Source organism: Scyliorhinus canicula, chromosome 28, assembly GCF_902713615.1.
Source record: "Scyliorhinus canicula chromosome 28, sScyCan1.1, whole genome shotgun sequence".
Classification (NCBI taxonomy): Eukaryota; Metazoa; Chordata; class Chondrichthyes; order Carcharhiniformes; family Scyliorhinidae; genus Scyliorhinus; species Scyliorhinus canicula.
The window spans coordinates 17,204,982-17,318,285 of NC_052173.1; the positions used below are offsets into that span (position 1 = coordinate 17,204,982).

General features: G+C 47.6%; 2 protein-coding genes across 4 annotated transcripts; one reads left to right on the top strand and one right to left on the bottom strand.

The window, feature by feature from the left end:
• Positions 1-18,026: 18,026 nt before the first annotated feature.
• racgap1 (Rac GTPase activating protein 1) lies at positions 18,027-83,386 on the top strand. Of its 3 annotated transcripts, none has more exons than XM_038786529.1 (17): positions 18,027-18,046; positions 48,500-48,588; positions 50,827-51,029; positions 58,791-58,930; positions 60,799-60,874; positions 63,765-63,818; positions 65,425-65,490; positions 68,168-68,285; positions 69,584-69,720; positions 70,037-70,201; positions 71,840-71,935; positions 72,276-72,474; positions 74,076-74,181; positions 77,362-77,494; positions 78,558-78,684; positions 80,063-80,174; positions 81,428-83,386. In XM_038786529.1, exons 2-17 carry the CDS (start codon positions 48,504-48,506, stop codon positions 81,501-81,503), a joined length of 1,893 nt encoding a protein of 630 aa, XP_038642457.1. In that variant the 5' UTR covers positions 18,027-18,046; positions 48,500-48,503; the 3' UTR covers positions 81,504-83,386. The 3 variants fall into 3 exon arrangements, with proteins under 3 accessions (XP_038642457.1, XP_038642458.1, XP_038642459.1); XM_038786530.1 differs by lacking the exon at positions 18,027-18,046 and adding an exon at positions 45,420-45,524; XM_038786531.1 differs by lacking the exon at positions 18,027-18,046 and adding an exon at positions 45,424-45,514.
• An 8,654-nt stretch (positions 83,387-92,040) lies between these two features.
• Positions 92,041-103,836, bottom strand: si:ch211-210c8.6. Its single transcript, XM_038786658.1, has 5 exons — positions 103,630-103,836; positions 100,934-101,039; positions 95,877-95,983; positions 93,317-93,489; positions 92,041-92,374 (listed from the first exon to the last, which is right to left on the bottom strand). Exons 1-5 carry the CDS (start codon positions 103,733-103,735, stop codon positions 92,099-92,101), a joined length of 768 nt encoding a protein of 255 aa, XP_038642586.1. The 5' UTR covers positions 103,736-103,836; the 3' UTR covers positions 92,041-92,098.
• Between the last annotated feature and the right edge of the window lie 9,468 nt (positions 103,837-113,304).

Genomic DNA, 113,304 nt, shown 5'->3' on the forward strand with positions numbered 1-113,304 from the left:
TTATTCCAACGTACCCCTGGCTGGTCTCTCACAATCTATTCTCCGTAAGCTTCAGGTTATCCAGAACTGCTGCCTGTTTCTTAACTCGACCCAAGTCCTGTTCCCCTCTCACCCCCTGTAATCGCTGACCTACGCTGGTCGGTTCCCAGTCAAGCAACACCATGATTTAAAAATTCTCAACCTTGTTTTCAAATGCCTCCAGTCCCTCCCTAGCTCTGGAATGTCCTCCAGCCCTACAACCCGACAAGATCTATGCACTCCTCTAAGTCCAGCCTCTCGAGCATCTCCAATTTGAATCGCTCCACCATTGGCGGCCGTGCCTTCAGCTGCCTGGGCCACAAGCTCTGAAATTCCCTCCCTGAACCTCTCAACCTTACTTTCCTTCTTTAGGTGCTCCTTAAAAGAGCATCCCTTGGGCTCAAGCTTTTGGTCTGCCCTCATATCTTCATCTGCGGCTTGGGGTCATATTTTGCTTTATAATGTTCCTGTGGAGCGCCTTAGGGTGTTTTATTATATCAAGCACCGTACATAATGTTGTTTTTTAAGTTCTTTCGGATGTTTTCACATGATAGGGCTCTTTATAGGGCCTTTCACAGTGGTGTTGGAGGGGGCCACTGCCAGTTTCTGGGGCAAGGATTCCCCATCAGTCACCGTGGTCTCCAACTTGTTGAATTCATTAAAGTCATCAGCTGAACCCCAGAAGGACTCCATTTGCACTGAGATAAAAGCAGTTGAACGCCTGCATTGTTATTTCCCAATAAGTGCTCCATCCTTCCACAAAACGTGTGCTGCATCAGAGATACTGGTGCAGCGGAGTATATGTTAAGAGTGCTTTACATAGCTTTACTGTTAGGTTACCACATAAAACATGGGTTCGATGAGTGAGAGGGAACATTCTAACTTGTCTGTGAGAATCCGACAATTTATTCCAAATTTTCCAGTTTACAGATATTACATCTTGGCTTTCACATTTTTCAATAGAAGGAAATTGAAGTTAATTCATGGCAAATTATCAGCTCTCTTGACTTCTATTTTACAAGAGTTCTCCAGCCGTCTTGCTACGTCACTTGTTATTATCTAACGAATACAGTATTTCACCTCCCAGCTCAAATTAGCATAGAAAACAGAGCCTATTTATTACCATAATTAATCTGTATTACTCTAAAATTCCAAATACCAAAGCCTTTCCTATTCATAGTTATTTCCCAAGTCATTTAAACAGAATAAAAGCTCTTTTGTCTCGCAATATCTCTACATTGCAGCACCTCAGTCAATTCTAATTGTAACCTTGAAAGCCCATTTTTGAACTCTCCAACCAATGAGTCAATCTTTTAATCCATTCCAGCCTGTGCTCATCGAAACTACATTCGTGGCTCATTCTGCCCCCTCTAACGTCTCTTGGTGTTTTCAGTCCCTCTTCAACAGCTGCGCCACCTCTTTTGATTATACAGATCTTTTCCTTCCCACTTCACTGGAGAGGACGAGTTCAATGAGGCTACACATGCAGACGATGGAGAAATGACTTGGGTAAATTCTGAAATGGAATAATCTCTGCCGCAATATAATGCTTGCCACCTGCCCTCAGATGGGCTTTTTGATCCTTGACGTATCGCGCATCAAGCGGTTGACTTTCCTCCCGAGCTAAGCCCCAGGTGGAGGGCCTGTTCGTCCTGGCGGGATGCCCCGTCTGTTTTGAGGATGTTGGACTGGGGCGATGACAAATGGGAAATGAGTTCTCCCCCAGTGCAGCCCGCCAGCTCTGGTCGACCGCAATATCATGCCCCATGTTGGGTGAGTGTTTCCATTTTGGGACGGCATGGTAGCACAGCGGTTAGCACTGTTGCTTCACAGCGCCAGGGTCCCAGGTTCGATTCCCAGCTTGGGTCACTGTCTGTGCGGAGTCTGCACGTTCTCCCCGTGTCTGTGTGGGTTTCCTCCGGGTGCTCCGGTTTCCTCCCACAAGTCCCGAAAGACGTGCTGTTAGGTGAATTGGACATTCTGAATTCTCCCTCTGTGACCCGAACAGGCGCCGGAATGTGGCGACTAGGGGCTTTTCACAGTAACTTCATTGCAGTGTTAATGTCAGCCTACTTGTGACAATGATAAAGATTATTATTATTATATTAGGCAATCCAACCAGTTCTCCAGGCTGGAAGTAGATTGTTCTCCGGGGGTTTATGATGGGAAGGGGAAATACAAAACATCATTGGCCCAGACTGCTTTTGATGCAGCCCAGAGATGCACTCCTACTCATCCCAGCTTTACAGAAACTTACTGGTTGGTGCCTCAGAGGCTAGAGACTGTACGTCAATCCCAACAAATGCCTAAAATGGCAATCAAGGTCCTATTGGATGCAATGGTACACTGGTTTGCATGTTAAATAGCCTGCCACCTGTCCACCCAGTGGTAGTCCACAGGAGAGAGTTGCCATGACAATAGCGATGACGCAAATACAGAAGGTGGGCAAAATGAAAATATGTAAGGTCCCACAAACAACAGTGGAGACGATAACTAACTGAGCCAAGGAGTTTGATCTGGGAGTGGTGGCAATTGGGTTAGGGTCTTTTAATGTGGGATCAGGAGGAGCACTCCAGCTCCACATGCAGAGATAAGTAACAGACCTTCTTTGCAGGTAATCTGGCAGACTGGCTACCTCAGAGAAAGCCAAACTTGGAGAGGGGGTGTTAGGCCCCATACCTGCAAATAAAAACAACCTAATATTTGCTTCAGGTCCGGGTAAAGAACTCCTATTTGTTTGTCCTTAACAGCTTGCTCTGTGCACGTGCTTCTGGTTCACCATTTTGGGGCCTTAGGTGTCCATGCAGCGCCTGGAAAACAGGCACAGTGCCCATTTTTCAGGCGCTTATGGGCACCTAAGACCTCAAAATGGCGTCTCGATAAATTTTACACCAGTCAGAGATTTATTTTATGACTCCAAACTGCAAAGGGACTTTTCCATTCAGCACGACAACTCTGTGACAAACAAACAACAAAAAAATGAATATTGCCAGATGGGACTATTGAACGCCCACCTGACCACTGATTCTTATACAATATCCGAGTTGATTGCAGCCACTTCACTGACTGGATCATGATAATTATATAAAAGACCGAAAGGGGAAAAAAAACCTTATTAAATAATCACTGACATTCAGAGCAAGGAACATTGCAATACTGACTTGTAACCTCTCAAAATTACAGACACAGCACCTTTCAAAATAGGTTTCGCATTTTCAAGCGACTGTAGCGCCATTGACTGAACAGCATTTCCCACAATTCATGATTCTTTTCGAGTAGGGAAGCTGTGCTAAGACCTTCTGACCTTTAATTGTTCCATTATTTCCCTGATGGGGCCTGAATGGACACAATGGTGATGGTGCAGTTCTCCTGTCACAGTGTGTCAGTGACTCCTTCATACTGCAGAATCATTTTGCGTGTAAGTGGTGCTGTCATACACTGGGGCTGATGGTTGCCGTGGTACCCACCCCATTTAGAGTCCACAGAACTGGGGCGAGCTGAATAGTCGGCAATAGCTAGACACATGCATCACAGCGGTTCAAGAATAAAGCTCAACGCCACCTTCTCAAGGGGCAACTAGGGGTGGGCAATAAAGCCCAGCCTTGCCAGTGATGCCCACATCTCCAGAATGAGTTAAGGGTGAAATACTGGGGCTGGAATTTTCCAGCCATTCACTGGCAGTGGGATTCTCCCGTCTCGCCTAGGGGATTTTCACAGTAACTTCATTGCAGTGTTAATATAAGCCTACTTGTGACACTAATAAAGATTATTATTATTATATTCCATTGCTTTGGTCTCAAACTAAGAATACGGGTCTGATAAAGGCAAGGCTCCACTTTGTATTGTAAGAAATCGAGAGAGTAATATTGAGCCGGATGTACACTTGGTGTTCCACTCAATCCTGTGAGCATCCAGTTAAGTGAGTTAGGTTACAATTACCTGCATGGTATGTCCAAGGAGTAAAAGGTATATTGTAAACCCTCATATGCTCATAACAGGCTTTCAATTGTAAATTGTTGGGAAAGTGGGTGAAGGAAATTCTAATCTGCTGGTGAACACAAATAGAACATGCCTATCTAAGTAGGCCCAAGATGAAACAATGAGGAATATTTCAATAGTTTAGTATCATTGTCTGTCCGCTATAAATTCTGAATCAATGAACACCTTGTGCAAGCACAGAGAGTGCTTGTCTCAAACCTTCTCTTACTCATCATTAGATAGAATTCATGTAACCATGCCTAGTCCTGACTCAGGCATAAATCATTTAAAGTTAATGGGTTTCAGTGCACAGCACCACCAAGTACTGTCAATCCGCTGCCTAATTTCATTCAGAGGCAGCAATACACTGCAAGTTTAATTTTTTTACACATTCATACAGTTTAGCAAAGGGCCATACTTGCAATAATGGCCTTTTATACAAAGCCTTTACGTTGCGGGATTGTTTTGACTGGCTGAATAGACTGAGACAACAGTAAGGATGAGGTTAACAGGATCCACAATCTTGCTGGGAGATCTCAAGTTTATTGGGCCAGCACCAAAGGCCATCATTCAAATTCATAAGCGAAAGAAGTGTTACTTTCTTTGTCATTTCACACAAAGAGCTGAAACCTGGTTTGAGGCAGAATTTGTGTTCCTGAAATTCGAGCAAATGCAGCCGGGTTTAAAAATGGATCTTGATGGATCTCTCCTACCCTCCTGCAGCCACTTTTCAAGAGGCACCAGTCCCTCAGATAATCACTCATTCTTCCTGCTCAAGATTACAATTGGAGTATTAACAGCTATTAAACAATGGTGGGGGGTGGAATCAAATAGCATGTGAACCGACTGACCCCAGCATCCACATACATATATACCTTCCAGCACAGGTCCATAAAAGTGGCAATGCAGGTGGATAAGGTGGTCAAGAAGGCACACAACATGCTTGCCATCGGCCAGGGCATTGAGTACAAGAGTTGGCGCGTTATGCTTCAGTTGTATAAAACTTTAGTTAGGCCACGTTTGGAGTATTGCGTGCAGTTCTGGTCACCATTCTACCAGAAGGGCGTGGATACTTTAGAGAGAGTGCAAAGAAGGTTCACCAGGTTGTTGCCTTGTCTGGGGGGTGTTAGCTATCAGGATAAACAATAAACTCGGATTGTTTTCGTGTGAAAGATTGAGGCTGAGGGGAGACCTGATTGAGGTGTACAGAATTACGAGAGGTATAGAAAGAGTGGATAGTAAGAAGCTTTTTCCCAGGGTGGAAGAGTCAATTACAAGGGGGTATAGGTTCAAGGTGAGAGGGGGAACGTTTAGGGGAGATGTACGGGGAAGGGTTTTCACACAGAGAGTGGTGGGTGCCTGGAACGCGTTGTCAGTGGAGGTAATAGAGGCGGGCACAATAGCAATGTTTAAGATGTATTTCGATATATACATGAACGGGTGGGGAATGGAGAGGTACAGATCGTTGGGGCAATAATTAGTAAGTCTAAGTAAGGAATCTGGATCATAGAATCATAGAATTTACAGTGCAGAAGGAGACCATTCAACCCATCGAGTCTGCACCGGCTCTTGGAAAGAGCACTCGATTTTAAGCCCACAAGTGTCTACTAAGTGGGCAGCAGGGTAGCATTGTGGATAGCACAATTGCTTCACAGCTCCAATGTCCCAGGTTCGATTCCCGGCTTGGGTCGCTGTCTGTGCGGAGTCTGCACATTCTCCCCGTGTCTGGGTGAGTTTCCTCCGGGTGCTCCGGTTTCCTCTCACAGTCCAAAGACATGCAGGTTAGGTGGATTGGCCATGCTAAATTGCCCTTAGTGTCCAAAATTGCCCTTAGTGTTGGGTGGGGTTACTGGGTTATTGAGATAGGGTGGAAGTGTGGGCCTGGATGGGGTGCTCTTTCCAAGAGCCGGTGCAGACTCGATGGGCCGAATGGCTCCTTCTGTACTGTAAATTCTATGTTTATCTCCACCCCACCCCCGTAACCCCACCGAACCGAAGGGCAATTTATCATGGGCAATCCACCTAACCTGCACATCTTTGGACTGTGGGAGGAAACCGGAGCACCCGGAGGAAACCCACGCAGACACGGGGAGAACGTGCAGACTCCGCACAGACAGTGACCCAGCGGGGAATCGAACCTGGGTCCCTGGAGGTGTGAAGCAACCGTGCTAACCACTGTGCTACCGTGGCACCCAGGCACAGACGTGGTGGGCCGAAGGGCCTGTTCCTGTGCTGCAATGTTCTTTGTTCTTTATTTAAGTCATTGCAAAGCTGCACAAAAGTCAAATGTGGTCCTTATTCCACTCTATCTCCATGGTGATGCTCCACTCCACATCCACACCTGGTTATGACCAGGTGAGAAAGGGTGAACAATACATAATGCGGCCCTCAATGTGGGATATATGTCCGTATGCAATCACACTGAACAATGCCACTTCTGTGTCCCTGTGTTTCCTACCTTTTATCCTCCATAGTTATCTGGGAAAGGATTTCCTTTGCCACGAGGGTTTGAGGATCATCTCATAAGAGTTCTGTCTGCCTGGCCTGTTCCTCGCTGTTTTTTGAAAAATTATTTTACGGGATGTGGGCCTCGCTGGTTAGGCCCAGCATTTATTGCCCATCCCTAATTGCCACTTCAGAAGGTGGTGGTGAGCTGCCTTCTTGAACCGCTGCAGTCCATGTGGTGTAGGTACACCCACAGTGCTGTTAGGGAGGGAGTTCCAGGATTTTGACCCAGCGACAGTGAAGGAACGGCCGATATATTTCCAAGCCAGGATGGTGAGTGACTTGGAGGGGAACCTCCAGGTGGTGGGGTTCCCAGGTATCTGCTGCTCTAGTCCTTCTAGATGGTAGCGGTGGTGGGTCCCGTGAAAGAATAAAGAAAAAAGACTTGAGAAACACCTTTGCTGTTTTCAAATTGCTTTTGAAGGAACAATTTACTATCCCCACCCCCAATTCTTTGGTCGGACTTTGGGAACAATTCCAGACCATAATGGGCAGCATGGTAGCATAGTGATTAGCACAATTGCTTCGCAGCGCCAGGATCCCAGGTTCGATTTCCAGCTTGGGTCACTGTCTGTGCAGAGTCTGCACGTTCTCCCCGTGTCTGCGTGGGTTTCCTCCGGGTGCTCCGGTTTCCTCCCACAGTCCCGAAAGATGTGCTGTTAGGTGAATTGGCCATGATAAATTGCCCTTAGTGTCCAAAATTGCCCTCAGTGTTGGGTGGGGTTACTGGGTTATGGGGATAGGGTGGAGGTGTGGGCTTGGGTAGGGTGCTCTTTCCAAGAGCCGGTGCAGACTCGATGGGCCGAATGGCCTCCTTCTGCACTGTAAATTCTATGAAATCTGTGAACCACAAGCCCACAATTTTGTTACGACCAGTTGAGAAAGGATAAAATGGCTCGACTCTGTTCACCTCCTCGGTTGGTCACAACAAATGTTTTACGCTTCCCACATCCCACAAAATCATTTTTCAAAAAACAGAGAGGAAAAGGAACCAATCAAACAAGGGCCTGTTCCTGCACTGTTATGTTCTTTGTTCTTTATTTAATAATATGTCATTTGGCTCTCATACATACAGACGCAAACACAGATGGACGCATCAGAAATAAGGGGAGTTAGAGTCCAATAAAAGGTAAAATAATTTACTGTCCGATGTCCTTTGAGTGTCCTTGAGGTGTAGATTTTAACGTGGCGCATTTCATTTGGCTAGTTTCTTGGATGCAGTCAGGTGTAGAAGATGTCGCAAATAATATGAGATGTCGATTTTCTGGTAGGTTTAGCTTCTCGAACCAGGCAACACACACTTTCCAAAAGGGAGAGTGAGAGAGAGAGCAGCCCTCGGCCTGTTTCCTCTGCTGAAGAATTTCTTGATACCACCTGTGTCATTTGCAATCTCTCCCTAGTTGCTGGGCAGCCTTGCCTTGAAATACTTCACCCATTGTGTATTCCCGAGAGGTTTTGGGCGTAATTGTCTGTGGCAGCCATTGGCTCAGTATCCGGTACTTTGCATTTTTAATGTTCGGAGTTTCGATGGATCTCTGAATTTCGGAAATGTCTCTCTTCACACTCCGCTGGGGATGATTTGTTTGTTTCGCCCCTTCACCAATGTGGCTCTGTCCCAGTTCAAATTGCAAACTTCAGTTGGAAACTGCAAAATCATATTTTCGAAAATAAAGGGGCACAGACGCATAACAGGCCTTCCATCACTCTACCTCCACGACCATTCCAGATCTACTGGGAAAATTCTCCCATTTTCAGACTAAGTGCGGGAGCGGGTGGCTCCAGTGGTGCCTGTCCTGGAACCAGAATGGCAGGATCTCGAACCAGATTCTACCCTTGGAACCTCATTAATTATGCACAGGCGAGTTGCCCTCTGACTCTCCTGGCAAGCCGTCTGCCCTTAGCTGATGGGTTCAAAGGTCGTGGTGCCATATTTACACACCAGTCCAGCACACTCAGATCAGCCTCTCCAGCCCACCTGGCTTCACCAGACCGTGCAGGATGTCAGCAACCCAGAGGGATGGGGTGAGCAGCCTCAAGGAGAAGTCTGCTCCTCGATTCAATTATCTTCCCCCCCCCCCCCCCCCGAGCCCATCACCAGCGAGGCGCCCATGGCCTACTTCGGCATCCATCGCCCGCCTCTGAAGTCTTTGTGCATCCCCTTCCAGTGAACAATGTGTCATCCTTTTGACCCCCTTCTTTGTCTACATTGCACTGCAGTCTTTTCAGAGAGCGGGATTCTGCCGTAATCGGCGGGGCAGGAAACTCCGGCGTGTCGGAGTGGCATGAACCATTCCGGCGTCGGGCCGCCCCAAAGGTGCGGAATCCTCCGCACCTTCTTTTTTTTTTTTAAATAATTTTTATTAAAATTTCCACAAAATAACAACAAGAAAAAGAAAAAAAATTACAAAGAACAGAAAGAACAACACCCCCCACCCCCCCTCCCCACCCCGTGTATACACAAAGGAAGAGATAGATGAACACCCGTCATTCGCACAAAACAAATGCACGTCCCTTCAGCAGAAGGGACAGAACCCCTCCCCCCCCCCCGTGTGTACACAAAAGAAGAAACAAAGAGCACCCATCATTAGCAAAGGGCCTCCACCGGTCGGCGCGAGTTAGCGCATGCGCAGGACTGCCATTCTCCGAGGCGGGCGGCGCGACTCACGCCGGGGCAATTTTTGGGGGGGGGCGGAGAATTCAGAGGATGGCAGGGGGGGGATTCATGCCGACCCCCGGCGATTCTCCAACCCGGCGGAGGGTCGGAGAATCCCGCCACAGATTCCCTCTCCCCGGTCTTCCATCTGCCTTCCATTGTTTGTCTTCTTCATCCACCTCCTTGCCCCTTTGCCTGCCATCGTGATCCCTCGACCTACCCCCACCTCCTTGCACAGCCCTCCTTCCCCATTGCCCACCGTGGTCTTCAGCAGGCCACCTGCAGTCCTGCCCAGATAGACACTGCTGTGTGGCAGCACGGGGAAGGAGATCTCACAGGGACAGTACTGAACTGAGATAGTGACACAGGAGGGTCCATGGGTCCCACAGCACAGTCCTGCCCAGATAGACACTGCTGTGTGGCAGCATGGGGAAGGAGACCCCGCAGGGACAGTACTGAACTGAGATAGTGACACAGGAGGGTCCATGGGTCCCACAGCACAGTGCTGCCCAGATAGACACTGCTGTGTGGCAGCACGGGGAAGGAGATCCCTGACCACAGACACAGTACTGAACTGAGATAGTGACACAGGAGGGTCCATGGGTCCCACAGCACAGTCCTGTCCAGATAGACACTGCTGTGTGGCAGCACGGGGAAGGAGATCCCACAGACACAGTACTGAACTGAGATAGTGACACAGGAGGGTCCATGGGTCCCACAGCACAGTGCTGCCCAGATAGACACTGCTGTGTGGCAGCATGGGGAAGGAGATCCTGCAGGGACAGTACTGAACTGAGATAGTGACACAGGAGGGTCCCTGGGTCCCACAGCACAGTCCTGTCCAGATAGACACTGCTGTGTGGCAGCACGGGGAAGGAGATCCCACAGACACAGTACTGAACTGAGATAGTGACACAGGAGGGTCCATGGGTCCTACAGCACAGTCCTGTCCAGATAGACACTGCTGTGTGACAGCACGGGGAAGGAGATCCCTGACCACAGGGACAGTACTGAACTGAGATAGTGACACAGGAGGGTCCATGGTTCCCACAGCACAGTCCTGCCCAGATAGACACTGCTGTGTGGCAGCACGGGGAAGGAGATCCCGCAGGGACAGTACTGAACTGAGATAGTGACACAGGAGGGTCCATGGGCCCCACAGCACAGTCCTGTCCAGATAGACACTGCTGTGTGGCAGCACGGGGAAGGAGATCCCTGACCACAGGCACAGTACTGAACTGAGATAGTGACACAGGAGGGTCCATGGGTCCCACAGCACAGTCCTGCCCAGATAGACACCGCTGTGTGACAGCACGGGGAAGGAGATCCTGCAGGGACAGTACTGAACTGAGATAGTGACACAGGAGGGTCCATGGGTCCCACAGCACAGTCCTGTCCAGATAGACACTGCTGTGTGGCAGCACGGGGAAGGAGATCCCACAGACACAGTACTGAACTGAGATAGTGACACAGGAGGGTCCATGGGTCCCACAGCACAGTGCTGCCCAGATAGACACTGCTGTGTGGCAGCACGGGGAAGGAGATCCCACAGACACAGTACTGAACTGAGATAGTGACACAGGAGGGTCCATGGGTCCCACAGCACAGTCCTGTCCAGATAGACACTGCTGTGTGGCAGCACGGGGAAGGAGATCCCTGACCACAGACACAGTACTGAACTGAGATAGTGACACAGGAGGGTCCATGGGTCCCACAGCACAGTCCTGCCCAGATAGACACTGCTGTGTGACAGCACGGGGAAGGAGCTCCCACAGACACAGTACTGAACTGAGATAGTGACACAGGAGGGTCCATGGGTCCCACAGCACAGTGCTGCCCAGATAGACACTGCTGTGTGGCAGCACGGGGAAGGAGATCCCGCAGGGACAGTACTGAACTGAGATAGTGACACAGGAGGGTCCATGGGTCCCACAGCAGAGTGCTGCCCAGATAGACACTGCTGTGTGACAGCACGGGGAAGGAGATCCCTGACCACAGACACAGTACTGAACTGAGATAGTGACACAGGAGGGTCCATGGGTCCCACAGCACAGTGCTGCCCAGATAGACACTGCTGTGTGACAGCATGGGGAAGGAGATCCCGCAGGCACAGTACTGAACTGAGATAGTGACACAGGAGGGTCCATGGGTCCCACAGCACAGTCCTGCCCAGATAGACAGTGCTGTGTGGCAGCACGGGGAAGGAGATCCCGCAGACACAGTACTGAACTGAGATAGTGACACAGGAGGGTCCATGGGTCCCACAGCACAGTCCTGCCCAGATAGACACTGCTGTGTGGCAGCACGGGGAAGGAGATCCCGCAGACACAATACTGAACTGAGATAGTGACATAGGAGGGTCCATGGGTCCCACAGCACAGTGCTGTCCAGATAGACACTGCTGTGTGGCAGCACGGGGAAGGAGATCCCACAGACACAGTACTGAACTGAGATAGTGACACAGGAGGGTCCATGGGCCCCACAGCACAGTGCTGTCCAGATAGACACTGCTGTGTGGCAGCACGGGGAAGGAGATCCCGCAGACACAGTACTGAACTGAGATAGTGACACAGGAGGGTCCATGGGTCCCACAGCACTGTCCTGCCCAGATAGACACTGCTGTGTGGCAGCACGGGGAAGGAGATCCCACAGGGTCAGCACTGAACTGAGATAGTGACACAGGAGGGTCCATGGGTCCCACAGCACAGTCCTGCCCAGATAGACACTGCTGTGTGACAGCACGGGGAAGGAGATCCCTGACCACAGGCACAGTACTGAACTGAGATAGTGACACAGGAGGGTCCATGGGTCCCACAGCACAGTGCTGCCCAGATAGACACTGCTGTGTGGCAGCACGGGGAAGGAGATCCCACAGACACAGAACTGAACTGAGATAGTGACACAGGAGGGTCCATGGGTCCCACAGCACAGTCCTGCCCAGATAGACACTGCTGTGTGGCAGCACGGGGAAGGAGATCCCACAGACACAGTACTGAACTGAGATAGTGTCACAGGAGGGTCCATGGGCCCCACAGCACAGTCCTGTCCAGATAGACACTGCTGTGTGGCAGCACGGGGAAGGAGATCCCTGACCACAGACACAGTACTGAACTGAGATAGTGACACAGGAGGGTCCATGGGTCCCACAGCACAGTGCTGCCCAGATAGACACTGCTGTGTGACAGCACGGGGAAGGAGATCCCACAGGGACAGTACTGAACTGAGATAGTGACACAGGAGGGTCCATGGGTCCCAAAGCACAGTCCTGCCCAGATAGACACTGCTGTGTGGCAGCACGGGGAAGGAGATCCCGCAGACACAGTACTGAACTGAGATAGTGACACAGGAGGGTCCATGGGTCCCACAGCACAGTCCTGCCCAGATAGACACTGCTGTGTGGCAGCATGGGGAAGGAGATCCCACAGGGACAGTACTGAACTGAGATAGTGACACAGGAGGGTCCATGGGTCCCACAGCACAGTGCTGCCCAGATAGACACTGCTGTGTGGCAGCACGGGGAAGGAGATCCCACAAGGGACAGTACTGAACTGAGATAGTGACACAGGAGGGTCCATGGGTCCCACAGCACAGTCCTGCCCAGATAGACACTGCTGTGTGGCAGCACGGGGAAGGAGATCCCGCAGACACAGGGACAGTACTGAACTGAGATAGTGACACAGGAGGGTCCATGGGTCCCACAGCACAGTCCTGCCCAGATAGACACTGCTGTGTGGCAGCACGGGGAAGGAGATCCCACAGGGACAGTACTGAACTGAGATAGTGACACAGGAGGGTCCATGGGTCCCACAGCACAGTGCTGCCCAGATAGACACTGCTGTGTGGCAGCACGGGGAAGGAGATCCCTGACCACAGACACAGTACTGAACTGAGATAGTGACACAGGAGGGTCCATGGGTCCCACAGCACAGTCCTGCCCAGATAGACACTGCTGTGTGGCAGCACGGGGAAGGAGATCCCGCAGGGACAGTACTGAACTGAGATAGTGACACAGGAGGGTCCATGTGTCCCACAGCACAGTCCTGCCCAGATAGACACTGCTGTGTGGCAGCACGGGGAAGGAGATCCCACAGGGACAGTACTGAACTGAGATAGTGACACAGGAGGGTCCATGGGTCCCACAGCACAGTGCTGTCCAGATAGACACTGCTGTGTGGCAGCACGGGGAAGGAGATCCCTGACCACAGACACAGTACTGAACTGAGATAGTGACACAGGAGGGTCCATGTGTCCCACAGCACAGTCCTGTCCAGATAGACACTGCTGTGTGGCAGCACGGGGAAGGAGATCCCGAGACACAGTACTGAACTGAGATAGTGACACAGGAGGGTCCATGGGTCCCACAGCACAGTGCTGCCCAGATAGACACTGCTGTGTGGCAGCACGGGGAAGGAGATCCCGCAGACACAGTACTGAACTGAGATAGTGACACAGGAGGGTCCATGGGTCCCACAGCACAGTCCTGTCCAGATAGACACTGCTGTGTGGCAGCACGGGGAAGGAGATCCCGCAGGGACAGTACTGAACTGAGATAGTGACACAGGAGGGTCCATGGGTCCCACAGCACAGTCCTGCCCAGATAGACACTGCTGTGTGGCAGCCCGGGGAAGGAGATCCCTGACCACAGACACAGTACTGAACTGAGATAGTGACACAGGAGGGTCCATGGGTCCCACAGCACAGTGCTGCCCAGATAGACACTGCTGTGTGGCAGCACGGGGAAGGAGATCCCACAGGCACAGTACTGAACTAAGATAGTGACACAGGAGGGTCCATGGGTCCCACAGCACAGTCCTGCCCAGATAGACACTGCTGTGTGGCAGCACGGGGAAGGAGATCCCACAGGGACAGTACTGAACTGAGATAGTGACACAGGAGGGTCCATGGGTCCCACAGCACAGTGCTGCCCAGATAGACACTGCTGTGTGGCAGCACAGGGAAGGAGATCCCTGACCACAGACACAGTACTGAACTGAGATAGTGACACAGGAGGGTCCATGGGTCCCACAGCACAGTCCTGTCCAGATAGACACTGCTGTGTGACAGCACGGGGAAGGAGATCCCACAGGCACAGTACTGAACTGAGATAGTGACACAGGAGGGTCCATGGGTCCCACAGCACAGTCCTGTCCAGATAGACACTGCTGTGTGGCTTTATGTCAGCAGATTTCCGACATTTTGGCTTCGCTCCTGCCACCAAACGGCCAAGCTTTTAGGATTCTAGATTCTACACCATCAAACCCCCGTCACGTTGTGCATTCGCCTTGGAACATATCAGCATGGGTACGGTGCTACACAAAGGTAGCTTGTTGTTTAATATAACATCACTTGTGCAGTTATTAGCTCCACAAGACAAAGGAAGCTGCTAAATAGGGATTAAACAGATGAAAGGGACGTTGCGTATTTCATTTTCTGTGCACTTTGTAAGCTGTCACAATGCCAGGCCGATCAAGTGCACTGGGCAGCAAATCCAAATCAAAGCACATCTGCCACAAAACATCCTCTTTATCAAACTATTTTTAGGACCAGATGTGATCTGTTAACCTGCACAGCAGGACTGCACATTTGGAGGGGAATATGGATCAGCAGTGTGAGGAGGGGCACCCCCCCCCAGGGGCACCACCAACCCCCCCCCCCCCCCCCCCCCCCCCGAGCCCGAAGGCCCCTCACAAGGACTCCACACGGATTGTCTGGGAAATTTTAAACTATCCTGTAACCATCTGATAATCCCATTTAAATCAGCGTCTCGGGATGCTTCCGGTTGTCGTCGCAGAATTGTTACCCAGGAAACATTAGAAGAATTAAAAGCACTTCTAATTCCTGGGTAACTATAGTAGTGACTCCCTCCAGCCCCCTCCTCCCTTAACCCCCAATGGAACCCCCACTGGCCCCGGCCCTCCCCTGACTACACCCTCACCACCTCCTGACCCCCCTGACTACCCTCCCAAACCTCTAACTACCCTCCCAAACCTCTAACTACCCTCCCAAACCTCTAACTACCCTCCCCAACTTCTAACTACCCTCCCAAACCTCTAACTACCCTCCCAAACCTCTAACTACCCTCCCAAACCTCTAACTACCCTCCCAAACCTCCAACTACCCTCCCCAACCTCCAACTACCCTCCCAAACCTCTAACTACCCTCCCAAACCTCCAACTACCCTCCCCAACCTCCAACTACCCTCCCCAACCTCTAACTACCCTCCCCAACCTCTAACTACCCTCCCCAACCTCTAACTACCCTCCCCAACCTCCAACTACCCTCCCCAACCTCTAACTACCCTCCCCAACCTCTAACTACCCTCCCAAACCTCTAACTACCCTCCCCAACCTCTAACTACCCTCCCAAACCTCCAACTACCCTCCCAAACCTCCAACTACCCTCCCCAACCTCTAACTACCCTCCCAAACCTCCAACTACCCTCCCCAACCTCCAACTACCCTCCCAAACCTCCAACTACCCTCCCCAACCTCTAACTACCCTCCCAAACCTCCAACTACCCTCCCCAACCTCCAACTACCCTCCCAAACCTCCAACTACCCTCCCCAACCTCTAACTACCCTCCCCAACCTCTAACTACCCTCCCCAACCTCTGACTACCCTCCCAAACCTCCAACTACCCTCCCAAACCTCCAACTACCCTCCCAAACCTCTAACTACCCTCCCCAACCTCTAACTACCCTCCCAAACCTCCAACTACCCTCCCCAACCTCTAACTACCCTCCCAAACCTCCAACTACCCTCCCAAACCTCTAACTACCCTCCCAAACCTCCAACTACCCTCCCAAACCTCCAACTACCCTCCCAAACCTCCAACTACCCTCCCCAACCTCTAACTACCCTCCCCAACCTCTAACTACCCTCCCAAACCTCTAACTACCCTCCCAAACCTCCAACTACCCTCCCAAACCTCTAACTACCCTCCCAAACCTCCAACTACCCTCCCAAACCTCCAACTACCCTCCCCAACCTCTAACTACCCTCCCCAACCTCTAACTACCCTCCCAAACCTCTAACTACCCTCCCAAACCTCTGACTACCCTCCCAAACCTCTAACTACCTTCCCAACCCTCTAACTACCCTCCCCAACCTCTAACTACCCTCCCAAACCTCTAACTACCCTCCCCAACCTCTAACTACCCTCCCAAACCTCTAACTACCCTCCCCAACCTCTAACTACCCTCCCAAACCTCTAACTACCCTCCCAAACCTCTAACTACCCTCCCAAACCTCTAACTACCCTCCCCAACCTCTAACTACCCTCCCCAACCTCTAACTACCCTCCCCAACCTCTAACTACCCTCCCCAACCTCTAACTACCCTCCCAAACCTCTAACTACCCTCCCCAACCTCTAACTACCCTCCCAAACCTCTAACTACCCTCCCAAACCTCCAACTACCCTCCCCAACCTCTAACTACCCTCCCCAACCTCTAACTACCCTCCCCAACCTCTAACTACCCTCCCCAACCTCTAACTACCCTCCCAAACCTCTAACTACCCTCCCAAACCTCTAACTACCTTCCCAAACCTCTAACTACCCTCCCCAACCTCTAACTACCCTCCCCAACCTCTAACTACCCTCCCAAACCTCTAACTACCCTCCCCAACCTCTAACTACCCTCCCAAACCTCCAACTACCCTCCCCAACCTCTAACTACCCTCCCAAACCTCTAACTACCCTCCCAAACCTCTAACTACCCTCCCCAACCTCTAACTACCCTCCCAAACCTCTAACTACCCTCCCCAACCTCTAACTACCCTCCCCAACCTCTAACTACCCTCCCCAACCTCTGACTACCCTCCCAAACCTCTAACTACCCTCCCCAACCTCTGACTACCCTCCTGACCCCCCTGACTACCCTCCCAAACCTCCAACTACCCTCCCCAACCTCTGACTACCCTCCCAAACCTCTAACTACCCTCCCCAACCTCTGACTACCCTCCTGACCCCCCTGACTACCCTCCCAAACCTCCAGCTACCCTCCCCAACCTCTGACTACCCTCCTGACCCCCTGACTATCCCCCCACCTCTCTGACTACCATCCTGACTCCTCCAGCCCCCCCAATACTCTTCCCAACCCTCTGACTAACCCCCATCCCATAACTGCACTGCAGCCTCCCCGCACCCAACCATCCTCCCCACCCCTAACTACACCGTCAACCACCCAAACTACCCCCCTCCCCCCACAACACCTCAACTACCCTGCCCAAACCGACTGCCCTCTCATCCACCCCACCTGTCTACCCCCAACCCCCAGCTACCCACTCCACACCCTCCCCAGCCAACCAACCACCCGACCTCTGCCACCGCGCCCCCCCCCCCCCCAACCCCCCCTCCTCCCCCACCAGACCCAGGACAGAATTCCGGAGGGGAAATGTGCAGCTCCAGACCAGGGCAATCCGACGGGGATTGTCACTCCGTGGAAGTTCTGGCCCAATTCATCTCAGGTTCGAAATTTTCAATTGACCCTCAGCCTCAGCAGGGGGAGAGAGTTCCAGAATTCTACTGCCCTTTGCGTGAAGACGTGCTTCCTGACAGCACCTGCTAAAACCAGATCCAATTTAACGGTTCAAAGATTCAGGACAATGCCACTTCAAGAGTCTTGTGCCCCACGATGGCCTCCTCAGTATTTGCCGTTCAACCCTTGGAAATGTAGCTGCAGTCAGTGGATTATTAAAACCTAGAGCACAAAGGGAGGCCATTTTGTGCTGGCTCTCTCTGGCTATGTCTCACCTCTTTTTTTTCTTTGTATGTCTCCCAGGGTCTCACGTACTTTCATTTGTCAATGTCCTCGATTTCTATACCTTCCCAGGACCAGGCAAATGGGATGGAGCTGCTGGAACATGCTGGGAGGGGTGAAGACTGGAGCAAGTGAGTGATGGTGGCTTGTGGTAAGAATGTGGGAGGCAGAGATGGAGGATGTTGATAAGCGGGAGGCAGGGTGTGGGAGCACAGTGATTATGCTACTTGGCTATAGAAATTCAGAGATTATGAGTTCAAATCCCACTATCGCAGCTGGAATTTAAATTCAATTAAAATAAAGATATGCGAGGGCAGCACGGTGGAGCAGTGGGTTAGCCCTGTTGCCTCACGGTGCCGAGGTCCCAGGTTCGATCCCGGCTCTGGGTCACTGTCCGTGTGGAGTTTGCACATTCTCCCCGTGTCTGCGTGGGTTTCGCCCCCACAACCCAAAGATGTGCAAGGTAGGTGGATTGGCCACGATAAATGGCCCCTTAATTGGAAAAATGAATTGGGTAATCTAAATTTATATATAAAAAAAATAAAGATTTGCGTTTACACCACTGTCGAATGTTACAAAGTACTTTACAGCCAATAAACGCTCTTGAAGTGGTCACTGTTACAATGTAGGAAATGTGGCCGCCAATTTGCACACAGCAAGATCCCAAACATACACACAATGTGACGATGACCCAGATAATCTGTTTTTGTAGTGTTGATTGAGGGATAAATGTTGGCCAGGACAGCGGGAAGAATTCTCCAGCTCTTCAAGATACTGCCGTGGGATCTTTCGAATATATAGGAGCAGGAAGATGGACCCTCAGTTTAACATCTCATCTGAAAGTCGGGTCTCCAAGCCTGCAGGATTGGCCTGGAGTCTCCAGCTATTGAAGATCAATCTCCATGGACACTGCTGTGTGCAGCCCTGGAGAAAAATCATCGGGACATTAAAAACGATTTTAAAAACGTGTAGGAAGGCCGTACGTCACAAGGATGGATGTGTTGGCCGGTATCGATGGTGCATGGGGAGAAGTCACGTGATGTAAACTCCAGGAACACGTTTAATCACAGTTGCCAACCCTGTATCCAAGATGGCTCCTCCAACATTGCAGCACTCCCTCAGTACTGCTTCGCTTGTTGTGCTCAAGCCCTGGAGTGGGATTTGAACCTTGAATCTTGTGACTCGAGAGACAGGAGTGCTACCTGCCATGTTCGATGCCATCGAAAAATTAATTTAATTAAATCTGGAAAAATAAATTATTATCAATGATGAACATCATAACACTACTGGATTGCCACTTTGTTCATGGTGTCCTTTAAGGTTGGGGCCTAGCAGTTACTGGAATAATCATCTTTAATAATAATCTTTATTATTGTCACAAGTAGGCTTACCTTAACTCTACAATGAAGTTACTGTGAAAATCCCCTAGTCGCCACATTCCGGCGCCTGTTCGGGTCACAGAGGGAGAATTCAGAATGTCCAATTTAGCTAACAGCACGTCTTTCGGGACTTGTGGGAGGAAACCGGGCAACCTGGAGGATATGGGGCCTGTAAGGTGATGTACCATCAATGACCACAAAACAAAATGGTGAAACTATTGAAGCTTTATTGCACTAGATGTTAAGCCTTCTGCAGCTGGAACCAGAACTGGAAGCAGCGCAGGGGAGCATACACTTTTATACAGAGCCTGCTGGGAGGGGCCAGCAGGCTGGGATTTACTGTATTAATTGTAGTACAGTGGCAGTACCGTAATACACGTAGTCTGTGACCAGTGTATTTACCACAAAAGGAATGGGCTCCGTAGTCCGCAAAATACTTGAGGATTGCTGGGCCATGGAGGTTGTAAATGTGGAGGTCGAATGGGACCTGAGGACAGGCAGGGAGAGAAGTAACACACCAGTATTTCCCACAGCTTTTGTTTCCATTTTGTGGGCGCGATTCTCCGACCCCCACGCCGGGTGGGAGAATCGCGGGAGTGCCGGGCAATTCCCGCCACGCCGCCCTGGCACCCGCACGCAATTCACCCCCCCCCCCCCCCCCACCCCCCCCCCCCCCCCCCCCCCCAAAACGACATGCCGCGTTTCACGACAGGCCGCTCGGAGAATCGCCTCTCGCCGTTTGTAACGGTCGAGCGGAGATTCTCCGGCCCGCATGGGCCGGGCGGCCTGTCCAATCCGACCGGTTCACGCCGGCGCCAACCACACCTGGTCGCTGCCGGCGTGAACAGCGCACGAATGCTGTGTGTGCGGCCTGTGGGGGGCGGAGGGAGGATCGAGCACCAGGGGAGCGCTCAGTAGGGGTCTGGCCCTATCGGCGCACGTGGGCACCGATCGGCGGGCCGGCGTCTCTAAAGGACGCGCTCTTTTCCTCCGTCGCCCCGCAAGATCAATCCTCCGGGTGACGTCATTTACGTGACGCCGGCCGCTTAATTTACGTGGCGCCGCTTTGACGCGGCACCGCTCCTAGCCCCCTGGGGGTGGGAGAATAGGGGGCGAGGAGCGGCCTCCGCCGCCGGAGTGAAACACTCCGGTTTTCACTCCAGCGTCCGCACTTAAGGCGCGATTCTCCGCAAATGCGGAGAGTCGTAAAGGCTGCCGTGAAACTGGCCGTGTTTCACGGCAGCCTCCGCTTCCCCTCCCGGGACCTGATTCACCCCCCCGGTCGGCCCCGGGAAGAACGGCATCGCGGGCTTAGCGAACGTCCGCTAAGCCCGGCAGCCAAGACTCACGCCGGCTGACGCACACGATGACATCAGCCGCGCATGCGCGGGTTGGACGGCTCCAACCCGCGCATGCGCGGATGACATAATCGCGCGTATGCGTCAAACCCGCGCATGCGTGGTCCGTCATGCCCCTCAGCCGCCCCGCGGACTGATCCTGCGGGGCGGCGGAGGGACAAAGAGTGCGCGGGAATCGGACCCGCTGCCCGCGATCGGTGGGCACCGATCGCGGGCCCATGCCACCCTTGGCACGCCCGTGGTGCGGCCGTGCCAATCGGTGGCATGGTTGTGCAGAACGGCACTTTGCGGCCGTTTTCACGAACTGTGATAGCAGGTGTGTTTAAATTCGTGAAAACGGCCGTAAAGGCCTGGGAAATCGGCCCATCGGATAGGGAAGAATCGCTGCTCGCCGTAAAAAAACGGCGAGCAGCGATTCGTGTCGTGGGGCGGCCGTGGGGGGGGGGAGAATAGCGGGAGGCCGGGAAAAATGTCGGGAAGGCCCTCCCGCTATTCTCCGACCCGTCGTGGGGGGCGGGGAATCGCGCCCTTAGTCTCCCGTTGGGAGAATTTCGCCCCAGATTTCTACCTTTCATTGTTGGCAGTGAGAAGCAGTTCCGTATGTTGCCACCAGGTGGCGAGGTGCTTCGCTTCAAGTTGCAGTACCGTCTCCGTTCACCAACAGGGACTGGGAGCCTGCAGTTTAGGCGCCGCCAAGTGGTCCAAATACGCCATTACGAGCTGCAACTTCCATTGAAAAATCTAAGATCAAAAGTTCTACAAATCCACATCAAATCCATCCGCAGCTGGAAAGAGAAGCTGTAGAATCATAGATTGGTTGCAGCACAGGAGGATGCCACTTGTCCCCTCGTGTCTGTGCTAGCTCTCTGCAAGAACAACTCTCTTGACTTTTCCCTGAAGCCCTGCAATATTTTTTATTTTCAGATAATGGTGCGATTCACTTTTGAAAGCCATGATTCAATCTGCCTTCACCACACTCTCAGTGCATTCTAGATCCTAACCACTCGCTGTGTGAAAATGTTTTTCCTCATGTTTTTTTATTCGCTCATTGAATGTGGCCGTCGCAGGCTGTGCCAGCATTTATTGCCCATCCCCTGAGGGCATTTAAGGGTCAACCACATTGCTGTGGGTCTGGAGTCACATGGAGGCCAGAATGGGTAAGGACGGCAGATTTCCTTCCCTAAAGGACATCAGTGAATCAAATGGGTTGTTACGACAATGGTTTCATGGTTGCCATTAGACGTTTAATTCCAGAATTTTTAATTTCACCATTGGCCAAGGTAGGATTCGAACCCAGGTCCCCAAAGCATTACCCTGAGTCTCTGGATTGCTAGACCAGTGCCATTACCACTATGCCACCGCTTCCTGTAGACATCTGGGATGGCCACTTACAACAAGAAACATGGACGTTCGCAAAGCCTAAAGGGAAATATGGCCAATGTAAGATTCAGGCAAGCACAGAGCCTGAATGTATATTTGTGAGCAGAGAATCCAGACAGCATCGAAACCCCCAACCGATTAGCATTTTAATGGTCCATCTCCGTGAGACAAAGGACTGATACTCAGGCAACCGATACAATTCCAGACATCACGGCTCCACTCCCTTTACTCAGGAAGCATAAACAACAGGGTCAATGACCGCTGAGGACACGCCCAGCCATCAAGGCACCCGCCCCTTTATTGGCTCAGATCGAAGGCAGTGATTGAGAACTGCCCAATTAATTGGGTCCGAACCTAAGGACCGCCGAAAAGAGCGTGAAACCCCTCAACGATAAATAGAGACACCAACATGTGTTCGATCTCATTTGGACCTGGCGCTCCGGTAACGTCCATCTCCAATCGCAGCACCACCAGAAGCAAGTCCAAGTTCAACGCTCGCTACTAGATGGATGAGCCCAGCTGAACAGCAGTTACTGCTCCAGACCCAGCAGATCCAGATTCGAACAAAGGCCTCTGTTCCTCTGACCTAAGCCGGGTGCCTGAAGTTAAGTACAGGTTGTTATAGCTGTTAGGTGTAGTTTAACTGATAGTGTTTATGTTGCATGTGTAAGTTAATCTTGTGTGTAAATAAAGTACCATTGATCTTGAACTAACTAACTGGTTGTTTGGCTCTTTGATCCATACCCGGTTGAACCTTGTGGCGGTATCATTTGATACCTGGCGACTCTGAGCAATATAATATCAATATCTAACAAAAGAAGGGCAACCTTACTGACTGCCATATTTATAGCAGGTAAAAAAGGCAACATTCCCCTCTCCTTTTCTTTTGCCAATCAACTTAAATCTATCCCCACTAGTGGGATTGTTGCTCTCCATCTACTCTTGTGCAGACCCTTTGTGATTTTGAATATCTCTCTCAAATCTTTCAACTTTCACCAAGAGGAATGACCCTGGCTTCGACCACTCGATCATGTAACCATTTCCTGAATTTGTTGGATTTGTACCTTTGACAATAACTGTCTTTTCCGTGGGTGTCCAAATGACTGCCTGTGGGCTATCTGTGACACCTCTGCCCACCCAGCCTGTGCTTATGAAGGCAGATGTTTATGAGGCTTTGTGAGAAAACAGTGTAGGACACGGAATAAGGAATGCAATATTGTAGCTCAAACCCCAACCCACCACATACTATGTCCTGGCAAGGCTGCACACATCTCACTCGATACTTTCCAACATTTGAGGAAATGGTGGGCGGGTCGCTTAAACAGAGGACGCAGTTTGAAGATAATTGACAACAGGACCGTGTGGGAAATTGGGCACAGCCAGAAGTCATTCAGTACATTGACAGATTTATTCAATTAATCCCAACCCTCCGCCTTCCCTGCTCTTTCCCCATAACCATGCAATATTGTCCTTTTCAATGATAGATCCTTTGAATAACAATCTTTATTATTGTCACAAGTAGGCTTACATTAACACTGCAATGAAGTTACTGTGAAAAGCCCCTAGTCGCCACATTCCGGCGCCTGTTCGGGTCACAGAGGGAGAATTCAGAACGTCCAAATTACCTAACAGCACGTCTTTCAGGACTGGTGGGTGGAACCCGGAGCACCCGGAGGAAACCCACACAGACACGGGGAGAACGTGCAGACTCCGCACAGACAGTGACCCAAGTTGGGAATCAAACCTGGGACCCTGGCACTGTGAATCAACAGTGCTAACCACTGTGCTACCGTGCCGCCCAAAAGGATGGGTAGTAACTCAGTTTTAAGGTAACTGGCAGAGGTGGGATGATGAGCATTTTTTTTTGACACAATGAATTGTGATCTGGAACAAGCTGTCTGAAAGGACAGTGGGAGCTGGTTTGATAATGAATTTCAAGATGAAATTGGGTAAATACTTTTTTGGGGGTTTTTTATCATTTAGAATACCTAATTCATTTTTTCCAATTAAGGGGCAATTTAGCGTGGCCAATCCACCTACCCTGCATATGTTTGGGTTGTGGGGGTGAGACCCGCACAGACACGGGGAGAATGTGCAAACTCCACACGGACAGTGACCCAGAATCGAACCTGGGACCTCGGCGCCGTGAGGCCGCAGTGCTAACCCACTGCGCCACCGTGCTGCCCTGGGTAAATGCTTGAAGGTGGAGGGTGGGGAGTGTTTGGGGGGGGGGGGAGACGGAGAGTGCAATCTGCGGGACGAGTGAAGAAGAGAAGGGAAGTGGAACTAATTCTGGAATAGCTTTCGAGCCCGACAGCCACAAAGCGGTGTGTTATTTGATTTTTGTTAGCTAGACAAAAGAGCTAGCACAGGCTGCATGGGGCGAATGGCCTCCTGAACACCATCATTTTATGATTTTAGAATGTTCCATGGTTCCTTCTTGTCTGTCGGATGTACAAAAGAACTGGGCACTCTTCAGAATGGCTGCATTATAAATTGGAAATCTGCCCCACTTCACCTGCAGGCAGCCACTCTCTGTCAACACAACACTCGAGCAGTATAACCCACCCTGCACGTCTCTGTAACCTTTGGTGGATTTGGAATAAATTAGCAGCGCAGGTGTACAAGCCTAATTATAGCCCATTATTCCGGAACCGTTAACTGCTGCGGAGACCTTCACAAAATTAATTTTGGATTTGCTCTCAAACCCTACAGCCACACAAAGCTGCACATTATTTGATTTTAGTTGGTGAGAGGGAAAAAAAAACCAGCGAGCGTTCCATCATTTCAGCCAAGACAATTATTGTGAAGTTAGTCAGGTCTGCAAGCAGAGAAATGGTGGTGCCCCCCACCCCATCCACCCCCCCCCCACCCCCACCCCCGCCACTCCCCTCCTCACCTCCTCCTCTCCCGCCCCCCCCCCCCCCTCACACATACTTCTTCCTTAAGCTTCACAAATTCAGCTATTCCAGTTCCTCAGCGAAGGCTTCCCCCGCCCCCCTCCCTCCCGCCTCCCTCTGCCATTCCCCTCCACAGGAACAGGTGATGGCCATTCAGCCCCCCTCAAAAGACCATAAGATATAGGAGCAGAATTTGGCCATTCGGCCCATCGAGTCTGCTCCACCATTCGATCATGGCTGATATGTTTCTCCTCCCCATTCTCCTGCCTTCTCCCCATAACCCCTGATCCCCTTATTCGGGCGGAACGGTAGCACATTGGCTAGCACTGTTGCTTTTCAGCGCCAGGGTCCCAGGTTCGATTCCCAGCTTGGGTCACTGTCTGTGCGGAGTCTGCACGTTCTCCTCGTGTCTGCGTGGGTTTCCTCCGGGTGCTCCGGTTTCCTCCCACAAGTCCCGAAAGATGTGCTATTAGGTGAATTGGACATTCTGAATTCTCCGGAGTGTGGCGACGAGGGGATTTTCACAGTAACTTCATTGCAGTGTTAATATAAGCCTACTTGTCACAATAATAAAGATTATAACGATTCTTATTAATCAAAACCTATCGGTCTCTTAAAGACACTTAGTCCGAAACCAAGATCAAGCTATCTTGTTCCTCTTGACAAGACATTCAACCTCTTTTGTGAACCATGGTTCCCTCACACAGCCATCTCCTCCCTGCCTGACAGGGACATACCTATCAAGGGCAGGAGAGACTCCTGGTCAGCTACAATTGATATGGAGTGGCACACCCCAAGCTTTAAACCCCTGGTGACATACTAGCGACTTGTTCTGGGAGAAACACGCTATGAGAACACACAAATATCTACCTTCGTGCCGCCATTTGCAAACCCAGGGTCGTGACCCGCAGCACGTACCGCGGCGTTCCTGATAGTGGGAGAAAGTGCCCAAGGGAGCGACCGGCTTTTAAAAATGCCGGCCAGAATGGGCTCTCAGTATTCCGGCCATCCCGCGTATGCGTACCCCCTCAGCAGTGCGCTGGCCCGGCGCCCAGCTGGGCAAAACGCCTCCTCCTGACGTCAGCACACTGACCCAGGAGCAGATTTATTTCTAAATCACTGGAGTCTTCCTGCCTGGAGCGGCAGACAGCTGGTCACATGCCCCATACGCTGACACCACGTGTTCTGGGCGCGAGAGAGATTCCTCCATTTTGTAACTGCTGGAGCGGCAGCAGACAGCAGGTCACATGCCCCATACGCTGACACCACGTGTTCTGGGCGCGAGAGAGAGATTCCTCCATTTTGTAGCAGCTGGAGCGGCAGACAGCAGGTCACATGCCCCATACGCTGACACCATGTGTTCTGGGCGCGAGAGAGAGATTCCTCCATTTTGTAGCTGCTGGAGCGGCAGACAGCAGGTCACATGCCCCATACGCTGACACCACGTGTTCTGGGCACGAGAGAGATTCCTCCATTTTGTAGCTGCTGGAGCGGCAGACAGCAGGTCACATGCCCCATACGCTGACACCACGTGTTCTGGGCGAGAGAGAGATTCCTCCATTTTGTAGCTGCTGGAGCGGCAGACAGCAGGTCACATGCCCCATACGCTGACACCACGTGTTCCGGACACGAGAGAGAGATTCCTCCATTTTGTAGCTGCTGGAGCGGCAGCAGACAGCAGGTCACATGCCCCATACGCTGACACCACGTGTTCTGGGCGCGAGAGAGATTCCTCCATTTTGTAGCTGCTGGAGCGGCAGCAGACAGCAGGTCACATGCCCCATACGCTGACACCACGTGTTCTGGGCACGCGAGAGAGATTCCTCCATTTTGTAGCTGCTGGAGCGGCAGACAGCAGGTCACATGCCCCATACGCTGACACCACGTGTTCTGGGCACGCGAGAGAGATTCCTCCATTTTGTAGCTGCTGGAGCTGTAGCAGACAGCAGGTCACATGCCCCATACGCTGACACCACGTGTTCTGGGCACGCGAGAGAGATTCCTCCATTTTGTAGCTGCTGGAGCGGCAGACAGCAGGTCACATGCCCCATACGCTGACACCACGTGTTCTGGGCGCGAGAGAGATTCCTCCATTTTGTAGCTGCTGGAGCGGCAGCAGACAGCAGGTCACATGCCCCATACGCTGACACCACGTGTTCTGGGCGCGAGAGAGATTCCTCCATTTTGTAGCTGCTGGAGCGGCAGAGAGCTGGTCACATGCCCCATACGCTGACACCACGTGTTCTGGGCGAGAGAGAGATTCCTCCATTTTGTAGCTGCTGGAGCGGCAGCAGAGAGCTGGTCACATGCCCCATACGCTGACACCACGTGTTCTGGGCGCGAGAGAGAGAGATTCCTCCATTTTGTAGCTGCTGGAGCGGCAGACAGCAGGTCACATGCCCCATACGCTGACACCACGTGTTCTGGGCGCGAGAGAGATTCCTCCATTTTGTAGCTGCTGGAGCGGCAGCAGACAGCAGGTCACATGCCCCATACGCTGACACCACGTGTTCTGGGCGCGAGAGAGATTCCTCCATTTTGTAGCTGCTGGAGCGGCAGAGAGCTGGTCACATGCCCCATACGCTGACACCACGTGTTCTGGGCGAGAGAGAGATTCCTCCATTTTGTAGCTGCTGGAGCGGCAGCAGAGAGCTGGTCACATGCCCCATACGCTGACACCACGTGTTCTGGGCGCGAGAGAGAGAGATTCCTCCATTTTGTAGCTGCCAGCAATGCTGGTGTGAGCTCCTCTGGGTGAACAACCCATGGAGAAGAAGCTGAAAACAGGAACAAAGCAGCATAAAGATGATTATGTGAGGTGTGGGTTATTAATTGTGCCAATGCAAATCAGGATTCAAAGTTCATTTGTGATATATACAGGGAAGTACTGGCAAGTGAAAGTTTAAAACCCTTAAATCTTCAAAGACATTTGAAGACTAAACATGGCGAGATCGAGGACAAACCTCTATTTCAATGGATGCAGTGAGATCTTAAATCAGCTGAAATCATTATCAGAAATGTAACATTGAATAACAAAGTAAGTGAGATCGTGGGGACCAAGCAGGCTCACCTGTCACATTAAAGGTAAGTGAAAATGGTGGGTCGCGAAGGTTGGCCGGCGTGGGTCACAAAGGATGACAGCCATGCGCTGCAAACATTATTCAGCATGAGTCCCGAAGAATGGCCAGTTGGTATGGGTCCCCGGCATAAAAGTTTGAAAAACTTTGCCTTAGTGCGACCACGAGGTGCGGGAGGAGAAACAGGAACAATGGGGAAAAGGAAGGGGAATGGGACTTGAGTTGCTCTTGCAGGGAGCTGGCACAGACCTGATGGGCTGAATGGCTCCAGTGCGCAAGGAGCTCCATGGCGGCTACACTTTTTGTCTCTTCCTGGGCGATGGTTCGCAGGCTTGCTCATTAGCTGCCGAGAGTCTTTTATTTGCAATAACAAACTCATCATTTCTGACCATGGGTGGGATTCTGCGGTCCTCCAGCCACGTGTTTCTCGGCCACGTGCTGTTCGCTGGAGGCGGGATTCTCTGCTCCCGTCGCTTGTCAATGGGATTTCCCATTGAAGCTGCCCCACACCATCAGCAAACCCATGGGCGCGGGAGTGTGATCAGCGGGAACAGACAATCCCAATGGCTGAAGAATTTGGCCCATGTCAACCACTGTAGCCCCCACCTATATTACGTGGTGCAGTATTCTTAAACATGATGGGCGGCATGGTAGCACAGTGGATAGCACTGTGGCTTCACAGTGCGAAGGTCCCCGGTTCAATTCCCCGCTGGGTCACTGTCTGTGCGGAGTCTGCACGTTCTCCCCGTGTGTGTGTGGGTTTCCTCCGGGTGCTCCGGTTTCCTCCCACAGTCCAAAGATGTGCAGGTTAGGTGGATTGGCCATGAAAAATTGCCCTTAGTGACCAGAAAGGATAGGAGGGGTTATTGGGTTACGGGGATAGGGTAGAAGTGAGGGCTTAAGTGGGTTGGTGCAGACTCGATGGGCCGAATGGCCTCCTTCTGCACTGTATGTTCTATGGTTTACTGGGTTATGGGGATAGGGTGGAAGTCTGGGCTTAATTGGACTGGTCTTTCCAAGGATCAGTGCAGACTCGATGGGCCAAATGGCCTCCTTCTGCACTGTAAATTCAATGTTCTATGTGACCTTTGAGCAAGAGAAATCCTTTAGGTTGGAACAAGTTGAGTAACTTTCTGACTGCTTGAAAGACTTTTGTCCTCCTGTTCGACCACTTCCCTTTCATCATCCTCATCCGTTTAAATTTCACCCACACATAATATACCGGGTAATGGGACAACGTGTCATTTGGGACCAGGATGAATGACCGTCTATCTCCAGAACCAGTCAGACTTCAGGATTGAGAAACCAACAGCGAAACAGTGGAGAAAGAGGTTAATTAAAGTGCGATCCAGTACAGAAAGTGAAATAAGGGAAAGGAGTAAGAGGGCAGCACGGTAGCATTGTGGATAGCACAATTGCTTCACAGCTCCAGGGTCGCAGGTTCGATTCCGGCTTGGGTCACTGTCTGTGCGGAGTCTGCACATCCTCCCCGTGTGTGTGTGGGTTTCCTCCGGGTGCTCCGGTTTCCTCCCACAGTCCAAAGATGTGCAGGTTAGGTGGATTGGCCATGCCAAATTGCCCTTAGTGTCCAAAATTGCCCTTAGTGTTGGGTGGGGTTACTGGGTTCTGGGGATAGGGTGGAGGTGTTGACCTTGGTTAGGGTTCTCTTTCCAAGAGCCGGTGCAGACTCGATGGGCCAAATGGCCTCCTTCTGCACTGTAAATTCTATAAAATTCTATGAAGTATTGGATTAAGAGAGAGAAAGAGACAGAAAAAGTAAGGGAAAAAAATTAATCTTACAATTTGACATGTTTAAAATCCTCTCAAAAAATTGAAAACCTGAAAAAGTGACCTATAATAGATCTTTGCCGCCATAGACCAATTGGTAGTCATTAACTCCAACCACCTTGTTCCTTGTATTTCTAATTGCCAGGCTTAACTTTCTTCGGCGAGTTTAATCAACAATTAATGTGCAAATCCAGCAAGTTCTTTGAGGCAACAGGGAGTCTGAGGGCAAGATGCTGTTTGTGTGAGGCAAACAGTGGAGAGGCAAGTTCTAGAAATTTGCAGGGCACACCGTATATTTTGAACCGTTTGATTTTCTGGCCAATTTGCACATTAATAATGGCGAGCTTTGTGAACATACTATCATTTTGGCTTTGAGAACAAACCTGACACTGAGCCATATGAGGAGATGCTAGGTCAGGTGACCTAAAGCCTGGTCAAGGTGGTTGGTTTTAAGAAGTGTCTGAAGAGGGGATAGGGGGGAAGGTGAGGTGAGAGGTTTAGGGAGGGAATTACAGAGCTTGGAGGCCCTGGAATTAGAGACGCACTCAACTCCTGAGCACAGGGGTGATAGGGGAACAAGGCTTGCTGAGAGTTAAGACATGGGTAGTGTAAAGTCTCAGGCAAGCGACCACTCGGATGCAATGACTGTAGAAAAATTTGGTTTTATTCTCCTTACTACACTCCTTCTACGCCCCAAAGGGTCTCCCGCCCCCCGGGCTGGGGTATTTATACCCCAGCAGTCCTAGGAAAAGGGGGTTAGCCCCGCCCCCTCATCTGGGTAAATTCTTTTTTTTTAAATTTAGAGTACCCAATTTTTCTTTTTCAATTAAGGGGCAATTTAGCATGGCCAATTCACCTGACCTGCACATCTTTGGGTTGTGAGGGTGAGACCCACACAGACACGGGGAGAATGTGCAAACTCCACACGGACAGTGACCCAGAGCCGGGATTGAACCTGGGACCTCGGCACCGTAGTCCCAGTGCTAACCACTGAGCCACATGCCGCCCCCCCAGACCACAGGGATTCTGATGTTGCAGATCCCTGGGCCTCCTGTCAGGTTCTAACAGGTAGCAGAGTTTCCAGTGATCCCAGATCGTTCAACATCAGTCCCAATCCTGACGAACGCCTCCAGAAGCCAGATTAAGCCGTGCGCATCAGGAATGCTGTCACCTCTCGCCTCTCCTCCCCCTCTCACTGCACATTCTGTACTCAAGGGTGAGCAGAAAAGGTACTTCTGTGGTCGGGGAAAAACCGACAGGTAAGGGCTGAGCAAATCTCAGGACATCACCTTATTAATTTCTAATGTAGCTCGTGCTCCAATAATGAAAGAGAAATCCATTATAATAAATGAAGTATCAGCAGCTCTATTTAAAAATTCATAAATCCTCGCCATTAAATGAAAATGTAATTACGGTTCTTTATTAAGATTTAAGCATCACCCTGGATTTTAAAAGTGATTTTTTTTTTTCTCTCTCACCGACTTCAACTTTTCCCGATTCAAAGTTTCTCATGACCTATAGCGGCTGGATAGATGATTGTAGTAAAAATGCATTCTCAGTGGTTCAGGGATTATTGATTGCCATATTACAGAATTGTAGAATGGTTACAACACAGAAGCAGACCATTTGGCCTACCGGTCCATGCTGGCTGTCTGTAAGAGTTACTCACCTTGTCCCACTCTCCCGCCTTTTCCCCCATAGCCCTGGAAATCTTTTTTCTTTTTGTGGAATGATTCGATTCCCTTTTGAAAGCCTTGATTGAAACTCCTCCACCGTGCTTTCAGGCAGCGCATTGCAGATCCTCTTGTGCCTCTTGGCACCCTGGTAATGCCAACCTGCCACCCTGGCAGTGCCAGGCTTCCATAGCCAGGGTGCCATGTCTCGGACCCCCCATGGGACTCCAATGGCTTCTGTGCCCCCCACCCCACCTCCTGCTTGGCATGGTCATCACGTCTGGTTTTCATTAATGGAGACCAGTAGTGGTTTATGCCAACCTCATGCTGTTCACGCCTGGGCAGAGAATCCTGGGAAGCCATGTGACTCCAGCTAAAACTCGGAAATGCATATTTAAATGAGTGTCAAGACCCATTTAAGTGTACAAATATGATTCACGCCCAGCGAGGGTGTGGATCCGATGCCATCGGCCAGGAGTTTTGCACTCCGTTCGGCACGCCGTTTAGGGGCTCTGCCACTATTCTCCGGGGATAGTGGAGTGTGCGCCATGTGCAACACGGGAGGAGAATCACCCCCAAAGTTTCTTTGCCATTTCCTTCTTACCTATTATAAATTCTCTATTCTCTTTCTGTAATGGGCCCACTTTTGCCTTCACAAATCTTTTCCTCTTTACGCACCTTAAGAAGCTTTTACAGTCCAATTTTCTATTCCTTGCTCGTTTACTTTCATATTCTATTTTCTTTCTGTATCAATTTCTTGGCACTCTTTTGCTGAATGTTTAAATTCTCCCAAATCTCAGGCTTACTACCTTGACAACTTCCCCGTGTCTGCGTGGGTTTCACCCCCACAACCCAAAGATGTGCAGGGTAGGTGGATTGGCCACGCTAAATTGCCCCTTAATTGGAAAAAGTAATTGGGTACTCTAATTTTTTTTAAAAACGTTGTAAACCTCTTCCTTTCGTCTGATCGAATCCTTAACTTCCCTTCTTAACCATGGTTGGACACCTTTCTCTGCTGTGTTTTTGTGCTTCAAAGGCATGTAAATTTGTTGCAAACCGTATATTAGTTCTTTAAATGTTAGCCATTGCCGATGGATGTTCTTCCCCACCCATCTTAGAAAACTCATACCTCATACAATCATAGAATTTACAGTGCAGAAGGAGGTAATTCGGCCCATTGAGTCTCCACTGGCCCTTAGATACAGCACCCTACTCAAGCACACGTAACCCAGTATCCCCATACCCCAGTAGCTCCCACTTAACCCTTTTTTGGACACTAAGGGCAATTTATCATGGTCAATTCACCGAACCCGCACATAGAACATAGAACATAGAACAGTACAGCACAGAACAGGCCCTTCGGCCCTCGATGTTGTGCCGAGCCATGATCACCCTACTCAAACCCACGTATCCACCCTATACCCGTAACCCAACAACCCCCCCCCCCTTAACCTTACTTTTTAGGACACTACGGGCAATTTAGCATGGCCAATCCACCTAACCCGCACATCTTTGGACTGTGGGAGAAAACTGGAGCACCCGGAGGAAACCCACGCAGACACATAGAACATACAGTGCAGAAGGAGGTAATTCGGCTCATCGAGTCTGCACCGACCCACTTAAGCCCTCACTTCCACCCTATCCCCCGAACCCAATAATCCCTCCTAACCTTTTTGGACACTAAGGGCAATTTATCATGGCCAATCCACCTAACCTGCAAGACTTTGGACTGTGGGAGGAAACCGGAGCACCCGGAGGAAACCCACGCAGACATGAGGAGAACGTGCAGTCTCCGCACAGACAGTGACCCAGCCGGGAATCGAACCTGGGACCCTGGAACTGTGAAGCAACTGTGCTAACCACTATGCTACCGTGCTGTCCTCAGTGGTTTCCCTTGTTTTGATTGAAGACCCTAGTGTCAGATTGAACTATACCACTTTCAAACCTCATGTCAAATTGTACCATGTTGGCGGCATGGTGGTGCAGTGGGTTAGCACTGTTGCCTCACGGCACCGAGGCCCCAGGTTCGATCCCGGCTCTGGGTCACTGTCCGTGTGGAGTTTGCACATTCTCCCTGTGTTTGCGTGGGTTTCACCTCCACAACCCAAAGATGTGCAGGGTAGGTGGATTGGCCACGCTAAATTGCCCCTTAATTGGAAAAAAAATAATTGGGTACTCTAAATTTATTTTTTTTAAAGTAAATTCTACCATGCTATGGTCATGCTTCCGTAAAGGATCCTTTACAGCAAGATTAATTTGCCCTTTCTCATTGCACAATACTAAATCTAAAATAGTCCGTTCTCTAGTTCCGCAACATACTGTTCTAGAAAACCATTGTTCCAGAAAACCATTGTTCCAGAAAACCATTGTTCTAGAAAAACATTCCAGGAATTCATCCTCTTCAGCACCAGAGCTAATTAGGTTTATCCAGTCTATATGTAGACTGAAGTCTAAGAAGATTGATTGTTGTGTTACCTTTGTAATACGCAACTCCTGATTTTTAAAAATTCCAAAGCCTTTTATTCGTATATAAGGAGCAAGAGGGTAACTAGAGAAAGGATTGGCCCACTCAAAGACAAAAGAGGGAATTTATGCGTGGAGTCAGAGGAAATGGGTGAGATTCTTAATGAGTACTTTGCATCGGTATTCACCAAGGAGAGGGACATGACGGATGTTGAAGCTCGGGATGAATGTTTAAATACTCTGGGTCAAGTCGGCATAAAGAAGGGGGAAGTTTTGGGTATCCTAAAATGCATGAAGGTGGACAAGTCCCCAGGACCGGATGGGATCTATCCCAGGTTACTGAGGGTAGCGAGGGACGAAATAGCTGGGGCCTTAACAGATATCTTTGCAGCATCCTTGAGCACGGGTGAGGTCCCGAAGGACTGGAGAATTGCTAATGTTGTCCCTTTGTTTAAGAAGGGTAGCAGGGATAATCCAGGGAATTATAGACCTGTGAGCTTGACGTCAGTGGTAGGTAAACTGTTGGAGAAGATACTGAGGGATAGGATCTATTCACATTTGGAAGGAAATAGACTTATCAGTGATAGGCAGCATGGTTTTGTGCAGGGAAGGTCATGTCTTACAAACCTAATAGAATTCTTTGAGGAAGTGACAAAGTTAATTGATGAGGGAAGGGCTGTAGATGTCATATACATGGACTTCAGTAACGCGTTTGATAAAGTTTCCCATGGCAGGTTGATGGAAAAAGTGAAGTCGCATGGGGTTCAGGGTGTACTAGCTAGATGGTTAAAGAACTGGCTGGGCAACAGGAGACAGAGAGTAGTGGTGGAAGGGAGTGTCTCAAAATGGAGAAAGGTGACTAGTGGTGTTCCACAGGGATCCTTGCTCGGACCACTGTTGTTTGTGATATACATAAAAGATATGGACGAAGGTATAAGTGGTCTGATGAGCAAGTTTTCAGATGATACTAAGATTGGTGGAGTTGCAGATAGCGAGGGGGACTGTCAGAGAATACAGAAAAATATAGATAGATTGGAGAGTTGGGTAGAGAAATGGCAGATGGAGTTCAATCCAGGCAAATGCATTTTGGAAGATCCAATTCAAGAGCGGACTATATGGTCAATGGAAGGGTCCTGGGGAAAATTGATGTACAGAGAGATCTGGGAGTTCAGGTCCATTGTACCCTGAAGGTGGCAACGCCCTTAGTGTCCAAAATTGCCCTTAGTGTGGTTGGGTGGGGTTACTGGGTTATGGAGATAGGGTGGTGTGGGCTTGGGTCGGGTGCTCTTTCCAAGAGCCGGTGCAGACTTTATGGGCCGAATGGCCTCCTTCTGCACTGTAAATTCTATGATCTATGATGTGGTGGATAGCGTTAGACTTCAGAAAGGGGCTATGAAAGTGGTGCCATTACCAGAAACAATCACCTCTGGCATGCCATACGTTGCAAAAGGACTTCCCAAACGTGCCTTACAGCTATGAAGTACTTTTTGAAGTGTAGTCACTACTGTATATATAGGAAACCGGGTGGTCAATCTGTGCACAGCAAGCTCCCACAAACAGCAATGTGACAATGAGTGGGAAATCTGTTTTTGTGATGTTGACTGAGGGGTACATTTGATCCAGGGCATCAGAGGGATTTCTCTGCTCTTCATCAAAATAGTGCACTTACTTTGAGGGAAGACACGGCCGTTTAAAAGTCTCACCCCCAGGAGGCTCCACCAGTGCAGCACACCCTCTCTCACCCACAGCTCTCGTCTCTGGAGCAGGACATGAACCCACAACCTTTTGTTTCAGAGGGGGAAGTGCTACCAACTGAGCAACAGCTGGCACCAAGATACAAAAAGCACTCGTGTTTCACAGACTTTGTTGCATTGTAATCAGTGGTAACGATCAAACGAATACAGCCTTCGGTATTCTCTTACCGTGTGGGAGATCAGTTTACATTAACATTAGTGTGACAGGGGAGCGAATATTACGCTTGTAAGTAGTGTCTGCTATGGAGAAGACTGCGAATATCTTCACTATATTATGAATGTGGCGTCAAGTGCAAATACAAGCTTCATTTTTATATTCAATGGTTTTTGAACATACTCTTCTTTTGTTGAACCACATTGCGGGGGTGGTGCTGTAGTGGTATTGCCATTGCACTAGGAAGCCAGATGCCCAGGTGAAGTTTTAGAGACACAGGTTCAAATCCCACCACAGCAGTTGATGGAACTTAAAATTCAATTAATAAATTGAATTAATTTAATTAATAAATTAATAAAACTTAATAAAGCTGGGCCTTGATTCTCCATTGCCACTCAGCTGTAAGTGGTGTTCCAACAAAAACTCCTTTCAACAGAGAATCCCAGCTACAAGTGAGGTCCGTTAGTCCAGCCCTAGTCTCAGTAATGGTGACTGCAGATTAGGGAAGGAAATCTGCCACCTGTACATGGTCTAGACTCCCACAGCAATGTGGTTAACTCTTAAATGGCTGAGCAAGCCACTCAGTTGTGTTAAAATGCTACACAACCTAAAAAGGAATAAAACCCGGCAGATTATCTTCACTGTTGCCGGGTCAACATCCTGGAACTCCCTCCCTAACAGCACTGTGGGTGTACCTACACCACATGGACTGCAGCGGTTCAAGAAGGCAGCTCACCACCACCTTCTCAAGGGGCAATTTGGGATGGGCAATAAATGAGCCTAGCCAGCGAGGCTCACTTCCTTTGGAAGATTAAAAGAAAATGTGTGAGAGGTGCCTGCCAAGTTTCAGTCAGATGGATTGTGACTCATTTTAAACTTAATAAGCACTGCTTGTTGAGTTCAAATGGATTTGTGGTCAGTCATACTCATTAATTATGGGTCTCACTCCTAGCTGTCCTGTGATTTAGTCAATTGTGGAGAAACTTAAAGACAGTAATTCCAGTAAGCAGTTGAGGTGGTTTACGTCAACACCTTCCAGGCAGTGTTTACAATCTGGGACTTTGGCGACTTTACGTAAGGTTATGTATTTTTCTCTCATCCAGATTGTGACGGATCTGAGTGAAAACCTCACCTCACAAGTGTTTTTTTAACCCTCAATTTCTTTGAGCCTTATGTGGAGACACTGGGACCAATCTCTGGATCGTCAGACAGGACAAGATGCGCATCAGAGCCCTATGGACCGATATGAGAATTACAATTTCAATTTACGATTCAAACCTACCCTCTCACCCACCTACCCACTCACCCACCCACCCATCCACCCACCTACCCCCTCACCCACCTACACCATCACCCATCTACCCACTCACCCACCCACCCATCCACCCACCTACCCCCTCACCCACCTACACCATCACCCACCTACCCATTCACCCACCCACCCATCCACCCATCTACCCCCTCACCCACCTACACCCTCACCCACCTACCCCGTCACCCACCGACACCATCATCCACCTACCCACTCACCCACCCACCCATCCACCCATCTACCCCCTCACCCACCTACCCACTCACCCACCCACCCATCCACCCATCTACCCCCTCACCCACCTACCCCCTCACCCACCTACCCCCTCACCCACCGACACCATCACCCACCTACCCACTCACCCACCCACCCATCCACCCACCTACCCCCTCACCCACCTACCCCCTCACCCACCGACACCATCACCCACCTACCCACTCACCCACCCACCCATCTACCCCCTCACCCACCTACACCCTCACCCACCTACCCCCTCACCCACCGACACCATCACCCACCTACCCACTCACCCACCCACCCATCCACCTATCTACCCCCTCACCCACTTACAACCTCACCCACCTACCCCCTCACCCACCGACACCATCACCCACCTACCCACTCACCCACCCACCCATCCACCCACCTACCCCCTCACCCACCTACACCATCACCCACCTACCCATTCACCCAACCACCCATCCACCCATCTACCCCCTCACCCACCTACCCCCTCACCCACCTACCCCGTCACCCACCGACACCATCACCCACCTACCCACTCACCCACCCACCCATCCACCCATCTACCCCCTCACCCACCTACACCCTCACCCACCTACCCCCTCACCCACCGACACCATCACCCACCTACCCACTCACCCACCCACCCATCCACCTATCTACCCCCTCACCCACTTACAACCTCACCCACCTACCCCCTCACCCACCGACACCATCACCCACCTACCCACTCACCCACCCACCCATCCACCGATCTACCCCCTCACCCACTTACAACCTCACCCACCTACCTCCTCACCCACCTACAACCTCACTCACCTACCCACTCACCCACCCACCCATCCACCCACCTACCCCCTCACCCACCTACCCCGTCACCCACCGACACCATCACCCACCTACCCACTCACCCACCCACCCATCCACCCATCTACCCCCTCACCCACCTACACCCTCACCCACCTACCCCCTCACCCACCGACACCATCACCCACCTACCCACTCACCCACCCACCCATCCACCTATCTACCCCCTCACCCACTTACAACCTCACCCACCTACCCCCTCACCCACCGACACCATCACCCACCTACCCACTCACCCACCCACCCATCCACCGATCTACGCCCTCACCCACTTACAACCTCACCCACCTACCTCCTCACCCACCTACAACCTCACTCACCTACCCACTTACCACCTCACTCACCCATCCATTCGCCCACCTACAATGGACAAAAGAGCTGAACTCCAGAGGTGAGGTGAGAGTGGCTGCCGTTGACATCAAGGCAGCATTTGATTGAGTTTGGCATCAAGGAGCCCGAGCTAAACTGGAGTCAATGGGAATCAGGGGGAAAACTCTCCGCTGGTTGGGGTCATACCCGGCACAAAGGAAGATGGTTGTGGTGGTCGGAGGTCAGTCATCTCAGCTCCAGGAGTTCCTCAGGATAGTGTCTTAGACCCAACCATCTCCAGCTGCTTCATCGATCACCTCCCTTCCATCATAAGGTCAGGATTGGGGATGTTTGCGGATGACTGCACAATGTTCAGCACCATTCATGACTCCTCAGATAATGAAGCAGCCCGTGTCCAAATGCAGCAAAACCTGGGCAATATCCAGGCTTGGGGCTGGCAAGTGGCAAGCTACATTTGTGCCACACAAGTGACAGGCAATGACCACCTCCTACAAGAGAGAAGAGGATCTAACGTTGCCCCTTGACATTCAATGGCATTACCATCGCTAAATCCCCACCATCAACATCCTGGGGGTTACCATTGATCAGAAACTGAACTGGACCCAGCCATATAAATACTGTGGCTACCAGAGCAGGCCAAAGACTAGGAATCCTACAGCGAGTAACTCACGTCCTGACCCCCCCAAAAGCCTGTCCACCATCTACAAGGCACAAGTCAGGAGTGGGATGGAATACTCTCCACTTGCCTGGATGAGTGCAGCTCCAACAACACTCAAGAAGCTCAACACCATCCAGGACAAAGCAGCCCCGCTTGATTGGCACCCCATCCACAAACATTTACTCCCTCCACTACCGACGCACAGTGGCAGCCGTGTGTCCCATCTACAAGATGCACTGCAGCAACTCACCAAGGTTCCTTAGACAGCACCTTCCAAACCCACGACCCCTACCATCTAGAAGGACAAAGGGAGCAGATACCTGGGAACCCCACCACCTGGAGGTTTCCCTCCAAGTCACTCCCCATCCTGACTTGGAAATATATCGGCCGTTCCTTCACTGTCGCTGGGTCAAAATCCTGGAACTCCCTCCCTAACAGCACTGTGGGTGTACCTACACCACATGGACTGCTGCGGTTCAAGAAGGCAGCTCACCACCACCTTCTCAAGGGGCAATTAGGGATGGGCAACAAATGCTGATCTAGCCAGCGACTCCCACATTTTGTAAATTAATTAAAAAGACCTCTTCCACCGACCCCCTCACCCGCCTACCCCCTCACCCGCCTACCCCCTCACCCACCTACCCCCTCACCCGCCTACCCCCTCACCCGCCTACCCCCTCACCCACCTACCCCCTCACCCACCTACCCACTCACCCGCCTACCCCCTCACCCACCTACCCCCTCACCCACCTACCCCCTCACCCACCTACCCCCTCTTCCACCTACCCCCTCACCCGCCTACCCCCTCACCCGCCTACCCCCTCACCCACCTACCCCCTCACCCACCTACCCACTCACCTGCCTACCCCCTCACCCACCTACCCACTCACCCACCTACCCCCTCACCCACCTACCCCCTCACCCACCTACCCCCTCACCCGCCTACCTCCTCAGACGGTCCTGGAAGAAATGCGCAGCAGCGTCGGGTTGGGGGAATTTTTAAGTGCACCGGCAATCCGGTCATCATTACAGCTTTTCCTTCATTTTTAACCTTTTTCCCAACCCTCTCCTCCTATTCATGTCCCTCAAAGACGCTTTGTTTGTTTTCAAATTTTAACTTTTCAGGAAATCGAATGATAATGTGGAAAGACACTTGGGGCTGGATTCTCCGATCCTGCGGCCGGTGGGGGGGCTAGCAGACCTCGGCTTTACCTGCAGATACGGCCGGAGAATGGCAACATGGCGCCAGCTGTGTACGGACCTGGCCTACCAAAAACTGCCCCCCCTGTAGCCAGCCTCACCACCCTCAGACCACCCCCCCACTAGTCCCCCTAGCCCCTGCCGAAGTGCCCCCCCTGCCAGCGGAACGGCTCCTCCCCCCTCGACTGTGGCGGCGCTAGACTCAGTCCTCTCCGAGCGGTGTGAGCGACATCGTCGGGGACTCGGCCCATCGGGCGTGGAGCATCGAGGGAGGGCCTCAGGTGACGTCCTGAGACTGTCTCAATGGCGCGCGGCGTGTATCCCCGAGTATGCCATTTTTCAGGGGGTGGAGCATCGCAAAAACAGCGCCGCCCCCAATTCCGGCGTAAACAACGATTCTCCAATCGCCGAACGCGATTTCAGCGTCGGCGATGGGAGAATCCAGGCCAGTCGATCTCTCTCTCTATTTCTGCCTCCCCCATCTCTCTTTCACTCTTTCTGTCACTCCTGCTGAACATCACTCCCTTGCAATAACAATAAGAGTCTCTCACAAGTATAGCATTTTCAATTTATAATTTAAACAAAATGACCTCTGCAATAATTGCAGAAAACATTTTGATGGATTTGTTGCAGGGTGGGGTGCATAGGGAATAATATATTCCTACCAAATGACCAGATTGTGACATTACACGGTACTTTCCATTTTGAACAATAACGTTGCAAAAAAAATTGATAAGACAACAGAAGTTAGGCTTTTACAGATAGATGTGCATGCAGATGTAAGATTTTTAACAAGTCAAAGATTGAAATTGTTTTATTCATGTGCAGCTGCCATAAAGCAAATTTCAGAACTCAAGCTACGAGCCGCTCCTGACCCCCACTTGCCTCATGTTTCCAACCTGACAAAAGGCGATACGTCTATGTTCGGGGGCAAAGTCCAAGTAATTTCTAATTGCGCCTGGAACCAGACTTGGACAAGAACCTTGACATCACTGACTGGTTTTTGATATTAAAGAAAGGGCTGATGCAATATGTCAAGTGTAAAATCAGGTCAAGTGTCCCTGCCATTTGCATTCCTTTGTGTAAATGATGAGTTTGCACTCATGGTTTTCACAGGGACCTCAGAGAAACCTCATTGCTTCAGGGGCAGTGCTTGCAAAACTGTGGTACTTTGGGAGCAAATCACAGGAAGTGCTAAAGTTCCCAGGGTTTATTTTGTCATTCGTTATTGGGATGTGGGTGTCGCTGGCTCGGCCAGCATTTATTGCCCATTCCTAATTGCCCCGTGAGAAGGTGGTGGTGAGCTGTCGTCTTGAACCGCTGCAGTCCATGTGGTGTAGGCACACCCACAGTGCTGTTAGGGAGGAAGTTCAAGGATGTTGCCCCAGTGACAGTGAAGGAACGGCCGATATATTTTCCAGTCAGGATGGTGAGTGACTTGGAGGGGAACCTCCAGGTGGTGGGGTTCCCAGGTATCTGCTGCCCTTGTCCTTCTAGATGGTAGTGATCATGGGTTTGGAAGATGCTGCTGAAGGGGCTTTGGTGAGTTACTGCAGTGCATTTTGTAGATGGTACACAAGGCTGCCACTCTGCGTTAGTGGTGAATGTTTGTGGATGGGATGCCAATCAAGCGGGGCTGCGTTGTCCTGGATGGTGTTGAGCTTCTTGAGTGTTGTTGGAGCTGCACTCATCCAGGCAAATGGAGAGTATTCCATCACACTCCTGACTTGTGCCTTGTAGATGTGATTGAGAGCAAAAGTCCTGCTTGATTTCGACCCCATTACCTTGGCCATACAAATCTCTGCGTGCTGGAGAACATCAGATTCCATCCAAATCCTAGTATCAGGCCGCCTGTTTATAAACACTCTTGCCATGATTTACAGCTCCTGGCAACTCAAAACAGCTAAGTGTTTTCAGCTGTTAGAAAAGAGGAAGTGAAACCACTTAGCTGCTTTGGTATGGTCAGGAGCCCTCAATCATTGCAAGAATGTTACAAACATTGTGGCTACCATTAAAGCAGGATACTTGAGATGCATTCAAGTGTGAAGGGAAAGATAAATTAACCAACTTCCTAAGCAGCTGTGTCTGAACCATTGATCTGTCAATCACAGGCAGGTGAAAGGTATTGCTCTGTGAAATTGAATGAATGCTTCTCATTTCAAAGGGTGTCAAGGGATTTGAAGCCTTTTCAATTGTTGTGGCTTTGGAGAAAGCCTCTGACACTTGTAACAACGGCTGCTTTAAACACTTTTGTCTGAGGCAGCAGATGTTAGGAAAGGGTTCCTACTTTGATTCTCCACTGGACTGCTCTTCAGCTGTCAGCAGTTGAGACTGAGAAGGCCACATCAGAATTTTAAAAACTCAGAGCAGGAGGATGCCGTTCAGCAGAGGACTGCCTGTGATCACTATGCCAAGGGTGATCTTCAGGTTCTGAAGGGCTGGAAGAGGCAGACCAGACAAAGGACCCCCATCGCAGGGGTATGGGTCCAGGGTCAATCCCTCTCTCACAACCCAAGTCCACCCAACTCCCAGGATCCTTGGGGGACCCCCTCCCTCTGCAACCTGGCAGCGGCAGAGGGGCATATGGGATGACCTCCTTGACTCCTTCAGAGTCCACCATGCCAGAGCTCAGCTTGGCCATATTACACCAAAGCCCGCCCAATAGATTTCCCGCTGTGAAGTTGGAGCAACACACGGGAGGTGCAGAATTCAATTGCATGCAAATCACTATTTTGCATTTTCCCGCCAGCGCGGGGCAGGTAGCACGCTGTGGCCTAATATCTTACATGCAGCGAGGGAGCGGAGAATGGGAATGGGTCTGACGCCCAGCACCGATCCCGTTTTTCTGCCGACATTCCATTGTCTGCCTAATCGGGATTCCCAATCGCAGCGGCGGTGAATGGAGAATCCCAATCAAGGTGTTCAATGAATTCGCTGTGACATAACTGCCACCTACTGACCACCAGAGATATTGCAGGCGGCATGTTGTACTTCTGTTAATGAGTGGTACCTTTTCAGCATCCTTACCATGAGACAATACAAACATTTCATTTGAGAGTACGAGATGTCATTTTGAAGAAACAAACAAATATTAATGCCTGATGCTAATGTTTTAGGCCAAGCTAAACCTCAGAATTGTGTCTGAGTACCAAATACGAAATGAGCTGACAAGAAAATGAAATCCTTCCAGTCCCTCACTGCTTATTGGGTTTTAGTTTTGGGTACAAAGAGATTTAAAGAGTCATCATCGAGAGCTAATCATCAACTATAGCTTGTCACCATCTACAAGCCAGTGGCCACCAGGCACCAGAAGCTATGTGCCTCCAAGGCATGAGAAGACAGCGTTCTGCTAGTAGGTAGCCACCAAATGCAGCTTGCCCGAAACAGTGAGTAAGTTCCCCAGGTTACAGGAGGCACACAGCAATGTAGTCATTATCAAAAGCATTTGCAAAGCAGCAGAAATGACAGCAGAGGGGTAGAGGTGAGAGAGCTCGCCAGTCTTTACTTGGTACAATGGACTCACGGCCACATTCTTGACTACCCAACATCAGAAAAGCCGACAACAGGGTCACTCCTGAATATATGCCTCTGACATGTAACCACACTGGATGTGGTACATCATTTCCACAGCTTATACTTTATAGAGCACCTTTAATGCAACACAATCTCCCAAAGTGACAAAAGGTTGGTCAAAGAGTTTGATTTTAAGCAGGACAGCCAGGTAGAGAGGTGAAGGGGTTAGGGAAGGAATTCCAGAGCTTGGGGCCTAGATACAGTGGAGAAATTAAAATTGGGGATGGTCAAAAGGCCTGAATTAGATGGTTTATGGAGCATAGAATGTGGGAGACCAGCCAGGAGTGTGTTGGGATAGTCTTGTCTCGAGGTAATGAAGGTATGGGCGAGGGCTTCAGCAGCCAATGAGCTGAGGCCGGGATGAAGTCAGGTGATATTACAGAGTTAAAGCTAAGGGGCTGGATTGTCCGCACCCCGATTCCAAAATCGCGGCTGGCGATGGGGCGGAGAATCCAGTTTGACGCCGAAAACGGGCCGGGTGCCGGTTCAGTGATTTTCCGGGCACCAGAAGTGGTGTCACCGGGGAGTAGGCCACACCGCCGGGGGCCATTGCCAGAGGCTCACTCCGACATCCTCTGTCCCTGACCAGCTGAGTTCCCGATGGCGTGGATCTAACCTGGTCCTGCTGGTCGGGATACTTGCGTGGTGGCTGCATACTCAGTCCGCGGTTGCCCTGGTCAGAGGCCGGCCGATCAGAGGCCAGGGGGGAGTCTAAAAGGTGGCTGGGGAATGTTCGTGCAGAGGTTGAGGATCAGGCGTGTGGCCGATTGGGGGTCTCTTTTTTGGGTGCAGCTCTGCGGTCTGAGTCCGCCATGGAGCTCGCGGCTGCTGGAGGCCGCCACCCTGCGCATGTGCAACCTTTGTCCCGGAAGTGAGGGGGTCCGTATCTGCAGCAAAAGCTGAGAGATTTACTCCGGGTCCCTGCTAGCCCCCTGCAGGGATTGGGAATTCCAGTCCCTTTAATCCAGGATTTTCAGGAATAAAATTCCACCGTTTTAACGCCGGCGTGGGGACATAGTCCTAATAATGGAGAATCCAGCCCAAGGTATGTCCAAATGTGCATTATTTAGACTGCAGAGATGTGCCCATATTTGTGAAGAAAGGAATGGGTTGGTAAACTAGATGTGATATTATATAACAAAATAAAACAGGAATAAAACTACCATCCCATTTTTTTGGGAACTTTCCTGTGGTGTAAGGGTGGCAGGGCTGGGGTACTTGTGCCCTTTTGGTTCGGTTGCTGACGAGAGGAGGCGTTGCCTGAGTGGGAGATTTACGGTCGGCCAAATGAAGATCCCGCCTCTTTGGCGGTGACGAAGGCGGGGGGGGCGTTCCCTTTAAGACGTGGTTACGTCACGACCGTGGGGGGGAGGAACGGGGAAACGCCGCGGTCTGATTGGCCGCTGGGGAGAGTTTGAAATCAGACCGCGAACAAACGACCTGCAGCAACGGAGCAGGCGCGGGGCGGAGAGCGGGAGGCCGGACCGGAGGTACTGAGCGGTAAGATCCCCCCTCCCGGTAACAGCGGCCTGCTGTTCACACCTTCTCTCCCCCCCCCCCCCCCCCCGGGGACGGCTGCTGCGGCTCCTTCCCGGTCGGAGCCGGGCTCCGGGAACTAAGCGACAAAGAGCGGGAAGAGCCGTTTGCCTCCCTCCTGATCAATGGGGAGCCCAAGCGGCGTTGCCCAGTGAGCTGCCCTCCCTGATCAGCCAGATATCTCCAACATGGTCCAGCAAAGACTAAATCACTGGGTGCACACAATCTGCAGGAAGAGGCCATTCAGCCCATCGAATGTGAACTGGCCCTCGGACAGAGCACCCTACCTCGGCCCCACTCACTTCCCCCATCTATCCCCTAACCTGTCCATCCCTGGACACGGGTAATTTAGCACAGCGAATAGGAGCTGTTGGAGGCCCTTCGAGCCTGCTCTCATTCATTATGATCATGGCTGATCATAATCTTTATTGTCACAATTATTATACCCTTTTCTTCCCATGTACTTAATGATCTGTTGAGCTGCTCGCAGAAAAATACTTTTCACTGTACCTCGGTACAAGTCGCAATAAACAAATCCAATCCAAATGATACAATATTGTCACATGGGGTAGCACAGTGGATAGCACTGTGCCTTAACAGCGCCAGGGTCCCAGGTTTAATTCCGGCTTGGGTCACTGTCTGTGTGGAGTCTGCACGTTCTCCCCGTGTCTGCGTGGGTTTCCTCCGGGTGCTCCGGTTTCCTCCCACAATCCCGAAAGACGTGCTGTTGGGTGAATTGGACATTCTGAATTTTCCCTTTGTGACCCGAACAGGCGCCGGAATGTGGCAACTAGGGGCTTTTCACAGTAACTTCATTACAATGTAAGTTTACTTGTGACAATAAAGATTATTATTAAAGATTAGTGTCACAAGTCGGCTTACATTAACACTGCAATGAAGTTACTGTGAAAGCCCCTAACAGCACGTCTTTCGGGACTTGTGGGAGGAACCTGGATACGGGGAGAACATGCAGACTCCCCACTGACAGTGATCCAAGTCAGAAATTGAACCTGGGACCCTGGAGCTGTGAAACAACAGTGCTAGTCACTGCTGCCATCATCAATTTCAATACCCTGACCCTACCTATTTCCTCTCTTCTCTTCCCCCCCCCCCCCCCCATATCCCTTTAGCCCCAAAATGAAATTGATCCACTGGATCTGCACATCCCTGGGCTTTCAAAAATCAGTTTTGTATTTCTATAGCACTTTTCCCATCCTCTTGGCATCTCCCCCCCCCCCCCCCCCCCATTGCATCAAGTCCAGTGTTCTGTTTGAACTGTGGTGACTGTTGTAATGTAGGAAACATGACTGTCAATTTGTGCACTACAAGATCGTGCAAACAGCCATGTGATAATGACCGGATCATCTGTTTTTTCTGATTTTGAATGAGAGATTAAATATTGGCCAGGATACCAGGGATAGTTCCTTCTTTTCCCCCTTGCTCTTCTTCAAAATAATGCCATGGGATCTTCTGTATACACCTCTCATTCAAAAGTCAGCACAATGACAGTGCAGTAGTCACTCAGTGCTGCACCAGGAACGTCCACCCCAGTTCCCAGTCTTAGTTCTCTGGAGTGGGACTTAAATCCACGATCTTTGGATTTGGAAGTGAAAGTGATAGCGACTGTTTTGTGCATTACAATAATACAATTGCCAACCTTGTGTATACTCAGCACACAAGAGCATTGGGTGAGGTGGGAAATAGACTTTCCTTCCCTCCCAATGAAAGCATTATCGGCTAACTTTAATGGTGTGTTAGTTGCACTTGTGTAGTTTCAGTTAAGTAATTTCAGGCCATAGCATTGTCTGCCCAACGCTACTGCAATCCTGAGACATTACATTTCTGGTCTTGTATTGTGTTCTTGTGGGCATGAGTGGGTTGTGGTTATGTATCAGCGTTTAATGATGCTTTTGTGCCTTTGCTGTGCTCAGCACCTCAATGCTTGTACTTATTGCAGACCGAAGCAATAGTTTCAAAACTTTTTTTGTTCTATTTGAATGTGAGTGGCAACAGGTCCCATGTTATTTGCACTAAATTGAACCGTTTTCCTCATTCCGTTAACAGTACAGCTTGGAGCACAGCCCATTTGCCATTCAGTGCTGTTAGCACTTGGATTCTTAAACACTTAACGGAGCTGTTTCATCCGATCTGAGAGATGATTTCAGCTATTTTTCGCAAATGAAGTTTTCTGTGGAAGAAATATTGTTAAAAATCTCAATGTCCAAAAATTGTGGAATCACTGCATTGCCTTTTATGTTGCTGGAGGCTTCTTGGCTGAAGCATGTCCTCTGGGATTCTTCAGCTTGTGTTGTTGGTTTCAATTAAATTCTGCAGAAATTATTCTTTAAATTGTTATCATTTGTGATTGGACATGCACAGTTTAATGAAGTATTATTTTTGTCACCACCACATCAAACTCAGTCCTTCATTCTGGCTGGTGAAATCATAACACTCCAAATTTCTACTGAGTAAATATTACATTTCTACTGTTGAGTGGCAGTGCATACTCTGTGGCACTGTGTTTATGCAAACCCCCATTACTCCAGGTCTCATAATTTATAAATTATAATAAGACTGTTGAGGGGATCGGAAGGGTAAACCAAACCAATCGCCATCTTTGGGCTGACAGCCATTTTATGATTTTTCAAGGGAACATCTGACTGCACCCGTACATGTGGCATGTCTTGTAACTTCCAGCCAAACGTGGTTCCCTGCAGGTGGAGTCGTGGAGAGAAGATTAGCTTCACCTTAAACTACCTGTCAGGCTAAAATTCAGTTGGCGGAAGATAAGACTCTTGTCTTGGTTTTTGTCGCCTTGCAAGTCCAGTGTGTACATGAGAGCATTTCATTTTAAAACTCTAGTTTAAAACTGAGGAGTATGTGAAAGCTGTGTTACTATTCTAGTTGCAATTATGTTTTAACCTTTGTTTCATATATAGGAAAATGGAATCTGCGATGGTCACTCTACGGAACATGTTCGAGCAGTTGCTCAGACAGATGGAAGTACTAAATGAAGGCATTGAGCCACGTAAGCATATATAATTTTGCCAATGTTGGTCATGATCAGTGAGATTATGCATCTAATTTACTTTTGAGATGCTTAAAATCCTGGGTATTTGGTACAAAGCCAACAGGATAGGGATTCCAACCCGGTTTGGTGGGCTGGAGAACTGTGTCACAGCCTCGTGGACCAGCCAAAATGGTTATAATGCAAAAGCAGTTAACTTCCTTCAAACATAAAGATTTCAACTGTTTGAACCAATTTGCTAATTCCTTACTTTTACTTGTCGTAACAGGGGAATGACAATGCCTTGTATTAAATTCTACAGATTTAGTAACAATTGTTTCTCTTGACGGAATGACTCGGTAGTTAATATACATGCAATTTCCACTTGTTACTTAGCATATTCATTTATTGAAGCTGAGCGTTTCTCCACTCCACCCTCAATATCTGTACCAGCCTCCCCGGACAGGCGCCGGAATGTGGCGACTAGGGGCTTTTCACAGTAACTTCATTGAAGCCTACTCGTGACAATAAAGCGATTTTCATTTTTTCATTTTCAATATCTATGCAGTCTGCCCCTGGCTGATCTGCTCTGTGTGCTGGTTCCTCTGACTCCCATTCTGCTTTCCCTGGTATCAGCTATAGCAGTGTTCTGCAAACTTTCTTTCTGGGGACCCATTTTTACCAGCCGGCTGACCTGCGCGACCCACCATTTTCTCTTGCCTTGTTTGCTGCAGACAAAAATGGAGGAAATGGTTTTGGGTCCCTTTGGCCCTCGTACACGCTCCTCCAATGGAACCTGTTGGATGAAGGTGAAGCCTTCCGGTGTCGGAAAGTATGGAGTCTCCATCTGTCCAAAGTTCTGATTTTTTTTTTCCTGTGAACCTTTATCAAATAAACTCCCTCCCCCCTGAACTTGTAAAAAAAAAAACTAAGAGTAAAATGAGTAAAATAAATGAAAAAAATGAATAAAACTCACCCGAACTTGTAAAAAAAAATGAATAAATTAAATGAAAAAAATAAAAATTAAATGAATAATAACCACTACAGAACTTTTAAAACAAAAAGCTGCAACGGTTTTTAAGAAAATAGCGGGTGTACTGCGCATGCGTGCCCGATGCGCATGCGCGCCGATCATCGTGCGAGCATATGCAATGCGGGCAAATTTTTTTTTAACATGTTTGCAGCCAGCGTTATGAAAAGCCAGCTGCTGCGCGGGGATTTGCGCGATCGGGAGCGCCGCGGACAACGCAGGTGGGTCGCGCCCCGACTTTGAAGAACTGATGAACCCTATGCAGAAGGGGGCCATTTGGCCCATCGAGTCTGCATCAACACTTGGAAAGAGCATCCTACCTAACCTTTTGGACACTTAAGGGGCAATTTATCATAGCCACATCTTACCTAACCACATCTTTCGACTGGGAGGAATCCAGAGCACTCCAAAAAAACCCACGCAGACACTGGGAGAGCGAACAAACTTCGCGCAGACAGTGACCCAAGGCCAGAATTGAACTCTGGTCCCTGGCGATGTGAGGCAGCAGTGCTAACCACTGTGCTGCCCCGTGTTGCTTACATTTCTCGCTGCTCAAATTGTTCCCACTCAATGTCTTTCCCCCTTATGACTTCAATGGCTCTCTTCTCTGTTTTATTTCTCCCTGCCCCAGAATAATGGTGGGATTATTTTGAACCAGCCTGTCCTTGAGTGTCCCTTTTCATCTGAGGAGGAGAGCGCAGCAAAATTTGCATTATAAACCCAAATTGAAAATGAGTCACGGGGCATCACATGGGCTAAATCGCCATGGCAACTAGCCACAGGACCGAGGCAATGTTTTGGAAACTTTAGTTTGGAACATCTTTAACGTCTGACAGTGTTATATATAATTTTAAACCCAGTAGTGCCTATTGGTTGATATTGTCATATGTACTGAAGTACAGTGAAAAGTATTTTCCTGCAGCTGAGGGAACGTACACAGTCATACATAGTAAACAAAAGAATAATCAACAGAGTACATTGACAAATGGTACATCGACAAACAGTGATTGGTTACAGTGCGGAACAGGGCCAAACAAGAGCAGCATAGGGCGTCGTGAATAGTGTTCTTACAGGGAACAGATCGGTCCGAGGGAGAGTTGTTGAGTCTAGAAGCTGTGGGAAGAAGCTTTTGGCAAAGGAAATGGCAAGACTTGATGGATAGTGTGGAGACCGAATAAGCATGTTACATTGGCGAGCACTTAATTATAACCATACCTTTTTTCCAACAGAGTTTATTCAGTTAGCCAGAAACTTCGAAGAGTGCAGAAGAAAATGGCAAAAGACTGAGCTGGAGCTGACCCGTGCCGCAGAGTGCCTAACAAAGGCTGAGACAGAACGGAGCGCACTTGATGTCAAATTGAAGCACGCTCGTAACCAAGTTGACGTAGAAATGAAACGTCGGCAGAAAGCAGAAACAGAGTGCGAAAGACTGGTATGTCTGGCTGATTTTAAAACTTCATTCCAAACCCAGTGCTTAAAAACTGTGTTTCATAATTTCTGGATACAGGGATTGAGTAACCACCTTGTAATATTGAAGGAACATAGTGCACTTAGCCAAACAAACTGCAACATCTGTTTAAAGCTTTCTCCTTCAACCTTCTTGCTATTGTTATGGTGTGGCAACTGTTTTCAAAAGCAAATTTATCCTTGGGGACCAGAAGCTGCACCTTTTATTCACTGGATGAGGACTAGTGTGCCCAGTTATAAGCATTTAAGGCCCAATTGTGACTAAACCACTAGTGGGGAAGTACAGTCTTGCATTCTCCCATCAACTCTTGGCAGGTTGCAAATGATACATTGCCAGGTCAATATATGCAGGCTAAAACTACTTGACTTCGATTTATTTAAAGGTGAAGTGATACACAAGCAAAAACTCAGCAATATACTAATAGAGCAATGTATCCGTTTGCAGCAAACTGCATTTTGTCACTTGTTGGCGCCTGGTGGGATCTTTGGGTGCACAGTTGGGTCTTCCCTTCTGTAAACCTTTAACAATGACATGCTTGCACATCATGCAAGGTTCCCCATGGTAGGCCTTTGCTGAAAGTAAGGAGGCATGGGATAGTGGGAACTTTGGCCAGTTGGATAACGAACTGGCTAACCGATAGAAGTCAGAGAGTGGTGGTGGATGGCAAATATTCAGCCTGGAGCCCAGTTACCAGTGGCGTACCGCAGGGATCAGTTCTGGGTCCTCTGCTGTTTTGTGATTTTCATTAATGACTTGGATGACGGAGTTGAAGGGTGGGTCAGTAAATTGGCAGACGATACGAAGATTGGTGGAGTTGTGGATAGTGAGGAGGGCTGTTGTCGGCTTCAAAGAGACCTAGATAGTATGCAGAGCTGGGCTGAGAAGTGGCAGATGGAGTTTAACCCTGAAAAATGTGAGGTCCATTTTGGAAGGACAAATATGAATGTGGATACAGGGTTAACGGTAGGGTTCTTGGCAATGTGGAGGAGCAGAGAGATCTTGGGATCTATGTTCATAGATCTTTGAAAGTTGCCACTCAAGTGGATAGAGCTGTGAAGAAGGCCTATGGTGTGCTAGCGTTCATTAGCAGAGGGATTGAATTTAAGAGCCGTGAGGTGATGATGCAGCTGCACAAAACCTTGGTACGCCACATTTGGAATAGTGTGTGCAGTTCTGGTCGCCTCATTTTAGGAAGGATGTGGAATTCTCTATTCTTATGAGGAAAGGTTGAGGGTGCTAGGCCTTTTCTCATTAGAACGGAGAAGGATGAGGGGCGACTTGATAGAGGTTTATAAGATGATCAGGGGAATAGATAGAGTAGACAGTCAAAGACTTTTTCTCCGGGTGGAACAAACCATTACAAGGAGACAAAAATTTAAGGTGAATGGTGGAAGATATAGGGGGGGATGTCAGAGGTAAGTTCTTTACCCAGAGAGTAGTGGGGGCATGGAATGCACTGCCTGTGGAAGTAGTTGAGTCGGAAACAATCGGGACCTTCAAGCGGCTATTGGATAGGTACATGGATTACGGTAGAATGATGGAGTGTAGATTCATTTGTTCTTAATCTGGGACAAAAGTTCAGCACAACATCGTGGGCCGAAGGGCCTGTTCTGTGCTGTATTTTTCTATGTTCTAAGGTCAAACTCCTATAGACTGTGGGTTTTATATTTCGTATTAAAGCTGTTTCTTTTGAAGTAAATATCAAACTGAGATCTTAAATACTTATACCTGGCTGATCTGTTAATAACTGGGATTTGTGGCGATTGTCCCTTTTTAAGGGCAACATGGTAGACTATGGGTCATCTGACCTGGGGACCAATTGGGAGTCGTACCATGGGGTGGAGACCTCCTGGTCAAGAGAGATTTTGGGAGCTGGCTACATTAATAAGTAACAATTCTTATTAATAAATCCTTTTTGTCTTCATTAATGGAAGTCTATGAAAGTGCACCTTACAGTTTTCTTTGCATAGTCTCTCTTGCTATTTATCCACTCGATAGCGCATCCATGCGATTCGAAAGATTGTGGGTTGAAGTTACAGTGTAAGGCTACGGTCCGGTACCGAGTGCTGTTCTGTCAGATGTAAAGTGCTTCCTTTTGGATAAAATATTGAGATTTCCACCTGCCTGTTTATCTTTTGTGGTCATGATGTGGAGATGCCGGCGTTGGACTGGGGTGAGCACAGTAAGATGTCTTACAACACCAGGTTAAAGTCCAACATTCACCTGAGGAAGGAGCAGTGCTCCGAGAGCTCGTGTTTGAAACAAACATGTTGGACTTTAACCTGGTGTTGTCAGACTTCTTACTATCTTCTGTGGTGTTATTCTGGTGTTTGCACTCAATTCCACCTTCAGTCAACATTTTACAAAGAAAACGGGTTTAACTGCATTCACTGGGTGCAATTTATCGAAGTAATACATGCTTATACTTCAAGAGTAATATATTGGATATAATCCATTTTGCGATGCCCAGAAGATGTGATGAGGTACTTAACAAAATGCAGCTCCAGCTCATTCTAATTTTATCAATGGCTTGGCAATCGAGAAAAGGGCTGTACACCATGTCATCACAACTGGTCTCCGTTTGCTCTGTTACAAATAAAACCACGATAAATGCAGTCAGTCTGAGGGTAAATAACATTGCGTGCCTGTTAGTGGCGTACAGTGAAGACTCCATTACACAATCTTCCAACTATGTGAAACAAGGAAAAATTCTGGAAATGGAAGCACGCGGCAGGTCAGGCAGCATTTGTACAGAGCTGTCAGAAATGTAATTTATACGCAATGTTTTGTGTGTGGGCAAGTTTGAAAATCAGGATGGGAATTCTAACGATCGAGCTGTGGCTTAACTGGGAGCCAAAGGAGGTCAATGTGGTACGGTAACTTGGTGTGAATAAGGATATGGCCGGCAGGAGATCTGGATGACTGAGGTTACAGAGGATAGAATGTGGAAGGCTGGCCATTCACAAAAGGCCATTAACCCGGAAGAGTTAACATTACCTTTCATTATAGAAATGCTTCCTGCTAATTATTTCCGTGTTTAACTTATAGTGTAATGCATCTTCTTGCAAGTGCTGTGACGTCGTTACCTGTGTATATTTGTATTGACTGTCGTTAGTTCCAATTCTATTCTGTTTCTATGTGAACTCCTGTTTTTGAGTCTATACTGTATGTTAAACTTTGTTATTTTTTATATATTAAAGAAGGTTAACTTTATTAACAAAGTGTTTCGACTGCCTTTTTGTGGTCAAGTTACGACAATTTTCTCTAACCATGTCCAGCATTCAAAAGAATCGAGACTATTTTATATTTGCAGTAAAGGTTTAGCCTATATTTGGATGTACTTGGAAGCAGCTCCTCCCTGTAATATATTCCTACATTTTGTTATTAAGAGCAAGAAGGTCATACTCCTTTTTTTGGGGCGGGGGGGGGGGGGGGGGGGGGGGGAGGGAAATGAAATGAAATGAAGTGTCTAAATGAGGTAGCAAAGCCAAGGAATTTGGATGTGCAGGTTAATAAGGTTAAAGTGGCAAACCAAACATCAGGGCTCATTCCTAGAGCGGGAGAATGTTAAACTTATATAAAATCATTTTTAGACTTCACTTGGAGTGCTGGTCTCCATTGAATGGAAATGATAGAAATTCTTTCTTCCTCTTGCACTGCACTAAGGTGATAGAACAGGCTGGGGCTCCATTTTCCCAAAGAGAAGATTGAAGGGTGATATAATAGAGCCCTTTAAAATTCTGAAAGAATTTGATGGGGATGCCCGAATGTTTCCACTTGCAGTTGACAGCAGAACGTTAATATATGACATTGTGGCAGAACTTTATTTTAAAAGCAAGGGAATGGTAATAATGGTGAATGGTAATAATAGGGAACACTTATCACAGAAAAATAGGAGTTAGCCCTTCGAGCCTGCTCCGCCATTCATGCTGATCGTCCAACTCAATAACCTGTCCCTGCTTTCCTCCCCATATCTTGTGATCCCTTTATCCCTAAGAGCTATATCTAACTCCTTCTTGAAAACATACAGGGCGCAATTCTCCGCAAATGCGGAGAGTCGTAAAGGCTGCCGTGAAACTGGCCGTGTTTCACGGCAGCCTCCGCGCCCCCTCCCGGGATCCGATTCTCTCTTCCCCCCCCCCCCCCCCCCCCCCCCCCCCCCGGGCGGGGCGAGCAGTGCGGCCCCGTGAAGCACGGCATCGCGGGCTTAGCGACCGTCGCTAAGCCCAAGCGTCACGGCGGCTGACATGCACGATGACGTCAGGCGCGGGTTGGACGGCTCCAACCCGCGCCTGCGCGGATGACGTCATCACGCATATGCCTCAAACCTGCGCATGCAGGAACAAAGAGTGAGCGGGTATCGGACCCGCTGCCCACGATCGGTGCCCACCGATCGCAGGCCCATGCCACCCTTGGCACAGCTGTGCCAATCGGTGCCATGGTTGTCCGGGACGGCACTTTGCGGCCGTTTTCACGAACGGTGAGAACAGGTGTGTTTGCGTTCGTGAAAATGGCCATAAAGGCCTGGGAACTCGGCCCATCGGCCTGGGGAGAATCGCTGTTCGCCGTAAAAAACGGCGAGCAGCTATTCGTGTCGTTGGGTGGGGGGGGGGGGGGGGGGGGGGAGAATAGCGGGAGATCGGGAAAAATGTCGGGAAGGCCCTCCCGCTATTCTCCGACCCATCGTGGGCAGCGGAGAATCGCGCCCACAATGTTTTGGCCTCAACTGCTTTCTGTGGTAGTGAATTCCACAGGTTTACCACTCTATCTGGGTCAAGAAATTTCTCTTCATCTCAGTCCGAAATGGTCTTCCTGTATCTTTAGACTCTTGACCCCTGGTTCTAGACTCCCCTGCCATGGGAAACATCCTTCCTGCATCTACCCTGTCTAGTCCTCTTAGATTTGGGGGCAGCATGTGGTTAGCACTGGGACTACGGCGCTGAGGGCCCGGGTTCGAATCCCGGCCCTGGGTCACTGTCCGTGTGGAGTTTAAACATTCTCCCCGTGTCTGCTTGGGTTTCGCCCCCACAACCTAAAAATGTGCAGAGTAGGTGGATTGGCCACGCTAAATTGCCCCTTAATAGGAAAAAAAAGTAATTGTGTACTCTAAATTTATTTTTTTTAAAGAATTTGATAGATTTCTTTTTCTTTTTTAAAATAAGTTGCACTGAAGTATCTAACATCCAGCGTGCTGCATTATTGCAAAGTTTATTTTAACTGGGTTACAGCTGATGGCAGTCAACCTCATGACAGCCAGTTGGTGAGTAGGAGACCAGAAGCCAATTTTTGTTTCGATTTATTCAGTGCAAAGCATAATCAGTGTATAACCTCCTAACTTTACTCCCACACCGGTGTCAATGAGTGTCTCTTTATTATGTGCTCATATAATCATTCAGTCAATGCTTTCCCAAATATGCTTAACCCCAATTTATACGATTTACAAGGGTTGGTAGTGCGGAGGCAGTACTAACATGGATTCATCAGCCTATGGTGTTTTCTCCAAGAACATGAAGTATTACACAATCTGAGGCCTTTAGAAAGTATTGCATTTGTGTAATCAACACTTCAGCCCGAATTTGAAGAATCCAGGGCCAGTGTTGCAATGCAAGACACTTTCATTTTCATTTCACTTTCCCCAATCTGATGAAGCTCCAGCCAAAAATAAAGGTTTGCTGACAGAGGTTGACCTGCACCCTTGATTTACAGTTTGCACAAACTAATAAGGCTCCAAAGGATTGTTTTTTTTTAAAAGCTGCCGGAGGTTGCCAACAAATTGCTTGCTTGCTCGGAGGTGTGTCAAAGGAGAGTGGCCTGAGAGCGGTCACTTGGTTTCCTCAAATCTGGCTGCAAATGAGGCAGAGGTATGTTGGCGTTTGAAGGAAGGAGGTCAATTTGCTCCGCACTTCAAAAATGGCACAAACTCAAGTTGGGACTTCCTGTACCCTTTGAGAGGTACCAATCGAAGCAGTGTGCAACACTATGCACTTCGGCAGCTGCCCAGAACTAACGAAGCCTCAAAGGTGCACACTTATTTTCTTGATGCTCCAAAGGTCAGCAAAAGACCTGGATGAGGTGATTCTTTTGTGGGCTCAACAATCATGGTTGTTATAAATCAGTCCATCCATCTAGTGCTGCTTCAGATGAAGCCGATCCTGTTGGATGTTGCATTATGATAGCTTCGTGAATACTGCTCACTGCTATTCATGTTAATGCTTTGGAGCCGTCTGGACATTATTTGAGAGAAAACCTTTCCTCTAAAATCAATGGATTAAAATGAAGAACTCTGCCTACATGCACTAGGGGACGCTGCCACCTCGTGAAAGTTATCCACGAATGCCATAATAAAGATGTTACCCCTTGCAGGAACAGCACTTGTCGCTTCCCTTGTGCAGACGTATATGGAAGGCTGTCTGGTGGAGAAAGTATTTGTAGGAAATAGCTGGAGGGGAGGTGGTGGCATAGTGATATTGTCAGTGGACCAGTAATCCAGAGACCCAGGGTATTGCTCTGGGGTCCCAGGTTCAAATCCCACCATGGCAGATAGTGAAATTTGAATTCAATAAAAATCTGGAGTTAAATGTCTAGTGATGACCATGAAACCATTGTCGATTGTTGTAAAAACCCATCTGGGTCATTATCCTTAAGGGAAGGAAATCTGCCGTCCTTACCCGGTCTGGCCTATTATTGACCCACACAGTGATGTGGTCGACTCTTAACTGCCCCCGTCTGAAATATCCTAGCAAGCCACTCAGTTCAAGGATAATTCGGGATCGGCAACAAATACTGACCCAGCCAGTGACACCCACATCCCAAGAGTAAATGTTTTTAAATCCTCAAACTCTTTTGTTTTTGTGCGATAGCCCACCGTAACTAAACGTTGAAGAAAAGCGTGGGTGTAAATGCCAGGAAATTTCAAATTAAATGACTACTAGTTAAAACCAAGTAACCTGCCATGTAGCAGAGGGAGCGGTGAAGCACAAGCGACCCCGGTAAAACTTGCCTTGAGTTCTGCTGGAGCAAGAGGGCTCTGTGTTTGCACTATGGGTGGAGTGTTCAGAATATGCAAAATTTACGTCTGGAAACCTTCATATATGATCAGCTTGGCCTGCTTTATCACAACCTATAAAATTGGATGGATGGGAGTTTGGTACTTGATTTTCTGATCTTTTGCCTGCAGTACCTTGTTTGCAACATTTGAGCTGTGAAAAATTGGGGTTACAAATATCTACATGCCCCACTTATTTAACAAAGTAACTTCGAAATCTTCGAACCTTTTCTAGCCATTTGCACACACCTTGTTCCCCATTTAGTCTTCAACAATCGCTCTCACCACTCCACTGCCAAGATGGTGTTGAATAATTATTTGCCAGTACAATGTATGCGATGTTACACAAGGTCTGATGACCGCCTTAACGTGTAGTGGAGCTTCTTGTAGTCCCGTTTTCTCCCTCTTGTTGGCAATGGCTAGTGCTTGGAGTGCAGTTGTAGGAGAAAACTGGTAATCTGCTCTTGTTTTCATTCTTTATCCACAAGCTTAAGACCGTGAGCATTGTCGGGCAGTTTGACCATTGCAGCCAAACCCAAATGCTGTCCTCAGCTGCTATCTGTGTGCATAAGGATCACCTGGAGAATGATCAGAAGCAGGCAGTGTGACCACATTAAGATTTGATTTAACTTGCGCCAATGGTACTCTTCCGTTGTAGTAATTACTTTCTTTCATTTAAGGAACGTCAGATTCAGCTTATCCGAGAGCTCCTCATAACAGAAGGCTCGACCAGCATTCAATTAAATGAAGAACAGAAGTCTGCTCTTGCTTTCCTCAACCCCAAATGCTCAAATTCTAATGGATATACATCCAACAAACGGTAGTACATTTCAGTCACCAACAAATTGTTTGTGCTGTTGGTTTTAGGATAAAGCTTCATAATTGGGGGGGGGGGGGGGGGGGGGGGGGGGAAGTCAGGCGAGGTCTTTGCGTCCTGTTAGATCAGGAAAAGTCACAGTTGAAATTTCACACAACACTTGGGAGGAAGTCGGGTAAAGGGGCAGTACTTTTTCACAATTATGCTTGAAAATGTTTAGAAAACCAAAGCACCGATTTTTTTTTTTTTTTTTTTTTTAATATTTTTAATTTTTATTTTTCTGCAGCATTGGAGGTCCTCCAGTCAACCCTCCTTCTTTGCCAGGGTGTTCCGATAACTGCAGTTTCTCCCCATATGCCCCAGTGCAACCAGCTGGAGACCAGGCATAAAACCAGTCAGGAGCTGCTTCTGGTGCTGCCCAGCCCTGCAAATCCACAGGACAGGCAGAGGTGACATTTCCAAACCTGTAGTATGGTTTGAGGTAGAGTGTCCAGAACAGCGTTCTGTCCGCTTTGGAATTATGCCTCTTCCAGCTGTTAGGGTAGAATAAACTGAGATCCTCTCTATCTGATGTCACTGCAGTGGCAGTGTCAAGAAAGAGAATCTCTTCCCGGGTCTTAATACCAGTAAAAGAACAGCCGAGAATTCTTTTGAGTGAATTATTTTCCTTTTCTTGTTTTTTAAAAAAAATTTAGATTATCCAATTCATTTTTCCAATGGGGCAATTTAGCGTGGCCAATTAACCTACCTTTGGGTTGTGGGGGCGAAACCCACGCAGACGAGGGGAGAATGTGCAAACTCCACCCAGAGCCAGGATCGAACCTGGGACCTCAGCGCTGTGAGGCAGCAGCACTAACCACTGCGCCACCATGCTGCCTATTTTCCTTTTATAAGAATACTCTCCCCTCCTTTCACTTTCATTGTTGTCTATGGAGCACTTGAGTGTTTTATCAAATTCTCTCAATTAACAAGATTCAAAGTGAAGTTGGATGCCACCTCAAAATACCTGGGTGGGTTTCCTTGGCATTATACTTTTTAAAAACACTTGCGCTAAAAGCATTAGTGTAAAATTATATATTTGTAGAAGCCACGCCTCTCGCTCGTGAGTTGTTCTGCATGAAATTGCCATTCTAGGTGAGGAATTTGCAAACCAGAATTGTAGGTTCAAGTCCAACTCGAGTGCTTCAGTATATAAGCTGACAGTTTCATACAGTGTTGAGGGAATGCTCTGTTGTCTGGGATGCTGCCTCTAAACTGAGGCCCCCATACCTGTTGAGGTGGATGTTAAAGATCCTACTGTTCAGCCTTCCCAAAATGGTATTCCCTCAATCAGCGTCACCAAAACAGACTAACTGGTAACTCCTCTAATTTGCTGTTTGTGAGATTTTGCTGTGCGCTAACTGGCTGCTGCATTAGCCTGCAAAACAATCGTGGCCGCGTTGCAAAAGTGAGCTTTGAAGCATCCTGCGGAGATGAAAAGTGACTCCCTGTGTTGTCCTCCTGTTATATGGCATCATCTTGGCCTGGCTGTAAGGTGCCACACCCTCTCGCAGTCTGTTTCTCTAGTTCTAAAGATTCTTTGCTCTGGCTGAAAGGCGCAAATAAATAAGAAGGGATTTACTATTGTTGAGGGTTGCGCATACTATCTTTTTCACCCTCGAGTGTGACCAAAGAACAATGTTGCTGCCTTTTAAAATGTTATTTGGGGAGAAGTGTGCCAATGTTCATAATGACTGGAGGGGAGAGGAGGGCACGGAATAGCCAAATATCTTGCAATCGTATAGAATGAGATCGGGCAAAGTAGGAAAGTCAAATAACTGAACGTTCTTGATGAGTTGATGGTTCCTAAAATATTTTTTACTTTTTTTTAGATTATCTACAATAGATGAGTCTGGATCGTTTATGTCTCATTCCGATATTAGCTATGACAAGACTGATGACTCGTTGGTAATTCTTTTTACATAATTCTTTTTTATTTTGTTAGATACGGTTGGGGCCATGTTAATGGTGTTTGATTGAAGGGTATTAGGGACACCCAGTGAATTTAAGGTGGCACAGTCTCTCCTGTTCAGTTGTTTTGTGTTGAAAGGATTAGTTTATTTGCTTTATTGAATAATTCAATGTAAATAGATGGTGCTGGCACAAAATATGCTTTACGAAATGTAAATCTGCCATCAAATTGGAAAATAGCAAATGCAACAGGGCGGTACGGTGGCACAGTAGTTAGCACTGCTGCCTCACAGCGCCAGGGATCCAGGTTCAATTCTGACCTTGAGTGACTGTGTGGAGTTTGCACTTTCTCCCTGTGTCTGCGTGGGCTTCCTCCCACAGTCCAAAGATGCACAGGTTAGGTGGATTGGCCATGCTAAATTTCCCCTTAGTATCCAAAAGGTTAGGTGGGGTTACGGGGATAGGGTGGGGCCTGACCCTGGGTAGGGTGCTCTTTCGGGGGGTCGGTGCAAATATGATGGGTCAAATGGCCGCCTTCTGCACTGTCGGGATTCTGTGAACTTCTCTATCCAAGAAAGGAGAGAGACCAAAAGCAGGAAACTACAGTTGGCCTATAAGGACAACACTGGAATCAATTATTTTTTTTATTTTTATTTTTTAAATAAATTTAGTGTACCCAATCATTTTTCCAATTAAGGGGCAATTTAGAGTGGCCAATCCACCTAGCTTGCACATCTTTGGGTTGTGGGGGTGAAACCCACGCAGACACTGGGAGAATGTGCAAACTCCACACGGACAGTGACCCAGAGTCAGGATCGAACCTGGGACCTCAGCGCCGTGAGGCCACAGTGCTAACCCACTGCGCCACCATGCTGCCCTCGGAATCAATTATTAAGGTGGTTATAGCAGGAGACTTTAGTAAATCAAATCAGACTTGTGAGGGGGAAATTGTGTTCGACTAATTTATTGGAGCTCTTTGAGGAAGTAACAAGCGACATGGATTGTGGGGGACTTGTAAAGGTGGTGTACTTGGGTTTCCAGAAAGCATTTGATAAGGTGTCACATCAAAGGTTGCTACACAAAAGAGCTCACGGTGTAGTGAGTAGCAGATTTGCATAGCTGGAGGATTGGTTAGGATGCAGAGTGCAAGGATGAATAGGCAGTTTTCAGGTTGGCAAAAAGTGCCGAACCGTGTGCCACACCGATCAGTGCTGGGACCTCGGCTATTTACGATCTATATTAATGAAAAAAATTGAAAAATGATGATTTGGACTTGGAGGAAGGAACTGTACGGTTCTAAATTTAATGATGATACAAAGATAAGTAGGAAAGTAAAGTTGTGGGAAGGACAAAGAGTCTGTAAAAGGTAACAGAACGGTTAAGTAGTTGGCAAAAATTTGACGGATGCAGTATCATGTGGGAAAATGTTCACTTGTCCAATTTGGCAGGAAGAATAGAAAAACAGCATATTATTTAAATAGCAATCGATCGCAGAATTCTGCAGGACAGAAGGATCTGGGTGTCCTGATATATGAATCACAAAACATTAGTATGCAGGTGTACAGCAAGTGATCGCGAAGGTAAATTGAATGTTTGTGTTTATTGCAAGGGGAATAGAATATAAAAGTAGGGAGGTTTTGCTACTGTTGTACAGGGTGTTGGTGAGACCACATCTGGAGTAGCGTGTACAGTTTTGAACTTTAGAAAAGGATGGAATTACATTGGAAGCAGTTCAGAGAAGGTTCACTTGATTGATTCCTGGGATTTTTTTTTCATAATTTACAGTGCAGAAGGAGGCCATTTGGCCCATCGAGTCTGCACAGGCTCGTGGAAAGAGCACCCTACCCAAGCCCACACCCCCACCCTATACCCATAACCCAGTAACCCCACCCAACACTAAGGGCAATTTTGGACACTAAGGGCAATTTATCATGGCCAACCCACCTAACCTGCACATCTTTGGACTGTGGGAGGAAACCGGAGCACCCGGAGGACATCCACGCAGACACTGGGAGAACGTGCAGACTCCGTACAGACAGTGACCCAAGCCGGGAATCGAACCTGGGACCCTGGCACTGTGAAGCATTTGTGCTAACCGTGCTGCCCATATGAGGGAAGGTTGGACAGGTTGAACTTGTATCCATTGGAGTTTAGAATAATGAGAGGTGATTAAAAGTGGAGATCCTGATGGGATTTGACAGAGTGGATGCTGACAGGATGTTTTCCCTAGTGGGCGAGACGCAAACTCGGTGACCCAAATTTTAACATAAACTTCCGAATTTTGGTTTGTGTATGCTATTCTCCACTCGCGTTCAGAATTTACAACGGCTTATTAAAATTGGGATTTTATGGCAAAGTCAGCAGCTGGTTGATGGGGAGTATCGTTCGTGTCAGTGAAGGGTGCTCTTTAAACAGACAGCGCTGTGACCTGATAAACTCTACCACGTGTTGGAGAAACGCAATTCCATTGTGTTAATGCTGCTCATGATAACTCTGTAATAAGCGAATGTTTCTATGGAGTTCCAATGTCTACTGGGATATTTGATATGGGCTAGTGGCAAGCAAATGCTTGCCTGAGAGAGGAGGAAAAGCAAAACAGTTCATGTTGGCTTCTCTGGAGCACTTGTGTAGTAGCATGGAGAGGAGACAAATGTTTTGCATAGCTGGGTGTCTAGTATCCCCTGCGTTCAAAGGACATCAGCTTAGCATTATGTGAACATTCGCGCTGGTCTGGCTGGCTCGTTCATCTGCAGTCTATCTAATGTAGAAACTTCACATTAGCGCCTAAATTGAAACGTTTAACCCAAAATCTTTCCCAAAAATTTAAGGTTGAATATTTCTCTTGTCATTGTTGCCAAGAGATGAAACGCTATTTTTTTTGATGCAGGATTGGGATTCCTCCATTGTGAGGACTGTCAAGTTAAAGAAAAGAGAAAAACGGGTAGGTTTCAAACTTTCTTACTCAAGTTTGATGGCTCCATTAATACAATCTGTAAGGATGGTCCAAAGCCCATCAAATCGTCAACAACCACAAAAGTATAAAGTCAGTGTAATTCAGCATGGGATGTGCATATTTGCATGGTGCTCATTCACAAAATGATAACCAAAGTAAAGTTCCTTCATGTTGAATGCATCTCCATTAATTATCCTGCTTTGATGCTAACCACAATGTTCATAAATGCTCCTATGATGATTGACAGCCCCTCACCACAGCTTCCTCCTGTGAAATGAGGGTGTCAAAGCACTTAACTGCTCTGGAGTAATAAAAATATCAATCACTGGCCAACGCAATATATTGCTGTGTGAAGCTGTCATGGGATTTCAAGCCCTTTGAAGTGTACTGGGCTTTTGAGGAAGCCTCTGACGCTTGTAACAGCTGCTGCATTAAACACATCTGTCTGAGGCAGCAGATGTTAGGAAAGGATAAGTGAAAATGCAATGATTTTTCAACCCTCTGCCTGGACTGCTCTCCAGCTTTCACGCAGGGGTCTCTGATGAAGGAAGAGGAGGAGAAGGATGCCCCTAGTCAGCTATGGGAGAGGGGGGGGCAGGATTTGCGTTGTTGTGGGTCGTCCACTCAAAATGGCGCTCCAATGTTAGAATTTCAACAGAATCCCGTGATCTCTCCTCCATGCATAAATTTGCATGGAAAAGGAGCGGGATTCGTTCCTGGGTGCCACTCCGAGCGTCAGCAGGAGACCAGGAGCGAATTTATTCTGGCTGGGGTCTCCAGAACTCATCCCATTGTCTCTCAATGGAATATATTTGTGTGCGATGCAATATATTTCTAAATATTTGCTGCTGCTTAACTTTTAGTCTATTTTCCCTCTCTACTTCAGCCAACACTATATTCACAGTTCAATTGCTTTTATTTAAGTTGAAGAAACTAATTTCAGACCCAGGTTTCTCCCCCTCAATCTGTCGTGGTGATGAGCGGCTCTTTTCATGCCACTTTTTCAGATAAAAGGTGTTTTCTGTTCCTGATGTGAAGCCGGTCTACAAAAGCAGATTTGTATCTTCCACAAGGAGTTTATGGCACACTTGTCTAAATGGAGGCTATTTATACCTGGATTTCAGGTCATACTGTCACTTGTCTTGCTAAATAAATTGGGTTTTTGATGTGCCATTTCTGTAATTACAAACTCACTCACTGCTGTAGAACATTGTACCACTGTACCTTTCTCTGGAAGCACTTTAACACAATTTTCCTATTAGCATTATAAATGAATGTACCAGCTTTCTTACTGATTGCACACCCATTATTAAACCTGCTTTTACTGACTGGTTTCATCAGCAAGATGTCTCTGAAGCTCCTGTGTAAATGGAGGCAATTTATACTGGGGTTAAAGGGCATCGGTAATACAGTCAGCCATTTCTGTAATTACTAATGCATCTTGGCTGTAAAACATTGTATCTTACCTGAAATCACTTGAATAATGCTGGTAGGAAAATTGTGCTCGAGCACCAGATTCCTTCCTGATTAATAATGGTCATGTAATAAGTTGTGTCCAGGTGCATTAAAGACTTTTGTACCTGCTTCTTTGCAGCGTTCTTCAAGGGTCCTGGTTGATATCCAGCCAGCCCCAGCGAAACGGTCACGATCCATTGAAAAGGTGAGCATTAGTGACAAATATAATATACAACAGTTGGTAAAGTGTGGGAGCCAGCCAGGGGTGCATTGGAACAATCCAGTCTAGAGGTAGCAAAGGCACGGATGTGAGTTTCAGTCCAGATGAGCTGGGACGGGGTGATGTTACAGAGATGGAAACAGGCTGTCTTGGTGCTGGCGCAAATCTGAGGTCGGAAACTCAACTTGGGGTAAAATGTGGCAGCCAAGGTTACAAGGCTTTGCCAATGAGAGAGACAAAAGTTTGCATTAGGAACTGAAGACAATGGCTTCAGTCTTCCCAATATTTACCTGTTGGGTAAGCGGTCTGATATGTTTGCCATGATGTGGAGATGCCGGCGTTGGACTGGGGTGAGCACAGTAAGAAGTCTTACAACACCAGGTTAAAGTCCAACAGGTTTGTTTCAAACACGAGCTTTCGGAGCACGGCTCCTTCTTCAGGTGAGATATGTTTGCAGCAGTGGAGGAGTCGAGAGAGGTACTGTGTGTCATCAGCTGGTATTTGAAAACTAACACTACTTTTGGATGATGTCACCAAAGGGGCAACGTGTAGATGAGAAATAGGAGGGGCCAAGGGTCGATCCTTGTGGGATACCAGAGGTAATGGTGCAGGAGCAGAAGGAGGAGCCATTGTACGTGATTCTCTGGCTATGACTCAATAAGCAGGAAATCGGGTGCGAGTAGCCCTGCTGGATAACAATGGGGAGGTGTTAGAGGAGGAATGTGTAGTTAAGTTAACCGTGTCGAAGGTTGCAGACCGGTTATGGAGGGAAAGTTTACAATTTAGGAATAATTCTGACTGAAACATCTATTCTGGAACACCTAAACTGCATGAAAGGAAAATTGATTTGCTGCCATGTAACTCCTCTTTCCCCCTATGTGTGCATGCGTTTAATAATGAATTGTTCATTGTCCTAGGTACAGAGTCTTGCTTTCTAGTCCCAAGAATTTGCAATTATGTTCAGCCAAGGTCCAATTCACTCAAATGTGGGGCCTACTCTAAAAATTTGCCAGGTCAACTGGGGTGATAGATATTGCTACTCAACTGCTGTGTTCACTTTCTATTCTGCATCAGGATGTCCCAGTTAGATCTGTAATAACCTGCTTTTAAATATATTGAGGAACTGACCTTTGAAGTCAGGGTTTTAGTCCAGAAGGAGGCCATTTGGATTGAATTGGATTTGTTTATTGTCACGTCTACTGAGGTTCAGTGAAAAGTATTTTTCTGCTAGCAGCTCAGCAGATCATTAAGTATATGGGAAGAAAAGGGAATAAAAGAAAATACATAATCGGGAAAAGATTGAACGAGTATAAGTTAAGTTTAAAAAGTGGATCTGTTGGAGTGAGCTCGCAGAGAGTCGCCTCGCTCCGGCGCCATCTTCTGGGGGGGCCATCGTGTCTGCACCAGCTCTCCAAGTGAGCATTATAACTTTGTATCATTCTCCATACCCTTCAACATTGTTTCCATTCAAATGCCCTCTTGAATGCCTCGATTGAACCTACCTCCACCACACCTCCAGGCAGTACATTCCAGACCTGAACCATTCAGTGTGAAAAGGTTTTTTTCTCTCATCACATTTGCTGTATTTGAAAATCACTTTTAATTTGTGCGTGCTCATTCTAAATGCTTTTACAAACGGGAACCGTTTATCCCCCATCTACTCTGTCCAGCCCCTTCATGATTTTGAATATCTCTATCAAATCTCCTCTTGGGAGAACAGTTCCAACCTCTCCAATCTACCCTCTTAACTGAATTTTCTCATCCCTGGTTCCACTCTTGTAACTTCTTCTGCACTCTCCAATGCATTCACTTCCTATATTGTGGTGCCCCGAATTGTACATGGGCCCGTTTACCTTTATTGGCTGCACAGCTGGTTCTTGACGCAGATCGAGGCCAACAGCGTGGATTCAATCCCTGTACCAACTGAGGTTATTTATGTAGGCCCCACCTTCTCAACCTTGCCCTTCGCCTGAGGTGTGGTGACCCTCCGGTTAAATCACCACCAGTCAGCTCTCCCCCCTCAAAGGGGTAAGCAGCATAACCTTGCTCTGGTACTCTATACCTCCATTAATAAAGCCTAGAACACTATATGCTTTATTAATTGCTCTCTCCACCCATCCTGCTGCCTTCGCAACCAGCATCCCCCACCACCATGAATGAAACCATTATGTAGCTGGAGGGGAAGCTGCTTGTTCTGCTTTCTGTTCTATACCAGTCAAAACTTTGAAACAACTTTTTCTGTTTCCAATGATTGATCCTAATTAGCAGAGAAGTTAAGCCTTGTTAACTTCTCTGACAAGTTATTTTGTTGTTTCTCTCTCAATCTTAATTTGAGTTTAAGAAGTTAAACCAAAGAATCAAGTGCTTAAAGTTTTTCATGATGAATTAGAATTAGAACAGTACAGCACAGAACAGGCCCTTCGGCCCTCAATGTTGTGCCGAGCAATGATCACCCTACTCAAGCCCACGTATCCACCCTATACGTGGGCTTGAGTAGGGTGATCACCCTATAAGCTGGAGGATTTATACTTTATAAATGTTGTGGTCCCCAAGATTTACAGATGTGGGGTTGGAGGGAAGGACATGGGAAGAGGAAAGATTGGGGATCTGTGAATATGAGAATGCTGTCAGGATATTGCTGACTGTTTGGGTTACCTTTCAGGCAAATGACTCCATTGTGGCTAAAACCACTCTGACCTTGCCAAATAATGGTGGGCCAATTGAGGCAGTTTCTACAATCGAGACGGTGCCATATTGGACAAGAAGCAGGAGGCGAACAGGTGAGCTCTATTGACAAAATGCAAAGGCCCCTACCCTTTGTGGTCTGCATTGAACATCTGTGCACAAGATGGAAACTGGCAGCGATGTGGATTGTTGGAGAGATTTGTATATCAGCTGAGGAGTTTGCCTTCTTTCATAAATTATTTGTTGCAGGGAATTCTGAGAATCGGGTATTGCTGTTGGTGTTAAGCTGGAGGATTTATACTTTATAAATTGACTTAATTGAAACCTCATTGTGTACATTGTCAATTCCACAGCACATTCTACCCTTCCAGCTGTGGTTGGGGGTTGTGACGAAAGCCATTTGCAGCCACTGCCGTTTTTCTATTAACTCAGCACAGGCTGAAATTAAATCCCTTCCTGCTCTCTCTGGTTCAGCTCCTTGCCATTTTGAACAGCTGATCTGTTTGGGGAATCCAGACACTTAATCATTAGACTGAAAGCTTGAGATTTAAAAGTCCCAAGTTTTTTTTTTCTTAATTCAGTTAAGGGTTGTGGGCATTGCTGGCTAGGCCAGCATTCACTGCCCATCTGCAAATCTGGTCGGAAATATTCATGGAAAGATTGCAGTTAATCCTAATCATTAAAATGCTGCTTTCTGCTTGATTTGTGGAGAGCTGGTTGGAAGGACTGTCTCAGTGGATCTGCATTTGCCCAGACACATTTCCTTTCCATTGTTGGATTCATCGCGTCCTGTTATGCCAAAAGTGGGGTTGACACACACCTATAATTTCTGCAACAGAGCATAGGATATTTTTGGGTATTGTTGTCATAGAAATGCAGAATACTTTGCTCAAACAGAGGCGATTATTTCTTCCATTTGGTTGCTCTGCTGTGTATCGGTATGGATTTATACATAAATTAGGTAATTGTACCTTTCTGTCTTGCTCGCCCTGTTTATCTCCTCTTGCCATGCATCCCACAGAGAGGAAGGGCTGGAGACTTGCCAGGCTGCTGATAATCCTGCTGTGCAACCACTTACTATTATATTATAATAGGAGCTGTACAATAACAGATTTGGATTTGTTCTTGCTCGCTAACTTTGGGAATTTGTGAGCTGATTTTTAGCAATAAACTTGGGTTAATTAATAATAGAGGCAAAATCGTTAGTGCATATTTGGCACAGTTTTCTTCTAGTCAAATGTCTTGTGCTTTTTTAAGATATTATTGAGTGTGATGGTGGCTGAAAGAGTCTATTTGATCACCAGTAAATTTGAACAATTTATCTGAATTCTTTGTCCAGCTTATTTGACCAGGACTTAACATCATTTCCAATTTCTCTTTTTTTTTTTCCAAGCAAATCTGAAAGGGCAAGATTTTGATGCCATCTCTGAAACACCCTCAAGCACACCATCAGCAACCAGTAGATCTGATCATTGTAGTACGCCTCAGAGTAATGGCGGGATGAGAACGCATGAGTTTGTCTCTAAAACGGTATTTCTGATTTTTTATTTGTTTTTCTATTAAATTATTTTGTCGCAGTCATTGGTTGTGTTTCGCTTTCCTGTACACAGGGACAGCACAGTGGTTAGCACTGCTGCATCACAGCGCCAGGGACGCGAGTTCGATTCCAGCCTTGGGTGGGGAACTGTGTGGAGTTTGCATTTTCTCCCTGTGTCTGCGTGGGTTTCCTCCGGGTGCTCCGGTTTCCTCCCACAGTCCAAAGATGTGCAGGTTATAGCATGGAATAGCATTGCAATGTTCCAAATGCCAACTTTTTTTGTCTTTTTTTTTTATTTTATTTTTGTAGGTTATAAAACCAGAGTCATGTGTCCCTTGTGGCAAGAGGATCAAGTTTGGGAAGCTGGCTTTGAAATGCCGAGACTGCAGAGTTGTGGCTCACCCTGAATGTCGGGATCGCTGTGCACTCCCCTGTATCCCAACTTTGACAGGAACGCCTGTACGAATTGGCGAGGTAAGCTTCACGCTGATGGTCTGCAAATCTGTGGTATAGACCACAGACAGCAAAAAAAAATGGTCAATGAAACATTTTTGAACCAAAAGGTGAAACAAGAGCTAAAGTTGAGTTGAAGTTCTCTTGACAGTTTAGCCCAGCTTAATGTCAACCAATCCATTCTCAAACACACAACGACAAACAGTTAGTTGCAGCATAACCGAATGCAGTTTAGAGACACAAAATTGTCCTTTTTGTGTTCCGTGTTGCATTTTGTTATGGCACGGCAGGGGGCGAGTGCCAAGCTGCCCAAATCCCAAAGGGATACTTGAAGCAGCTGCCAGGGGGCGGCATGTGGCGCAGTGGTTGGCACTGGGACTGCGGCGCTGAGGACCCGGGTTCGAATCCTGGCCCTGGGTCACTGTCCATGTGGAGTTTGCACATTCTCCCCGTGTCTGCGTGGGTTTCACTCCCACAACCGTAGATGTGCAGGGTAGGTGGATTGGTCGTGCTAAATTGCCCATTAATTGGAAAAAAGATAATTGGGTGATCTAAATTTATAAAAACAAGAAACAGCTGCCAGAACGGTTTTGTGATTTTATTTTCTGAAAAGGTTTTCTGAAATCAGGTAATAACTTCTCAGACTAACTGATGATTTTATATTAATGTGAAACATTTATTAAAATACATTTTTCTAAACTGGTGCAATGAAGGAGACATGGCATCAAACAGCATATTTGAACCAGAAACCTCTTGATCTGCAGTCAAATGCTCTACCACTGAGCTATACCCCCTTATGCTATTAAAATACATTTTTAAAAGTTACACTTAAACACAAGAACACAGTTATCAGTACTTTTTAAACCTTTCCAAACAGATCTTGGTTTAAATAACTCCGAGCTAAACCTCCCTTTAAATGCTAACAGTCTTTACTGATTTTCTAATCTATAAAATTCCAGTACCTTTACCACTCTGCCCTGCGGCTCATTGGGTGTTTTCTGAGGGTGGTAGCAAACTCTCCAGGTCTGGCCTTGTCCATGTTTTGTCCTTGTTAAGATCTTACCAGCCAGTTCACTCGCACAGTCTTCAATGTTTTCGTAAATCTGTTGATCTTCCCCTCCATTGTTTCATACAATCCCTTGGAAGTTCATTTCTCCCAGAGTTGAGCAACCCTGTTTTCATTTTATTTTATGGTGACGATATTTTAACGCCCTATCTGTCCTCATCTATTTACATTCTTCCGATTTATATGTTCCCTTTTGAAATACAATAGCCAACTTCAAACCACCTCTGTCTTTGCCTTCTGCAAATTCTCCTGACGTCCTCGGTTCATCAGCATATCAAACCACTTGCTGTCACACCTTTCTTATTGATGTTTGTCTTTAATCCCATTAAACCAGTCTCCCCCCCCCCCCCCCCCCCCCCCCCAATAAAATTGTCTTCCAGTATGACGGTGATATTGCAACAACAAATATGAAAACTCTTTCCTGACCATTTCCTTTGTGATAAATGGTCTCCATAGTTTACCAAATTATCCATTTGGGTGCATCTAGTTCATTTTGTGAATAAACTGTGCAAGTGAGTATCTTTATCCTTTAGTTCTGAATATCTGTGTTAGTTCTTTTGAAATACTGTTCACTTTAATTGTGTTGCTTCTAGGGAGTGTTGGCAGACTTCACATCTCATAAGTCACCCATGATCCCATCCATTGTGGTGCATTGCATCAATGAGATTGAGCAAAGAGGCTTATCCGAGGTACGACTGAAATCTTTCATCAGCAATTCACCGACTTGTAGTCTTGATTCAAAATTATAAAATAGGAGTGTCTAACATTTTCTGTGCCCAGGCGTTAAATGTTCCCACCATTTATCCTTTTCTTTTCCACAAACTATCCTGGAGTCCATGATTGTGAAATTCAAGGTTTGCATAGGTGAAACATTGCCAGGTGAATCCAGTTTTAACGCTGTGTTAAGTGGATCATTGTCAGGGAAATATAGTTGGGAAATTATTGAAGATTCACAATATTTAAATTTGGATTTATAAATGCTATGCTCGGTTTAATTTGTACAGTACAAGTAACTGATGTCTCCTTTAGACTGGCTTGTATCGCATCTCTGGCTGTGACCGCACTGTGAAAGAGCTGAAGGAGAAGTTCCTGAAGGGGAAGAACATGCCATTGCTCAGTAAAGTGGACGACATTCATGCAATCTGTGGGCTTCTGAAAGACTTTCTGAGAAATTTGAAGGAGCCCCTTGTGACTTTCAAATTGTATTCCGCGTTTGTAAATGCCGCAGGTTTGTACGCTTTGATTCGGATGACGAATGTTGAGAGAAGAAGAACCTGTTTGTTGAGTAACTGTGTGCAGTTAAATTCTCAGTACGGACAATCCAATTGCAATGTGTGTGTGTTTTGTGGATGTGTCGGATTCCAGTCAGTGCTGCCTTTGTGAACTGTTATTCCTGTTTTTGGGGACTCTAAGCTTGACGTTTAAAACACTATTGATTCTTTAAATATTTAATGTTCTTTTTTACCTTTGAGGTAAACTAATCTGTAAATTCAAAGAAATGAAACTTTTATTGCCGGGAAGGTTCCAGGTTTGAAGCCCATCTAGCCCAGGATGATTAAAGCCACTGAAATTAGACTCTGCATCTTCTGGAATAGTGCGGAGATAATTGGGCGGGTTCCTGCTCCTGAACACTGTCCTGTCAACCTGCTGACATGTGCCTGTGTGTGCGTGTTTGCAAAATCTTTTTTAAAAATAAATTTTGAGTACCCAATTCATTTTTTTCCAATTAAGGGGCAATTTAGGGTAGCCAATCCACCAACCCTGCACATCTTTGGGTTGTGGGGGTGAAACACACGGGGAGAATGTGCAAACTTCATACGGACAGTGACCCAGAGCCGGGATTGAACTTGGAACCTCAGTGCCGTGAGGCAATAGTGCTACTCACTGCGCCACCATGCTGTCCCCGGTGTTAGCAAAATCTGTATTGTAGCTGGGACTGGCTGTGATGCCTTTTGTGGTCAAACAACCGACTGACACTTGCTGTAAAACAGGCATATATGGTCAGATATCAGTGGTCAGGGGGGGGGGGGGGAGAAACAAATTCATAGTATCATAGAATATACAGTGCTGAAGGTGGTCATTCGGCCCATCAAGTCTACACCGGCCCCTGCAAAGCCCACACCTCCAACCCTATCCCCGTAACCCAGCAACCCCATCTAACCTTTGGACACTACGGAGCAATTTAGCGTGACCAATCTACCTAACCCGCACATCTTTGGACTGTGGGAGGAAACCGGAGCACCCGGAGGAAACTCACGCAGACAGTGGGAGACCGCACAGACTGGTACCTCAGCCGGGAATCGAACCCTGGCGCTGTGAAGCAACAGTGCTGTTATGTAATTAATTTAATTGGTGCATTTTAACACCTTCCTAATTTAGCATTAAATATGTAATACTGTATTGCAAAGCAGTAAATCCACTTGAGTTCCGATGTGCTAAATGGAAAGTAACAGCAACTGATTGCTTTTTACGCTGTCCTGGAGCCATTTGCTTCCCCCTGCATGTTTTTAAAACAAATTCTGACCATTTGCAGGTAAGGCTGTGCATTAGTGAAGTATAGGCTATTGGACTGTGTAAAACTGATGGCTTTAACCTAATGGGTTAATGGTATTATGTGGCTGTTATTGTGGTATGTCATTGTGTTTCAGTCTATTGAAGGTGAGGGAGAATGAAATTCTCCAACATATATTGAAACTGGGTTTGTTTTCCTGTGGGGAAATGTAAATGCAATTCACTTAATTTGCAGAGTTCAGCATTTCTAACTGATCTTTACCTAAGGGCAGGGATGTTGCACTGCTTGTTTTACCAATGTTGTGTTTCATTCTATAGAAATCCCTGATGATGATAACAGTATTGCAGCAATGTACCAGACTATCAGTGAGCTGCCACAGCCCAACAGAGATACTTTGGCATTTCTGATGAATCACCTGCAGAGGTATGTTTGGATTCGGGATTTTTTTTGCCATTCAGAGCATGACTTCATCATAGGTGTCCAATTGTTTTCAGCATTTGCTGCAAACAGTGAGTGGGTTGTACGCAATCAAGATTCTGGCCCCTGTGTTATTTAAAAGTAGCCAATTCTCATTTTGCCCTTTTTAGGTTTCCTCTCTCTTGCCCTATCTTTCTTTTTTTTAACCGCTCGAGATAGGCATGGAATGAATTCAACATTGAAACTAAAGTGAAAGAGCAGTTTTTTTCAAACTTTTTTTTCCCAGGACCCACTTTTACCAATCGACCAATATTCGCGGCCTGCGCCAGCCGACTTTAATGCGGCAGGTGAGCCTGCTTGGTCCTGACAATCTCACTTGCTTTGTTATTCAATGCTACATTTCTGCTAAAGACTTCAGCTGATGATTTAAGTTCTTGCTGCACCCTTTGAATAAAATCAAGAGGTTTGTCCTCAAACTCGCCATGCTTAGTTGCCAAATGCCTTTGAAGTTTTGAGGGTTTTAATCTTTCATTTGCCAGTGCTTCCCTACTTCCCTGCATATAACACACATGGGCTTTGCATCTTGATTTGCATTGGCACAATTAAAGCCACACCTCGAGGAATCAACGTTATGTTGCTTTGTTCCTCATGGGTTGTTCACCAGAGGCTCTGGAGCTCTGGTGCAGCTCACACCAGCGCTGTTTTGTCCTGCCGTGGACTCTCCTAAGAAGCTCTCTACAACAGATTCAATTGTGAGATCCTGGCCTGTTTGTGTCTCTGGCCCTTCATTATTACTAAATGACCCATCTTCAGTTCTTCACACAGTCCTGTTGCTTGCTGGCAGCTACAAAATGGAGTAATCTCTCCTCCATGATTTCGCACCCTACGGGGGGGGGGGTGGCATCAGTGTACGGGCTGGTCGTGTGGCCTTCTCTCTGCTGCTGCCTCTGGCGGAAAGGCTCCATCGTTCCTATTTAAAGGACGGTCGCGGCCGGCATTCTTTTTTTTTTTTTACTTTGAAACTTTATTTCCAATAGCTGATTTTTCCAAGTTTATGACTTTTTACTCCTGAAAATTAAAACAACTTCAGTTGAACATGCGCATCCTTACATTTACACACAAATGTTGTTTTAAATATATTCCCATTTCTTTATAAATTTAAACAAGTATAGAAATAAATTTAGCGTGGCCAATCCATCTACCCTGTACATCTTTGGGTTGTGGGGGCGAAACCCACGCAAACACGGGGAGGATGTGCAAACTCCACACGGACAGTGACCCAAGGCCGGTATCGCACCTGGCACCTCGGTGCCGTGAGGCAGCTGTGCTAACCACTGCTCCAACGTGCTGCCCCGACTGGCCTCATTTGATCGTATTCCTCGCTGACAAACCAGGCCTGGCTTCCCTCTCACTGCCCAGTAGCTGTTACCAGTGTCAGATGCATCCAGCCCAGTCACAGGCTGCTGACCACTTCAAAGAACAAAAAAGTACAGCACAGGCACAGGCCCTTTGGCCCTCCCAAGCCTGCCGACCATGCTGCCTGTCTAAACTAAAATCATCTACACTTCCTGGGTTCGTATCCCTCTATTCCCATCCCATTCATGGATTTGTCAAGATGCCCCTTAAACGTCACTATTGTCCCTGCTTCCACCACCACCTCCGGCAGCGAGTTCCAGGCACCCACTACCCTCTGGAAAAAAACTTACCTCGTGCATCTCTTCTAACCTAATACTCCCTAGTAATTGACCCCTCTACCCTGGAAAAAAAGTCTGTGACTATCCACTCTGTCTGTGCCCCTCTTAATTTTGTAGACCTCTATCAGGTCGCCCCTCAACCTCCTTTGTTCCAGTTAGAACAAACCATGTTTATTCAACCTCTCCTCATAGCTAATGCCCTCCATACCAGGCAACATCCTGGTAAATCTCTTCTGCACCCTCTCTAAAGCCTCCACATCCTTCTGGTAGTGTGGCGACCAGATTTGAAGACTACACTCCAAGTGTGGCCTAACTAAGGGTCTATACAGCTGCAACATGACTTGCCAACTTCCTGACCCATACTTCACGTTGTGGGAGTGCAAGCAGACATTGTGTCGTCCATTCAGCAGCTTGATCACGGGTAGATGTCGATCGGTGGCGGGGGACGAGATGAGCAGCGCGCAGAAGACGAGCACCAGAGCGGAGCTCCAAGCTGAGGCTGCCAACATTAACATTGGCCGTTCATCAGCCCCTGTTCTCCCCCCACCCACGCTGCGACCAGCGCACCACCCAGCCTTGCCCCGCCCCTTCAAACACCGCAGCCAATCAGGGACTGCCCGCAGCTGCCGTTCTTAAAAGCCAGTCACAGACATTGGGTACTTTTTGCCACGATTGGGAATGACGTGACCCTCCCAACACCCCCGCGACCCACCCTGAGTCTGACAAACCCTGCATTAGAGGGAATAGCGTCAGTAGCCACTGCACTGGTTGTACAGATGTGGTGCCCTCTGCTTGGCAGGGAGTGTAGTCTCACAGGCTTCTGCTTTCTTCCTTTTGTGGACTTTGGGGTGGGACAGTGTCATCTCTGGGCTCTGGAGCCCCCTTGTTGGCTGTTTTAAGAGTTACTTTGAATTTCTTCAAGGAGGGCTGGCTAAGCCCTGTCTGCAACCTTTCACTTTAAGCGATGAATTGGACAGTATCAAGCTTTGCAGTGTAGAGTTAAATCTTTTAAGTTTACAATTTTTTGTGGTGCAGAATTCGTTTCATTTCACCTAAACATTAAAACTACAGTTTGTGCTCCTTGGGTCATTTTTAACTGCAACCATTTAATATAATAATCGCTTATTGTCACAAGTAGGCTTCAATGAAGTTACTGTGCAAAGCCCCTAGTCACCACATTCCGGCGCCTGTTTGGGGAGGCCGGTACGGGAATTGAACCTGCGCTGCTGGCCTTGTTCTGCATTACAAGCCAGCGATTTAGCCCACTGTGCTAAACTAGCCCCTGTAAGGCTTTATAGTTGGATTTTATTGCTTCATTTGTGTTTAATGTGGTCACTGCACCAGTTAGCTGCCTATATGGTTCTGCACTGTTGCATTGCCATAACATTTTGATTTGACATTTTACCTGTTTCATTGTCTTGTTCAAGTAAACCAAAAAGTTGGCTCCGTTTCATACAAAGATCTGAGCTTGTGTTTTTCCTCCCTCTCTTAGAGTGGCTATTAGCCCAAACTGCAAAATGGACATAACTAACCTTGGCAAGGTTTTTGGCCCTACAATTGTGGGTTATTCCACACCTGATCCAGCCCCCATGGTAATGCTGCAAGAAACTAAACGGCAGCCAAAGGTATGTAACTGGGCTGCTGTCGTGTGCCTCGCCTTTTGACAACGGCTGAGGAAGAGGAGAAATATTGCAGCAATATTACATTGAAGTGAGATTAAATTGGCTGCTTTTTGTGCTCCCATGTGACGAGCAGAGCGTCTTTTGGTCAAGGCATCTGACGTACACTGCAAGCGTTGAAATCTGCACTGTCAATGGTGCAGTGTGCATCAGGGTGAAGTTGTGTAGTTCTCTCTGAAGGCACACAGCAGTAAGAGGATTTCTGGTGCTCCCTGTCGGAAGCCCATCTGATGTTGGCAGTACGTTTATCGTGCCACAAGAAGCAGTCACGATAGCAGTCTCTTTATTGTGAATGTTATCTTTTTGCTTTGGGCCAAACATGAATCTCACAAGTAAAACCTCTGCCCAGGGTGTAGTTTTATGATACTGTTATCCGTGACTGCAGAGGTTTGCAGGTAAAATGGCAGCAAGCAGTCTTTAATAAGCAAATCGTGTGGATGCTGGAATCTGAAACAAAAATGCTGGAAACATTCAGGTCTGGCAGCATCCACAGGGAGAAAAGACAGAGCATTTAGAGTCTGTATAACTACAGAGCAACATAAAGAGAGAAATGTGTTGGATCATATACTGTATAAGAGAGGGTGGGAGTGAGGAGAGGTTGCAACAAAGATGTAGCAAAATGTAAGAAGTGACAGATGGCCCAGTGGGGGAGGGGGAAGGGTTTTTGCATTGGGACAAAAAATATTTGGGATTTTTTTTTTAATGGGGTTTAAAATGGAGGAGAACGGTCACAGTCTAAAGTTATTCAACTCTATGATGAGGGCTGCAGTGTGCCTAATCGGAAGATGAGGTGCTGCTCTTCCGGTTTGCTTCACTGGAGCATCGCAGCAGGCCGAAGACAGACGTGGGAACGAGAGCAAGATGCGGAGTTGAAATGGCAAGCTCCAGGAAGGTTGGGGTCATGCTTGCGGACTGCGAGATGTTCCGCAACGTGGTCACCCAGTCTACATTTAGTAAGCAGCCTTTGTTGTGCATTGAACCTATCTAAAAGCTTCTCTTTTTCTGGTAGGTGGTTGAACGTTTACTGTCTTTGCCAGTGGAATACTGGAGCCAGTTTACAATGGTGGAACAGGAGAATGTCCACCCTAATCATATCATTGAAAATTCGAATGCTTACAGCACTCCTGAAGTGAAAGGTAACACCAGTGATGTATAAAATGGCATTCTGACTTGTTTGAAGCTGTACATTTGAATATACATTGTTATATAACTGTATGCCATGTATCCATTTTGTTAACTTATTTTTTTATAAATTTAGAGTACCCAATTATTTTTCCAAGGAGCAATTTAGTGTGGCCAATCAACCTACCCTTCACATCTTTGGGCTGTGGGGGGGGGGGGGGGTGAGACCCACGCAGACGGGAAGAATATGCAAATTCTACACTGACAGTGACCCAGAGCCGGGATCGAACCTGGGACCTCAGCGCCGTTGGCACCACTGCACCATCCGTATTTTGTTAACTTTTAACTGCCGTTTGTTATATAACCGTAGATCAACAGCTGCGATGGCTTCCAAATGATGAATAAAGCTTTACGAGTGGTCGACGGATCTCTTATTTAAATCACAGCCTCTGACTAATGGCAGCTTTTTAAAAAATGTACTGTTTTCCGTGAGCTCTATGATTAGTGTGATTTGAGGCGAGTAGGTTTGGATATTGAGCAGCTGTGCCACACTAATATTACAAGTAACAGGTGCAGGCTTTTCAACACTCGCTCATCGAGAACAAGCCTTGGTTTTGAATTTTTTTTGCTGTCTGCAAACTCCTATTTAAATATTCTGTCCCATTTCATCGCAAGGTAATTCCAAAGTCAAAAGTTCACTAGTAAGTGGACTAATGGAATAATTACAACATAAGTTGGCAGGCATTTTAATGTACTGCTGCAAAATGTGTTGATGGTAATAAAATAAATGGATCATTGGCTTATTAAAAATGTGATTTTCCCACTCCTGTGTAGTGTCTCAAAGTAACTGTGGTTACACTCCTCTCCTTTCATTGCTGGAGAAGGAATATTTTGTGGAAAACGTATTCATCCGTGTTTTGATGCCTCGATAGTCCAGCAGTTCCAAATTTTCTTTAATTCGAAGGAAACTCAGCTTTCCAGGTCTCCGTTCGCATCTGGTCCTCCTCCAAAATGTTGCACATGATGGCAGGGACCACTTATCCTGGAGAAGCTATATTACTCTGTAGGCAGGCTGTCTTTTGCCTGGATTCGGGTGAGGGATAGTTAGTCTGGGTATTGGTCCAGGAGCACCCAAGCCAGGAAAATGTTAATCAGTTAGGTACTGCTGTGTATGGAGGCACTGCAGGCTTCCTGGGTAAACCTGGTCCAATGTACAGATCTACCTTCAAATGGAGCTGCTCCAGGACATAACAGGCTACCCTGAGCACCTCCCATGTTAGAATAGATTACTCTCCCATGAAAAAGGAAACCTAAACTCCTAAACGTCTCAGGTTGTAAATTACGTTTTGGGGTTTAATTTGCTCTTGTCTAATTCAGAATTTTCTTCCTTAGTGAGCATGCTTGGGCCACTTACTACTCCAGAACATCAAATAATTGGTAAGACCCCCTCATCCAGCTCCTTATCGGCACGAGTCAAATCCAGTCTGACCAAGACCACTCCTAAGTAAGTACTTCTCTGTTCCTGCAGTCTTAAACCCGGTGTGAGAAATGCTGGTTGGAAGATGCTGTTTAATGGTCATGTTACAGGTGCCCGTTTTATATTTTGGTTACTTCCCATTTACCCCTTCCATGCTGGATCTTCAGGATTGACTTGATTCCCCATCTCTCCCAATGTTGCTTCAAAGTTGTCGTCCGTTTCCTCTTCCCCCCCCCCCCCATGGTTAGCTGGTTAGCATTCCACTCTCTGGAAATTCTGGCTTCGATTTGGCATCTCCCTATAAGCAACGCAGCTGGAAGTAAGCTTTTTTTTTGTGTGTAAATTTGTTTTGACCCTCTCCTGTACCAAATGTGTTGTCTAATATCCTACCCAGCTCCATTTCCTGGGGTAGAATGTGTGGTCTTTCTAATTGACAATCTGTTTAAAATAAACTCATTCATGTCTCCATTAAAATACTGGACAGAACCTGGTCAAGTCGCGCAATAAGACAGCAAAGCATAACACCCAGGCTCACATGTCTAGAATAATGGCGAGGGGTGACTTTAATAATTTCTCCTGTTAATCACCAGGGGCTGGTTTAGCACACTGGGCTAAATTGCTGGCTTTCCAGACCAAGGCAGGCCAGCAGCACAGTTCAATTCCCGTGCCAGCCTCCCCGAACAGGCGCCGGAATGTGGCGACTAGGGGTTTTTCTCAGTAACTTCATTTGAAGCCTACTTGTGACAATAAGCCACTTTCATTTTCTGTCTTTCCCTCTTTCTTCACCACCACTTCCTCTGAAAAAGATGGATGCACAGGTAGCCTGCTCTCCAGCTAATTGGCCTCCAAATCCTTGATTTCTTGTTTGCCACCTCCACCCTGGGCCAGACAACTCCACATGTGGGCAACAGGTTTGAGCACGACTAAAGTAATTTAATCACTCAAAGCCAAGGGCATGGAATGTGTTTTGTTTCTCCTGAAAGTCCCTGATTTCCCAGGTAATATTTTAAGCCAACCCACTTTTTAATAACCAAACTATTTTCAAAATGTGGTCCAAATGAGTATGCGTGACGTTGACATCAGTTGTATCCAATTGGAAGTTGTACGTGTACCTTTTATGTGTGTTCGTTCAGTTCCATAGCTATCTTGCTGCTTTAGCCTTTAGGGGGATTGAAGTTCTTTTTCACTGTGATAAAATCTAGAACCTTGAAATCATGTACAGAACAGTAAACAATTGCGCAAAATCCCTTCGCTTGATTAATACTCTTAATATTTTGCAGGTTTGGAAGCAAGGGCAAGCAAACGATCAATTTCAATCGAAACGGAAACTTCTTTGCCTCCCCATTGCTGAAATAATCGCAAATTAACCAAATAATCCCAAAATTGGGTTCTTTGGAACTTCACATTGAACCAACTACTTGGCGTTAACCGCAGTTTTTCTTTCGTATGATCCTCTGCATAATGCAGAAATACTAATACAGCGGTTTTATACCTTGCATTAGACATTAATAATGTGTAGTCGCCAGACTAATCCTTTGAATAAAATGTAGTGGCTGTCTATTATTAGTGTCGGTACGTCTTAAAAATGTGAGCCTATTTTTGAGTAGATAATCTATAATCCAGTTTGTAGTACAATGACTTATCATTATGATTGGAAGGTTGAGTGTTGACTTTTGTAAGCTTTAGACCAACAAATGGCTTAGAAAGTCACTGCACGCTTTAGAAACCCAAAAGTAAATGATTATTTTACAAAGTCACAGGTTATGGGATCTGTTACTACAGAATGGGAAATATATGCAGGAAAAGATTGCTGTAAGCCAATTATTATCTGATTATTTCCTGCTGACCGATTCTAGGCGTCGATCAGCATTTTGATTTTCAGAATTTTCTGCCTTTTGTGGAGCTGTTAATTGAACTTGTATCAGAGATCTGAGCATTTTGTTTTGCTTAAATTTCTTGCCAGTTTTGAAGGTTCCATTTACTCAAGGGTATCCTGTGTGTATGTGGTAATTTTGTACTGTTAACAGTTCCTCTCTTTGACTTGTACGTTAATTCTCTCGCTCCCCTCCAAGCTTTAGTGAGAGCCGCCACAAAACAAAAATGCCACGGAATGTTTCTGTTCATTGCAGGCATGGTCTGGCCTCTGCTTTTAACCCAATTGACAGTTTTTATCTTGTTTTAAACCTATTTATCATTGCTGCAAAGCCACAGCTTTGACTCCTGTAGCTGTCCAGCCATTCAACTTGCCAGTGGAATGTTTTGGTATGGGGTGCATACAATCTGGATCCGACACAATTGTGAAAGAAATTGGTTTTATAAAATGCATTTCAAAGTGAAGAGTTAAACCATTTTGTATACACTACTCTTAAGAACAAGGAGGGCATGGAACACTTCAAATCCAAGCTTATTGTGGCCCTTCCAGTGATTTAATAGGATTTCATTGTAAAACCAAACAATTATAATTTATACGCTTTCATTTTAATAATGTGTGTATGCGTGTGAATGTTGTGACTTGTGGCCCATTTTGAAGTGCAAAATTAGATTGGGCACAGACTGATGCCAAGTGCTTACCTCGGTGATGACTTGCAATATGCATTAATATACTTCTGCAGTTGCTGAATTCAATTCAATACAGATATCCCAAATAGAAAATTGCTACCAAAAGTTGAAGTATGTAAAGTGTATGTTATGCAGACTAGATTCTAAACTATGGATAGTGATGTAATCTAAATGTAGCTTTTACAGAACTTGTAAACACATCTGTACCTGTGTTTTTAATATCCCTATTAGTTATTTGAGGGGTATTCATGATAAACGGCTGATACCAAAGATTTGGCTTTAAGCTGGAAAGTGCTTGCTTCATCAATGATCTGTTACAGAACGGCAGGAAAACCTGCTTTGTTGGATACTTTGTAAATCTCAAACGTTAAATCCAAATGAAAACTGATGCAAACTGTCGATAATACAGCCTTATTTTTCATGCTTCTCAAAAGTTGAGGCGCACAGGATACTGTAGAAGTTGTAGTGTTAGAATTGTAGTCTCTGACGTGCTTGTAACCCTTTGGAGGATACACCTGATAGGTTGTCAGTTGCGGGATCGCTGAAGCTTTATTGATGCATACTTAAAATTGAATACAATCTTAAATGGCACAGTGTATTGTATGTCGTTTTCACTGTATTTCTGTGTAATGCATGCTCTGATGTTTCAACAGCTTCAGTTAAATAAGTGCAGTGATCAATTTCCTGGTGCTGTGTTGTTTTTTTCAAACACCGTTTTCTGTACATTCCTGCCGAGTCACACCACCATCCTGAACATAGAACTGTACAGCATAGTACAAACCCTTCGGCCCACAACGTTGTGCCGAACTAATCTGAAACTAAGATTAAATCAACCTACTCCCAATCATTCTAGTGCACTCCATATGCCTATCCAATAACCGCTTGAAAGTTCCTAAAGTGTCCGACTCCACTACCATAGCTGGAAATGCGTTCCACGCCCCAACCATTCTCTGAGTAAAGAACCTGCCTCTGACATCCCTCCTATATCTTCCACCATGAACCTTATAGTTATGCCCCCTTGTAACAGCTACATCCACCCGAGGAAAAAGTCACTGAACGTCCACTCTATCTATCCCCCTCATCATCTTATACACCTCAATTAATTCACCTCTCATCCTCCTTCGCTGCAATGAGAAAAGCCCCAGCTTCCTCAACCTTTCCTCATAAGACCCTACCCTCCAATCCAGGCAGCATCCTGGTAAATCTCCTTTGCACCCTTTCCAATGCTTCCACATCCTTCCTATAATGAAGTGACCAGAACTGCGCACGCTACTCCAAATGTGGTCTAACCAAGGTCTTGTACAGTTGCAGCATAACCTCACAGCTCTTAAACTCAATCCCCCTGTTAACACACGATAGGCTTTCTTCATGGCTCTATCCACTTGGGTGGCAACTTTCAGAGATTTATGGACATGAACCCCAAGATCTCTCTGCTCCTCCACATTCTTCAGAACCCTGCCGTTAACCCTGTAATCCGCATTCAAATTTGTCCGACCAAAATGAATCACCTCACACTTATCAGGGTTAAACTCCATCTGCCACTTTTCAGCCCAGCTCTGCATCCTATCAATGTCTCTTTGCAGCCTACAACAGCCCTCCACATTATCCACTACTCCACTAATCTTGGTGCCATCAGCAAATTTACTAACCCAACCTTCAACTCCATCATCCAAGTCATTGATGAAAATCACAAATAGCAGAGGACCCAGCACTGATCCCTGTGGTACACCGCTGGTCACTGGGCTCCAGGATGAACATTTACCATCTACCACCACCCTCTGTCTTCTATGTGATAGCCAATTACTGATCCAATCGGCCAAATTTCCCTCTATCCCACACCTCCTTACTTTCTGCATGAGCCGACCATGGGGCACCTTCTCAAACGCCTTACTTAAATCCATGTATACAACATTAACTGCTCTACCTTCATCTCTGTACTTAGTTACCTCCTCAAAGAATACAATCAGACTTGTGAGGCAAGACTTAACCCTCACAAATCTGTGCTGACTATCCTGGATTAAGCTGTATCTTTCCAAATGACTATAAATCCTATACCTCCGGACCCTTTCCAATAATTTGACCGAAGTGAGACTAACCGGCCTATAATTCCCAGGGTTATACCTATACCGTTTCTTGAACAAGGGGACAACATTCGCCTCTCTCCAGTCTTCTGGCACTATTCCTGTAGACAGTGAGGACATAAAGATCAAAGCCAAAGGCTCTGCAATCTCATCCCTCGCCTCCCAAAGAATCCTAGGATATATCCCATCAGGCCCAGGGGACTTATCTATCCTCAGGCTTCTCAATTTCTAACACATCTTCCTTCCGAATATCTCCTCCAGCCTACCAGCCTGTATCGCACTATCCTCCTCAACAACATGGCCCCTCTCCTTTGTGAACACTGAAGAAAAGTATTCATTTTGGGCCTCTCCTAGACCTTCAGACTCCATGCACACGTTCCCACTACTGTTCTTGACCGGCCCTAACTTCATCTTGGTCATTCTTTTATTCCTCACATAAGTGTAAAAAGCCTTGGGGTTTTCCTTGATCCTACCCGCCAAGGACTTCTCATGCCCCCTCCTAGCTCTCCTAAGCCCTTTCTTGAGCTCCTGCCTAGCTATCTTGTATCCTTCAAGTGCCCTAACTGAACCTTGTTTTCTCATCCTTACATAAGCCCCCTTCTTCCTCTTGACAAGACATTCAACCTCTTTTGTAAACCATGGTTCCCTCACTCGACCATTTCCTCCCTGCCTGACACGGACATACATATCAAGGACACGCAGTGTTTGCTCCTTGAACAAGCTCCACATCTCATTTGTGCCTATCCCTGACAGTTCCTGTTTCCATCTTATGCTCCCCAATTCTTGCCTAATCGCACCGTAATTACCCCTCTCCCAATTATCTGCCCCACTACCACGGACTTAGAATTCGGTGTGCCGTTCGCTGGTGGCAGGATTCTCGTCCCATTGAAGCCACTCCACACCACCGGGAAAGCCACAGGCAGGGGTGCGCTGTCGGCGGAACCAGAGAATTTAGCCGCCAGCAAACGGCCGGATAATTCCGTCCAATCTGTTTTCTCTCCACCTTGCTTAAGCAAATGCCTTAAATTGTGACCAAAGTCTCTGCTTTTAATACATTTTAAAGATTTTTACGTGTCTATACACAATGATTCGTATAGAATCTTATGTATCTCAACTTTACCATGTGCTAGTTCTAATTATTTTTTAAAAACACCGCATACAGAGTCCAAATACTTAAAGGAAGCTGTGGATGTCCCAGTCTTGCAACAACTGGTAAAATCCTGTCGGATTTCTAGTCATAATATAAGAAATGGTAGTAGGATTAGGACATTCAGCCCCTCCAACATGCTCTACTATTCAACAAGACCATGGTTGAGCAGGTTGTGACCTTAACTCCACTTTCTTGCCCGCCACTTGTAGACCAAAAATCTAAAGTCAAGAGATGGGAGATCTGTTGACTTAATACTGTAATGGATGCATTATACATGAATAGAACTTCCCAATAACTGCTCGCTCACTCAGAACCAAAGTGTACATAGGTATTTGATGGAGTTCTGTGCCCTAATCCATTCGTTAAGAAGGGGGTGAGTCCTTTAGTTACTGGCAGCAAAGAAACAGGCCCAAATGGTTCCAGCTGTTTATATTCCACAAGAACTTCTACATATTTCAGTTAACCCCTTCATATACATATAAGAGGAAACTGGATAGGTATCTGTGCTGTTTGTCTCAACTACTTGTGGCAAATTCCACATTCTCACCACTGCTAAAAGAAGTTCCTTCTGAAATCCTTAAGACACTATTGTTACAGACAGGAGAGACAGGCACACTACTTTCCTCTCACCAACTGTCTAAGCAAAAGGTATTTTAAGTTCTGCTGCGGCATGTTTTCCCAAAACCTCCGTTTGTGTGGTTCAATTTACTATTAACTCGCAACAAACTCGTGTTATGATTAACGCAGAAGGTTAGTTTATTCCACATTCATAATCCGAGGGGAGGAGTGTCCACAACTTTCCACTACACGTGCATACAGTAAGGGGGGCAGATCAAAAAAAAGCACATCACAACTATGGATAGTAACAGTACAAGAACCACATGAATATTCATGTAATTCCCAGAGTCTGAGAAGTCAAATTCCTGAAGGTGTTTTCTTTGTGCCCGAGTTCAGTCCCAATGAGTTTCTGGTTGGAGACAACTTGAAAATTCTTGAAATGAATGGTGTCGGACGCAACTGGTTTTCTATGCTTACGACTACTTGGCAGGCATTGATCAAGCAGGTTTTGAAGAGTTAAAAGATACAATGAAGTATGCGATTCCACAGACAGGAATCCTCCTGTTCTTTTAACTCCTGGTGGTAGCTTCCGGAATAGATGTCAAGTCTGTGGTCATGTGACTTGTAGCAGGCATCTTTTCCGATTTGGCATTTTTAAAAAAGTGTTTTTTGATACATTTTCATGTCGTAACCCAATAGTACACTTTCACTTTGGACCCCTATTTAAGTGGCAGCATATATCAAGCCCCTTCCATTAGGTTTAGGTCACCCCTCAGCCTTTTTTTTTTAAACAGAAAAGAATCCCAACCTATTCAGCCATTCCTGATGGCCACTCAGTTCTGGTAGCCTTGTGAATTTCATAGAATTTACAGTGCAGAAGGAGGCCATTCAGCCCATCGAGTCTGCACCGGCTCTTGGAAAGAGCACCCTACCCAAGGTCAACACCTCCACCCTATCCCCATAACCCAGTATGCCCACCCTCCACTAAGGGCAATTTTGGACACAGGGCAATTTATCATGGCCAATCCACCTCCCCTGCACATCTTTGGACTGTGGGAGGAAACCGGAGCACCCGGAGGAAACCCATGCACACACGGGGAGGATGTGCAGACTCCGCACAGACAGTGACCCAAGCCGGAATTGAACCTGGGACCCTGGAGCTGTGAAGCGATTGTGCTATCCAGAATGCTACTGTGCTGCCCCTTCTTTGCACCTTCTGCAGTTCCTCTGTGCCCTTTTCCAAATTTGAGACCAAAACCATGCACTATACTCGCAGGTGTGGTTTTGTAACTACCTCGTTGCTTTTCAATTCTATTCCCCCAGAAATCAACTCCAATGCTATGTTTGCATTTTTATGTTTATTTGTGATTCTGCACCTCTAAATTCCTATCTTCGTTCCCAAGGAATATGTGGTCTTATTAATGAACCACCTCACTTACCTATATTGAAATTCAAGTACTTTGTGAAACACAAGACCTCTTGGACAATGATGGTAACAAGGTTCTTTGTTGATGAACTTAATGAAGAACAAAACAAGTAGGAAAGGTGAATATGTCAGATTGCAGCTGTGGTTTTGTGTGTGCTAATTCAGATAATGGCACCTGAAAGTAGTCTCTTAAAACGGGGATAACTTTCATGATCCTTTCTCATGATTTCCGTGAAGGGGGAGGGGTGTAGTGAAGCAGACTTTTGTCTGTGTGTTAAGACACATTCCCCTGAATCTGCGATACTTAAAATAAGTTGACCAACATTGTTGGAAAGTGTCATTAATTGTACAAAACAAATGAAATAATTGGGTATGGTGCACTAATATATAACCACAAACGTGCTCAATCTACACCACTTTTGGAACAAAATAACATCCATCGAGAATTCCCACTGCAAATCATTTGGATGTTTAAGAAGTGTGCTGCAATCTTGTGATGGCTCGGAGTAAATGCATCACTCACTGGTCCTGAACCATGCAAACCTGGAAGGCTCTGGGTTGGATCTATTGTCTTTGCTTGGCTAGCTGCTGCTACAGTTATAGGTTTCCATTCGGCCCATCGAGGCTGCACCAGCCCTCCGAAAGAGCACCCTATCCATGCCTGTAACCTGACCTAACCTTTTGGACACTATGGGGCAATTTAGCGTGGCCAATCCTCCTTACCTGCACATCTTTTGGACTGGGAAGAAACCAGAGCACCTGGAGGAAACCTACGCAGGCATGGGAAGACACAAGCGCCAGGGTCCCAAGGTCACAATAGAACCCCAGTCTCTGGTGCTGTGAGGCAGCAGTGCTAAGTAACCACTGGCACTGTTGACAACCAGGTCCCTTGGTTTGAGAGAGTGAGAAAATTGGCCTGCTTTACTGCAGGGAAATTGAAGTGAGGTATGACTGATGTAGCCTCTCACATCCAAGCTTGATTGTCCTGTCATCACTTGCATCAAGACCAATGTGGAAAATTGGCACTTAGGTGAGGTACTACAGCAGTCGTACAGAGTATGGAATGATTCTCCCAGCCAAGAGGGCGGGTAAATGACAAGCATTATAGACATGGTTACCCTGGGTTCCATGAGCTGTATTTAAAGATTTATGTGGAGCTCTCCAACATGCCATTTAAGCAGCCTCTTCCCTCAAAGCCAGCTATAGAACAACGCTGTGACAGGATTTACATTCACACCTATCTCGAGCAGCTCCTAAATTTAAGTTTGCCTTTTAACTGTTGGAAAGCATTTCTAAAACTGAGCCTAAACATGGGCTCAAACGGAGTGAAATATTATATTTGTCACAGTGGAGTTACCAATTAGAGTTTACACCATCTCAGAGAACCTCAGCTGAATTGAATTGAAAGAACATAAAGATTTCCCAGTCTCTAACAGAGCCTACTCTATTGCAAGTATTAAATGGCCTTTTTATCATATGCCTGTGGTGCATAATAGCTTTTTATGTCCGAGGCACTTTTTTTGATATGAGAGGGAAAGAGGTCCATCTAGTTCTGGGCCCACTGCATTGCTGGTACCTGCACAATACAGATAAATAATGTTATTTGATGGTTATAAATTAATGTACAAGACATGAGGTGAGACACTCCCAGTGATGGAAAGTTGTTCTACTGTAGATGAATTGGACATTCTGAATTCTCCCTCTGTGTACCTGAACAGGCGCCGGAATGTGGCGACTAGGGGATTTTAAATGTATTATTTGTGACAATAAAGATTATTATATTTAATAATCTTTATTAGTGTCACAAGTAGGCTTACAGTAACTCTGCAATGAAGTTACTGTGAAAAGATTACTGGATTCTCCAGTCTGCCAGCTGCGTTTTTCTGGGTGGTGCGCCCTCACCGCCTGCGGGATTCTTCATTCCCGCCACCTGCCAATGTGATTTCCCGTTTATGGTCACCCCACGTCGCCGGGAATCCCGCAGGCTTGGGTGCGCTGCTAGCACAGCGGAGAATCCCACTGACCATTGCAATGCTCTTCATTCCAGGATTACAAAATGAAATGTAGCCTTAATACAAGTCAATATAAGAGATGGTCAATAGCTTTAAGTTCCTGGGGGGTCACCATCAGTCTGTCCTGGTTCGCTCATTTTGATGTAACAGTCAGGAAAGCCCAACAACGTCTCTGCTTCCTACAGAAGCTAAAGAGGTTCGGCATGTCTGCAGCGACTCACAAACGTCTACAGATGCGTGATAGAGAGCATCCTATCCGGCTGCATCACAGCCTGGTACGGCAACTGCTCGGTCCAAGATCGCAAGAAACTGCAGAGTGTGGTGAACTCAGCCCAACCCATCACACAAGCTTGCCATCCCCACATTGATTCTGTCTACACCTCCCGCTGCCTCAGGAAGGCAGACAGCTTTATCAGAGACCCCTCCCACCCAGGCATCGCCTTCTTCCAGACCCTTCCATCAGGTAGATGGTACAGATATCTGAAGACCCACACATCCAGACATAGGAACAGCTTCTTCCCCACAACTACAAGACTCCTCAACAACTCTCCCTTGAACAGATCTGTTCTCTGTAAGGACACTATTCACAACGCCCTATGCTGCTCTTGTTTGTCCCTTGTTCCACACTGTCACCATTCCCTATTTGTCGATGTACTTTGTCGATTATTCTTTTTGTCCATTTTGTACGTTCCCTTGAACACAGAAAAATGCTTTTCACTATACTTCGGTACACATGACAATAGATCAATCAATCAATCGGTTTTGTTATGGGGCAGGGTTTCGAAAACTTCAAAGTGTATCATGGAGTTCACCTGACCCACAACTTTTAATAGATTGTGATATGGGGAGCACACGGCCCACTTTACAGGTGTGGTACAGCAGAGATCTAAAGTATTTTTAAAACAAAACAATGTTTATTCTATTAATTCAGTTAACACTTCATAAACAAACAGTAAACATCGTGGGCGAAATTCTCCGACCCCCAGCTGGGTCGGAGAATCGCCTGGGGCCGCTGAAAATCCCGTCCCCGCCGTGGCAGAGATTCTCCGCCACCTGGGAATTGGCGGGGGCGGGAATCACGCCACTCCGATCGGCGAGGCCCCTGTGCCGATTCTCCGGCCCAGATGGGCCGAAGTCCCGCCGCTGGGCGGCCTCTCCCGCCGCCGAGGTTTGAATCACCTCTGGTGGCAGCGGGATCGGCGCCGCGACCAGGGTCCTGGGGGGGGGGGGGGCGCGGGGCGATCGGACCCCGGGGGGTGCCCCCACGGTGGCCAGGCCCGCGATCGGGCCCCCCCCCCCCCGCTCAGACTCCGGGCCAGTGCCCTGGGTGGACTCTTTCTCCTCCGCCGCCGCCACGGCCTCCACTATGGCGGAAGCGGAAGAGAAACCTGCTGATGTCACCGCCGGCGCATGCGCCGACCGGCGAAAGCCTTTCGGCCAGCCCCGCTGCTGGGCGGCGGTTTCTTGCGCCAGTCTTCTGGTGCCAACCGCTCCTGCGCAGGGCTAGCCCCCAAAGGTGCGGAGAATTCCCCACCTTTGGGGAGGCCCGACCCCGGAGTGGTTGGCGCCACTCCCCTACGCCGGGACCCCCCGTCACGCCGGGTAGGGGAGAATCCCGCCCCGTATCAACTACAAACACTGATACTTTCCCAAATACAATATTCTATAGGTAACCCTTAGTAACTTTCCTAACAACATCCATAAGCCAAAACACTTTTTAACAAAGACAGTAGGTTTGAATTCTCTACAGAAACAGGTATTACTTTGAAATCATCAAATGAGCTGAAGACATTATTTAGCTTGGAGAGAGAGACCAGTACACATCTGCTTGCTTTGACTGCAGCTCGCCAACTCAAAGCGAAACTAAACAGAGGCACAAAGCAGCTTTTCAGCTCAAAACGAAAGTAAAAGCAGAGCAGAGCCCAGATCCACCCACACGCTGACATCACTGCAGCTATTTGATAAACACCCATTTCTTAAAGGCACCCTCACATGACAGTTTCAAGTAAGATATTTGGAACACTGGTTAAAGGACTGGACTATCCGGAACACATTTACTTTGAAATGACAGCCTGAGAGCTTGTGAAAGACGCAAAACCCTTCAATCACCAGTTCTACCTGAAAATGTTTTATTGAATGTGGGGGAGGAGGAGGGAAAACTTGCATTAAAATTTAAATGGCCACAGAGCTGGCGTGTTCTTGATGTATTTGAGGTAATCTGGATCATGTCCCCACTTCAATGTTGCTTGCTTTTCGAGTATCGGAATTCCACTTACGTGGGTCAGTAAATACCACAGAAATACAGGGGAGAGCACGCTGACATGATCCACCCCCTCCATTACAGAAGAAGCGGAGATGAACAACCCAGTCCATTGCAGTATTTCTCCCAGATAGTTTGGGTGACGACTATAGGCCCAGAGTCCAGTTTGAATGAATTTGCCCTAATTGAAAAGAAAATGAGAACACGGTCAAATCCTGCAAGAGCGCGTCCCTTTTATTTGTCTTCTCCATTAACCGTGCCACACTGAACACGAACACAAGTTGGTGATAACTAATTCTACATGCAAAGACCTTAACGCTATGTCCTCTCCTGTGAGGAAGCTTACGATTGGAACACGAATATTAGGCTGATGAAACCAAAACAAAAAGCCAATTACTACGGATGCTGAAATCTGAAACCAAAAGAGAAAATGCTGGAAAATCTCAGCAGGTCTGGCAGCTTCTGTAGGGAGAGAAGGGAGCGAACGTTTCGAGTCCAAATGACCCTTTGTCAAAGGTAAAAGGAATAGAAAGTGAGAATATTTATACTGTACGGTGAGGGAATGAAAGATGAGTCATAGCCATAGAAACCAAGGGAACAGAGTGCTAATGGCAGTCGGCAGAGAGAACAAAAGGTGTGAAAGGCCAAACAGCAGAGAAACTAACATCAGAGGGTGAACTGTGACAGATGTAGATGTGGGGGAGGGGGGACATGGGTGAAGAGGTAAAATGAGAAAAGGGGGAAGCAAAGGGGAGAGAAGGTAAGGAAAGGGGATGATAAGTGGAAAGAGTGCGGGGGGGGGAGAAATATATATAAAGAAAGAAGTAAAAGACAGTTAAAATGGAATGAAAACAAATGGGTCGAGGTGGGGTAGAGCTGATCATCTGAACTGTGGGAGGAAACCCACGCAGACACGGGTAGAACGTGCAGACTCCGCACAGACAGTGACCCAAGCCAGGAATCGAACCTGGGACCCTGGAGTTGTGGAGCAACTGTGCTAACCACTGTGCTACCGTGCTGCCCAATTATTGTCAATTATGCCACTATGTCACTTGCTCGTCCCATCATTTGAAAAAATGATGGGGGAAAGAGGGTCATTAAAAGTACAGCAAAATTCACTTACAACATTATCAGGATCACTTTTGAAATTCCATTTCTGTTGGTCTGCAATGGCTTCTGTAGCAAATCCCAAAGTCCAGATTGTCCATGCAGCATAGTCTCGGACACATAAAGGTCGGTCCTTTTCCTGAGTGTTCAGAATTAGTGTCGGAAGAAGTGTTATGAAAATCCATACACCTAGAAAACAGGAACAAAACTTTACTTTTGATTAAAAAGGTGGCACACCTGAAATTACCATTCGAAAGAGACTCTGCTGTAGTGTTTTAGCGCCATCTAATGGTGTTCCACTGTACAGCATTGCTTGTGGTACTGCAACCCAGACTACAAGTGTTTTTTAAAATGCTGAGATGGTGAGAAGGGAACACACACTAATTTATCTGCCTATGGGAGTTCAAGAATGTACCCAGGAGTAATCAATATTTTATTATGATACCGGACCAGACCCCAACATCTGGTTCAGCTATATAGAACCTTAGTTAGGCCACACTTGGAGTATCGTGTTCAATTCTGGTTGCCACACTACCAGAAGGATGTGGAGGCTTTAGGGAGGGTGCAGAAGAGATTTACCAGGATGTTGCCTGGTATGGAGGGCATTAGCTCTGAGGAGAGGTTGAATAAACTTGGTTTGTTCTCACTGGAACGACGGAGGTTGAGGGGTGACCTGATACATAGAAGATAGGAGCAGGAGGCCTTTTGTCCCTTCGAGCCTGCTCCGCCGTTCATCACGATCATGGCTGATCATCCAACTCAATAGCCGAATCCTGCTTTCTCCCCATAGCCTTTGATCCCATTCTCCCCAAGTGCTATATCCAGCCGCCTCTTGAATATATTCAAAGTTTTAGCATCAACTATTTCCTGTGGTAATGAATTCCACAGGCTCCCCACTCTTTGTGTGAAGAAATGTCTCCTTATCTCTGTCCAAAATGGTTTACCCTGAATCCTCCGGCTGTGACCCCTGGTTCTGGACACACCTATCATTGATAACATCTTCCCTGCATCTACCCTGTCTAGTCCTGTTAGAATTTTATAAGTCTCTATGAGATCCCCCCTCATTCTTCTGAACTCCAGCGAGAACAATCCCAACCAAGTCAATCTCTCCTCATATGACAGTCCCGCCATCCCTGGAATCAGTCTGGTAAACCTTTGCTGCACTCCCTCGAGAGCAAGAACATCCTTCCTCAGAGAAGGAGACCAAAACTGCACACAATACTCCAGGTGTGGCCTCACCAAGGCCCTGTACAATTGCAGCAACACATCCCCGCTTCTGTACTCGAAACCTCTCGCAATGAAGGCCAACATACCATTAGCCTGCTGTACCTGCATGCTTACCTTCAGCGAATGGTGCACGAGGACACCCAGGTCCCACTGCACACTCCCCTCTCCCAATTTACAACCATTCAGGTAGTAATCTGTCTGCCTGTTTCTGCTTCCAAAATTAATAACCTCACACTTATCCAAATTCTACTGCATCTGCCATTGGTTTGCCCACTTGCCCAACCTGTCCAGATCTACATAGAACATGTAGGGCAGAAGGAGGCCATTCGGCCCATCGAGTCTGCATCGATCCACTTAAGCCCTCACTTCCACCCTATCTCCGTAACCCAATAACCGCTCCTAACATTTGGTCACTAAGGGTAATTTATCCTGGACAATCCACCTAACCTGCATGTCTTTGGACTGTGGGAGGAAACCGGAGCATCCGGAGGAAACCCACGCAGACACAGGGAGAACGTTTGACAAAGACCTCCCCCCCCCCCCCCTCAACGGTAGCACAATGGTTAGCACTGTTGCTTCACAGCCTCAGGGCCCCAGGTTCGAGACCCGGCTTGGGTCACTGTGCGGAGTCTACACTTTCTCCCCGTGTCAGTGTGGGTTTCCTCCGGGTGCTCCGGTTTCCTCCCACAAGTCCCGAAAGACGTGCTGTTAGGTGAATTGGACATTCTAAATTCTCCCTCTGTGACCCGAACAGGCGCCGGAATGTGGCGACTAGGGGATTTTCACAGTAACTTCATTGCAGTGTTAATGTAAGCCTACTTGTGACACGAATAATTATGTTGCTAAAAATCAAACCTTCCCCATTTCGCCTGGCGTGATTCTCTTTTTATTGGATCCAAACCGCACTCTTAAAAAGGTTAAGTTCCTTGGCGAGGTCTGGCAATGTAATAATAATAATAATAATCTTTTATTGTCACAAGTATAAAGTCAAAAAGAGAAATATTTTTGTTAATGGGGGCTAGCGTTCTAGTTGTCGGTTGCCCTGTGAAAGTGACATAAAATGTTAAAAGCTCAACAAAAATATTTTTTCAAAAAATGGTTAAGTTCCCGAGGAACTTGTTGTATTGCATACAGGGTCCACAGTATCAGCACCACCCCTCACCTTCCAAAACAGCTTGGGGTGGTAGGGAGTTTGCAAATGGTTCTCTTGGTGGCTGACAGACTCGCTGTGGCCCACCACATAGGAACAGGAAGGCAATTCAAAAGACAGAAGAATGGGGAAAATATTTTGGCAAGAAAATGATTGTTTTATTAAATTAAGAGAGCCAAAAACCTCTCAGTAGGTTTACCTTGAAGCGTCCAGTAAACAAAGAACTGTTTTGGATTGGTACGAACGTCATTGAAACGTCTATCACTGCCTTCCTTTAACACTCTGAAGAACAGAAATAGGCCCAATCTGGAATTGAACAAAGACTCAGTTATGCCTCAGACATTTCATGTAGGTTGTCCTTATCGTTTAACCCTCTCTATTCAGCCTTTGCAGAACTGTTTGATGTGCACAATGCTCCAGATATTTTGTTCCTGCTTCTCTTGCCTATAACTTGAGCACTGCACCAACACCGTCGGTTAAAAGTTCTAATATGATCCAAATAGGGAGCCCAGGGCCAACCAGACTAAGGGTGAAGCACAGCTAGGTTCCTTGGGGGTGTGTCTGTGAGATACTGTGGCCACAACCAAACATTGGGTATTTCCCAACTTTCTCAGCGTTGGTTTCAAAATGGACCACTTTGTCAGAAGATAGTGTACTCGCTGGTCGATGTTAAAATTATATCAGGGCTGGTTTGATTTCCTGACATTTCAGTTAAAGGCAACATAGAGGTTGCAGCAATATCTATTAAAGAAATTATCGTGTAAATGCACTTTCTGGGTGGCATGGTGATTAGCACTGCTGCCTCACAGCTCCAGGGTCCCAGGTTCGATTCCCGGCTGGGTCACTGTCTGTGTGGAGTCTGCACATCCTCCCCGTGTGTGCGTGGGTTTCCTCCGGGTGCTCCGGTTCCCTCCCACAGTCCAAAGATGTGCAGGTTAGGTAAATTGGCCATGATAAATTGCCCTTAGTGTCCAAAAAGGTTAGGTGGGGTTACTGGGTTATGGGGATAGGGTGGAGGTGTGGGCTTAAATAGGGTGCTCTTTCCAAGAGCCGGTACAGAGTCGATGGGCTGAATGGCCTCCTTCTCTACTGTAAATTCCATGATTCTATGGTTGGCAAATGTGCTGAACAAGGTGAAATTCAGCTACCCAAACCAGGCAGTCCTCAGCTTGGATTCCAGTTTGCGCTGGATGAGTCTGATCAATCAGGGCAGCAACAGTGTCACCACAGCTAAGTCTCAGACTGTGGAGAGAGAAGGGTAGTCAGTTAAGCTGCTGGCTCTGGCGCCTTCCAGATAGCAGTGATCGGTATTCATTGAATCATAGAATTTACAGTGCAGAAGGAGGCCATTCGGCCCATCGAGTCTGCACCGACATTTGGAAAGAGCACACTACTTAAGCGCCACACCTCCACCCGATTCCCGCAACCCTTAACCCCACCTAACCTTTCTGGACACTAAGGGCAATTTATCATGGCCAATCCACCTAACCTGCACATCTTTGGGGTGTGGGAGGAAACCGGAGCACCCGGAGGAAACCCGCACAGGCACAGGGAGAAAGTGCAGACTCCACACAGACACCCTGGGTGAGTGTGCAGTCAATCCCAGCGCCACAGACCCCAGAGGCCCAATATAAATGAAATAACCAATAATTTGTATTTTCCGAAGATCTTTAACCCTTGACTGCTCCAATGAGTTACAGACACCAGATTTAGAAGTAAATTAACAAACTATTTATGAATATAAAGGAGAAAAGATGAACAGACGGAAATGTTATGGGAGCGGCGTTTTCAGAACCCCAAAATGGATCATGGAGTTCAACCAACCTCTCCCTTTAATGTATTGTTGCTTTTGAAGCACACAGCTTGTTCTCCAGGTGGTATTACAATTATGGACACGTGGGTTTTTAAACACAAAACAATGTTATTCCATGAATTCAACTTCACCTTTTAAATAAACATTGGATCCCTTAACACCCCTTACTTCAAAGATAACCCCAAAAATAATACACTAAATAATCCTTCAATTGTTCCTTTAAACATCCAAGAGACTTAACACCTTTAAACAGAAACACATCAGATTAAAGACATTACTATTATGAGTTTAAATCACCCAAATGATTCAGAGATAGTCTTCCCTGGCAGAGATCACAGCAGATCCAGCTCACTGCAAACACAGACACACCCAAACTCTTTTTCTCAAAACTGAAACCAAAACACTGCAAAATGGTTGGGCTAAAAACCCAGCTCCACCCACACTCTGGCATCACTTCAGTAATGAGCTGCTTCATTTCTTAAAGGTACATTGCTTAAACATCCATTTCTTAAAGGTACTCTCACATGACAGAAATAACAGGATAACCGTCCACCAGACTACCTAATCCCAAAATCACGTCCCGCCCTCGGCCCAGACACACACAAGACAACCACCAGGTAAGGATCAGGGATAAAATAAAATAAAATAAATCAGGGATTAAAAGGGGTAGATCTGAGATGAGTCTTCACTCTGTGGTTGCAGTTTATGGGAAACAGGTTTACTCGAGAGGGTCAGGTTGGCGCAATTCTGTCCTTTGACCACCAGATGGTGTTTTACCTAGGAATTCCAGATCAGTGCAGGTCTGGTTGCCGGCCACCAGATGGTGGTATGCACAGGATGCTCAGGTCAGTGCACTTCTGCCTTTCTTCCACCAGATGGAGCTTTCGCCTCCCGCTGAGAACAATACAGCTCTGGCCCTGGTGATCAGCTTCTTTTCCTTGCCTGATTGCTGTATAAAACCCCTGGCGGCTTTCTCACAAATGCTTCCGCCTTAAGCTTTAATTCTTCAGCTCTTCCCAGCCCCTGACACGCAGAGTTCAAAGGTTACTGGCCTTTCAGAAATCTTGTACTTTCACACTCAGGGGGCGCGATTCTCCGTTTCTGAGACTGAGTGTTGACATTTATGACAGAAAAACTGGCGCCATACCTGGACCAATTCAGCGACGGTTAAGGGGGCTAGCACCGGCGCCACGTGGAACGCAATCGATTCTAATGGGAAATGGTGCTGGATTCACCGGTTTCGCGATTGACACCAAAAGGCTGACAAGCTGCAACCGCAGATAAACAGTTCTCACCCCCACACGCACCATCCCAGCCAACAAGATGGCAGCGAGGAGAGCGGCACCAAGATCCATACATTGACAGTGATGCTATCAATGGTTGAATAGCTGACTGTCATTCAGCATCATTTTAAGCGCCCATGAGCAGAATAGTTACAGAAGAGGAGAGAGAGTGCAGGAATATGGTGAAGTAGCAGGGGAGTGCGTCTAATTGGATTGCTCTTCAAACGAGCTAGCACAGCCTTGATGGGCCAAAAGGCCTCTTTCTGTGCTGTACTATTCTACGATTCTCAGTGGTGTAGGGAAGAGCCACTTCAGGGCAAACAAGATCCACTTCTGATGGCACCTGTGTATACTTTAAAAGCTTTTTACAAAATCACGGGAGGCTCTGGGCTATGAGGAACAAAGCTATAAAGGTGTTAGAAATGCAGACTCGTGCTATTAATCCTACACTTGCTATTACTGGGCGGCCAACGTGTCGATGGTGCGTAAGTGGGTGATGGAGGGGGAGGGGGCAGCATGGAAACGGATGGAGAGAGCGTCCTGTGGGGATACAAGCCTGGGGGCCCTGGTAACGGCGCCGTGGCCGCTCCCTCCCACGAGGTATACCACGAGTCCGGTGGTGGCGGCTACCCTCAAGATTTGGGGGCAGTGGAGGCGACATAGGGGAGAAGTGGGGGGCTCGATGGAGGCTCCGTTAAGGGGGAACCATAGGTTTGTCCCGGGGAACATGGATGGGGGATTTCGGGGATGGTATAGAGCGGGCATTAGACAGCTGAAGGACCTGTTTATCGACGGAAGGTTTGCGAGCCTGGGGGAGTTGGAAGAGAAATTTGGGCTCCCGCCGGGAAACATGTTTAGATATCTGCAGGTAAAGGCATTTGCTAGACGGCAGGTGGAGGGATTCCCTGCGCTCCCCGCGAAGGGGGTGAGTGACAGGGTGCTCTCGGGGGTCTGGGTCGGGGAGGGGAAGATATCCGATATCTACAAGCTTATGCAGGAGAAGGAAGAGGCGTCAGTAGAGGAGCTGAAAACGAAGTGGGAGGGGGAACTGGGGGAACAGATCGAAGACGGGACATGGGCTGATGCCCTGGAGAGGGTAAATTCTTCCTCCTCGTGTGCACGGCTTAGCCTCATCCAATTCAAGGTGCTGCATAGGGCCCACATGACTGGGACGAGGATGAATAGGTTCTTTGGGGGTGAAGATAGGTGTGCCAGGTGCTCGGGGAGTCCAGCGAACCATGCCCATATGTTCTGGGCATGCCCGGCATTGGAGGAGTTCTGGAAGGGGGTGGCGAGGACGGTGTCAAGGGTGGTGGGATCCAGGGTCAAGCCAGGATGGGGACTCGCGATCTTTGGGGTTGGGGTAGAGCCGGGAGTGCAGGAGGCGAAAGAGGCCGGTGTGCTGGCCTTTGCGTCCCTAGTAGCCCGGCGAAGGATTTTGCTACAGTGGAAGGACGCGAGGCCCCCAAGCGTGGAGACCTGGATCAATGACATGGCGGGCTTTATTAAGCTTGAGAAGGTTAAATTCGCCCTGAGAGGATCGGTGCAAGGGTTCTTTAAACGGTGGCAACCTTTCCTCGACTTCCTGGCTCAACGATAGGGTACTGGGACAGTAGCAGCAGCAACCCGGGGGGGGTGGGGGGGGGGGGGGGGGGGGGGGGGGGGCGTTGATTATGTTAGCTTATTTTATTTAAATTTGATTTATCTAATTTTAATTTATGGTTAAGTTCTCTTGTTTGGGGGGGGGGGGTGGGGGAATGTGATACATGTGATGTTACGGTATGGGGGGAATTGTGGGTGTTATGGGGCTGTTAGTTGCATATTACTGCTTTTTGCTATACTTTTTGTTATATTTTCTGCAAAAAATTCCAATAAAAAAAATTAAAAAAAAAAAAAAAAAAAATCCTACACTTGCTGATTGACTAGTACCTGGCATCCAAGTTGGAAGCTGGGCATTGCCTGAAAGCCACTCATTCACCTCCCAGGAGTTGCAGCTGGTCACTCATCTGCCAACTTAGCCAGTGCCAGCGTTTGAAAAGGTAGAGGTGAGAAAAAGCCTTGGAAAGAGAAATCCATGCCAAGGTAAAACACCGGTCAAAAGAAAGCATACAGGATTTGAGCTCAGGATTGGCTTCTGAATCTGACCTGTTGAATTCTCACCTCAAGCCCCACACAGTTATCAAGGCACTCTGTATTTTCTGTCTGGAGTAGCTGGTGCTATTCCACCTGTAACTCAGGTGAGTCAGTATGATGAAAGTTCCTGACCCTGTGAATAGATGAACAATATGTTACTGAATGGACCTTCGGAATGTGAAATGGATATTTAAAAATGAGGAGCATGGGGAAGAAGCTGAAAAGGCTTCGGGGTTTGAGCAAGAGAAGCAAAACAAACCCACTTTAACACTTCAGATTCATTTCTTATTTCCTCGAGTGCTTACTGCACCAGCATTACAACAGCAAAACAGACTGCTCAGCCCAACTCAGTCTTCCATGTTGGAGTTCATCCTCCACACAAGCGGTATCCTAATCTCATGTGTCTGCTCTGTTCCCAAATCCCATTCTCCTCTTTCATTCAATCACTTACCTAAACCATCACCATCCTATGGGTTACTATTGACCAGAAACTGAACTGGACTAGCCATTTAAATGCCGTGTCTACGGAGAACAGGTCAGAGGTTGGGAATCCTGCAGTGAGTAACTCACCTCCTGACCCCCCAAAGCCTGTCCACCATCTACAAGGGACAAGTCAGGAGTGGGATGGAATCCTCTCCACTTGCCTGGATGAGTGCAGCTCCAACAACACTCAAGAAGCTCAACACCATCCAGGACAAATCAGTCCATTTGATTGCTCCCCCTTCCACAAACATTCACTTCCTCCACTACCGACGCACAGTAGCAGCCGTGTGTACCATCTACAAGATGCACTGCAGCAACTCACCAAGGTTCCTTCAGCAACACCTTCCAAATCCATGCCCACTACCATCTAGAAGGACAAGAGCAGCAGATACCTGGGAACCCCACCACCTGGAGGTTCCCCTCCAAGTCACTCACCACCCTGACTTGGAAATATATCGACCGTTCCTTCACTGTCGCTGGGGCAACATCCTGGAACTCCCTCCCTTACAGCACAGTGGGTGTACCTACACCACATGGACTGCAGCGGTTCAAGAAGGCAGCTCACCACCACCTTCTCAAGGGCAAATGAACTAAGTTTAAAAAAAGATTCTGTCAACATGACATGGAATCTCAAGGTGTCTTGTGGTGCAATTGCAACATCCATACCTGTGATCCAGATGTTCTAGGTTTGAGTCCCACTTTAGGACTTGATGACCACAGATGTACTTGTAACATGGCCAAACAGGTTAATTATCAGCCTGTCAATCTTTCCAACATGCCTGATGACAGGTGGCACAGTAGCACAGTGGTTAGCAGTGTTGCTTCACAGCACCAGGGTCCCAGGTTCAATTCCCACTTGGGTCACTGGCTGTGTGGAGTCTGCACGCTCTCTCCGTGTCTGCGTGGGTTTCCTCCGGGTGCTCCGGTTTCCTCCCACAAGCCCCGAAAGACGTGCTGTTGGGTGAATTGGACATTCTGAATTCTCCCTCTGTGACCCGAACAGGCGTCGGAATGTGGCGACTAGGGGCTTTTCACAGTAACTTCATTGCAGTGTTAATGTAAGCCTACTTGTGACAATAAAGATTATTATTATCAAAGAGTGGGAGAGTTTCAGGGTGAGCCCTACTGCAGAGGGTGAGGACAAATCACTCCAGTATTTTGCTCAACAAAATCATGGCCTTATCCAATAGAACCCATCGTTACCACCACCCTCTTTTGAGGGCATTCAGCCCTCCAGTCCTGTACTACTGAAACTGCTACCATCGCCCTTCCAATCAACAAGCATTCCAGATCACAGATCACATTTCCTCCCTATTTCTTTCTTCTGCCTGCAAGCTAACTCAGAGTCAAATTATTTCCCTTACCCTATCTTTTACCTTGTGTACCTCAGTACCCTGGTTCTAAGTCACTGCCCACATTTCCTCCGGGTGCTCCGGTTTCCTCCCACAATCAAAAGGTGTGCAGGTTAGCTAGATTGGCCATGATCAATTGTCCCTCAGTGTCCAGTTAGGTGGGATTATCATAGAATTTACAGTGCAGAAGGAGACTATTCGGCCCATCGAGTCTGCATCGGCCTTTGGAAAGAGCACCCTACCCAAGCCCACACCTCCACCCTATCTCCATAACCCAGTAACCCCACCCAACATTTTTGGACACTACGGGCAATTTATCATGGCCAATCCACCTAATCTGCACATCTTTGGACTGTGGGAGGAAACCGGAGGAAACCCACGCAGACACGGGGAGAACGTGCAGACTCCGCACAGTGACGCAAGCCGGGAATCGAACCTGGGACCCTGGCACTGTGAAGCAACTGTGCCAACCACTGCGCTACCGTGCTGCCTAGGAGTACGGAGATAGGGGGTGGGGAAGTGTGCCTGGGTAGGGTGCTCTTTCAGAGGGTCGGTGCAGACTCGATGGGCCGAATGGCACTGTAGGGATTCTATGATTAGCAAGCAGCCCAATACTGGGGAAAGAATCATTGTGATGGTTAATTCTCTACTCCCATAAACTGATTGCAGCAAACGAGCTGGGCGGCTGCAATGGGCAAAAGTTGCGCAATGACCAAGGAATGTTTTGTAACAACCACATTTAAAAGGCCAGACAACGTCCCTGTCTTTTAAAAAGGTTAACGGAGGAACATGTGGCAAGAACTGAATAAGCATAAAGGAAATAACACATGAAACTGAACTCTCAGTCAATCCCCGCCCCCGGTTGTACATTTCTCACTAAACACTAACCTGCCAAGTCATAAAACTTCTCGGTTTGCAGAATGCTCGCTGCTCCCCAGAGGCACCACTGAATGGTCAGGTCAAGTAAGGCACATTTCAGCAGAATAGCGCCCATCTCTGACCTGTACCAAACGGAGAGTCCAGGTAGTTTCAAAACACCTCTTGTCACTCACAAGGCGGAAGTCCCACCCCAGCCCATCATGTGTTCTTTGCCCTGTATGGTCGGTGCAACAGATTGACACTGTATCACATTGCAGGCAGTCTCCAGTCAACACAGTGCGCTGAAATACAGGGAAATTCCGTTACTGAATGTCCGAATGATCGTACAGTTTCTGGCCTGTTATTACAAGAAAGTAACCCAAGCCCTGTGAACTATACTTTAGCACCGCAAGCATTCATTCAGTAAGTCCAAACAAAAAGTTGTTTGGCACAGCACTTGAACACTGCACTTCAGTTCCCTCTGGAGGGGTCTGACTATTTGGTAAATATCGTGACAGCACGGAAGGAGGCCACTCGGCCCGTCCTGCTCCTCTGAAGGAACCATTCATGGAACGAGGATTAGGCCATTCAGCCCCTCAATCATTCGATACGATCATGGCTGACCTCCTCCTGAGCTCAACTCCACCGTCCTGCCCGTTCTCCAGAACCCCTCAACTCATTACTTTTTTTTTTCTTTAAATTTAGAGTACCCAATTATTTTTCTTCCAATGAAGGTGCGTGGCCAATCCACCTAACCTGCACATGAAATGAAAAATGAAATGAAAATCGCTTTATTGTCACGAGTAGGCTTCAATGAAGTTGCTGTGAAAAGCCCCTAGTCGCCACATTCCGGCGCCTGTTCGGGGAGGCTGATACATCTTTGGGTTGTGGGGATGAGACCCACGCAGACACGGAGAATGTGCAAACTCCACACGGACAGTGACCCCGGGGCCTGGATTCAAACCCGGGTCCTCAGCGCCGGAGTCCCAGTGCTAACCACTGCACCACCATGCTGCCCCGCCTCAACTCATTACTAATGAAAAACTTATCTCGGGTCCCTGGAGCTGTGAAGCAACAGTGCTAATCACTGTGCTGCTATGCCGCCCACTGCTAAATCTCCCTTCATAAGGCAGATCCCTCATCTCTGGAATCAACCAAGTGAACCTCCTCTGAACTGCCTCCACTGCCACTACATCTTTCCTCAAATAAGGAGACCAAAATTGTGCACGATACTCCAGGTGCGGCTTCACCAATGCCTTGCATAGTTCCAACAACACTTCAACAAGTGCTACTCTCTGATTTTATTTCCTTTTCAGATAATGATCCTTTCGAAAGCTTCAATTGAATCTGCCTTCACTGCTCTCTGAGGCAGCACCTTCTAGATCTTACCCACTCACTGCATGAACTGCTTTTTCCACAAGTTGTCATTACTTCTTTTGTCAATTTCCTGAAATCTGTGCCTTCTTGTTCTCTATCCTTCCACCAATGGGAACTGTTTCACCCTGTCCACTCGGTCCAGCCCCCTGATGATTGTGAAAACCTGTATCAAAATTCCTCTTAACCTTCTCTTCTGCAAGGAAAACAATCCCAGCTTCTCCAATCTATCCATGCAACCGGATGTTTCTCATCCCTCGAACAATTCCCGTGAATATTTTCGGCACCCTCTATAATGCCCTCACATCCTTCCTGGGGCCCAGAATTGAGCACAATACTCCAGGCGAGGCCAAATCAGTGTTTTCTAAAAGGTTTAACATGACCTTCTTGCTTTTAGTACTTGCTGCCACTGTAGCTAAAGCCTAGGATACTGAATGGTTTATGTAACTGATGCACAATCAATGGACAACGTAGGTGAAGTCCGAAATGAAAGGCTTTAATTAGCAAAAGGTGAGCCCGGCAGCAGACATACAGGAAATGGCCTGGCTGCAGGGGAACATGGGTTCTTATACCCTGCCTCGTAGGCGGAGCTACCTTCCTCTTAGCCAATAGGGATAAGAAGCACATGATACCTGGGCCAATAGGCAGCGATCCCTCTGCACCAATGGCAGCTCACACTCCCAGGTACCGTAATACCCCTAGTCATACTACCACAGTAACAGAGCTAAGATCTCTACATTTTCTATTATATATCCTCATGGCTAATTACCAACATTTTTAAATTGGACAGTGACCTTTTTAAAACGGCTGAAAAAAGGGACGATTTGGCAGTGCCGCAGAAACTCACACCTTGTTATCTCTGAAATGAAGCAAACGATCCTTGTCACCCACAGGTACCAAATTCAAAAGGAATTATATGGAGGCCATCTAATTTCAGAACCCAGACTGCCAATCGGAGTCTACTAGTCTGCGAGGACAAAGAGCCCAATAGCTTTCCTTTCAAATTCTTAATGGTTGTAGCATTAGCAATCCCAGAAACCCAGATAAAGGGATATACACCCGTTCCTTTGTCAAAGCCAAGTTGGAGAGGTGGTGACCCCCACCCCCACACATACACTAGCTGATGCGACCTGTAATATTGCCCCAAGGAGTTGCAATGCTCAGTCTGCCATTTTTTCAGCTACCGAGGAACAGCACAGAAAAGGAGCTCTGTCCAGGTTTGAATGCCTGGCCCCCGTCTTCCCTGTTTCTACTGGAACTACTGAACATTTGTACCATTGCCCACAAGACTGAAACATCTCATCGTGGAAGTCAACACTATTGGAAAAGGAAATTCAGCATCAGTTCAGCCTGCTGAACTCTGTGAAGGAATGCACAATTGAACTTTGATTCTGGACTCGGGACACATGTGAAACAATCATTATTTATTCTGCAGCCTTTGCCCTGTAAATCTTTCTTTCTTTGTCCCTCCTTTATTGTGTGATGCTATGTTGTGACCTCCTACCGCATTATGAACGTGTGCAAATAAACTAACCCTCTGAGTTTACATTATTTCGAGTTTGCTGTGGGGTTACTTGCAGAAATTGGATCACAGCAAAACTGAGAAGTTTGGAAAATCCACCCCCCCTTATGATGAATGCAGGGATTTCAGCGAAATGTTATATGTATCTGCTGCAGTGATAGTTTTAAAAATCCTGGTTCAAAAGACAGACAGACACTGTGGCTACATAAGATGTAATTAAGGCATTGCAAAAATGAGATCACCCTTATTTCAAACTATGCTTATGTTTAAAAGGACAAGCCTAATGGATTTTTGTTATAATTTCTGGGGAGTAGATAATTAGAGACATTACTTAAGTTTAAACACAATAAGGTGATGGGAATTGAGTGGGATAAAGATAATGGGCGAAATTCTCCGACCCCACGCAGGGTCGGAGAATCGACCGGGGCCATCGAAAATCCCGCCTCCGCCATGTCCAGAATTCTCCCACCCGCCAGAAGTCGGTGTGCCGCCAATCCCGCCGCCCGCCTCGGAGAATGGCGGGGGCCGGCGGGAGGCTACGGGTTTCTGTGCTGCCGTTATTCTCCGGCCCGGATGGGCCGAAGTCCCGCCGACGTGGCCACGAGTCACGTTGGCGTTAATCACAGTAGGTATTTAACGGCGTCAACCAGTGCTGATGGTTGACGCCGTTCAGCGTGGAGGTGGGTGACAGGCCGGGGAGAGAAAGAGAACTGACAAACTGCGAGTGCCGGTGGGTTGGGTTGGGTTGGGGGGGGGAGTTGAGAGATAGAACTGACAAAGAGAGAGAGAACTGACAAAGAGAGAGAGAACTGACAAACTGCGAGTGCCGGTGGGTTGGGTTGGGTTGGGGGGGGGGAGTTGAGAGATAGAACTGACAAAGAGAGAGAGAACTGACAAAGAGAGAGAGAACTGACAAACTGCGAGTGCCGGTGGGTTGGGTTGGGTGGGGGGGGTTGAGAGATAGAACTGACAAAGAGAGAGAGAACTGACAAACTGCGAGTGCCGGTGAGTTGGGGGTGGGGGGGGGGGGGGGGGGGGGGGGGGGCGGCTCTTTATGTGATGTCTCGCCGAGCGGCGTTGATGAAGTCGCCCGACGTCAACCGACGCGCCACTTCCGCAGCGGGTGAAACCGACGTGAATTGCGTAACGCCGCTGCTGGCCCATTCGGGCCCGGAAAATACGGGATGTTTTGCGGGGCCCAACGCCGGAGTCATCAGCGCCGTTTTTGGCCGCTGGTCCCGCGCATTGCGACGGACATCGGAGAATTTCGCCCAATGTAATGAATGGGAGGAGCTGGGTCTGTACCAGGTCTCCAGCAGTGAGCCAGTCAGTTTAGATTTGGCTGTGAACAGAACAGCACTTTGGAAGGAGCTAACAAGACACAGAGAAGAATCTGCATGTTGTTTCCTGAAAGATCCCCCAAGCAGTCTTTACAAGACATCTCTATACAGCAGGTTTTCCTGTGTTTGCTAACTATATTTAAAAGTGGGTTTTGCTCTGTGATGGGTTTTGCTTGATTGAAGATATGGGGTGCGATTTAATGGGGGAACAAGAGTGCTGTTGCAGGCACGTTTAGCGGTGTGTTTCCTGGGGCTTCAAGCTATTGCACCCTGCTATTATTATTTATTTTATTTTTTAAATTTAGAGTAATCAATTCTTTTTTTCCAATTGAGGGGCAATTTAGCATGGCCAATCCACCTACCCTGCACATCTTTGGGTTGCGTCCTTCTTAAATGGTGCCTAGATCTCTCGACCCCAAACGTGACCCCCGGAACCCCCCAATGTCTCAACTTACCAATTAGAGGGTCCTCGAACCACCCCCCCTCCCCCACACCCCACCTCATAAGGGCAGGGCACACCCGGGCCTGATCCTTGGCATGGGCAAGATGTCACCTGGGCTCCAACCATGGTGGCACTTCCAGGCTGGTGGTGCCCAGGTGGCATTAGCAGTGCCAGGGTATCACCCTGCCCAGAGGCCGACCACTCGGGGGCCTCTGATCACTTGGAAGACCCCCCGAAGGGCCACTCCGCCTGGTCCACGTTTGTAGAGAAATGCTAAACAGCACTCCAGCCAGGATCTCCCAGGTGAGGGGATTCAATCCTGGGCATTAGGTAAATCCAGCGTAGACAAGTTCACAATTCACCATAGTTCCACATTTCATGTCATCTGCATATTTTGAAATTGTGCCTTGCACACCAAGCTCTAGATCATTAATATATATCGGGAAGTGCAGGGGTCCCACCATCTATCCCTGGGGCACTCCAGTACAAACTTTCCTCCATTCTAAAAACAACAACCATTTCCCACTACTCTCTGCTTCCTGTCACTCACCCAAGTTTGTATCCATGTTGCTGCTGTCCCTTTTACTGCACAAGCTCAAACTTTGCCCTCAGGTCTATTGTGCGGCACTTTACAAATGTGTCACAATAAACAAAAGTGAAAATTCCATCTGCTTAAGCACTGCTTTTCCTCAAGCACACGTTGTAACTTGGCTCTCTGAATGGTTTTCCCCAGTTCCGAAGAAAAATCATCAATGTGAAACCTTGGACTGGATTCTCCTGTCCCCCAGCCGTGTGTTTCTTGTCGACACAATGGGATTTCCCACTGGAGCCGCCCCATGCCGCTGGGAAACCCAGTGGCAGGGATGGGCTGCCAATGGGGAAAGAGAATTCTGACGGCCGGAGTATTCAGGCCGTTAACTATTGTTTCTCTCTCTCCAGATGCTGCCAGACCTGCTGACTATTTCCCGCATTTTCTGTTGTGTTCTGTGGCTGTCTTGCCTCTCTGGGATGGTGTCATTTTTACAGCAGTCAATTATCATTTTACTGTGACCATTACTGAGGCTAGAGCCTCGAATTCCCGGCCCATCCCGCCAACGAGATCTTCCGATCCCGCTGAAGGTGACCAACACCCCCCCCCCCCCCCCCCCCCCCCCCCCCCTCCCCTCCCCACAGCAGACTACATGAGCCACAAAAAGCACTACAGACATACAAACAAAGAAAATAGGACCAGGAGGAGGCCATTTAGCCCTTCAAGTCTGCTCTGCCATTCATTATGATCATGGCTGATTCCCGTACCAGCCTCCCCGGACAGGCGCCGGAATGTGGCGACTAGGGGCTTTTCACAGCAACTTCACTGAAGCCTACTCGTGACAATAAAGCGATTACATAAAGTGTAAAATAAATCAGCTTTGTTCAATAACTCAGCTTGATGTTCATTGTTAACACTACATTCTCTGAGCATCCTGATACGTCCAACAGAGAACATCACACTGGCCAATGTAACATCCCACCTGCAGTTTGAATTGAAGATATTATTAACTAGCTTTCAATTGCACCAGCTGCTATGGTGGGATTTGAACCAGTGCATGACTCCGCCACCACCTCTCCCCCCACAGCATTAACCGTAGGCTCTGGATTAATAATTCAGTAACATTACAACTATGCCATTGTCGCTGTATGCCAATACCCCCAGTACTGCTTTAAGCCAATATTGCTGCAGAAGATTGATTTATTTTGTTCCCAAGTGCACTTTAAATCGAGCCAACTGTTCTAGCACTCTACCACTGGAAAGCTTATTTATAGTTTGCTTAAAGTTTAGCCATAATCACCTGAAATAATATAATCACCTGAAATGTAATGTATGTGGGCAGTGGTTTGTGAACAATTAGCAGTATTAACTAGGGCTCTTTCTGCCTCTAGTGTTTGAAACTCAGTAAAACTTAGTTTGTGTCTCTTAATGCCTTCCCATTGGAAGTATGGGACGTCACCACTTTGGGAACTTCTGAGGGGAATCACCACTGTTTGTGGCTGCTTTTTGATTTTACCTGCAGAAAGACCTTGTGATCAGTCACGTATTGTGCTAAATTGTTATTTTTCTTCCAGGGAAAGCACTCCAAACTGATATGCATTGTTTAAAAGTAATGCTGTCAGCTAACTAGCACTTTTTCAAATAAGTGCTTGATAGAGGGGAAAAAAAGGTAGGCGGCACGGTGGCACAGTGGTTAGCACTGCTGCATCACAGCTCCAGGGGCCTGGGTTCAGTCCCAGCCTCGGGTGGTTGTCTGTGTGGAGTTTGCACGTTCTCCCCGTGTGTGCGTGGGTTTCCTCCGGGTGCTCCGGTTTCCTCTCACAGTCCAAAGACGTGCAGGTTAGGTGGATTGGCCATGATCAATTGCCCTTAGTGTCCAAATTGCTCTTAGTGTTAGGTGGGGTTACTGGGTTATGGGGATAGGGTGGAGGTGTGGGCTTGGGTAGGGTGCTCTTTCCAAGAGCCGGTGCAGATTCGATGGGCCGAATGGCCTCCTTCTGCACTGTAAATTCTATGAAATTGTGAGCTGGTTATTCAACCAAAGGAGCACTGCAACGCAAACTGACTGTTTTTGTGGGGCACCTACACCAACTTTAACACTGCGAAAGTGGGTTTTCAGACAGTTAAATCCTCGCTCGATGGTTAGGTAGGGAGACGCAGGACATCAACCCAACAATGATCAAGAAATGGCGATATAATTCCAAGCCTGGATGCTGTGTGACTCAGAAGGAACCTGGACTGATAGATTCCTAGTAATATTGCTGCTCTTGTGGGCGGCATGGTGGTGCAGTGGTTAGCACTGCTGCCTCGTGGAGCCGAGGACCCGGGTTTGATCCCGACCCCGGGTCACTGTCCGTGTGGAGTTTGCACATTCTCCCCATGTCTGCGTGGGTTTCACCCCCACAACCCAAAGATGTGCAGGGTAGGTGGATTGGCCACGCTAAATTGCCCCAAAATTGGGGGAAAGGTTTTAAAAATACATTTAAACAAAAAAGTGCTGTTCTTATCCTCAGTGACAGCAGTTACTTGGTTGACCTCTGGGTAGAAGCTGAACGCATATTATAAAGAAAGGCCTTTTGAGGATTCTTCAAAGCTTTTGACATAAGGAAACAGAACACAGGTGGGTCAAATTGCCCTGTGCAATATTAATAAGGTGCAGGTAATGTATTCACTCAGTATTGCAGGTTGGACATATTCCCTGAGGTTTGCTCATTGAATCATAGAATTTACAGTGCAGAAGGAGGCCATTCGGCCCATCTAGTCTGCACCGGCCCTTGGAAAGAGAACCCCATTTAAGCCCACACCTCCACCCTATCCCCATAAACTAGTAATCCCACCGAACCTTTTTGGACACTAAGGGCAATTGATCATTGCCAATCCACCTGACCTGCATGTCTTTGGACTGTGGGAGGAAACCGGAGCACCCGGAGGAAACCCACGCGGACATGGGGAGAATGCACAGACTCCGCACAGACAGTGGCCCAAGCTGGGAACCGAACCTAGGACCCTGGAGCTGTGAAGCAACTGTACTAACTACCGTGCTACCATGCTGCCCTGCATGGACATTGACTCTGAAATCCTGGCTCACTGTTTACAAATGTTGTTACATTTACCGTAGAAATGCTGGGTCCTCTGTTGCTCATTGTCTTTGGCAGCAGCACACCAGGGGATCCCTGCTGATCTGGGAGGATTAGCGACCCTCTGTTCATTTGACCCTCCTACACTATTATGGTGAAGGCACTAACGAGTTTGAAATAATGGTGTTAACGGTGCTGTTTAAATCGTTTCTGAAGGAGTTTCCTCCTCACTTGCTGCAAGTGTTTGTCCGCTAATACTCACAGTTCAATTCCCGGCTTGGGTCGCTTATGTGCAGAGTCTGCACGTTCTCCCTGTGTCTGCGTGGGTTTCCTCCGGGTGCTCCGGTTTCCTCCCACCAGTCCTGAAAGGCATGCTTGTTAGGTAATTTGGACATTCTGAATTCTCCCTCTGTGACCCGAACAGGTGCCGGAATGTGGCGACTAGGGGATTTTCACAGTAACTTCATTGCAGTGTTAATGTAAGCCTACTTGTGACACTAATAAAGATTATTATTAGAAGGGAAGCTGGGTTCAAATCCCACCATGGCAGATGATGGAGCTTGAATTCGATAAAAATCTGGAATTAAATGTCTAATGATAACCATGAAACCATTGTCATAAAAATCCTTCTAGGAATAATAATCTTCATCTGGCTCCATAATGTCCTTCTGACCTACATGTGACTCCAGACCCATGGCAATGGGGCTGACATTTAACTGCCCTCTGAAATGGCCCAGTATCCAACTCTGTACAAGGGCACCCAACTCACCCTGCTCTGTGGCAGGTCACGCCCGGGTCTCTAGGTCCAAATCAGACATTCGCAGAAGAGGAACATTGCTCTGTCCTCGTTACAAGTCATCATCAGCCTCGTGCATCGTCTGGTCATATCACTTTCATGCCCTGCCATGAATGGAGTGCTGAACATGATGACTTCTCGCTAGCTGCTAGCAGGACACAAGTGAGATGGTTTCACACTCCATGGGCGGGGGCGGGGGGGGGGGGGGAGGGTGTAGGGGGACAGATGTTACCACTCTAGTCCTGCTCCTCCCCAAAGCAAAAGGCAATCAGGGTGCATCCCTTGCCCAGTGCCCCAGGGATGGACAACAAATATTGGGGCAGCACGGTAGCATAGTGGTTAGCATCAATGCCTCACAGCTCCAGGGTCCCAGGTTCGGTTCCCGGCTGGGTCACTGTCTGTGCGGAGTCTGCACATCCTCCCCGTGTCTGCGTGGGTTTCCTCCGGGTGCTCCGGTTTCCTCCCACAGTCCAAAGATGTGCGGGTTAGGTGGATTGGCCATGCTAAATTGCCCGTAGTGTCCTAAAAAAAAAGTAAGGTTAAGGGGGAGTTGTTGGGTTGCGGGTATAGGGTGGATATGTGAGTTTGAGTAGGGTGATCATTGCTCGGCACAACATCGAGGGCC

Bases quoted from the DNA above. Each gene is read 5' to 3' on its own strand.
- si:ch211-210c8.6 (XM_038786658.1), bottom strand. From the start codon at position 103,735: ATGGGCGCTATTCTGCTGAAATGTGCCTTACTTGACCTGACCATTCAG. The intron at 95,984-100,933 runs GTGAGAATTCAA...GTTCAATTCCAG, and splicing joins ATAACTGTGTGGGGCTTGAG to ATTGGGCCTATTTCTGTTCT. The intron at 92,375-93,316 runs GTAAGTGAATTT...CTTTTCAATTAG, and splicing joins AAAGTGATCCTGATAATGTT to GGCAAATTCATTCAAACTGG.
- racgap1 (XM_038786529.1), top strand. From the start codon at position 48,504: ATGGAATCTGCGATGGTCACTCTACGGAACATGTTCGAGCAGTTGCTC. The intron at 58,931-60,798 runs GTAGTACATTTC...ACTTTTTTTTAG, and splicing joins GGATATACATCCAACAAACG to ATTATCTACAATAGATGAGT. The intron at 78,685-80,062 runs GTAACACCAGTG...TTTCTTCCTTAG, and splicing joins CAGCACTCCTGAAGTGAAAG to TGAGCATGCTTGGGCCACTT.